This window comes from Paramormyrops kingsleyae, chromosome 21 (assembly GCF_048594095.1).
Source record: "Paramormyrops kingsleyae isolate MSU_618 chromosome 21, PKINGS_0.4, whole genome shotgun sequence".
NCBI lineage: Eukaryota > Metazoa > Chordata > Actinopteri > Osteoglossiformes > Mormyridae > Paramormyrops > Paramormyrops kingsleyae.
This window is the reverse complement of record NC_132817.1, coordinates 3,619,386-3,757,218: the sequence shown is the minus strand read 5'-3', so window position 1 is coordinate 3,757,218 and position 137,833 is coordinate 3,619,386. Positions and strand designations below refer to the sequence as shown.

Genomic DNA, 137,833 nt, shown 5'->3' with positions numbered 1-137,833 from the left:
ATTTTTCTTCCACATTTGAAAAGCTGAAGATGGCTGTGTGTGCGTGTGTGTGTGTGTGTGTGTGTGTGTGTGTGTGTGTGCATGCGCATATGTGTCTTTTTTATTGCGATCCAGCGTTGAGCAATGTTGTCAGGAGAACGAAAGTCATCTGCTTTGCAAAGTTAGAAAGGGGGGTTTTGGGAGGGGTGGGAGTCCATTTTCCTGCCCCCTCCCCATGTGGAGATGTAGTGATCTGAGGTCCATCTAAAAAAGAGAGATTGTTTGTGCTGTTATACCATTTTTACAGTCTGCCTTGTTTGTGTTCATTAATGTTGAATTCGTTGGGAATCCAATCAGCGTCAGATTGGATCTGGCTGTAAATTCCCCCGCCTTGTAATGTGTATGTGTATGCGTGTGTGTGCATGTGTGTGTGTGTGTGCGTGTGTGTGTGTATGTGCATGTGTGTGTGCTTGTGCATGTGTGTGTGCGTGTGTGTGTGTGTGTATGCATGTGTGTGCATGTGTGTGTGTGGGTGCGTGTGTGTGTGTGTGTGTATGTGTGCGTGTGTGTGTGCGCATGTGTGTGTATGTGCATGTGTGTGTGCTTGTGCATGTGTGTGTGCGTGTGTGTGTGTGTGTATGTGTGTGTGTGCATGTGTGTGTACGTGTGTGTGTGTGTGTGTATGTGTGCGTGTGTGTGTGCGCATGTGTGTGTATGTGCATGTTTGTGTGCGTGTGTGTGTGTATGCGTGTGTGTGCATGTGTGTGTGTGTGTGCATGTGTGTGTGCATGTGTGTGTGCGTGTGTGTGTGTGTGCATGTCCAGGTGGTGCATTGTGTTAACAGACAGAGATAATAATCTGTGAGGAAATCGCCCAGGCTGCGTCTGAGGCAGACGGCTCTCTGTGACCCAGTCACCCCGCTCCTATCCGTCACGGTGTCCTCCCTACGACTTTTCACCCCGTGATCCTGCTGTCCTGCTCGCGAGGGCGGCAAAACAAGCCGTGGGCTGTGCCGGACATATTGAGCTGGTTTGAGGAGACCCCCACCCCAAGCAACCATAAACGCAATGGCTGCTCTCCTCCAGGCCTCACCGAACGCACCCACACAGCCCCCACCCCCACCCCACTCATCTCTCCATCTCTCCTTCCCTTGATGATTCTCCCCAGTTTGCGCCTGAACGAGGTCACCCTGCCTGGCTTGGATCCACTGATGGAGAGTTACTCATCGGTGAGTGAAGATCACTGGTGAAAGACAGTCCAACCACCCCCCCAACCCTACCCCCAAGCATGGTAATGATAAGATAAAACACAACGCCCTCTGCAACAAGGCCCCCCCTTGTTCCACACGGCTCATCTTTCCCTCCGTGGCCCCCGTGCCCTCATCGTCCTGTGCATCCCGGCCTGCGCTGATTGAACTTCATGCCTTGTAGGCCTGTTGTGTTTATTTATTCGTCTTGTCTGTTGTGATGCTCCGATCCCACGACGTGTTGTGCCGCAGTGTGAATGTCACGTACGAGACTGTTAACTAATGCTCCCATTTGTTAGAAAGTTTCATTCTTTCCACAATGGGTAGTAATTTGTTATTTCTTTTGTTTATAAGCTCTCATATTATCAAAATTAGGGCAGAAAGTACACAGTTTCTTCCCCCGAAGCCCAGAGGAAATTACTGGAGTGAGGATTTAGTGGTCGGTCACGGTGGGCGAGTGCAGCCAGAGACGGATTCACGTAACCTTTTCGCTACATTTCCAGCATGAAATTTGAAAATGACCAACTGGCATTTTGCTGCACCGTCTCGAGGAGGATGAACAAATCCGGGGATAAGCAAAGCAAATAGCTCTGGGCTCCTGGCGACTTAATGGATGCTTCTTGTCGCTCAAGGAACAGCAGGTCTGTGAAAGCGGTGAAGTGCCAAAAATAGCTTTCTAGTTTCTTATGGGGACATCAGCATGTGATGGAAAAAGACACAGAATCCAGCTATTAAGGATTATCCCACCATATACATCCCAATGCTTTTAGACACGACTGGTGAGTTGGTGTAGCTAACAGAGTCAGGCTTTGATTTTGGGATACTTCATTACACAGCGATTAACCCAAACGTGCCCCCCCCCCCCCCCCCCCGCCGCAGTAAATGGAGAAACACCATCCCAGTCCTTACTGCTCTCCTTTCCACCCGTGATGAGACGCCTCTCACCAGAGCGATGCCAAAGCTTTTAGCGTACACTCACTGCCTCCCTGCTCCAAACACGCTGATCTACAGAACCCAGCGTAGCTCTGGATGGGGCCCGCCGGGACGCATTGCAGCTAAGCGGGCTCTGGGCTTACGGTGGCCCTGCACGGATGCGTTATTGGCATTCCTCTGCTTTTCGCCGTGGTAACGGGAGGCCGGAGTGCCCCTGCACGCGGGAGGCTCTGGCAGACAGCTTTCCAACCAACTCTGCCGATAAACATTGGTCCCATGATCAAACAGCCACCATATGGCCCCTAGCAGGAGATCAGAAATCCCTCTCCCTCTCCCCCCTCTCTCTCCTTCTCTCTGCATCTCTTTCCCTCCCTCTGTCTCTCTTCCTCGTTCTCGGAGCCTGCTCCCACAATCCCCAGCTCTCTGATGAGAGCTACACCCCCGCGTGTCACATTTAAGGAACAAATACTGCAGTTCAAAAGCTACAGTTTACAACAAAATGGGATATTGATGTTCTCCGGGCTTATGATTCAGATGAGAGAGCTCCTTTGAGGTGTCACATCCTGCTTCGCCGCGTGTCCTCAGAGAGATGGCGAGACAGCCCAGTGAAATGAGCTTTCCTCGATCACCACGGAGGCGGGGAGATCCCAGGCCCCCCCCCCCCCCCCCCCAATGGCACACAACTGCAGCCAGCCTTTGCTTGGACTTACTCCTGCTAAAAGTCCAGTAATTTTGTCTGTTAGAAGTCCATTCATCTCAAACTCCAGGACTCCATTATCCAGTATGAGGACCTTTACCGTCATTGGCTGAGTTTGTTTGATTGCGTTTTCCTTTTTTTCCGATCTCACGTTACTTTAAGATCAAATGGCCCCTTCCCAGTAGGGAATGTTAGCTGCAGCAGTAAGTGGATAAGGGTCTAACCCTGTTCATTAGGCACCTTGGTCAGCTCAGGCCAGACAGGGAGGAGATACACTTTTAACAGGAGAGCTTCACAACCTCCAGGAGAAGGAGAAGGTGTGTAGGAAAGTTCAAGATCTCACATCTCTGACTGCATCCAGGCCAACACCCGAATCGTACTGCTCTCACACCATCGTCCATGTTTGTCATCGAACTTTCAGAGCGTGTCTCTTCATCATTGGTTGTGCCCTGTAAATGTCTCTAAAGTCATGGCCCACATCTCCAGGCCCCTGTAACCCTGACCTGTGAGCATCTTACACAGAAGGAAGCAAATAGCTTGAGTGTCGGCAGCGCCCCCTGCTGGGTTGCTGCATTTGTAGCGTATCGGGTAATATTCGCCCAAAGGAAGCTTCAGCACTTTGCGGTCCTCTCTGAGGCTCAGATCCTCTCATCTCCGAGCCAGGCTGTGTTTACATTGTCATCACTGTGAGCCCAAGGCCAGGGCTTGCAGAAGATGCCCCTCTATCTGACTGGGTCGTCACTAAAGGTCCGGTCGAGACTGTAGTATGGTGGGCCCTATGGCTGACTTTCTCAATACCCTCCAGTCGCTCCTGCAAGGAGGAAACGGCTTCATATCTCTTCCCGCTATTAGCCTTAATGGGCATCTTTCTCTCAGTCAGCCTTTCTTTGCCACCTAAAGCAGTGAGTCATTAATGCGTCGTTTCCTTGAGAAGCGCATGACGGCGATTAGCCACAGTAAAGCCATCCCTTTTATCCGATTCTCACTGACGTCTTCATTCAATATCTTCCCGATTTTCCTCCCCGGTGTTAAAGCCGCGTCTCCGTACTCCAGACAGGTGCCGCACGGCGCCCTGGGACTTTGGTGCATTCCAACTGAAACTGACACCATGACAGGCGAGCATGTGGGCCGGGCTGCCAGGCAGACGCTCGGAACATATTGGGAAGGCGTCTAGCCCAGATTACAGCACTGGGTCTGTGTCGCAGCAGAATCCGGGGGAAAGAAGCGTCCACGGCATCACCGGATCCAGGTACGCGGCGACGCTGGCGTCCGCCTGGAGAACAAGCCTCGCACAATGGTTATAATTACCGTGCAATCAGCATCCCGCTAATGAACGGGGGAGGCTTGGCTGCCGGAATGCGGGGCGCTGATTCCGAAGCCAAAAGTGCCAGCAGCACAAGTGTGCATGTGTTGGCACCGCCAGAACCATGCGGGCCCGGATTTCCACGTAGCCAGAGCCATTAGGGATGCTAAACAGCAGCACCACGCAGCCTGACCCCGATTAGGTTCTGTACCCTCGCACCTTTGTGCTGCTGCGGGCTCGTGTCAGATTTACAGGGATGCCTTTCGCTGCTTTCTGTGAATAATATAATGTAGCTCGAACATATAAATATTAAAATTAGCTAATGCTAAGCTTCCTTAAGCTCGTGCCTCATACAGAATGTGACAGGCATTCATAACTGAACTTCACCGTAGTAATTAACAGTCAGTGGGCCTGTATTATTTATTTAAGCGTATGAAATATTAATTTGCCTTTTGCACCAGGCTGTAATGCGGTACACACTCCTCGATCAAACAGGTCGTCTTAATAATCAAACAGGTCGGCTTTGAAGGCAGCCGGCGGAAGGGAGGCTGTTATTGGCGGAGGAAGGCTGCCGTTTTAGTTCCCAGTCACCTGGTATTAGGGCCGCCATGCTGGACACGCTGGGTATCAGCTTTGCGTGTGGATTTCGTCTCAGCCGTCAGTCGGGATGTGGTCACGGAGAAGCTGAGGTCTTATCTGATGCAGATTCTGTCTGTGAAACCTGCAATGACACCCCACACCCCGCTGCAGCTTTGTGTATCCGCTGCGTGACCCGTGCCGAATTCTCCGGCCCCCCACCCCCTGCCACTCCCCAGCTCAGCTCCTGCCATCTCTGTGGATTAATCGATGCAAATGGATTCAGCGAAAGAAGCGGCTTCAGCAGGTGTGACGTGATGTGAGGGAGGTAAGCTGGCTCCTCTAAGAGCCGTTTAATCTCCTCGCGTTCCTCACGCTGCCCGTTTCATGCTGCCACATGGTACTTCAGCAACACTAGGTGTCATTTACTTCCGTAAACAGAACCCAGTGTGAGCGTGTGAGCTCTGGTGCTGAAGTTTGTGCGATCTGGTGGACTTGGAGACCAAGAGATTGGAGCCAGTCCTGTCTGACTAGCTGAACTGTAAGATGTGCTTCTAAAGTGCATGAGTCATAGCCAGCCAGAACCTTACTAGCGGATTACAGGGATCTTTGCCAAGTCGTGTGGAGGCCCAGCTCACTGCCAGGAGCTGGTGAGGAGCAGAGGAGGCCCCAAAATGGAAGAGCGAGTGATTGCCATCGCCTGCGTTCCCCACCGTACCCTCCTGCTCATCATCCGCTCATATTTCAAGGCCTCCTTTCTCTCTGTGTCGTACCCCGGAGCTTTTAGCGCATTCCGTTTACGTTTGGCACCGATCCGACGTGGGCGTGCCCATCACTTTCTTTCTTTCCCCCGCAATTCACTTATTTATTTTTTTTGGCATAATTTATCGGTCGTCACTGCGAGGAGAGCGGCGCGGCCTAACCTGGCAGCCGCGGCCGGCCGGCCTCCCCCCCCAAAGGCCCGTTTGGGCCGGCACTGGAGGCGGGGGCTATAAATAAGGCAGCAAAGGAGGAGCACGTCCTCTGTGTGATCTCTCAAGGTCGGGGGGGGGGCGGGTGCAGTTTCTCAAGAGTGTGAAGCCCCCTACCCTGTTTCCCAGTGGTCAAAAAAAAAAAAAAAAACGAAAATTCACCCATGCACTATGAGCACGGATTTCTGACCGTGTGACACGAGGGTCGTGCCCAAAGTGCGCGGTTTGTTTGCTGTGGCTCTTTATCCAGTTAATGGCGCAGTCAGCTAGTTGAAACACTGCTCTACATTTAAACACTGCTATGGGTATTTTTTTTTCCTTCCTTGCCAGACACATTGCTCATACGGGATTTTAAATGTCAGGCCTTCACTGGGGTATAGATTATGCTCTAGTCACGTGGGCCTGAAGCAAGACTGAAATATAGGTGAACAGTGAAAACCATTTTAAAAATTTCAGCTTGATCAACAAAATGGGGCTTATGAAGACCTTGCCGGCCTGGCGTAATGTTGAACAGGAGGAACTGTTTTCTCAGAAATTTAATATAGCTTCAAATGTAAAGTCCGGAATGGAGTCAAAGGAGACTGCTTGATTGTAAATAATGGCTCCCTTTCCTGGGCTTTGCGTTGAGCTGTGCGGGCAGGTCTTTAGTGGAGGAGGTCAGCAGGTCCACAGGAGTTTCCCCAACCAGAAGTGCAACCAGTAATATTTTAGTGTTGGCTCTCTTCCTCAGTGCGTTTAATGCTATTGGTCATTCATTCAAAGGGCAACAGCCTCAAGCAGTATAACCAAAAGGCAGGCAGCCATGTTTGGCTCAGTACCACCTGAGAAGGAGTGGCAATACGTTTATTTACATTTTTCGTTTCTTAAGGATATTTTCTGGGGAAGGACCTGCAGGAGGGGTAATGGAATGTCTTCTTCTGCTCAAGATGGGGTTTGTCTTAAGCACAGTGAGTTAAAGAGAGAAACCAGCAGATAATTAATACCAGGGAATCCTTTCACAGTTTAATGGTATTTAATGTTTATTTTCAGAAGGCAAGTGGCTGAGGGCTGTGTTTATGTGAAAGGGGCACGGTGCGTCTCCGTCCTGGGGCAGGTCATCCCAGGACAGTCGCAAGGCCCAGAATGGCGTAAATCTCAGGCTCTCCTGTGAACGAACTGTTTAAACACATGGCGCTGTGTGGTTCTGCCGGACAGCTGTAATTACTGCTTTGAGATGTTGAGGAAGATGTCTACTCCTTCACGAGACACTACGCGGCGGGTTGGAAGGCTACCAGTTGTCTTGTTACCCAGATATGAGCTGCCAATACAGGCGTGCAGGAGGTCATTTCACTAAGCGTGCTGGCTAAGTGCGCTTATCTGAATCAATACAGCTGTTGATTGGCTGCTTTTTCTGCAGGCTAGATAGGGCTTGGCAGTGGCGGTGAATTCTAGGCACGTAGAAGTATCCCTCCCAAAGTTTTCACTGAGCTTATCATTGTTTAAATTTTTATTTATCTGCGTTGAGAGGCAAAAACATACAGTTAGATATTGCCGTGGCAAGCAGGAGATGGCCTTCGAGAGGGCGTGAGCCAGCAAGCATTTCCAGCTGTTTCCAGAAAGAGAGAACTCTTCCCAGGCCTTGGGGGAGTCTGTCTCTAGCTATTCCGCCCCCCCAGCCCCCCCCCCAGCTCGCTTCCTTGGAGAGTTCTCCTGTTTGTTTAGCTTTCTCTGCAAAATACAGGCCTGCCTTTCCATCTGTGCCCAGTCTGAGCGAGTGAACTACAGTCAGTGTCACACAGGAAGTTGCTGAATTATTAAGAGCTCCAGATTTGCGAGACACATCCATCGCCGGCCCATCTGTTGGGATAGCACTGGCGTACACTGTGAAGAGTGCCTCGCTCCGCTCGCTGACAATCTGTCGCGGATCGAGTTCGTTGGATGAGACACTTCTGGTCGCCATCGAGAAGTTTGATTTTCCTGCCAGGGCTCGTGCGTCGCTACAGTCTGGGGGCCAGCGGGAGGAACGGGCCAGCATCCGCGGCTTCGGCTAAGCGCTTTAATGTGAGATCGGCCGGTCGGGCAATATTTCACATCCAAAGGCATGAAATCCATGGGTTGTGGCAGCAGGAATCAATTCCAGATCAAATGCCGGTGATTCGGGTGGACTTGGTGTGCGGCACACGAAGGCGGCTTTCAGCGGTTCACGGCAGGCCTTCCTTGCAGCAGGTCATGACAGGTCTTCCTTGCAGCGGGTCACGGCAGGCCTTCCTCGGTTTTGGTGACCCCGCTCTGGGGAAGCAGGTCCGGCATGATGTGTCCAAGGCTCATGAAGGCACGGCACCGTGCATCTGTCTCTGTACCACTTTGTAAGTCATAAAAATGGAGAGCGGAGGAGGACGCCAGTGGTCATTAAGTAAAGCGGGGAAAATTAGGGAAGCCAGCAGCTGGTTTGAATAGATTGTGTGTGGAATGAATTAAAAGTGGAACCTTCATGGAGCCGTGTTCTGATGTCTGGCACGTGGTGATTAATCACGAGTGTCAGGGTTCCTAATCCTTTTCACTGGAAAACAAACTCGGTGACAGTAGAAATGTCCACGTGCTCTGGGCGCCGCCGCCACTCTGTGAGGTTCCGCGTGGTTCTCGCTCCCAGCCGGATGGGCAGGCCTCTTTCCAGTCTCCAAAAAAAAAAAAAAAACAGTGCCTTTTGGGGTTTATTAACTTAGAAAAAAACCCATGTCTCCTCTGCCTTTGCTGTTTATGGGGCTCAGTAGAGTGTTAAATTTAATCTGGGAGAGGTGGGATCTCTCCGGAGAGTGGTACGAGGGCTCTGGGATATGACGAGGGCAGGCCGCCACCGTGGAAGCCTGTTTTCCTCTCGGGAGTTTCTGTGGAGAAATGTGTATGGAGATATTTAAAGCAGGGGGGCACAATATGGTTGCAAGCCCCCCCCGCAAGTCGGCTCTGTGGCCTTAACACACTCGCACCCACCTAAGCCCTTGATCGCTCTGTGCCTGCTAGCACTCTACACTTTCAGTATTTCATCTGCAGTTCATTGCAATTGGAGAAGAGGGCCTCAAATACAACATTTGTTGGGGGGGGGGGGGGTTTCGGAATGGACAGTGATTCCCATCGATGGTTTAGATGAATCCGATGTTAAGGAAGCCCTCTGAAGGGCTTCATATCTCAGGCAGCGCCTCTGCGGCGCGGTGTCACATTCAGGTGGGCCCAGAAAGAGCTGATCCAGTTTAAAAAAGACGGTGAGAAAGTCAAGAGCCAGCAACATTGGGAGACGGGACGGAAAGTGTGTCATCAGCACAAAAATAGCAGCGTGCTAACGAATTCCTAATCATATCCCCCCATCCTCAAGGGGGTGCGCTAAGGAGGTTAGCGCACTGGGCCCTAAATGAGAATCGCAGGAACATTAGCTTAAGATATTATTGACAGCCGTTTTGGAGCCGTCGGTGATTGCCGGGCATTCCCAAACACCCCCCCCCCCCGCTAAATACTCATCTGCTGGGAGAGAGAATGAGAGCGATATAAACCGAGAAATGAATATGGTAAGTAATACATCTACAAGTAATAAAAAACACCCACAAGGAATGTGGCGTACCTTTGCTGTGGGAAGTTAATTGAAAAGGATACTTGAACACAATTTAAAACACGTCTCTGCAGAGTGCGAGACACGCCTCTTATAATTCCTTTCTCTCGGGCTTTCGGCAGCGGAGATATGCAAATGGAACTGGGAGCACATTCGCCAAACGATAAGGGCTAGCCCTGTCCTGGGAATATCGTAGCCCAGCGCTCCGAATGGCAGCACATACTTGAGACTCAGATCCGGACCCCTCTGAAACCTGGGCTCTTGTGTATTTGCCTTAAAGACAAGGTGGAAATTCTCCCGCCCTGATATGAACGTCAGTGTCCCCCGGCACATGAAACCGCTCGGATAGGCAGAAAGCCCAAGGTGGGAACAGAAAGGGGTCTTTGGCCGGAGGGAGAGGGTGAGTCCGACCTGTCTGTACCTCTGCAACTCTGCTGTGTCAACAGAGGACCAGGGCCCCTCCCCCCGGGCAGGTGGACACTCGGCAAACAGCAGCCTTGCCAGACTGGCTTATTGCTACCAGAAAACAAACCACGTCTCAAAAAGCAGGGAGACAAAAAAGGGAGCACAAACTGGGCAGATGCACCTGCACAGAGGGCAAACAGAGCCAGGGGGGAAGGAGAGGCGCAGAGACAGCAGGAGCAGTGCAAAGCCTGTGGCCGGGACAGCTGCTGCGGCCTGGACTGACGGCACTGATTCCCAGAGGGGAGTGTTTTCGCTTCAGCTCCAGTATGAGGCTCCCTGCTCCACGTGGCCTCCGTCAGCCTCAGCACATGCCGCCCTGCCCCACGCGGCCTCCGTCAGCCTCAGCACATGCCGCCCTGCCCCACGCGGCCTCCGTCAGCCTCAGTACATGCCGCCCTGCCCCACGCCGCCTCCGTCAGCCTCAGTACATGCCCCCCTGCCCCACGCCGCCTCCGTCAGCCTCAGTACATGCCCCCCTGCCCCACGCCGCCTCCGTCAGCCTCAGTACGTGCCGCCCTGTCCCACGCGGCCTCCGTCAGCCTCAGTACGTGCCGCCCTGTCCCACGCGGCCTCCGTCAGCCTCAGTACGTGCCCCCCTGCCCAACGCGGCCTCCGTCAGCCTCAGTACGTGCCGCCCTGTCCCACGCGGCCTCCGTCAGCCTCAGTACGTGCCGCCCTGTCCCACGCTGCCTCTGTCAGCCTCAGTACGTGCCGCCCTGCCCCACGCGGCCTCCGTCAGCCTCAGTACGTGCCCCCCTGACCCACGCGGCCTCCGTCAGCCTCAGTACGTGCCGCCCTGTCCCACGCGGCCTCCGTCAGCCTCAGTACGTGCCCCCCTGCCCAACGCGGCCTCCGTCAGCCTCAGTACGTGCCGCCCTGTCCCACGCGGCCTCCGTCAGCCTCCGTCAGCCTCAGTACATGCCCCCCTGCCCAACGCGGCCTCCGTCAGCCTCAGTACATGCCCCCCTGCCCCACGCCGCCTCCGTCAGCCTCAGTACGTGCCGCCCTGCCCCACGCCGCCTCCGTCAGCCTCAGTACGTGCCGCCCTGCCCCACGCCGCCTCCATCAGCCTCAGTAATGTGACTTTTCACATGTATTTTTTTCTCATGTATCGTTCCCCCTTAAGGGCAAACACACACTTTTTTTTCATGGAAGTCGTTTTGAAAAGTTAGTTCTGTCCAGTACTGAAATAGAAGGAGAGCATTTTAAGCAAAAAAGCAGAAAACGTGGTAACCTTTATCTGGCTGCGCGGGGGTTGTACCCACCAGCTGTTCCTCAGATGGCTCTCTGAGTTTTAAAGCTATGAATCCTCAGAAGCCCTTGACTCCCGCGGACCCTGAGCATCCATGGCATGGCTCCCCAGGGGGGCTGGGTTACCCCCCCCAGCTGGTGCTCGCGGTCGTGAGTCAGGTGATGGTCCTCGCGATAGAATCTATAGCCAGTTGCAGTAACCTCTTCTGGCAGCTCCTTAGGAGGCGGGGATAAGCGCTGGGGGGTCTGTCTGTGATACACACACTGGCTCTCCTAACCTCAGATATATTCACTTTGGCGGGGGGGGACCGGGGCGTGCTGCTGTAACCAAGGGGGGGGGGGAGGTCCGCCTGTTACCCCTGTCACCATGGAAGACTGTCAGTATAATGTCATGGCGGGTAGGAGAATGAGGAGAGACTGTCATACCCCCGGGCTGCGGGCACTTCTTGCCGCCGGTCCGTTTCTCATTTGCCCATGCATCGGTGTGCATGTTGAACACATCGCGGCACTTAACGCGGCACTTAACACGGCGTGACGGCTCCTTCTAATGGCTTCCCGGGCCACCCACCTGCTCGCTCGTGCATGTGCCCGCAAACCGCAGAATACACTGTACGATCTCAGCTCCGGGTACGGTGTGGAACTTTTCGGATGTGCTTTCTGGTTTATTTAAACGTCACAGTAAATTCCGTCGCTAATGCCGTTTAGTTAACGTGCTTCAGTCTGGCCCTGTGAAGATGATTGTTAAGGGGGTACCAGTTGGCAGTGGTTTGTTTATGGATTAAATTTAGCTATATAGCGTTATATAGAAACGCGAGAAATAACACGAGTCACCTTTAATATTACCTTAAATGGTTAGCTTCAAAAAAGTTTATCAGAAACCATAAATATTAAGAGTTGTACTGTGAAAAAACGGCCTATGTGTATCAGCCAGTCCGCTGCCGGGGGTGCTGAGTACACTGTGTGGCATATGGTGTCTAGGGGAGTGTGTGTCCTGCGTCCCGCGTGTCACACGTCACATGTTCCGTTGGACTCACTTGCCATGTCCAAACATCAGCCCGTTCATTAACGGAGTCGTTTCAGGCTGGGAAAGTTTGACCACTGGCAGCTGGGAGTGTCACTAAGGAGCTCAGACAGCTGCTGTTTGTTCTGTGCGTCTCTGAGCGTAGATCACGCAGGTTCTCCACGTGAACTGCGCACGGGAGGCGCTCCTGGTGCACGCTGACGCGTGTCAGGCTGGGGAGGCGGAGTCGATCAGCTTTTAGACGAACACGCACACGCTCACCCAGCTATCCGGACCGACATGCGCCGTCGCTTACAGGGACTTTGGGGGGTTTTCATCTCCCTGCAGCGTCGCTTAAATTCACCAAATGCCTAGATGGGAACCTTCGGCTTCCATGGAGCCGAGCCTCGTTTGCAGAGCGTTTCGTATAACAGACATTGCGATTTATCAAAGTGTTTCTTGCCTTTGCTGTCTAACAGGGAAGGGGAACATGCTTTTGAGATCGCAGGCGCTTGGAAGAGGGGCCTTAATAAGCCTCTCCGCCACTGCCGCTGCCGCCGTTCGTTACACGGAGCTGACTGATTCGAGGTTTTCAGCTGTGCCATGCTGCTCCTGCTCTGGGGGCAGGGGGCGACCCAGAGTGCGCGCTTGATCTGGTACCGGGGGGACATTAAAGAGCTGGAAAGCCGACCCGGGCACAGTGGTGGCTGGTGGTGTGTGAGATGAAAGGGCGTGGGGCAGATTAGGTGTGTGTGTGAGTGTGTGTGTGTGTGACCGGGTTTACCTATCCTTATGGGGACATAATGTCCCCATAACATGATAAAAATCCGTTTTTTTTTTTTCCCTTATGGGGACCGGTTTCCTGGTCCCCATAAGGGAAAACTCTATTTTATAAAAATCGGTGACTTTTAAGAAAAACTAAAAATGCAAAAACTCTTGTATTTTGTTAGGTTACTTATGGTTATGGTTAGGGCAGGGTAGGGGTTAAGGTTGTCATAGTTAGCATTAGCATTTTTCCCATTAAAATGAATGAGCGGTCCCCATAAGGATATGTTTACCCTACATGTGTGTGTGTGTGTGTGTGTGTGTGTGTGTGTGTGTGAGAGCGGGGGTAACACTTCAAAGACTCCAGAAAGTACAGGGCAGTTTCCATCTTTATTTCATTTTCCACATGCCACTCCCGAGGCCTGGCCATCTTCAGTGCTGATCCTCGCGGAGCCGCCCGCTGCATGTTCTCCGTGTTCCTCGCGTTCCCCGGCTGATGTCGGGAGTTTGCCGAACATGATGAGAAATCCAGCAGACAGGGCTTTCTGAAACGTCACCCGAGCCAATTCTGCAGTGATGTCATCTGATTGCATCGTCAAGCCCGAGCAACCGTACGTCCCGGAGAGGGCGGCTGTTCTCGGCCGAGCGGCAGGCTGAGCGCTTCCAGTTCTGCCAGCGTGGAGAACTGCTCCGGAATTAGCAGAGCCGCGCGTGCAGGTGAGCGCCGCTTTCCACGCTGACAGCAGATGGAGACAGTTGGAGTGTGTGAGAGAGAGAGAGCGTCACACTGATTCCAGGCAGGATATGAGCCAGCCCTACAACAACTTGTCACTCCTTCGAAGTGTCTCGTAATTGGTTCCTGCCTTTTTAGTCTCTAACTTCAGCAAGCTTGTAGTTTTTTTTGTCATCTTTAATTTCAGCTTTTGAACAGAGGACAGATGACAGTGATACTGATCCCGATGCGTGCGGATGTGGCACCACAGTGTCCACACTGCTTTTGACTGTGCAGGGTGAACCTGCCCCCATTTGTGCAGCCACCACACTGCGTTGCTCTGTACAGTCCTGGCCCTGTTTGTGCAGTCACCGTACTCCGTTTCACTGTACAGACCTGGCCCTGTTTGAGAAGTTGCCACACTTTGTTGCATTTCAGTGTACATTGTTAATCTGCTCCTGCTTGTGCAGCTGCCACACTGCATTTCACTGTACAGACCTGACCCTGTTTATGTGTCTACCATGCTGCGTTTCACTGTGCAGTGTTAACCTGCCCCCATTTGTACAGCTGCCATGCTGCATTTCACTGTGTAAACATGACCCTGTTTGTGCAGTCGCCATGTTGCGTTTCACTGTACAAATATGACCCTGTTTGTGCAGTCGCCATGCTGTGTTTCACTGCACAAACCTGGCCCTATTTGTACAGCTTCCACGCTGCATTTAACTGTACAGAGTAGACCTGGCCCTGTTTGTGCAGTCGTCATGCTGCATTTTACTGTACAGTGTAGACCTGGCTCTGGTTGTGCAGTCGCCACACTGCATTTCACTGTACAGCGTGAACCTGCCTTTATAAAACAGATTACGGGTGACAGCGCATTCCTTGGTGCCCCTGTTTGTTGACAGTGGGGGGGATTGACCAGGCCGGCCATCACCTGTTAAAGGTGCCAGGCTCAAATAAATTGCAAGGGCGATCGCAGGGCTTAAGAAAAATGATATGCCTCACACTCAATTCTTGTCAAATATGGAATTGTTATGTTGGAAAGCAGAGGCCCGAGGCTGTAATGGGCTGATCTTATTTTCAGTATCGACCAATGAATTGTGCAGAAGTGAAAGTATTGGCATGGCGGATTGCTAAGTGAAACTGTGCTTTGGGAGATTAATCGTCGCTCGTAACCTGGTGCATGTTTAATTTTAGTTTTTATTTCATGTAGCACAGCTCAAGCTGCCCCTACAGGGTTCGCAAACATGACTTTTGCACTTTCGAATAAATGTGGAGAGTGTAAATCATGATTCTGTTTCTGTCATCTGCTGCTCCCCCTGGGAGGTGGTGAGGCATCTTCTAATAACCGGCTATGATCATCAAAGGAAGGCCGCTCCTGTCTGCATCGTGGATGCTTTCGTTCAAATATAAGTCAAGTTCACATCCAGATATACACCTTGTTCCTAGAAATAAGAAGGCAAAAGAGGAGAGTTTCTCATGCCTTGTGAGGAAAAGCATTGTGCAGTGAAGCGTCAGAGAGCAAAGTTAAGCTACATCCAGCCAGTCTCTACGATACGGGGAAATCTTAATAAAACACAGCAGAGATCCTGCGAGCGAAATGCGCACAGACAGCTGCCTTGCCATGGCATGTAGCCTAGCAACAGCTATTGCCGGGCCCCCGAACACGCTCTCGTATATATGTTTACATGTATGAATGATCCGTCTGTCATCTTGATGGCTCCTAGCACGGCTCACACCGGAGAGAGCGCTCCGCTCGTTCCGTGGACCGCCGGCGCCACCGAAAGCATCCGAAATGGCATCCATTACGCCCCCCGGCAGGTGAAAAAAAATGAATGAATGAATGAATAAGCGTGAATACTTATAACTGTATGCAAATTGTGGGAACGATCATGTTTCGCACACGACATTAGCATTGCGCGCAAGCAGCGACCGAGTGAGACGGGAGGCACCGGCAGCCAAAGGAACATTCAGCAGGGCATCAGAGATGGGAACCCCCTACCGCTTCGTCTCTGTACATATAACGCTGCCCCTCATAACAGCCCAGAGGAAGATGACGGCTGAGCTGCAGTCTTCAGTCCCAAACACAGTTCTAACACAGCTCCTAATCCATCTCATGGATAAACTTAGATGTGTTATTTTAATGGATGTTTTACTCCAAGGCAGCATCACGAGAGTGATCAGGGTCAGACTGCATCCAACACGCCTTTAGCAGCTGTAGTAATGAGGTGAACTGTGATTATGATGGGATTTGAACCCACAACCACCTGGGTGTAGGCTCTGATCCCTAAGTTTTAAGTCGTAGTCTTAAACGGTTATCTTCATTTTTGTCCTTTCTCCTTTAAGACAGGACGAGTCCAGTCTGGCCGGATACATAGTTTCTGTGCAACGTCGAGGTGACCTCTTGAGTCTACGCCCATGGGGGTCACCTTCTCCTTTTGGGACCTGCTACATCAACAGCGTATATTAAAACCCTAAATATCTGCCTGCTCCCTGCTGTTTGCTGAAGATAGCGGCTCTCAGGATAATAGGATTGCATGCTGTATTTCAGCATCGATCATGATGCTTTTTTTGTATCGCAGTGATTTTTTAATATTGATATGTCAGATAGGAAGGTGGTGTGGAAAAAGTGAGAGGCTCCAGTGCTTTGTGCAAATGTTATTTTTTAACACACACTGTGGGGGGGCGGGGGGTAATTACATGCTCGTAATACTGTAAATGTCCCCCAGGGCTGTGTCCGGCTTGTGTGAACGAATTCCCTGCTCTCTGTCGTCTCCCCGCTCCACCCTGTATGCTTCCCTTAGCCGCTTTTGGCCATCGCTAAGCTCGCCCCACACCTGGGGTGGGGTTTGTAGTGTTTCTGACGTATAGGCATGGGGGGGGGGAGCCATATTGCCTCCCCAGTCATCACCTGGCTCAACCGTACCGGCTCGGAAAAGGATTGTGGGAAATCCAGGGTGGGGCCGCAGCCTTATTTGTGGTACCGTACTCTTAGGACATATTGCGTTATGGTTTCCTTAAAGTAGCTTCCGTGGTTATTTTCCTTATAGTCTTCTTTTCATTAAGGAAACATTTCAGCGAAACCTTGAGGAAGGTTTAGCTCCCAGATCTTATAACCCACCGACCGAATCTTGCTAATGAAGCCCCATGAAACTTCCTGGTCATCTTCTCGTCGTTTGATCCTCTGTCTGATGAAATATTGAGCAGGAATTGTAGCACGCAGTGTTACTGGACCCCTGCGATTGCGGCTGGGCCAGGAGGCGAGCTGTTTCTGCTGGGATTCTACTGCCTGAGGAGGCTTATTCTAATTCTGCCTCCGTAAGGTGGTTTAAAGCAGTCCCTCTTTATTTCTGTCTCCTTCAGAAAAGGTCTTTTTGCTCATTTTTTCTTGCTTCGTTTCCCTTCGTTTTGTAGCAGCTCTTCTGCAGCCTGATTTTCATTTGGGGTGTGTTCTGGAAAACTGCCTTCACGGATTGTGTCAGACGCATTGTCTAAGTGATCTAAATTGGTCATGTCTGACATCACACTATTACGCTTTCACTGTACCATTTATTTTTTTTATCCTTCTACATATACTTTACCCGACGCTGCTATAGGTTCTTACAGTGATGGGTTCGACAGAATCCCCAAACCTACCATGCTTTATTTTTTTTTTTTACACTCTGACTTTCCACTCCCCAGTTCCCTATAAGTCAGCGCGGATGAGGACAGCTGTCACAGACGTAACCGTGTGTTACCCGGGTAACAGTCTTTAAGATACGGCCTGAGGCCTCGAGCTGCATGTCACTGCCACTGTGGACCTGGACACTCTGTCACTGTGCTGCAGCGCCCGGTCACCATGCGGCCCCCTTCCTGTTAGTTGCTGACCCTCCTGGGCCATTAATTTGTGTCCTCTGGGTCCCGCTGATCAGCCGGTCAGGTGGCGTAAAACCCAAAGCTGGAGCCTTGGTGAGAGCCTTCCTGAGCTGGGAAGGGTTTACGGGCCCCGTGCGGCTGTCCTCTGGGGGGTGACTGAGGCTTTTACGGGGACTGTGACGCAGAGGGGGGCGCTGTGGGACAACCCACTAACAGTTAGGCGTTAATTACCGGCAAGTCGTTAGCCACATGCACCCTCCCGGCCCCCACCACAAACACGAGGTGGGGCTCGCTGTGTGCAGGGGCTGGCAAAAACAGCAGCAGGTCTTGCGATGCTTCTTTACGGGGCCGAGGCCGCGGTGGCGGCCTGCAGACGACGCTAAAGAGCCAATAATGACAGCGATTCGCGGCAATCCAATTATGCAAACGGGAGTCGAAACAATTTCATCATCCACAAATTAGATTGTCCTAATGAGATAAAGGCATCAATTAATCCCGCATTAATTCCAATAGCTCATTTCCAGAAAACACTTTAATATTCAGATGCAAATGAACGGCAAAACCCTGCAGTGGGATAGCTAGAGTTCAGAGCTCTTTATTTTCATCTGCGCTGCGTGTACGTCGAGACTAATAAACAGGGATGTGGGAAATCAGTCTCACGCACTTCACTCCTGGCCCTTGCTGCCCCGGCTCATAAGTCTGCCTGGCCCGTATTGACTCCCACATTGACTCGTGCACTGACTCGCTGCCTCTCTCAGAATGCGACGCGGGGGGGGGCAGTCTGACCGGCTCAGGCCTCTCTCCTCTGAAGCACAGGTCGCAGAGAGCAGCCGATAGGCACTGGGGGAGGGGGAAGAGCCATCACCTCTGCTTCGGGGGGGGGGGGGGGACTCATTACAGCGATGGTACTATCTGATCCAGACGCCCGAGCTGCAGGGAGAGAGAGACTCAGATGAGGCGCGGTTCTCCGGTTACGGGTTCTTATCGGGAGAGAGCTGCAGCCGGATTCCACCTGAACACGGCGGCCCAGTCCGGCTGCCCGTGGCTCTTTGGATCGTAGCGCTCTGGTAGAGGGAATATCTGCCCGGTAACCCCCCCACCCCCCTCACACCAGCACTCTGACCTGCACGTTTTTATTACTTTGCTCTTCGAATTAAAATGATTAATGCTGTTGCTAATATATGTAATTTATGCAGTGCACTGCTTTGAAAAAAAAAAAAAAACATTCATAAATCTCCAGCACTAAGCACCTGTTTGAAAGTCCTTCACCATAATGCTTTACCCATAATGCTCTACCCGTGATGCTTTACCCATAATGCACCCTTCAGTTCCACACCAGCTACCCCGTTTCCGGTCCTTCACTGTAATTATGATCCTCATATCTTTGATCTTTTCCTTTTCTGTTTTGACAAGCCATAATAGTTTCCTGGTCCAAACTGGTCATACTGTCACCAGTCCCATTACAGAAACCATTTTTATTTCTTCCTAAGAGGTCCTTGCTCCCCCCCCCTTCGTGACAGGGCTCTCTAAATCACAGTCATGTGATTCACTTCTCTACTTACTTAAATGGCCTGTGCTTTCCCTATTTGCTTAAGTGCATTAATGTGGAATGTGGACTCGTTCGGATCGTGCTTTGAGTTTCACAGCTCTGGGGTCTAATTCCCCCACAGCAGCCCCCCTCCCCGGCAGACTTGCCCTTTTTCACTGCCACTTTATGTCATGCTCATTTACCTTTTACTCTATTCATATTTATATTCATGAGGCTGCTGGTGCTGCTGGTGCACACACCACCACTGGGGCTGCCAGGGGAACGGGCACCTACGGGCACCTACGGGCACCTATGGGCACCTATGGGCACCTACGGGCACCTATGGGCACAGAGACCTTCTTGCCGTCTCAGATCACCCTCAGGGAGGGCGCCTTGGATGGCTTCCTTGGGATTTGGTGAAACCAGATCATGGCGAATCTGGCAGCCAGTGCCTCGTTCTGGATCAGGGAGCGCTGCCTTTGTGCAGCTCATTGGTTCTGTTGATGGTTCTAGCTTCTTCTGAGGCCTGATGTCCTGTTAAAAGAACAATCCTTTTACTTTGATTGGACGATGAACGAGGCCTCTCCGTTGGCTGTCTTCTTTAACGAGGCTGTTTTGATCATCTCTCGGTTACACTCTCCCCATCTCCGACTCCTTCTGTCGTTTGAGGAAAACGTGTCGATGGGCGATGAGATGATGGCCCCTCGTCCACCGACGCACCGCGCCGGCATTATAAACAGATCGCTTGACCCCATCGATCCCCCGTCGACGGTCGCCTTCGCAGAGGATCCCTTCCAGTCGGAGGCCAGACGAGCAGGTGCATTGATTTTGTGACAATGGAAAAAAGGCAGCTTCAAATCAAGCAGCAAAACATCGTAATAAAGGTTCAATTAGGCCTTTGTGGATGAAATTAGAGACACAAAGAATTTCAGCACTGGTGGGGACTGTGCCCCACCTTCGTGGAGTGAGGACGTGACTCCCCCCCCAAGCCTGCTGTGTTCCTGAACTTCACAAAGGCCACCGGTGGACTAGATTAGAGCCTTTGCTAGTGATCGTCTCTCCTCTCATGGACCTTCCCATCCTTACGTCTGCATCCAGCTCTGGAGTATTTCAGTAACTCCAGTAACATTGTGATTCGTTGTGATGAAATATGTGTTGAATAACCTCAAAGCTCTTCTGTTTCCTTTTTTTTATTTCCTGGGTACCTGTGAGATCCAGGCAAGGTCTTCAGAGTCACCTACAAGTAACCATGTTAAATGAGTGCGCCTTCTGTCCATAATACCTATTGGATTCTTCAAGGGTGCACAATTATTATATTGACTGCTCAGAATTGCTTTTATCGAGTCTCTCTTAGAAGTTGCCTTTTGTGTGACCTGCGCCGGTTCTCCCCGGAGCAGCCATTTGCAGTGTGACTGGCAGTGAAGAGATTGTCACTGAATTTTCATGCAAACCTATTTTAAAAATGCTCTGAAACAGGAGATGTGACAGAGCTGGCAACTTCACTGTGCTTCAGCTGGTACTTCACTGCATGGGAGTCTGACCTTTGGGTTCTGCACTGTAGCATTCTGCTGAACCTGAGCTGCTTCTCTGCATTATTCAGTCATGAAAATTAGATGAGACTCTCATGGATACATGTGTCTATTTAGCACTATGCTAATTAATATCTTCAGGTGTGTTCGAAGGTCCTATTGGGTTTTTCTGCAGAGAGTGACATCAGTTCTTTATTTCTCTTTGTTTTTTATTTTATCTCTCTTCGCTTACAATGTCGCCACCACAGGAAGAAGCTTCCATACTGACGCTTGGTTTCCTGCGTTGGAATCATAAATGCTGTTTTATAATATTCTCTCTTTGAAGCAAGCTGACCAGCTTGCAGTTGGAAAAATGCAGAGGCTTATAGAGGTTTATAGTGTTCTCAACGAGGTCGGGGGCAGGGTGGGGGGTGTCAGTTCCAGGCTGACGTGCTCCGGTGCAAATTTTCCTTCTTATTTAAAAAACGATCATGGATTCAGTTCATCATCATCATCATTATCATCTTTGCAAGCCTAATCGTTTGGCAGCCAGCTGTCGAGAGTTTTGATAATTGAGTAATCTGACATCACGAGACATCGGCCCAAAACAATCGCACTCCGACGACGAGCGGCTCGTTTACCTAAGCGAGCGACGGCCTGCCATTCACCGGTTCTGCATATCTGCTCCTCTCCTGATAAATGGCTGCTTGCTACCGGAGCCACGTCTTCGGGCTGAGGAATCGTGCGGCTCCTGCTCATTAGATGCTACACTTCATTAGCGTGTATTTGCCAAAGCCGCAGAATAAATTCAGTGGTAATTAACTGTATTTTTTTCAGCAGTACGATAACGATAACTGCCCGTTGAAATGCAGGCTGATGCGCAATGCACGTCCTGTTTAATTCGCAGAGGGACAACCTTCCACAGCCTTGTGGGGGCAATGGTTGCGGTGGCTGGTTTTCACTGACGAACCGGCATAAAAATGGCTGCCTCCTGTGATGTGCAGTGTGTGCAGTGTGTACACAGTGTGGTCCAGGTCGGGCGGCTGATGGTCACTGGGGCCTTTCATGGTAATTTGAATGAGAATAAGGGCTGCTGTGGCATCTGCCGGCAGCTCTAATCGGCGTGATTTTATTTCACTCCCCATTTGCTGTGCAGGATCACCGGTACACATCAGCTAATTGCATAAAGAAGGCCGGTATTGACAGGTGACCGCATGAATATCGATTTGCACGCTCCGTCCACTTTTTGCATCTCAAACACAAATTAATCATTCGTTGCTCTCTCAGTGGAGGTGCACCTCAGCCTGGGCAGAGGCCCGATTTAGCGTTTCTGCCTCTTTTCTTCACTCGGACATTCAGCTTCTACTGTTTGGTGGGCTGATGTTGAGTTCTGTTTGAACTCCGGAGTTGGAAATTCTGAGTTCCTAGTCAGAAATTTCAACTGGAATGGCCCCTGAAGTCGGAATTCTGACTCGGAAGGTCGGAGGAACTTCTGCATTTAAGGTAGTCTCAGCTAAATGTAAGTAAACAAAGAAAGAATGGGGAACCTTGAATCAGACAATTTGTCCAGCTAATCAAGAAATCCTGCTTTTTGAAACAGGTCCCTGGTTTTGCTAAATGGCTTTCTTGGGTTTGACGTCATTCCCAACTGCGACTTCCGACCTCCGAGGTAAATGGAAGGGTCTAGAAATGTTAGGGTCTATATTTCCTGGTTAGTGCAAACTTTGTATGGCTTCTGTTATGGGGTCTTGAACCCGCAGCCTGTAACTCATTTATTTAATTATTAACTTAAGGCGGAATGTTGCCATGAGGATGACAGGGTCCGCTTCTTCCTGGAAGTGACGTGACAATGTGCCGGGTCCTTCACGCGTCGTCTCTTTTGGCCCTTATCGGTTTCCTCAGAAACTTCTGTCAATCTCCTGTGTTTGTGCGATGACTTTTCCCTCCGACACGGAAGATCGGAATCGAGACATGGTTCGGAAATCCAGAGTCGACGACCCAGATCTGTATCCAGTAAACATTCAGTTTGCAATGGGATTTTTTTGTCTTTGAGCGGGTATTCTTTGTATTTCTGTACTTAAAGGAGAATGTTGATACTAAATTACTAAATCGGCGGCTTTTTCACCGTGCTGTCTCACGTGTGAATGGAGCTCCTTGTCACTGATGCCGAGGCTTGTTACGGGGCCAGGCAGAGCACGGCATGATGTTGGGTGAGCAGTGGATTTACCGTAACTCAAAAACACAAGTACGCATTTAGTTGGACACCCGTTGGGGGGCATACTTAATAAGTCTCATACGTTTGCTCCGCAGTGGCTGTTAAGTGGGTCATTTTCCACAGGAGTTTGCTGCACGCCTGACAAGGAGCGCTTTGTTTTTCCTTGGGAAGCCGCTGATTGGGTCTGAGGGGGAGCGCGGTGTGGCCGTGCTGTTTGCTGGCCAGGGCGGCGCATACACAGGTGGATTCATCTAGAAGTGCTGTGGGCCGAGCTCACCCGTGACCGGAGGCTCGTCCTCGCCGTGATTAACGGATAACGACGGTGCTGTGTGCCAGGGCGCTGTGGCACAGGCAGGTCTGCCAGGCCTCCCTGCTGATGCATCACCCGGCAGGTACCCAGGGTCGGAGGAGAAGCGAAGGGCGAGACGGAGAGTGGGGGGTAGAGGGTGGCAGAGGGACAACGCCCCCCCACGTGTGTGTGTGTGCGTGTCTCTCTCTCTCTCTCTCTCTCTCTCTCTCTCTCTCAGCGCTGAGGTTATTTTTCATCACCGCATACTGGCAGTAAATTCCCTGCTCCTCAGACTGTGGTCCTGGGCTGAACCTGTGACCCCCCCCCATCTGAAATGGCGCTCCCAAGGTCCCTTGCTCAAGGCTGCCGAGCACGGCGCTGTGCCCCGCTCCTGTAATTCACCGGCTGCTAGATCGCCTGCCAGCGTGTATTGATTTTTGTTTCCCAATCTCCAGGAGAGAAGGAAAGAAAAGATTAAAAACACTTTGTCAGTTTGGAGTTGAATGTGAATTCTGCACGGGGAGGGGGGGGGGGGGGTACCTTGAAGCACGAGGGTCAGGGTTGAGAAACGTCTTTATGGCTTTAACCGTTTCCCTGCTGGACCCCCCACGGTGTCTGATGGTGTGGTGCCCAGTTTGGGTGTGCCAGGGAGACTGGGGTGGTCTCTGCCAAAATCGCAGGACGGGCCCGCTGCCAGCGGGGTCAGCCTGTCCCCCCGGGGTCCGCTGATGCTCGCCGATTTAGCTTCAGCTGGACAGGTAACGTGATGACGCGCCCCCCCCTCCCCGCATCTGTCATGAGCGGCGGGCCGGATCGATACTGTGTGGGCACAGAGAGCTAACGCGGAATTGCATTTGAATCCATAAGCCGCCCCCTGAACCTGCAACCCTATATTGTCTTAATGAATTATTTCATTTAGGGCCTATCAGGAAGTGGACCTCGGTGACATTAATGACCTTAACCTGCCTTAATGTCTGCTGCTGCAGGAGACGTGCTCGGATGAATTTTTCGCCATTTCCAGGTCCCGTCGCCGAGGCCCCCTGACATTTCATCAATGTTTGATGGGTGTCTCACTCGCGCCTTTCCTAAGAGCTGAAAGGGCCTTTTCGGCCCTTGACCTGACATGAGATATTATGACGTGTAGTGTACATTAGTTGGCATAACCCATTAAGGACAGTGATGAGGGGTTCTGTTGCCGGGCGGGGGTGTGGGCGGGGGTGCGGGCGGGGGTGGGGGCGGGGAGTGGGCCGACATTTCTCCCCGTCTTCCCTTCATCATCTCACCATTCATTTTTCAGCCCCCCCAGTCTGTCTGTGCTAACCATCCCCCTGGACCAGAAGCAGGTCCCTTTCCTGCTCTGTCCTCTAAATGCCAGAACGAGAGACAACAGCCCCATCGGGGGGGGGGGGCGGCGGGGAGCTGTGACCGCCTCCTCCAGTCAGATCCCGCTAAATCACCTCTTTCCTTTTCTCTGACTTTCCCTCCCTCGTGTTCAGGGTCCTGATGCTGCCTCCCAATCGGACCTGTGACTCGAGGTCGCGAAGGAACGTCCATCCAAATGTTATCACTTAATTTGTTTACTTTATTTTTTTTGTTAATTTTGGTGCCAAGCAACGCCTGTTTTATATTTGAAATCGATAAAATACACATCTATTGTTTTGCTGAATGCTATCCCGAGTAGCGTGAATCCCAGTAAGCATTTCATCATCTTTAGCAATTTAATTATTGCTATCAGTTAAGATGGTGAATCAGAAAAGATAAGACGACCCCGTCTTTGAATGTCAATATAACAATGCAGAAATGCAGTGCACACATTTTCTGGGGCGGAGACTATTTAAACGATGAATTAATTAGATGCAAAGCACCTCATTAAAGACGACAAATGGAATACTTCGCTCTAGCCCTTTAAGAAGCAGAGGCTCGGATCGATAACTAAGAACCGAAAAGCGTCCCCTAAATTAAAGCCCCACATAAGCAGGGCTCTGCTTTGTTTGGCAAGCGAAACACACACAGCGGAGGCTCTGTCATTCTTCTTCTTCGCTCTCACTGCAGCCCAGATGGCCCCCTTTAACCCCAATGGTCTCTTGATCGCCCATTACGGCCCGCTGGGCGTCATTAACTTGGAGCAGCTGCAGAGTACCGGGCTTGTTTTGCCTCTGACTGAACTCCATCTATCCCTGCGCTCTGCAACCGGCTCTCGCTGCCTCACGGTTGTCTTAAAACGTGGAGCGCGTGGAGTGACGGCCGATGATCGGGAACGCGTGTGGTAGGTGCGGATCCCGAGTTGCGGCGGATCACGATGGGGAGCACAGATCCAGCTCTCAGTACAAACCCGGAGCTGGGGGCCTCTCCATGCGCCTGTGAATATAATTTAGCTGGAATTCACATTTAAGATTCGCATCGCTTTTAGAGGCTGATGCATTGAAACTTTCACATTAATCACATTAATCGTTGTAAATCTCCGGCGTCGTTTATAGAGCTCGGCAGTGCTGCAGCACTTAAAGGAGCTGCGGTAGCCATGAAGACATGTGCCGAGTCCTCTCGCTTCGGAGCGGAATCAAAGCGGAACGCGGAACGCGGAACGCGGAGCCCCACGCTGTAATAGCTCCTGATGGCCGATAGAGTCCTCCGCTATTCCTTGCAAATTAAATTCATTAAAATTCCTGCCTGATTAATTCCGAGAGGTGCGATGCAATCTAATGAGGAGTTCTGTTTGGAGAGGAGGTGGCGACCACGTGATCGGCTGCTATTTACCTCTGTTCTATTATTAAACTGTATTTACAGACAGAGTTCCCCCCCGCCTTCCTCCACCCCCCGTCCCGTTGGGATGGAGCCTGTCTCATCGTCTGGGATGCATTCTGGAGATCTCCCTGACGTGTGCTGTCACGTCCCCAGCAGAAACACCATGTTCTCTGCTCAAATATTTAAGTGCTATCAGCAAGGAGTAGCAGCTGATCTACTCTGCACCCGGATGTGGGATTGTTTTGCATTTGTTAAGTGGTGTTAATTAATTGGTAAAATCTCCAGATCCCTCAGTACGTATATATGTGAGAGTGCTGAGAATGAGCTTGGTGTGGACGGGTGGGGCCTGCCCATGGAGTGCGGAGCGATTCCCACCGTAAGGCTGTCCTTACTCCTGATTCCAGTTTAATTAAATTAGTGCACCAGCACAGGTATGAGCTCCCACTTAATCATCCTTAAGCTTCAGTTGGGGTTTGATTGAATTAATCAATCTATAATTAATCATATAATTATTTTCCAATTTTGCTTGGTTATTATTGGTGTATGTTTAAGGAGAGTACCGGTTCTGAGGGTGTTTAGTGAGTTCCAGCCCCCCCCCCCCGTCCTGCTATGTACCCAAGCCCGTTATGGCCATGAATGTGCTTCGTCATGGCTACTCCCCCCTGCTCTGAAAGCAGAGCGTGACATTATAGGGTAAAATTCTGTGTGATACAGTGGTGTCCCTGTTCCTGTACGAACACACCCAGCGAAACATATTATATTATGGGGTTTCCGTGACTGTCGGTGAGCTTTGTGCACCTGTGCTCTGTGCGGCCGAGTCTGTGGCCCTCAGGACCGGGGCCCTGCTGTCGACGTGCGTCCGTCCCCGTGGTGACTGGTCTGGGCTCGGGAACAGTAACGATTGGCTGTTTCAGTCTCTCTGTGTCCCCCTGTATCTCACACTCGCCGCGTTTGTTTTTCTTTATTTCCTCGCTTTCTCTGTCCTTTTCTTCCTCTCCTTTTCATCCCGCCCACTAATTACAAACCAAATGGATTTTCAATCTGTCAATCCATTCTGCTGCAGCTGATATTGATGACATGCCGTATAATCGGGGCCATTGACGTGGGATTTTTTTTTTAAACAAGGGCTTTAACAATGAGTATGTGTGAGTGTGCGTGCCGATAATGGGGGATGTTTTTCAGCCGCTCTCCCTCCTGCGGCCCTGTCCCCCATCTCCCAGCCAGGTGAGTGCCCGCCCGCTCACCGGGGACCCCCCCACTCATCCGTTCTCCGACATCCGGCTTTGTCTTTCATCCTGGCTCCCGCTCCTCGCCAGATGTTCACATATATTATCGTCGTCTTGCAGATCCACATGTGCCGAGATGGACGCCTGCATTGCGCCCCTCACCCTCCCATCCCTCACGCCGACGGGCTTGGCAGGGAAACCTACGTGTTTTAAAGAGGTTTATGAGACAAAGAGCTGCTGTTGACTCGAGCCGATGCTCCCTGGGGACAGACACTCCGGCTGCAGTGACCGCCGGGAGAAAAGGCAGCCGGCGTCGTGCGCTAATCAGGACGTGCATCACGCCGGGCTTAGACTCATAAACCCGCAAATCTTAATAATCAGGGTCATTAAGGGGAATCATCTGCACACCTTTGTTTTATTCGTGTGATTAGAAGCTGAGCAGGTATCCAGTCCCATTACACGGCTCTCTGCAGCATAAACCGTGAACCCGTAGTGCTTAAACCACACCGAGCATTTAAAGGCTCCATCTTAAATGCCAGCTAGCCTGTTTACGGCTAACACTGGCCTACATTAAAATTAGGTCGCTAATTCTAGTAGCCTTCTAACACTGTTATTTTGTTAAGACTTTTCCATTCCATACTAACAGTTTTCCTAATTTAGGGCCTTGCAGTGTGAAATGACAGGCCTAATCATGGCGGGACGGCTGGAGATATCGCAGCCTTAATTGTCTCTGATTTTATAAGGCATAACTATCAGGGTTTATTTCAGAGCCTTTCTGTGGATCGGAAGTAAAGAGCGCGTTGCTGGAAAACGTCTGGCTGTGTTAGACACCCCCCCCCCTCGCTCCAGGTGAGGACATCGATTGCCGATTGGTCGCGCACTCACTCATTCCTCGGTCAGCCGTCACTCTTCGCTCTTCAGTGATAAATAGTGGAACAGGGAAGTTCTGTCATGGGTGGAGCCAGGAGGGAGGAGCCCCACAGCGGTGGCCGTGGGTGAAGGAGGGGCACATCTGCGGGACCAGGTCCCCGACGTCCCCCCCCACGCGTGTGCAGGTGGCTCCCGGAGACGGGGAGGCAGCGCGGGGAGGAGGCGGCCAGCGAGCTCTGCGCCTCAGGCCCAGGTGGAATTGGAGCAAGCTGTTCCTACTCCCCCCCCCCCCACCCCAGCCCTCCAACCAACCCACCGTCAGCAGGGCTGTCAAATAGGCACTACTCATAATGAAGGGAAAAATATTTTATTCAGATTTATTAATTTGAAAATGAAGCATGCCTGTCGACAGAGGGACAGGTCTTCTCAATCTGTCATCGTTGAGCCACACGCCGCTGACACCGGCCTTCATTCGTCTTGTCGTCTCTGACAGTCGGATTCTCCCAGCGCTCTTCCGAGAGGGATCGCCCAGGGATTTTAAGGCGGATAAAACGCACTCCGACAAGGAACAGCCTCTTTATTAATGCAAATTACCCGAGAAAAATGCTCACAACAGCTACCGGGCTCCAGAATCCTGCATCAGTCACTTTTTTCAGTTTGAATAAAAATGAAGCCCCAGAGTGTGGCTCCTGTTGGCCCCCCCTGGGGGGGGGGGGGCTGTCAGTCTGTAGTCCTCACGCCGCTGGGCCGCCTGGCGGACGGGTGCTCACCCACTTCTGCTGCTCAGCGTCATTGCGGATCACGCCCAGAGGTCGCCTGTGACTGACCCCACGGGGGGGAGGCGGACGCAGGTCCAAGGTGCTGGCGGGTGTTTAATTCCATGCCCCCCCCCCCCCCCAGTAACCTGGCTGCAGTTTTAGTGCTAATTTAGCTTCTTGTACCCCATTCACTCCTGCCCTCTCAGTCTCCAGTCACCTTCCAAACCAGTACCAGTAGCCCTGCGGCGAAGTACAGATCACCTGTTTACCCCCCCAGGGCCCTGCCCGTTTCCCCTGTTGCAGTGAGAAACCCCACCCTGCCATAAAGTGTCCCCCGTCACCCACGTCGCCTAAAAAGCTCCGATTTGCTGCTTAAAGGAGTTTGGCCTCCGTGGCTGGAATGTGAATGAAAAGGCAAGAGCAGGCAAATGGATTCGCTGGCAGATTTACGTCTGAAACGATCAGGGATTACAGACAGGCGGCTGATGTTCGCTGATGAAGGGGCCGTGCCATCTTCTCTCGCCCTGTTCCATCCGTGTGCCGAGTTCCTGCTGTCTGGCTCTCAGACCACCGTATCACAGAAGGAGCCCCCGCCTCCTGGGAGAGTCCTCTGACATTTACCTGCAATACCGGGCCGTCACTGAGATGCCCCCCGATGGGGCACCGCCATATGCGAGGTCCGGTGGGGGCCGAACCCAAAAGATGGAATGGAGGTATATGACATCTCTGCAGCTTTCTGAATGCGACCCGCTTAGAGGTTCAGCTCCCAGATAAGGGGCTCCCCGAGAACGTCTCCCTCGCTGACCGTTCCTCATTAACCTCGTTCCTCGTTTTCATGGACGCTCATGTTCACGGAGCAGACCGGGCCGTGTCCTCCAGTCAGACTCGTGACTAAAATAGCAGAGACACGTGTCCCTCGCCCTCCGTGGCACCGCGGAGCACGTGGCGTTTTTATGGACGGCCGACGTGGTGAGCATCTCCCTGCGCCGTCGTCTGGAATGAACGCCGTTTCCTTTTATCAGCCGAGTGTCAGAAAGGCATTTTAATAATGCACAGAGGGTTTGTGGGAGATAATCAAAGTGCCGCTAGGCTGTCAGCACACCTGCCCGCTTCTGTAAGGGCCACATGTGCCGGCCGTGTGGCTGCGTGGCGTGGCGTGGCGTGGCGTGGCGTGGCGTGGCGTGGCGTGGCGACCTCACTGTCCTCCCGGCTCCTCTCCCTGCTCTATCGTCTCAGCCACTCCTTCCAGTTGCTCCTACTTCGCCGGTTTGCCTTCATAATTTTAAAAGCCTTTTTTATGCTGTTGTCTTTGCTTTCATATAGAAAATGGAGCCATAATTTAATATTTTAATGCATGTTAATGTGTTGTTTAACCTTCCAGCAACAATCAGCTTCCTGTAAAAAGTTAACCTTGAGGCTCAGCCACCCCCACCCCCACCCCCACCTCCACCTCCACCCCCACCCCCACCTCCACCCCCACCTCCACCGCAGCGACGTGTCGCTCCTGAAAAACCTCTCCCTCTAATGGATTGATAGTTGATTGCTCAGCCCATCTTGGGTTTAGATGCTGTATATATTGAATAGACATTAAAACCAGCATTTCTCAATCTCTTCACGCCGGCCGTAGGGTCAATGGATCGCCAGGGCAACGGAGTGCTGACTCAAGCAATGCCTGCGAGTGTGTGTGAGCTTTGATTAGCGCGTAATGCTCGCTCTGTCGCCAGCGTGCCCGGACCCCGGTGACTTTTACAGGTTCACTTTGCTTGGCAGCATCGAGCCGTGACTGGATCTGCTCTCTGAACTGTACTTTATTCATGCTTGGGGGTGCAGCGTAACACAAACAACTGAATATTTCATCAAGGACTTCTCAGTCAGAATCAGGCATATGGATACTGAGCTCTGTTCTTTCCTTGCCTCTTTTTTCACCCTGACTGCTCAGACTAGAAGATTTGTGTCATCTGTTTTTTTTCCCTCCCAGATGCTGGTATGTGGGAGTATGTACGATAGTCTGTCAAGGGGTGAACACTGGGTCTAAATTCAGGGCCATATTATTCTGTTGGGAGACATTCATTTCAGACCCCAGTCTGTGGCCTGCTTGAACTCCCCTTGGGGGAGCCAATGGGATTACGTGTTCTTGCCCCGAAGCTCCTGTTCTGATTGGATAAAAAGAGTCTGTTATTTCTTGTAAACTCAATGAAATCTGGAACCTCAGAGTCGTATTCCAGGAAGCAAGAAAACCCGACTGCCTTTCGCTGGAGTCTCTGTACCGTAGCAACAGCAAAGCGGTTGATTAAAAGATGTCATTGCCTTATTTCCTTACTATTTCCTTTCATTGTAAGCCCTCGCCAACCTAAAGAAAAACCCACACGGATAAGAAAAACAACAATAAACAATAAAACAATAAAGTTCCTTGAACCTCCAATAAAGTGGATTTCTCAGACCTTCAATAAACCCAATTTCCTGTCTGTGGCATTTGCTCCACTGCTGATTTTCTCCAAGCTGTTTAGTCTGTGAGGGCAATCGTAACATTAGGCCTATTACGGGCAAGGAGGAGTGTCGCCACGGAAACATAATCAGGAGCATGAATAAACAAGGCGGTGATTGATGTGACAGCTTGCTCATGGAGACATTCCTGGACTTTAATTGCGAGGAAGGGGGGAAAAAAAAGCTTCCCCAGTCTTAGGGTCCAGATTACTGCAAGGACGCATTTCTGCAGCTCAGGGCAGAGTTTGAACCAGACACGCGTGTTTCATCTTCCTGCTTTATGATCTCAGAGAGCCCCTATAATGGTTCCCAGTGTGCTGTACCGCCAGCACGTCACTGACGAAGTCCATCGGCACGCCATTAAAAAAAGGCCCCCATCCTTGTGCGTGAAACATCCTCCAAATAGAATTTATATCATGAAGACTGATGAAACATTATGAAGAATATTGGAGAAACTGCTAGGAATTAGGAATTTTAAGTGTCTCCCTTTCGCTGTACATCACCTGGTTTTTACACTTTGGCTTATTTCGGTTGATTCCCCCACCCCACCCGGGCCCATAAAGCTGGTTGTGAAATGTACAGAGGCGTCACCACGGCCCACTTTGTCTGGCCCCGCCCCATGCCTGGCGTGCCCGTTGACCCCGCCCACCCCGCCAACGCCACCTCGCCTGGCAGCCGACAGCCGCGCCACGACTGCACGAGCTCTGCCTTTTCATCTCCATCCTTTCTTCCGAGGTGGAACACTGCCAAGGGCAGAAGGAAAAAAAAAAAAAAAAACGCAACAAGGAAGAAAAAATGAAAAGTGAAGTTCACCGTGGCCGTTTGAAGCGTGGATTGAATTCCTCAACTTGGGCCGACGTCGACGCCATGAGTGAAACCATAGCTGTAGCGTGAGCGGGATTAAATCCTGCATGAGTTCTCTAAATCCTGATGCATTTAAACAATTGCTGAATTGAAGTTAAACCTTTCAAAACCACTAAAATGTGGTCAATTGTATTAGCGACTGAAGTCAGACAGGAGCATTTGATACTTCAAGAAAAACACACACTTCTAATATGCTGTTGAACTTACAGTAATTTCGATGTGTGTGTGATATATATACACACATTGCCTCACTGAGGATAGGTTTGGGTTTGTTTTTTTTGGGTCAGGCTGTACTTTGCTGTTGGAGACGTTCAGCCAGTGGACCTTTCAATGCTTTAATGTAAGAATCGTTTTATAAGGTCAGATCCAGGTAATTTAAAATGGCACATGGCACTCGTGCTGAGGAAAAAATTCCCCTGTACTGCCGATCGGGCCCATGCCTGAACTCTGCACCGCTGGGGCCCGCTGGGGTCCGCTGGGGCCCGCTGGGGCCGGAGGTGGTGCACGCTGGAGCGTAGCTTCGGATTAAGGAGGCGCCGTCCCTCTATGTAATTGCTGGGCTCGGCCGTGAAGGGCGGCGATGCGAGCTTGCTGGAGTGGCACAGAGTGCGCGTCACTGAAATATTAGAGGAGATGTAAGAATCTGACCTCTGACTCCCATTTGCCCGTGATCCGCGCCGCTTGATCTCCTGCTTAAAAGACGTCGCTCTTACAAGGTGCACCGAGGTTCCACAGAAGCCTGCCGAGGCCAAGGGACAATGGCTGCCTGTGTGTCTTTGAAGTGGGGGCGTGCGGCAGAGCCGCGGGCCGGGCCGGGCCCACCTGCGGGGCCGTTTGCTCCGCGCGCTCCTACTGGGAGTATCAAACTGCTGATTCCGAAGAAAATCCTGCACGGCCAACAAGAAACGCAAGAGGATTCTTTAGCATGGATGCAAGCGAATATTTAATATTCATAAGCGAGTAATTTATATCGTACACTAAGGTTTATTAGAATTTTAATCTGATGTTGTTTAATTGTTTTGGAGCATAAACTCTGCAACGTGGCCTCCATTTAAATGTATGAGAATGTGTTCCGTCAGCGGAGTCGCTGCTGCCCTTTGGTCTACGGCTTCTTCTTTTTTCCGTGGATCAGCCGATCCGTTCCCGAGCTGTATGTGCAGTTTCCATTCCCCAGTCACCGCCGGGGTGTTCATCATGCGGTCCTGCCTGGAGCGGTAGGACGTCCCGGCTCCGGTTCTGCCTGATCGCCAGCCAAATGGCTCCCCACTCTCCACGCCCCCCTGTGTTCATCGCAAACACAGGCCTGTCGCCGGGGCACGTGCGCACACACATCTCTCAGCGGGATGGATGAACCCATCCGTCACTGTATTGACTCTTCGATTGATTGAGTTTGCCTGCCCATTGTTCCCTGGGGAACGCCACGTGTGCAGCAACACGCAGATAGCCCCGCAGGGCCGGCAAGTCTGCTGTTGGCTCCTTATCATGCCGCCCCTGATGAAGGAGAGCGAGTAGGCATCCCTCCACAGACTCTGAAGGGCCGCCCTCGATTTCTCACCAGGAATTTTGTGTATGGGAGCCTGTAGGTGGCTCTCCCTCTGAACACAGTGGGTTTGGTGACAAGCCGGTGCAAGAGGGCCAGTCTGTCATCACTCTCGAAATGGACACCGTCACTCCTTTGCACACATGTTACTGTTCGCAACAAAATTAATTATAAATCTCTATTATTCTTCCAGGCATATCGAGGGAAGGTACACACTCTCCCTGCAGTGTGAATCCCGTATCAGTTAATGTCACTGCTGTGGGTGAGTATCAATAAAGTCGAAAAACATCAATCCTGGCGTTAACGAGAAAAGCAACCTCCTTCCCAAGGTCCTCGGTAAAAATAGAAGACCTGTCATGTGCATTGTCACAGGGAAACAGCTTTTATTTACTTACTCTACAGTACTCAGACTGTCATGTGCATTGTCACAGGGAAACAGCTTTTATTTACTTACTCTACAGTACTCAGACTGTCATGTGCATTGTCACAGGGAAACAGCTTTTATTTACTTACTCTACAGTACTCAGACTGTCATGTGCATTGTCACAGGGAAACAGCTTTTATTTACTTACTCTACAGTACTCAGACTGTCATGTGCATTGTCACAGGGAAACAGCTTTTATTTACTTACTCTACAGTACTCAGACTGTCATGTGCATTGTCACAGGGAAACAGCTTTTATTTACTTACTCTACAGTACTCAGACTGTCATGTGCATTGTCACAGGGAAACAGCTTTTATTTACTTACTCTACAGTACTCAGACTGTCATGTGCATTGTCACAGGGAAACAGCTTTTATTTACATACTCTACAGTACTCAGACTGTCATGTGCATTGTCACAGGGAAACAGCTTTTATTTACATACTCTACAGTACTCAGACTGTCATGTGCATTGTCACAGGGAAACAGCTTTTATTTACTTACTCTACAGTACTCAGACTGTCATGTGCATTGTCACAGGGAAACAGCTTTTATTTACTTACTCTACAGTACTCAGACTGTCATGTGCATTGTCACAGGGAAACAGCTTTTATTTACATACTCTACAGTACTCAGACTGTCATGTGCATTGTCACAGGGAAATAGCTTTTATTTACATACTCTACAGTACTCAGACTGTCATGGCGAGTACCGGGTCCCCACGAGACGTGCACGATGCTGTCGGAGTGCCGGAGATGTCCCTGGACTGTGGCCGGCCCCTGTGTGGGTCCGCAGGCTCACGGCAGCTCGTTTGACCATTACGGCTAACCTATTTATAACCTCAGTGGGGGTAGGCTGCCTCTCGGTGCTCATTACCTCAAATACTCGCTGCTTTGATGTCAGCCTGGGCCCCAGGTGTTCGACAGCGCGCTGAGATGGCGCCACTCCGAATATCTTAAATAAGCCAACCTCTGCCTGTCCTCATGCTCCCGCCTCACCTCAGGTGACGGCAGCGCAGACCTCTGAAGCCTCTGCCTATCGTGGTTGATGAAGCCGCACTGGGAATGATGGGGACAGAGGGAGAGAGAGAGAGAGAGAGGGGTGGTTTTAATTTGAAGAAAGGGCCCAGAACATTCTCCTGTTACTTAATGTTGCTCACCGAATACTCCCATATGTTTGCTCGGCCAGAGCACTTAGTGAGAGTGATTTATAGTCCATATAAACCTTACACTGTGGTCTGAGGTAAGTGAGGTAAAGTACTTTGTTGGTTGGTTAAGGGAGGCTGTCCCACACAGGACACCAGCCCACAGTCCTCACCCACTAGTGAAGTCCTCCCCCCCCCATTGTTGTGATTGATATGATGGTCACTTCCATGGAGTTTTGTATGTATGTATTTTTATTAAGTAGTCTGGTGTCTAGCTGTGGTTCTGAGCAAGCCAGATGCGACCTTTCGGTGTTACAGCTTGGTACCTGGGATAAGGGGGCTGCAGAATCCCCCCCCCCCCGTGATTCAAACCAGCCACCATAGAGATATGAAACCTTGTCCTTAACCATTAAACTGCCCTGTGCAAACCTTGTAACATAGTGTTCCTGGTACAAAAGCACGTGTGTAAGTGTGTAGCTGCTCCAGAATGTGCACAGGGATGTGTCCTTGTCGCTCGCAGGTGAAGGGGGACACCCAGAGCCGTCACAGACGGTGTGGTCGCACAGAGCCGTGTCCTTGACTGCATCGCTCGCAGGTAGAGGGGGACACCCAGAGCCGTCACAGACGGTGTGGTCACGCTGGGCCGTGTCCTTGACTGTGTCGCTCGCAGGTAGAGGGGGACACCCAGAGCCACCGCACTGGGCTGTGTCCTTGACTGTGTCGCTCGCAGGTAGAGGGGGACAACCAGAGCCATCACAGAGGATGTGGCCACACTGGGCCGCACTTTCAGTCCCCACAAAGTAATGTATACCTGGACCATACACACATGCACACTCTGAGATTGCCGTGTGAGGGGGGGGGGGGGATTCAGAGCATTAAGGACACCCCACCGAGGGTATAGTGGTAACACCTGTCCCGGAAGGGGAGGGTCAGCGGTCATCATCGAACTCATGAACCACATGGACTGATACTGTCAGGTAGCATGACAAAGAGGGGGGGGGGCACTGTAAGAGGAGCAAAACTCCACCCCCCTCCCAGCACCCGGCCAGTGAACTGAGTACTACACCTCACCCGGGAAAACTCACCTGCCAGCTACGTACCCCCCTCCTCCACACTGAGCAGCTCCCCCCGCCCCCCCCCAAGCATACAAACACACATTGTTGGGAAGGGCCTCCAGTCACAGGGAAAGTGCAGATTCATTCACCCCTGGCGGGCCTGGGGACGAAGGCGAGGAGGTCCGCTTTCAGCACCACCGCATGGCCTGCTGTGCACGGCCTGCTGCAGCACTGTCAGCTCTGATTTGCTGACGGCTGGCTCTGCCGATGACCCAGAGATCTGCACGGAGGGAGCGACGTATCTCCTGTGCTGCCGAGGAAGGCGGGGCCGGCCAGTGCTGCTCATGCTGCCGTCACAGGAAAGGGCCTGGAGCGGCTCCTTGCAATAAGATTATGGCTTTTATGGATATCAGGTAAAATCATCCATCCATCCATCCATCCATCCACCCATCCACCTTCTAATTGTTTTTTTCTGATCAGGGTCACAGGGAAAACGATCCTTCAGATTTTGCCCAATCAGGTGGTAAGGACTGATATAATATACATACGGCAGGGTTGCCAACTTTGGTCAGCTGGCTGGCGTGAGATTTTCAATTCGGGAGAAGTCTGCACGCGCATTCACATGTATGAGAGAGCATTTACGTGTAGTTTTATTACCTTGTAAATAGTCTGCAGGGTTTGCAAACTACCCCAATGCTTATGATGTAACTTAATTTTAGGTTTATAATGGAATAATATAGATTTGCTGTAAGATTTCTTGCGTGAGCGTGAGAATCTTAAAGCATGAGTGTCAACAGCAGATGCGTGAGAGTTGGCAGCCCTGCGTACAGGAGTCAAACGCTTGATGGAATATGCAAAAAATGCACATTGTATAATATAAGTGCAAATAAAGATGAAATAGCAGAAAAACAGGCGTTAAATTTGGAGTTTAAAAAGGCTATGTTTCAAATACTGTGGTGTTTTACAGAGTGGGTGTCTACAGAGAGTGTGTGTGTGCATGTTCTGGGCTGGGCGGGACAGGGATCTCCTGCCTCATGCTATATCACTGCGGTAAACAGAGGAGCGGCAGCCTCCACAGAAGTGTGAGATTTGACAAGGCCGTCTCAGGCAGCCGCTGAGTAACAGGAATCACAGCGGGAGGGGGAATGGAGCCCCACATCGCCTTCGATCTGCCACTGCTAGCCAGTGCAAGCATCAAGATGGAGCCATCATTTCTCTCTTTCAGCTGAAAGGCGGCTATTTGATCTTTTTCGACGAGCCTCCTGCAGTCATTAATGTGTGGGCATTTTCTTTGCCCTACAAAGTCATCAGGAGTATTGATTTGTTTGTGGCAATTGGTATTGACTGCTGCTGATGCAGCTGCTGAATTTAAGGGACGGTGCTGCCGCACAAGGCATTGAGGGTTCTGGGTCCCGACAAGATGCATTCGACAATTTAACGGGTTAGGTGGCCAAAAACGTGCTGCCTGCAGCGCTGCAGGTTAAACAATCCCGTCAGGGGAGATGCATGGATGTGGGGAAAGCTTTCAGATTCACAGGGACTGCGTATGAGCCGCTGTGGGCCGCTGCTGTCATCCTCTTCCTCACCACGTGCAGCCTCCCTGGATGCGAGCCCCATGAACGGCACACTGGAGAAACCGGACGATAATAGGACGTGAAGAGCATGCCTGTGCTAACCAGTATAGAGCTCATGAGTCCCACAAAGATCTGCTGAACCTTGGACTTATACTGGCGCTGGGATGGAAAAGGCGCGTGGAACGTCACGCAAGCTCCGTCTGATGTATCGTTAACATCACCGTGGTCCAGACTGACCCATAACTTAATCCAGTGACCTGCACAGCTACAGGTGCAGACCTTCCCTACTTATAAACCTGTTAGCAGTCAGAATAGAATAGTGGGGCTTTATTTTGCCTCATGAGCATATTTGGGCCTCCATGACAAAGATGGATACACACGCACAGATACAGGTGAGAGAAAGCTTTGGGACCAGAACACGGCACCTGCTGGCATCCAGCACCTCTGGAGATAAGGGTTCCGCTCAAGACGGATACAACTGCTCTCCTGGGAGTGGGATTTGAATCCACAACCTTCTGGACAGGGGCACAGATCGCTAACCCACTTGGCTGCACGCTGCCCCCTACAGTCAGTAATGGGTGAGACGAGGCTCAAGCCGGTGATGCTGAATGGAATCCATCTGTGTTAATCTAACATCAGCGTTTTGAACATGGTGCCTTCATCAGCGCTGTCTGAATGGACATTTATTTTTGCTGGCCTGCTCTGCATTTCTTGTTTTTTCCCTCTCTGTACAAGATGTAAAGTCTGTGTGGAATTTATTACGTTACGGTCGGTTCTCAGGTACATTTAATACACCCGGTATGTTGTTGTATAGCGACAAAAGAGCAAAAGAGACATTTGTTCAAAACAGTGAGTTTGTATAAATTATATCAGTCGTCTGTTCGACTGCTGCGTATGCAGGTATTAAACCACAAACCGTTACTCTAATTTAAACTTTATGGACTTTTAACTCAGCAGCGAGGAGCCTGTATGTGCCTGTGCTGGCAGGGACAGGACATGAAGGGCCACTTCCCCTTTTTCTTTTGATAAACATGCAGCCAAAATGTAGAGCTGGACAAGACCCAGCGCCTCCTTCGGCAAGGGCGCGATGCCTCGGGGTGGGGGTGCGTGATCCTCCTCCTGTTTTTACAGGAAATAATTCAAACTTACAGCAGTGGCAGCGAACAAGCCCCGCGCCCCACTGTGGACACGACCGTACCCGGCCCGCCTCGTCGCGGGGATGCCTCGGAATCTGAAGGGCGACGATGGGGCGGAGCGGCAGCCCGGCTGCTCTCCGTGGGTCACTGGCACACATTAAGAGGAGCGGGCGATGTCCGCTCAAGCGCAGCCTGCGAAGGCACCTGCGGACGCGGGCGGTGAAGCTGGAAGCCTGACAGGCAAACAAGCAGCACAGAAAAGAAAACAGAGCCAGAGAGCAGGGGCCCAGCTGCACGCTGGCGGCTGTTTGCAGGGACTCCATGGCAAACAGACACGCGAGGTTACGTGAGCGTGGTGTGCAGCTCACCGTCGTGGTGAGTATTCTTTTTACAAAGGCTCCTTTTCCATGGACTGCTGCTTCTTTCATTAATGTAAAATTAAATAACTTATTAACGTTACATCTCTAATGTAGGGGAGAAAAGTCGATTCTTTTGATAGGTTTTATAAACGTTAGTGGAATAAATCTATTTCTTGGCAACACTCGGGAAAATTAAATGGACTGCAGTTCAGAAAATGGAGGTCTTTCTCTGGTCAGAGTGGAAGACAGGAGCAGACCTCTCGCGTCAAGGCGCATTATTTATTTCAAGTTCAGGTTCAATCCATCACCATCTAGCCACCGCGGACTTGTCCCAGTGCAAACACCGCGTCTTTAAGCTCATTACTGCAACCCCGCCCCCGCTGACTAATGATTGACGTCTCGTAAAGCGCTGTGGTGCTGAGGGGCGGAGCCACGCCGCCTTTCTCCTCCAATCGGCGCCCAGGGGGCGGGGACAAAGCGCAATACTCTCGCAATGTGTCAGCCACCCGTCCTAAGCTGAACAAAAGCAGCGGATCGTACCAAGGCGCTCAAAGCTGCGCGTTTAAAACCTATGTCCTTGCGCACTGCAGAAACATAGCAAGAGAGGAGAGAGAAAAAGTTTGCATTTGTCCAAAGGCTACGGGCGTACTTACTGCAAAGGATTTTGCAGCTAGGTTTAAAGTTGAAAGTATTTTTTTCTCTCCTGCAGAGCAGGAGTGGCTAAATCCAAAGCCAGCAGTTCAGATCAGATTTCACTCAGACCAGCGGGTGGAGAGCCGTAGAGGAGGCTTGTTTTTTACCCCTTTTTTCCTCTCTGGTCTTCATAGGGAGCAATCGAGGAAGGGAGGGAGAGAGAGGGAGGGAGAGAGAGAGAGGAGGGAGGGAGACGCACATAGATCCGAAGGAATTTTCTTAGGATATTCCTGTAGCCCGAAGGGGGGACGCGTGTCTCACTAGCTTTGGGGGGACAGGCAGAGAAGAAGACTGAGATGGACGAGCAGCCTCGGCTGATGCACTCTCACGGAGTAGGGATGGCCGGACACCCCGGCCTGTCTCAGCACATGCAGGATGGCACGGGGGGGACGGACGGGGAGGGAAGAAAGCAGGACATTGGAGACATTTTACAGCAAATCATGACCATTACAGACCAAAGTCTGGACGAAGCACAGGCCAGGTAAGCTGTCGGATGGAGACCTCCAACTCGGCACATGCTGTAAATTACGTTTGCCGTGTCGTGGGATACTTAAAATAGCAACTGCCGTATAATTAAGGGCTGTAAAACAATTAACACGAGCTGGCAGAAGCTAGCAGTAAGGTTGCTAAAATTAAGCTGGAAATTCCGACTGCCTAACGTCTTTACAAGCATGACAGACGACGCATTGCTAACAATCCCGATGCGATAATTTAGGATAAACTTTGAAAAGCACGAACCTAACGCTCTAAGCGTTGAAATAATATTTAAGTACAGGGCATGGTGGTAGACATCTGGAGATTTTGCATTGGGCAGCGGGCTGCCCCCAGCTAGCTAACAGGCTAACGTTGCATCTCTCCAGTTCATGCCGTTGTATTCCGGGCTGCTAACTCGATACCCCTCTCCAAGTCCGATTGCGTGTTGCTTGTTGGCAGTTTTAATCTTTGCAGCCACTATTGGCTTTATACACACATAACCGTATCACAGCGATGGGATAATTCTTGCCTGATAGTTTTTATTGCACTAAGTTGAAATGTATTAATACACCCTGGGAATAATAATTTGTGTACAACGTTAAGTTCTGCATTTAAGTGCAAGCACAGCTTAACTTGGTTCATATAAAAGGTGATGTATTACGCTTGTCTCACCTTATTAATGAGTGCATAAAAATAAATGGATAGAAACACGCATCTCAAACGCAGCGAGTGTTTTTGCACCACCCGTCTAGCCACTTCGTAGTGCGGTCGGGATTACACTGGCCAGGAAATGTTAAGTATAATTAATTATTATTATTTATTATTATTATTATTATTATTATTATTATTATTATTATTACTAAGGTGCGAAAAGGCGCGTGGAACGTCACGCGGCCAGCTGCGAAAATAGCGCGAGGCGAAGGGCGACACGTGCGCCGGCCGTACGCTGTTTACGGAAGACACTGTCAGACGGGGACCGAGCCTCGGGGACCAGAGGGACAGGGGGGACCGGGGGCCGCCAGCGACGGGGGGACGGGAGGACAGGGGGCCACTACGCCGAAGGGCGCCTTCAGGGAGTCGGGGCAAATCGGGCCTGTCTCATTGAGTGTCATCATCATTATCATCATTATTGCCACCATTATTGTTTTATTTTATTATTATTGTATTATTATTATTATTATTATTTGTAGTAGCAGCACGATGAACAAGTTATGTGCTGCCGTCAAAGTCAACAGTAGATCACTAGAACTTTTATTTAGTATTTCAAAAAATATTATTGCGATAATTACACGAGTTCGTTAATATAACGCACATGAAGTTAATAGTGTTAATAATAATAATAATAATAATAATGATTATAAAATGAACTTGACACATTTCTTGTGTTTTTAACCATACTGAATATTTTGGAAGTATTTCTAAAATGAAAATAGAAAATCCAATTTAAAATTTAGCACTACCAAATGTAAGGTATACAATAACCAGAATTACTTTGGAATTATGCGATGATTTAGCAAAACCAGAAGTCATAATTTAGAATTTTACTTTGTAATTTTCTGATACTTATACAGGAAACTGCACGCAATATTACTGCTTTTGCTTGCTTAATATTTTCATATATGCAGATTTGAGTTTAAGGGAGAAGTCTGTTAAGTCGTGTTTATGCCAAAGCCATTCTATAGTCGAGGTATTAAGAAATAATAATAAAGTCGGCGTGTTTTATTTTTTCCTCATTTTCATCGTATCTAATTCATCACTATTGTTCTCGCGCCGCACATGCACGCGGCGCTAATGAAAATTTGCCCTTATCAGTATGAGCGCTTAACTTAATGCGGCGCTGCCCGTTTGCGGCTGATTTAAGCGCCCTTGCCTGTTTTGTTTTAGGAAACATGCCTTGAATTGCCACAGAATGAAGCCGGCTCTCTTCAACGTCTTATGTGAAATTAAAGAAAAAACAGGTAAAAGATCACCTTGTTTGTAAAAATGCCTAAGCGTAATGTGTTCTTTTCCGTACTGTTAATTTTCTTTAAGCAGAAGTGGTCATAAATTTTACTGCCTTCTTGTTTGTATATGCTTTTTGTAACTTTGTATTTAATATAGTTACATTTATTTATTAAATAAATTAAGAGAATTTTTGTGCTGTTTTGGTATTTGTGAAATAAGTGCACTGTTTAACTTAAGGCAGTTGTTGGAAAATAAAATGCAGTGTTTTTTGTTAGACATAAATTTGAAGTGAGGCAGTTACGTGGCTGTAATGTACTCGCAGCTCTACAATTGCTTGACTCATATTGACTAAAACATTGAATGGAAACGTCATTAGTGCAGAAGTGAGATATATGGCTGACATCGTCCTGATGGGATTTTAGCACCACGGAGCCTTTAAATGGGGGTCGGCCGGCGCGCTCTCGTGCTCGAGCGCCGCACTATGCCCTGTCGAGCACTTTGTGTTTCTCCGAGTTGTCAGAAGGAGATTGTTTGTGCAGCAACATGCTTTCTGTCACGGGAGGGTGTCGGATCAGGTGTGCGCGTGTGTGCACGCGTTACAGTAGGCAGCGCAGCCTGTTTGCGTTGCGGCATGGAGGCGGACTCCACGACGTAGGGGACCTTATAGAGATGCTACAGAGGTCTGTGAGATGGTGTTGGTGTCGGGGTCTTGGGTTCCATGGCTTCGAGGAAGGATGTGTGTTCAGCTGCGAGTCGCCGGCTTCGCTTCGATACTTAGTCACATTCTTGGCCTGCTGACGTGCTCTCTCCTGTCTATGGTGATGGTACAGCATGGTGGTATTGGGTGTGGGGGCCCATTGGCGTCCGGTCTTCCTGCCATACGAAGGCTTGGCTTGCCCCTGGTGTCCCAAGGAGTGACCTCTTCGTAACAAAGTCTTGGGCAGTGGGGGGGCGGCCATGCGATGGGCTCTGCATCTCGTCAGTTTCAGTTTCTGTGATCTCCGGTGTACAGAGAGTGACGCGGGCTGGCCGGGGCCAAGGTGCGCCTCATGTGGGTTCTGTCAGAGCTGCGAGGCGTGTTTCAGTGCTAATTTCCACGATGACTGGGGGTTGCGAATGCTGCGGGTGTCACCGAGGCGTTCACTCGATCTCCTTACGTCATTAATCTAATAACTTGTCTTTCTGTTGCCGTGGAGTTGATTATCCCCCCCCCCCCCATCATGCTGTTCTGTACTGTTCTCCTTTGAATACTCTCTAGGACTTTGGGCATTTGTTGGTATTTAAGGGCAGTGTCTGCGTCTGCTCCAGCTCATTGCGTGAAATGGAGGTGGACATTGGCCAGGTAAACGAGGTCATCCCTTCTAGCTAATTAGCCCCAAAGTGTAATTCGGCGAGATTCCTTTGCCGTGAAGTGCTGTCTGCCTGCAGCCTGCCGTTAAAGCCGGGGCCTGGCTGTGCCGCTTTTATTGAAGTTTCCTCCCCTGCAAGTCGGCATGAATCGACCTCTGTTTGCGGGACGTGGGGGCCCTTTGGGGACGTGGGGGCCCTTTGGCCCGGCTGCTTTCTACTCCCCTCCGTTGTTCTGCGAGGTCCTCGGAGGAGTGATAGACTTGCGCCGGGTGTTCTACTCCCTGGCGTTTCTGTGGGTTCATCCAGAGTTCGAATGGCCACGGAGAACAAAGTGACTTGGAGCTCTTCCTGACTGCTGGGGCCTGATACACGGCCGCTGGCAGCCGTGAGCTGGGGGGGCTTCCCTGCTTTCTTTGTTTCTCTGCTACTTTCCAAACGGAGGAAGTTCTTCCAAAGGAGACCATTTTAACTAACAAGTCATTTTTATTCGGAAGGAGATCTGGATTTACTTTTGTACCCCCCCCCCCCCCGCCCCCCCCCACTACCACTACTAGCCTCCTTGCAAGGTAGTACGTTTTTATTTAATTTGGTCTCTGCCGCTCATTTTCAGCATCCATGCACTTGAATTTGGAAGATAAAGACTCTGCAGGGGAACTCCTTTGACTTGCGAATTGGGACCCCCCCCTCCTGGAGGGGGGGAGGGGGGGGGGAGGGGTTGCTCTCTTTCACCAGACAACTGCATGCCTGCCATTGTTGGAGGGCTGATGGTAATTCTTTCAATACGTAGCATGTTGCATTGTCCTGGAGTCCTTTATCATGTATGCTGTGAGCTCTTGGAGTCGAAGCAGTCTCCCTGTGAGCAGCACCCCGGGAAAAGGAAGATTGACATTTAAATGGATAAATTAATGAAGTATTGTGATTCAGTTTCCTTTTTACAGTGCGAGAAATAATGTCGTGAAGTTTTGATGAAAGCGAATGAAGCGTTTCCCTCCGTGCCTGGAAACCATGCCGGTCTCGCTCACGGGCTCCACTTGTTTACTGAATTTCTCTCTCTGGGCTGAACTTTGCAGATGTAGCCCCCATAAGCCTCTGCTTTTATTCTCATCTTTTGTCCCGGTCCACCGCTGTGGTGACCACGTTCTGGGCCCTCTGGACGGTTTCAGTCATGCTTTTGCTTTCAGTTTAATCTGCATACTGCTGCCTAAGACTTGTTTCTCCTCTCTGCACATGTGATATTTATAAATGCACCCCCCACCCCCTTGCCTGTGAGTTATTTCCATCTATTTTTGGCGCTTCAAGTTTTACTTTGGGGATAGAAAATTCATGTGCTGTTTTTGAGTGGATCATTCATGATTTATATTCTCTCTTCATTTGGGCCTTTGCGTGCGCAGCCTCGTCTGTCTGTGGCTCCATAACGGCGCGTTCTGCTGCGTTCCTGCCGTATCTGTACCGGCTGCGTGAGGCCTGCGCTGAAAACGGTTTAAAAATAACGATCCCTGTATAAAGCTCCGCCGGCCTGTTTGGACACCTCCACTCGTCTCCGTAATTCAGTCCCTCCGCATTTAATTTGAGGATGTATTTTTGCTCTGTGCAGCCGGCGCTGAAATTATTCTCCACCGTGAGCGAGCGAAGGACTCTGCGCGCCCGGTGACATTTGCCGGGATTGTGCTGAGCGCGGCGTCCCGCTTTTTTGTCAGTTCTTTTTATATTTCAAAGGGCCGGGCCGTCTCCGCGCTTTTACATAGTCACCGCCGCGTCCCGAGTGGATTGCAAAGCGGCGCCCATTAAGCCAGCCGCCATCCTGCTCGGCAGGCTGCCCCGGGGCCTCACTGCGGCCGGCCGGGTCTCCCTGAGCAGCGCGTAGAGCTCGCCGCTGGCCGTCCACCTCGGAAGAGTTTGAGGGCCCCCCCCCATCCTCCCGTACTTGCAGATCCTTTTCAGGATTCTTCAGAAAGGTTTTTTTTTTTTCCCTCCCCCTTACACCCGTGGCAGTAGTTAAACCTGGAGGACTGGTTAGTTTTCGATCAGCGGGCTTTTATTTTATTTTGTGCGAAACACCGCTGTGAGTAAGGAGGTGCAGCGTGAAGGTGACTGGCGTGTGCATAGTGACGCGCTGATCTGCAGAGTGGGACACACGGGATTTCCGTGGGCCCCCTACGTCCCACATTAATGGCCGGCGTACCTGGTGGTGTGCGACCCCCCCCCCCCTCCCACCCAGCCGTGCCTGCATTGTCTCAGGCCATCTCTGGGTCGACTGACAGCTGGGGAGGTGCGGAGGGCCGACCCCGGGACAGGGGGGGCCTGAACTTCTGACCCTCCTTGTGTATTTTTCCAGAGGCTGGCCTGGCTGTAGGGGGCGCTCTGTAAACATGCGTGGATTTTTCTCAGGCCACAGGGAAGCGGCAGGAAGGGCCACTTATTTAAGCCGAGTGCTTTTTGTCTCCACACTCAGGTTATTTTTTTTCTCTGTATCGCCCTGTACGGCTGTTGTATTCCAAACTCGTCTCCCCAGAGGAATGCCGGATTCCACGGCGTCCGGACCGGGATACTGAAAGCGAGGGAAATAAAAGAAGAAGGAAGGTGGCTCATTTGTTTGTTTTTCTCTCTGTTTGTTGTCTGTCCCGAGTCCCCGGCGTTGGGCTGTGCGACCGCGAGACTGCGTGAGTTTCCGTGGACCCATTAGAGAGAGGGGTGGTCGGCACGTACAGGTTCGGGTTGTCAGAGGAGGCCGGCGGCGGGCCGATCATCCCCAGGTGTCGGGTTTGGGAGCGGCGAGGGCTGGCGCGCGCGGCGGGCCACTGAGGCTGCCCACGGCTGGGGGCTCGCGATGCCAGCCTGGGCCAAGCTGATAGCTGTACTACGCTGTTATCTGTTTCCTCTATTAAAATTATATTACATTCCTGAAAGTTTGGCCTTAACCATAAAATATACGTTTCAGCATTTTTTTTTCCTTAAAGGGGGGAAATATCTTTCAAAAAAATTTTTTTATTAGTGCAATTTAATTTTTATATATAGTGCCCTTAAGAAAAACCTTCCAGGTTGAACGAATTTAAAAGCGTCGTAGAAGGATGTTATTCAGTGCTAAAAGTTAGCATGGCAAAATAAGCAGGGAGGTAACGAACGTGAGAAAGCAGGAAGTCCAGCTGGCTGTCTGATAAAGACCAATATTAAGGCTGGTAATGATGGTGACTCTGCCAGGGAGGCTTTCTGACGGAGGGGTAGCAGTGGACGGCGATGGCGTGTGACACAGGGGAGGCTGCAGACACAAAGACGGAGCAGCACAGAACATCGCTTTGACCTGATAGATTGAGACGTGGCTCTCTGCTCTGCTGTGATTCTCCCTGGCCTGCTCACCCTCGCCGGCACGCCGTGTCACGCTCCGTTTTGCACACGGGGGGGGCGGCGGCGCTGATCGTCTTCACTGCAGCCTCCCCCCGGTCGCACCGCATTATGAAATGGCGCGGGGGCCAGCCGGCCACAGCGAGTCCAAAAATACACCCGGACGAATCCGTCCCCCTGGAGAGCAGGTCTGGCTAGTGGCCACACTCCTGACAACACAGCGAAACCTTGACATGCTCCTCTTCCCAAGACCCAGTGTCATTCACATGTTTAAATTGGGTTTTATCAATCAAAATTGGTTCCAGGTGCTATTACGCTAAGCAAAAACATTACGGACAGACGCTCAGCACGTGAATCTCGCCAGAGATCTTTTACTCCGCTGCAGGAATACGTCAGAGACCAACATGGTGTTTTTTCCTGTCTGTGACGTGGGGCATCCTTATCAGACGTGAAGAACTCCAGCGGTAGTTCTGTGGAGCGCTAACCTTGCGTGGCACAGCCGCTCTCTGTGTGCCGCCCTCCGGATGAAAACCCGGACCCGGGGCGGAGCAGGTTCCTACCTGCGGAAAAGCCCTCTGCAAACTTGGGCTGCGGCGGGCCGGACGGTGCCGGCTTCCAGGGAAAGCACAATGGGCCGTTTGATTAGCATGTTCCTGCCGGACGTCGCCTCATTCCTTTCAGCCTCTGTCGTTCTGTTTTTGTTTTTTTTTTTTTATTTTTTTATTTTTTATCAAAATTATTCTCTTTCTGCCTTAATCCCCTGGTCGCACACAGGGACAGAGGAATCTCCACAGATTTAACAAACAATCTTTCTAACTTTTTTTCTTTGATTTTGACCTTTACTGTAAACTATAATAGCATCTTTGTAATCACTTGTTATTTACTGTAAAAATATAAGAAAAGTCCTAGATTCAAGTGTCTGGATTTCTGTACTATATACGATTACTTGTACATTTTCCTATTATCAATATTTGATGTGCCCAGAATATTATGTATCATATAGGACGCGCTCTATTGACTGGATGCTTTTTTATTGAGATTTGTTTTGTATTTTGAGTCGTAAGCTGTGTTTTATTTATCTCCTCTGGAGGTCAGGAACGGGCTGATTTGTTATTTTATCTGAAGGGACAATTAGGTGCCGTTTGACAAAAATCCGCAGACTGCTGGAGCTTTTTCTAATTAGCGGCCCCTTTCAGAAGATGGAGCTGTTACACATTGTTTTCATATTCAGCACTTGAACAATGGGGAGTTGGGTGGGGGGGGTGGGGGGCAGGCTTTTGATTTTTCTCTTGTATTAATATGACTATTTATAGTAGCGGAGTGTCACGGAAATTGCTTTTGTGAACGAAACAAAAGTAGAAAGGGTTGGGGTTAGGGGACTTGCCGTGTGTGTGTGTGTGTGAGAGAGAGAGAGAGAGAGAGAGAGATGTATCTTTTTAAGTTCTTCTTCCTGGGGGCTTCCTTCGGTGGAGATGCAGGGGGAGATCAGACAGCCAGCCACGAGGACACACCGTCCGCTCTGCCGTCTGCTGCTTTGGCTGGCAGTGAGGCGACTGATGTTAGACCTTGTAAGATCAGGAGTGCAGAGACTCAGATTTGGTTGGGATTGTGTGGCTTTTGTGTAGAATTAGTTGTTCCTTACTTGAGATGGAGGGCTGCAGCAGTTATGTTTGTGACCTGCTCCTGCTAGGGTCGTGTCATTAATTTGCCCTTCATGCATGGCTTTAAATTTTGTTTTAAAATTTATTTGTTCCAATCTTGCGTATTTGATACAGATGAAGACAATCAGTCTTTTAAGTTTTTTTCTGAGTGTAGAGCACAAGATTTTGAAAAAAGAATCTGCGAGAAATAAAGGGCAGCTGTGGAGTCTGTGCTGAACATGAAGGGGGTGTTCATGGTGGGGGGGGGCGTGTTTGAGCAGTCCTGCGTTTATGCGCAGACCCGGCGATCTGCGTGACGGGGCGTTTGTTTTTCTTGGGGCAGTCGAGGAGAGGGGGTGGTTCACAGACATCACCACAGCCATTCTGGTGAAAGAAACCAAAGGTCTTTTTTTTTGTGAAGAAAATGTGTTTTTTAAGAGCAAGATTTAGGCTTCAATCATGTAAATGTAATATTTTTGTTTTTATAGCGTCGGAAGCGAGTTACATGGTGGAAAAACAGATTTGGTGGGATTCATACTGTTAGAGTGATTACACAATTTTTTAGAGCTGAATGCATTTTTAGGGTCATTAATTCGCTCAGACGCTTGGCATGTATCTATTTTTATGAGACATGGGTCCATTGATATCCTATTACCCCTCAGAGTCCTATTACCCTCTCAAACAAACACGCACATCAGCCATCCTGAGGACTACAATCGTCTTCTCGGTTACCAGCGCTGCCAACCTTCGAGTGGATTAGAGTGAAATATTTGAGGCCGTCAGGAGTGTCTGAAAGCTTCAGCCGCTGAGGGATGGTGCTCGCTCGTTTGGAGTTCACTGTTATTCTCTTTACTACCTCTGTGTTCGTAAGCATAAAATACCACTCTATCAGTGGCAAACCGATTTCAGGAATCATATCTTTTTTGAAATTTTTTTTTTATGAACGGCTTCAAGTAGAAAAAAACCATCCCTGTGGATAACGAATCAGTCCTAATATGATCCGAGATGCTATTGGCAGAAATACGAGAGGCTCCTTGTGCAAAAGCATTAACTAGCGGCCGGAAGAGTCCTGTTTCACGGAGCGTCGATCCGCAAAGCGTCTGTGCTGCCCGTCTGTGTGTCCGTGCGAACCCCACTGAGGCCGGGCCAGCCTGCTCTGCCGACGTCACGTGCCAAGAGTCGTGTCTCGCTTGTGATTTCACGTTCGGTATCGCGCTCCCTGCTCGTCAAAAACAAATGCCTGGTCTGTAGAGCCTCCAATAGCGTTTCCCATCAGCCGGTGATTGACGGCAGCGAGCTCTGTGAATGAAGCGAGCCTGTGTGGCGGTGACTGTTCGCACGGGAGGGACACGACCACAGCGCTCCTCTGTGTGTCAGGGAGAGTTTCCTCCCGCTCTAGAAATGTAATTATGAATCCATATATTGGCAGTCAAACAGACATGCTCCAGTACACCTGTAATGCATTTTGTGTTCCCTTATTACCAAGCTTAAAATCCGAACCCGCTCGCAATTAGGGCTCCTTATAAATTATGCAAATGATCACTGGCATAATTGAGACGTGTTAATCATATTTTAAGAGCCTAATTAAAGAAATGTATAACTGCTGTGCAGTTTGGTAATTAGCTGTGATAACAGGTTTGCAGTGAATTGATTGTTGAGTGTCGGCAGCATTTCCCGTAGCTGGGAAACTCAAAGGGTCGCAAAGGACCAGAATTTTAAAATAACGGATATTTCATTTATTTCACGGTTTTGTTTAGATTTTGTTTAGTTTATGTGCAGTATACTGGCCCGCCCTGCCGTGTGGCGTGCATATTTGTGTGTGCGTTTCCTCTTCTGGCAGACCTGGCCAGGTCCCGTCTGATAACAGCAGCCTCACATCCAGAGGAGGGCCCAGCGCATGGCTTGCGCATCACAGGGGCAGCTGTGTTGGAAGAGGGCAGGGAGGATGTTGGGGTTTTCTGGGGAAGAAGAGAGATTGAAGGGAACCTCAGATCGAAGCAGCGAGTGGCTGCCAGTGTGTCCTTTGTCTGTATTCCTCTCCATATTTCTCTGTCCCTGTCCGTGTGTCTCTGTCCCCGTCTGTATTCCTGTCCATGTGTCTCTGTCCCTGTCCGTGTGTCTCTGTCCCTGTCTGTATTCCTGTCCATGTCTCTCTGTCCCTGTCTGTATGTGTCTGTCCCTGTCTGTATTCCTGTCTATGTTTCTCTGTGCCTGTCTGTGTATCTCTGTCCCCGTCTGTATTCCTGTCCATGTTTCTCTGTGCCTGTCCGTGTGTCTCTGTCCCCGTCTGTATTCCTCTCCATATTTCTCTGTCCCTGTCCGTGTGTCTCTGTCCCCATCTGTATTCCTGTCCATGTTTCTCTGTCCCTGTCCGTGTGTCTCTGTCCCCGTCTGTATTCCTCTCCATATTTCTCTGTCCCTGTCCGTGTGTCTCTGTCCCCATCTGTATTCCTGTCCATATTTCTCTGTCCCTGTCCGTGTGTCTCTGTCCCCATCTGTATTCCTGTCCATGTTTCTCTGTCCCTGTCCGTGTGTCTCTGTCCCCGTCTGTATTCCTGTCCATGTTTCTCTGTCCCTGTCCGTGTGTCTCTGTCCCTGTCTGTATTCCTGTCCATGTCTCTCTGTCCCTGTCTGTATGTGTCTGTCCCTGTCTGTATTCCTGTCCATGTTTCTCTGTGCCTGTCTGTGTATCTCTGTCCCCGTCTGTATTCCTGTCCATGTTTCTCTGTGCCTGTCCGTGTGTCTCTGTGCCTGTCCGTGTTTCTCTGTCCCTGTCTGTGTGTCTCTGTCCCTGTCTGTGTGTCTCTGTCCCTGTCTGTGTTCCTGTCCGTGTGTCTCTGTCCCTGTCTGTGTTCCTGTGCGTGTGTCTCTGTCCCTGTCCGTGTGTCTCTGTCCCTGTCTGTATTCCTGTCCGTGTTTGTCTGTCCCTGTCTGTGTGTCTCTGTCCCTGTCTGTATTCCTGTCCGTGTTTGTCTGTCCCTGTCTGTGTGTCTCTGTCCCTGTCTGTGTTCCTGTCCGTGTGTCTCTGTCCCTGTCTGTATTCCTTACCATGTCTCTCTGTCCCTGTCTGTGTGTGTCTGTCCCTGTCTGTATTCCTGTCCATGTTTCTCTGTCCCTGTCTGTGTGTCTCTGTCCCTGTCTGTGTTCCTGTGCGTGTGTCTCTGTCCCTGTCTGTGTTCCTGACTATGTCTCTCTGTCCCTGGCTGCTTCCCCATCGTCAACTGATGACAGGCCATGTGTCCATGATCTTGTGTTGGAGCTATTTAATGTTTCCAGTGATATGAGGACAGCAAGGCGGCTCTCCCACAGTCAGCAGCGTCTCAGAAGCTGGTGGTCCAAAGTCCTACGGCGGTCTGCGTTCACGGGTCTGTCCGCCTCTCTTCCTGCTCTGAAGACACAATCTGTTCCGCCCCAACTCTCTGTATGCCTTCCACACAAACGACGTCTCACTCTAAAGCCGCTTCTCTTAGTTGTATCACATGCACTGTGTTCAAATCAATTACAGCTAAATGGCCTGTCAGTTATTTTATTAGCAATTGCTTCAGAAAGGAAATTTGTCTGTGGATGGAGTTTGTTCGTCTCCGTGACGGTGTGGGATGCCAGGCTGTTGTGTTATTGCTTTATTTGTCATTGTTGTCTGTAGATTATGAACTCAGAGTAGTGCTGGGTAATGTGGCCTTGCCCCCTCCCATGTTTTGCTGTGCTTTTAGACTGTTTTGCTAGTGCTAAAGTCGCCAAAAATGTATTACAATTCACAGATTTGTGATACATGTTAACCTAGTACAGCAGGCAGCTTTTCCGGCTGCGGTTGCCATATCAACACTACAGGAGTTCATTTTGTCTAATTCCGGGGCCAGTATCTCATTTCCTGCTCAGTCCCTCCGCCCATGCGGCCCTCCCCCGTGGTGGCGAGGGGCCGGGGCCCCTGAGCGGGCAGGCGGAGCGGTGTGAGAGTCCCTTCCCGGCGCGACTTAGTAAAAATGACACAAATTAATATACACTACTTAAAGCAGAGCAAGACGAATGGGCCGCCTTCGTGCCGGCTTAGTCTGACTGTCAGTCGCTGCTGCTCGTCGCCCAGAATCAACACTAATCAACATTTATTCCTCTTTGCCCTGGGCTCACAGGAACGTCCCCCCCCCCCCCGTCCATCTTGCTACGCCTTTCGCCCCCCATCTAGCCTCCCCATATATCACGCCGGCCGTGCCGAGGCCTCCTTAAAGGGACCACCCCCCCCCGATCCGGGGCCACTTGACACATTTCCCTTCATTTACATCAGCTGTATGGCGTGGTGAGCCGTGTTAGCGTCTGTGTCTCAGCATGTGTGCTGTGGTTGTAAGTATATGTGAGTGCCCCCTCCCCTTTCATTACGTGCGCATGGATACAGATGTGGGTCTTGCGCTGTTAGAGTGTGCGCATGTTAATGTGTGTGCGTATTAGTGTACCTATGTGTCAGCATGTGTGTGCATTAGCGTGTGTGCGTATTGGCGTGCCTGTGTGTTAGCATGTGTGTACATTAGCGTGTGTGCGTATTGGCGTGCCTGTGTGTGTTAGCATGTGTGAGTATTGGCGTGCCTGTGCATTAGCATGTGTGCGCGTTAGAGTGTGTGTGTATTGGCGTGCCTGTGTGTGTTAGCATGTGTGCGTGTTAGCTTGTGTGCGTATTGGCGTGTCTGTGTGTGTTAGCATATGTGCACGTTAGCATGTGTGCATATTGACGTGCCTGTGTGTGTTAGCATGTGTGCATGTTAGCGTGTGTGCTTATTGGTGTGCCTGTGTGTGTTAGCATGTGTGCACATTAGCGTGTGTGCTTATTGGCGTGCCTGTGTGTATTAGCATGTGTGCATGTTAGCGTGTGTGCTTATTGGTGTGCCTGTGTGTGTTAGCATGTGTGCGCATTAGCGTGTGTGCATATTGGCGTGCCTGTATGTGTTTAATGTGTGTTCATCTTAGTGTGTGTATTAGCATGTCTGTATGTGTTAGTATGTGTGCATGTTAGTGTGTGTGTACGTATTAGCATGCATGTGCGTGTTTCTGTGCGCATGATAGTGTGTGTGTGTGTGTGCATATTAGCGTGTTTGTGTGTGTTAGTGTCTGTGTGTTAGCATGTATACTGTGTTTGAATGTATATGTGAGTGTTGTTAGCATGCTGCTGGCTGCCTGAGGATCTCCTGTATTTACGGTGGGGGGGTCGGGGCTGCCTGGGTGCTGCAGGTCAGCTTGTTAACCTTGACACTGTCTCTGTGTCCCCTGCCCCCCCAGTGTTATTGTTCGCCGGCTGCTTTTCTTCTTAGAATTTCAGAATTATCCATAATTTTACTGACTGTAAGACTGAATGAGACCTGAGTCATAAACATCGTAGTTTATAATGACATACAGACGTGCAAACTGCCTCCTTCTCAGGGTCTTACAGGGCGGCAGGATTTCCATCGGCAACAATAACGCGGTTACCGCCGTCGCCCGTGGAGACCGCTGCGACCTGAGACCTTTAAAGGCAGAATAGCCCCCGCTGTTGTGGCGACGAGCTTCTGGATTCACACGCTGGGGAGCTGGGAAGCTGGGGGGGCTCAGGCCAGCCTGGGGGCGGCGCACGTCAATAATTGAAAGTAATGCATCGCAATGAGGTGTGTCTCATCGAGCCTTATGCTAATTTATGCTAATGTGGCTCGCCTCTGCACTCCCCTCTGGTGCTGGAGACACAGGAAGCGGCAGTGCAGGTTAGGGCCCACGCAACCTCTGTCAATGGCCGTTTTCCGTGGAGCTCTCCGCCGGAGCTGCCCTGATATCCCCCACCAGCTGCCCAGACGGCCATCGCGATACGGCCGTCTCTGTTTACATTACGAAGGAATTCAAAATGGCCGCCCGGCGTAAGTGCTGCAGGAACAGCCCGCGCGTGTCTGTGCTGCGTGTCAGTGCCGCGTGTCTGTGCTGCGTGTCAGTGCCGCGTGTCACACTGCTTACAGTCCTCGTAGTGACATTAATGGTGCGTCTCCTCATAAGAAAGGATGTTTTTTGGGTCATGTGTCTCGTGAAAGCTCCCTGCACGTGGCAGCGTCAGGCGTAACGGATTTCTGGTTCGCTGCCGTCGCCGCTGACAAACTCACGACGAAAGAGGCTTGTCTCTGAGGAGAGGGGGATTCCGGGAGAGTGACTTTCTGGGACTGTGGGATTCTGGTCTGAGACGCACCCACGTCTTCACAGCTCGATACATGGTGTGCTGTTCCACAATGGAGAAAGTTCGCACCCATAAGTCCCAAATGCATTCTCGTCACTGTCCTGGTGGCAGAAGGTTCTGGTGACCATCTGACTGGTGCTGCCCACTGGAATCGGCCTTTGGCACGTGGCACGTGGTTTCAGGTGAAGACTCTGCATCTTTAAATAGACTGCCTCTGCATTGGGGGGGGGGGGGGGGGGGGGTTTAAAAAAACCATGTAGACCTTCTGCTGTGGAAGGAAACGTACTGGAGAGGAAGGGAAGTACGTGACTGGAGCACAGCCCAGATCCGGCACGGCTGACGTCACGGGGAGCGTTTAGCAGCGTTGTGGCCCGGCGTGGCTCTCCATGCAGGTCATCGGCTGCTTGGCTCATTGGAAGCTGCATGCAACCCCCCCCCTTCCCCCCTGAGCCTCCAACAGGTGGTGAGACCTTCTCTGGGCTCGGCCCGAGGCCGGTACATTGCATGGTCTGTATCACAAAAACTATCTATGGTAAGTTTTCTCTGGCCATTTTGTACTCCCCACCCCCCCCCCCCCCCCCCTTACGGTATTCAGCATAGACCAGTGATGGAGGGAAGAGTGGGTCACTGCAAATGGTGTCCTTGAGAACTGGTGTGTGTTCGGTCAATGTGTCTCTCCTCTGGGACTTTATGCCCGCCCCCCCCTCCCCATTAAAAGCTGGGGCCCCCCACTCCACTCTTCCCCCTACGTCTGCCATATTGCCGCTGCCCGTGTTAGTTATGCACAGTTAACTCCTGCCGATATTCTGTAAATGACCCATTTTCTCCTTTCTTTTGCATAATCAGCATTACACACCTTTGGCTGCCGCCTGCCTGTGCTTCGCGCACGGCCTTTGGGTCGGCCAGCCTCCTGAGCCGCTCCCAGCCTACATCTGGGCCTCCTGCCTCCACGGGCCACACGGCGCCATCAGGCATGCAGCCTGACATTTGCTGTGTCCTCAGGGTGCGCGCGCACGCGCGTGTGTGTGTGTGTGTGTGTGTGTGTGTGCACGCACATGCGCATGCATGAGTAAGCCCACCCCCCTTCTCAGGAAGAGCTGGGAACATTTGCCTGTCTGTCTTTCTCTTGTTTTTTTTCCCCCCATCCTCGGTGTGTGTGTGTGTGTGTGTGCACGCGTGTCCTTGTTTGTTACTGTATAACATCACAATGTTCTCTTCCGTCCGGCCCGGCTGCCCCAGCATGGGTGTGTCTGTCCCCCTTCACTCCTTAGCCGCCTGTCTTAACACTGCGACAGGCAGCCCTGCACTTTTTTTGCTACTGATCCAAAATAAAAACATTGGTCGAACACAACAGCCTACCTCCCTTCCCCAGAGCTAGGAGGGGTAAATGCACGCTTGGGGGTAGGCAGAAAAACCCAGCAATAGCATTGATACATCTTGGGTTACACCCTCTTCTGCCTGCCTGCCCACCTGTGTGTCTACTTGTCTGCCTGTCTGTCTGCCTGTCTATCTGTGCCTGCCTGTGCCTGTCTGTCTGTCTGCCTGCCTGTGCCTGTCTGTCTGTCTGTCTGCCTGCCTGTGCCTGTCTGTCTGTCTGCCTGTCTGTCTGTCTGTGTCCCTGAATTGTTTTGGTTCTGATGTTAGTGGATTACAGGATCACTGTATGACAATCAGGTTCATTAGACTAAGTACGTGAATGTTCTGAGGCGTTCCTGTGTGCTCAGGGTGGGGTGGGGGGCGTGTTCCTGCAGCACGCGTGCCCGCCAGCTGCCCGGCCGGCTGCCCGGCCGGCTGTTACGCTGCTCTTTTAATTTATCGGAGTCTCCACTCTGTGGTTTTAATGAAAATGTCAGCTGACTGTGAGCACGGAGGCTTCCGCCTGCAGATTCATAAAGCCGCCGCCTTCCCCCCCCCCCCCCCCCAATGGCGACAGTGCTATTTCAGCGGTGGGGGGAGCAGGGTAGGTATCGGCGATAAGATGGTATCGATAAATTAATATTCCCAAAAACACGAGTGAGATAGAAAGGGGTTAAGAGCAGCGAGGCTAGTTTAACCTTGATAAAACTGTTGTTTCAATGGGGCTGGTTTTCTGGCATCAGTCTCCATCCATCAGCATGCCACTGAAGTATGCAAATGAGCGGCACGCACTGGAGTACAGTGCAGCTAAATGGACCGTTTTGGATGTTCGATGTTGCGCGCTGACATGGCGATGCCACTTACTGTCCAAATTTAGTGTTCCTCGCTGGTCCCCCGTTACCCCCCCATGGCCAATGTACAGTGTACCGGCGAAATATGGTGACTCATAAAAAATTTATAGCATGTAGAATTTTTTTTCATACCGCCACATTGTTCCTCATTCTTACCCGTGTCAGCACAAAGCAAACTAGTTGTCTTTGTAGGTTTGTGTCATGTCTAATGCGCCATTTTTACGTTGCATTTTTCCCCTTCCCAAAAACTTGTCCCCCCCCCCCGCCTGCCGTTGATATATTTACATTTTATTATAGGTCTTTGTATTCAGTGGGCCTGCGGTAAGGAGAGCTGTGATTTGCCGGGCTGACCCCTTCGCTGCGTGTTCCCCAGTATCCCGGCAGCTCGGTCGCAGGTTCGAGCCCCTTTCACATGCGCTCCTGCTCACTGCCTTGCTCACTGTCTCTTTCATCGCAGTGGGTCTGCCAGCAGTTTTATGAATATCGGCCCAAATGCTTTGGCTGTTTGTTAAACTAATTGGTGGTTTAGGGTGTGGGTTTATCACGCTTTTTATGGTCTTTTTTATGGATAAATGATGTCCAGACTGTTTGGATGCAGCATGTTTTATAAAATACTGTTTTTTTTAACACACAGGTAGTAAAAATGTTATATGTTATGGCCAGCATGCTCCTGTGTATTTCTTTGGTTTGTGTGCTGCCATTTCAAATGGCTAATATTTCACAGAGAGATCAGCAGTTTTTTTCTTTTATTATTTTTTACAGCATCATTGCTCTAACTTCTCCTTTTCTAAGGTTTTTATTTGTCGTACGAATCAGATCTCAAAGTTCCCCCAGCAGGGTGGGTGGGATCAGATACTATCCTTTCCCAAGAAGGCCACTGCACAGTCATAGATGTCAGTCATCGATGGTGCCGTCCCTGTCTCACCAGAATATGGTCTCTTTGATTGGCCCAGAGCCAATCGGATAGATGAGGCACCTCCACATCTGTCGGGATCCTCTTGCAGTGCTGGGAAAAGTAATGGGCTTCCACTAAGAACTGTGAGCATTAATGCGTAGATGGTTTGTTGGGTCCTGACGCTGATATCTGCAGAAATGACCTCTATTTACGCGGTGGATGAAAATGCTTGGTGTTTTTTTTTATTTCTCCTTTCTTTATTGGAGGGGAGTTCTGGGGGGCACGTTGGCTTATGAAATGGACATAAGAGCCTGACTTTTATATTAGATGGTGATATTTACTTTTTGTTTAAAGGCAGTTTGCTCTGACATCTGAAAGCTAAAGTGCAGCTGGTCTTTAAATCCTGTTATAAAAGCTGTGCGTGTCTGTGGCCTTTCTCTGGTACCCTGTTATAAAAGCTGTGCGTGTCTGCGGCCTTTCTCTGGTTCCTCTGATGTCTGGCCCCTAGCTTGGCTGGAGATGCACAAAGCTGGCGCTTCGTGACTGAAGCGCTGGCTTTCCTGGGGAAATTTTGGCAAATGCTGGTAGTGAACCAGAGGCTGAGAGGTCACTCTGCATGTTCAGCTTGCTGCCTGTAATCCTACAAGAACAAGGAGTGTAGCTTCTGTGTAGCTCTGCGTCAAAGGTTACCTAGAACACATCTAGAACATAGCGAATTTTTTAAAAGCCTGGTTGCACCAAAATTTGATAGTGCTGTAATGTTCATTTCCCACAAAGTAGCTCCTGTGTGATTCTCGTAGGTAATGAGATTAGTGATAACCTGATGATGAAAGGCGTGCCCTTTCAAGGTCTGTGACCCAAGCAGCATGCCCCCCAGGCCTGGTCCCACCAGCCCGGCCTGCCAAAGGTCCGACAGACAGCTCCCTCTCGAAACCCGGTTGCCAGCGAGAGTTTCCTGGTGCGAACACAGTTAAGCCACCCTGGCCTCCCCTGTATTATTCCTTACGCCTCCTTGCGTGTCTTGCGGGGAACCCATCTTTTTCAAAACGAACCTTCTTGACACGAAAGTGCCCCCCCCCCCCCCAAATGAACAGCAGACATAGGGAGAATGACGCAAGCCGCTTCAGGCGGCTTTAAAAATTAAACGGGCGTGTTGCCATTGATGGATATTCTTTTATATGGTTTTTATTATTTTTTTCCCCCCCAGTTGTTCACTTTGCCTCCTACATTCCAGAGCAGGCGCCTATGAAAGCAGCAGGCAAGACCTCCACTTCCCATTTAGGAGGCAATTTCTTGCAGTTCCCTGCTGTTCTACCTGTCATCCTGTGACATTTCTCCAGAGAGCGGTGACGTGAAATAGCGGGAGAGAAATTACCAATGCAAGCCCCCCCGGCCCCCCTCCCCCACCCTACACTCGGCTCTGTAACCCGTTCCTCCCGCACCGTGTGCGTTTTAAGGAAATTTGAGCACGGTTACTGGGAGGCCAGACGAATGTCGCCCAAGCCGTAATGTCCTTCGCGCTGCATATTAAGGACATGCTCTGCGCTGGCGGGATGATTTTCCCAGAGTGCTTCTCCAAGGTGCTTGTGAAAACATTAATAATTTAAAGACGGAGGCGTGTCTGAGCAGTAGCTGAATGCGTGTATCTGCCTGTGCTTAAGGTGTAAATGAGTGGCTGGCTGCAAGCCCCCACTCTGTCCACTCCCGCCCATCCTTAATAAATAGGTTCCAGCCCCCAAAACACTGAGGCCGGGAAATATTGTTTAGGTTTGCAAGCTGTCTGGTGGATTGAAGGTCCGTCCCGGAATGGCCTCGTCCCCTTTGCTGGTGCTGTCAGGACTGACAGTCCTCATGTTTGTTTCATCCTGCGGTCGGGCCGCCGCCTCTCCCTATCCCCCGATGTCATTAACGCGGGAGATCGGACCCTGCAGTGCCGCGCTTAATGAATTCCGCTGCGGCTCCCCGCTTCCCAGCCTCGTTACCCCAGCTCAAGGTGTCAAATTAAAAGCAGCCTGAGAAGAGGGAGAGGGGTACGGCCGGGGGGGGGGGGGGCAGGGGGGGCTTTCGCTGTGAAGCCGGCAGCGTGAGGATGCGCCTTCGTCACAGGGTGGGTCTCCAAATGAGAGGGTTTTTCTCGATGGAGGTGTTGCATGTGGACGGGGGCCCTGATGCTCTTAATGCTATGCTGGATACTGGGAGTAATGGTGCACGACATCGATACTCCTCAAATCTCTACTGCGTTGTACTGCATCCTCCCTTATGCGCAATTTTTAGGTGACAGTAACAAGAAATTGGAGAAGAAAGGAGCCGTTATGGTTTAAAACAGAGCGGCGGATTACAGTCCAGAATTTGATTTATGGTGAGGGGTTATGTTAAGTTATTTTCCCCCTCAGATAGGGCACTGAAAGAGGGACGCTAATTAGAACGTCAAGGAGGCTGCGACAACATCGTATTGACGTCGCGGTTTGGGAATGACAAGGCCGGTCGGGGTGGGCAGTCAACATTCGTGCATCCACATCATTCATCATCGTGCCGAGATGGAAACGGCAGTGTGTGGATTTGTCAGGTGCACAGGTGAAGTGTCAGAAATGAAAAGCCTCGGAAAGTTGCAGCCTTTAGACGAAGCCTGTAGACTTCCGAGTTTCTCAATCTCTGAGTCGTCTTTTTAATCTTTTCTTTAAGGTAAATCGAAGGCAGGTTGACGTCATTCTTATATATAATATAAAATGTATAATGCTGCTGTCCTTGGTGACGGCCATAAACCCAGAGGCTGCTGTAACACGCAGGAATGTCTCCCTGCTCCTCCGGCTCTCTCTCGACTTGACGGTGTGAAGTCATGACCCTAATGCTGGATCATAAAACGCTTCCTACTATAACTGTCATCGTTGCTCCCCTCCTGGCTCCAAGACTCATTGCTGGTACCCCCCCCCCCCCAATAGTGCCACAAGTGTGTTCTGTAGCAGTATGTAGCCAATTGTGGAGGAACTCGTTGGCATCATTTGTTAATTAAAACGTCAACGCTAAAAAATCCCAGGAGCAGCGACTGTACCGAATGGTATCATACGGAATCGGAGCTGGCCACGACTATCCTAATAATAAAGCTGGTTAAGAGGCGCCTTTGACCTGTGGACTGGGGCCAAACTTTGTTGACACCGATACCTGAGAGGACTCTGCAGTTTCTGCGGGCTGCTGTCCGTTTAGCCGGAGGCCATGGTGAGCAAAGCGAGGTGGGGCAGGTGGACCAGGGCAGCCCCAGCTTGGAGGCATCGCTGCTTGGCTGCCCGTCAACATATGGGATGAACAAGACCTCATTTAAGGACGTCCTATGGAAGCTGTAACCTGAGGGCAGCATGCTGGATTTATTTATATATCAATTTATTTGGAGGGGGGGGGGGCTTCCCCGGCAAGACAGCAAAAACGGTGGTAGTATGTTCTGTTGATAATACTGCGAAAAGAAGGTTTGATTCCTGATACAGCTTGTTCCAGGATATTAACACATGAACCTTTGTGTTGCCACATATTTCTGGAAGGAATCTTTGCCCCCAAATCCCCACCCCCCCAGCTTGCTTGGTGTTGAGCCGATTCCCAAGAAGGAATTCCGCCTGGCTTTTCCCACTGGCCTGCATGGGAGCGTGGGCCTGGATCACCTTGGCAGATCCAGCCCACAGCTTGTTAGATGGAAAGAATGCACCACGTTAATTAATGATATGTAAATATCCTTGAATGGGCCACATTTGCATATTAAGAGAGATTTGCGGAATCTGTGGAGTAATATATTTTAATTAAGGATTAATTAGAAATAATGGGAATTTCATTTCGCCTGGCAGATTCAGTTTAAATTTGTGCACGTGTCTGGCACTGTCGTCCGCTGAATACTGAGCACCTCAGCGAGTGCTGGTGCTATGCCTGTCCTTCTGGAGGCGCCAGTGAGCTCAACCCACTCTTTTACAAAGAAAAGGAAAAAAAGACATTAAAGGTGGTGTGTGTGTGTGGGGGGGTGATGCTCTGCCGATACCTTATTTGGCTTAATTTAATTTCCCCCCCACCCCTGCTCTCGCTGGCTTCATGAGGAAGGGAATGGCTGGGAGATACGGAACACTAGTTGTGTTGGCAATTATGTTAATGGGATGCTATTAGGCTATGATTCTGTATGAGCGATTGGGGAGCAGTGCTGCTTTGGCGGGAGAGGTGCTAGCAGACGTGTGTCTCCCTTATATTGCTCCAGCAGGTTTATTTACATAATGATGCCCCTCCTGTCAGCTGGAGGTGTGGCCATGACACTGGGAACCACAGTCAAACTGGTCACTTGCAAAACTGGGTACGGACAGATCTGTGAGCCGCTCCGTGCTGGACCAGATCAGATTTTGGTGTGCTTTCTACTTGGTCTCTCTGCAGGGTGCAGTACAGGAGGTCCTGCGGGGTGTAGCATGGGAGGCTCAGAGGGTGCAGTATGGACAGCACTGCAGGGTGCAGCATGAGATTCTCTGAGGGTGCAGTATGGACAGCACTGCGGGGTGCAGTATGAGATTCTCTGAGGGTGCAGTATGGACAGCACTGCGGGGTGCAGTATGGGATGCTCTGAGGGTGCAGTATGGACAGCACTGCAGGGTGCAGTATGGGATGCTCTGAGGGTGCAGTATGGACAGCACTGCGGGGTGCAGTATGAGATTCTCTGAGGGTGCAGTATGGACAGCACTGCAGGGTGCAGTATGAGATTCTCTGAGGGTGCAGTATGGACAGCACTGCAGGGTGCAGTATGAGATTCTCTGAAGGTGCAGTATGGACAGCACTGCGGGGTGCGGTATGGGATGCTCTGAGGGTGCAGTATGGACAGCACTGCGGGGTGCGGTATGGGATGCTCTGAGGGTGCAGTATGGACAGCACTGCGGGGTGCGGTATGGGATGCTCTGAGGGTGCAGTATGGACAGCACTATGGGGTGCGGTACGGGAGGTTCTGCGGGTGTGGTATGGACAACACTGCGGGGTGCGGTATGGGATGCTCTGAGGGTGCAGTATGGACAGCACTGCGGGGTGCGGTATGGGATGCTCTGAGGGTGCAGTATGGACAGCACTATGGGGTGCGGTACGGGAGGTTCTGCGGGTGTGGTATGGACAACACTGCGGGGTGCAATACAGTTGAGTCAGGTTGCGGTATGGACAACAATGCAGTGTGCAATACAGGTGAGTCTGTGGGTGCAGTATGAACAGCACTGTGCGGTGCAATTACAGGTGACTGAGGGTGCGGTATGAACAACACTGCGGAGTGCAATACAGGTGACTCGGGGTGCGGTATGGAAAGCACTGGGGACTGCAGTATGGACACCACTGTGGAGTCCGGTACAGGGAGGCTCTGAGGGTGTGGTACGGCCAGCACTTTGGGGTGTGGTATGGGAGCCTCTGAGTGTGCGTACGGACAGCACTGTGGGGGTGCCATACGAAAGAGGCTCTGAAGGTGTTGTATGGACAGCACTGCGGGGTGCGGTACGGGAACCTCTGAGGGTGCGGTATGGACAGCACTGTGGGATGCGGTACGGGAACCTCTGAGGGTGCGGTACGGACAGGACCGCGGGGTGCGGTATGGGAACCTCTGAGGGTGCGGTACGGGAACCTCTGAGGGTCCGGGACAGCACTGTGGGGTGCGGTACGGGAACCTCTGAGGGTGCGGTACGGACAGGACCGCGGGGTGCGGTATGGGAACCTCTGAGGGTGCGGTACGGGAACCTCTGAGGGTGCGGTACGGCAAGCCTGGGGGGTGCGGTACGGGAACCTCTGAGGGTGTGGTACGGACAGCACTGCGGGGTGTGGTACGGGAACCTCTGAGGGTGCGGTACGGACAGCACTGCGGGGTGCGGTACGGGAACCTCTGAGGGTGCGGTACGGACAGCACTGCGGGGTGCGGTACGGGAACCTCTGAGGGTGCGGTACGGACAGAACTGCGGGGTGCGGTACGGGAACCTCTGAGGGTGCGGTACGGACAGCACTGTGGGGTGCGATACGGGAACCTCTGAGGGTGCGGTACGGGAACCTCTGAGGGTCCGGGACAGCACTGTGGGGTGCGGTACGGGAACCTCTGAGGGTGCGGTACGGACAGCACTGTGGGGTGCGGTACGGGAACCTCTGAGGGTGCGGTGCGGACAGCACTGTGGGGTGCGGTACGGGAACCTCTGAGGGTGCGGTACGGACAGCACTGTGGGGTGCGGTACGGGAACCTCTGAGGGTGCGGTACGGACAGCACTGCGGGGTGCGGTACGGGAACCTCTGAGGGTGCGGTACGGACAGCACTGTGGGGTGCGGTACGGGAACCTCTGAGGGTGCGGTACGGACAGCACTGTGGGGTGCGGTACGGGAACCTCTGAGGGTGCGGTACGGGAACCTCTGAGGGTGCGGTACGGACAGCATTGCGGGGTGCGGTACCAGTGGCTCCAGCAGACGGTTTATTTATAAGGGGAACCAGGGTGTTGATACGATTGATCCTGGCCTTCAGAATTCATTATTAATTTGGAGCTGCAGCACATCTTTATTTATGCTGTGCCCCTTCCTCTTCATGTATTATTCTTTTATAGCCGCCTTATTGTGTGTGTTTCTCTGTGGATAAGACCTGTCATCCATAGGCCCTGCCTGGGGACTTGATGGCAGCAATCTCCCGGCCCTGGGGGAAACATTAAGCGGCGTGCAGAGCCCCCGCATGCTCCTATCCCCCAACCTTTCCCTTCCCCTTAATGAGAATTTCTCCTAATTATTTCAGTGGCTCGAGTGCGGGGGCCGTGGTGGAGTTAGATCTTGGTACTCAGACGTGACTGCTATGCTGATTGAGGCAGCAGATCAATAATTTAGGCCAGAGTCTTAATGGTGCTGCTAAAAGCTGATGTGTCTGAGTCCAGAGATTCGGCGTTAAAGGTACAGAGGCAGTAAAGCGGACCCAGGGCAGTCTCCCGTATGTAACCAAGTGGCTGAGGGGGTGGGATTGTTTTCATAAGCCTCTCTGGAGGGAAAAGTAGAGTTTGGTCTCTCATGGAAATTTCGCAACGTGACTGTGCCTTTGACTACAGTTGCTCGATGAGTCCCGGGCCCATTGTTTCTCATGGTTTAGAATTAATGTGAGTCTCCCTTTATACACACAAGTGCACATTCACGTCTTTAAGCGTGCTGGTTGGCGTGTTGTTTGGTGGTCTCTTCTCCATCGCCTTGCATGTTGCCTTTCCAAGCTGGCAGGACGTTCCAGGACTGAGAACACCATCCTGACCAGTCTGACCTGCTCTGGTTTCTGTGTTTGCCAGCCTTAGATGTGTTAGATTTACCTTTAGATTTGATGTGAGACCTGCCCCTCCTCCTGAAGACCATCCTGTCCTGACGTTCCTCTATGTCCTGCCCTTTTAAAGGAAGGATGGCTTAAACTTGGGAAATTCAGATAGGACCAAACTGTGATGCAGAGACCTACGCGCACGCGCACACACACACACACACACACACACACACACCTACCTACCTTTTGGCCTCTCTTCTGCCCTTAGCTACTTCCTCAGTTATTGAAATCCTGATTCTGGGAATAACTGTAAATAACAATGGATCCCCGATGAAGGAATGGGATTCATGTATAATATATTAACCCATCAGAACATTGCATTTCTCCTGAAACACTCGGTATGGAGTACCTTGTGTCACAGACTGTTTATGTTTTGGCAGGATGTTGGGGACTAAACCCCCAACTCCCCAAGATGGGTGTCATCTTGGGTCACTTCAAAGGGGATCGGAAAGTGGGCTGAGGAGGAACCCAGAGAAAATTCTGTTGTATCACATGAATGATGATCGGAGTAGACTGCAAATTTGTTGAACCTCAAGGGCAAGTAGAAGCAGCGGCAGTAGCTCCTTTTGTTTCTGAGAAGTGGTGTCAGCTTTTAATCCCCTTCATTAAACTGCTGGAGATGATCTTCTCAAGACTGGCATTCCCAGCATCCTCAGTGAAGAAATCTTTTGGCCACGGGCAACAATCGCTCTCCCACTCCAACCAAGGCCTTCTTGGGATAGTAACTCAGTGTAAAGGGTAATTAATTATTAAAATGCATTTGAAGTCACATTTTGAGTAGTTTATTCAAAGGCACAGTCTCCTCACTAATGGCGAGCAAAAGCCACCATTAGATTGAAAAATAAGGCCGTTGTCTCTGTTGACTTGTGGTGCGCTGCAATGAATGATGGTGACAGGCTGAACTGTTTAAATCAGCGAATAGAAATAAATGCTACCTCATTGCTAGCCATGCTGACAATACATTAAAGTTAATACCCCCTAAAGTAAAACGAATGTTTGTTTATAAGTGTGAAACACATAGGAAATGGTTGTTCACCACAGTAAAAAGCAGAGTGATGGGATCTGGTGGAGGTCAATCTTCCTCTGGAGTGTTTGAAATGGTGTGGTGGGGGGGGGGGAGTGAAGGTAGGCAGAAGGCGGCTGGTACGGAGATGTGGAGATCCCCCCTGGCTCTAATTGGTATGTCCCGTCTAGTTTGATTATTACTGTCACCGTGGGGGGAAGTTGTGCTGGTTCTGATTGTGTGCTCGGTATAAACAGGCCGTCAAGATGGCAGCTGTGTGAGTTTATAGATACGCTGGTGCAAAGGGGTGTGTGTGTATGTGAAATTCAGTATATAAAAAGTGTGTAATATATAAAATATATATTACACATTGTATATGTACTGAATTTTATGGTGTCTAGAACATGGATCTGTAAGTGATCAGCACAAGCCAGGAAGCATGTACCACGCCTCGCCGTCCACGGGTTTCGCCGTGTTCCATCAGGAGGCAGTTTAGTGATGCGGAGGCCCAGTGAGGTGGCGTTCCCAATGGCCAGGTGCCGCGGGTTCGAGCTCTGGTGCGCGGAAGTCCTGAGATCTGGAGGTGGTGAGTGGAGCCGCGGTGCGGATGGGCCTCGTCTGCCTCGCTGCCTCGCCTCGCTCTGTGTGAAATATAAATTTACTGCCCGCGTGCGGCTGGTTATTTATTTTCCACACTCCCTGCTCTGGTATCCCAGAGTTGACGGAGTGATTTTGTAAAATAGAAACATTATAGACTGTTACTGTCAAAGTGTTAAATGTGATATATAGAAGCGGGGCGTGCTGATGTGGGCCGGCCGGCCGCGCTCCCAGCTCCGCACCGCCATCCATGTCTGAAGCAGGTGCTCATGGGAAAAAGGAAGTCATCCGCACATAAGAGATGGCTGAGGTAATGTGCTGCGAGGTAATAGCTTTACGCACCACACTGGAACAGAGGAGCTCGTTAGAGGCCGGGCTTTAACCCTGTCAGCTCCATGCCGCCTCCGAGAGGGGAGATGCCTGGGGGGGGCTTACGTGGAGTGGGCGGGCGGCTCGTTGAAAGAAGGTGGGCAAATCGTTTTCTTGCATTTGGGTTTTCTATAAAATTAGAAAAGAATAGCAAGCTGCTTCATTAAGTGCTTAATTTTTATGGATGATTGTTTGGACACTGACAAGCTATAATAAATGGGTGATAATGATCGGGGGAGATGTGCTCCCCTACCCAAAACACGATGGGGAAAAGATGCGGTGTTTGCAGTGCTGCTGGACACGATGGGTTAACCCCATACAGGCCCCCCCCCTCAGGAGCTCACTGCCGGAGGCGGCTGCGGCTTGTCTGATATCAGGGCCCGCTTTCTGCCCGCTGTCGGTCGGTTGGGCTCACTGCCGCACTAACAGCTTCCTTCTCGATGGTCCTCCATGCCGGACGCGCCGCCCTCTTTATTTTGATGTGTGCCGTGCCGCTCGTGTCGTTTCCCCACTTAATTTCGTGTTTTATTGTCCAATATATGTTGTGGAAATAATGGAAGGCACCTGGCCAGTCGGTTAATTATCGGAGCCGGAAACGATGCGGTCAGCCTGAGAAAAGCCCCAAAGTGTCTCGGCCGAGACGGATTGACACGTCGGAAAGAGCTCCTGGGGGAAATATGATCATAACGATAAGGCAGGACGAGTGTTCCCCCGCTGGCCACTTCCAAACCTTTTTACGGCCGATTCAAAGATATAAAACTTTATTGCTCAAGTGTAAAAGGGACAGTGTTTTTTTGCATAGTTTAAACACGGGCCTGGGAAAGCCATCTCAGTTATAGCCCTACTGTGACATTTTAAACTTTATTGAACAAGACTTTTAAATCTGGAACAAGTATATAAAATGAGGAATTTATTAGTTTTTGTGGAGATAAGTGTCCCCAGCAGTTGGCGCCGTTGAGCCTGACCTGCAGATCGTCATATCGGCCAGGCAGACATTCATTCATAAATCTGAGCCGGGGGGGGGGGGGGGGGCTGATCCTTCATTGACAGGCTGTGCTGTGGATGGCACAGGACCTTTAATTACGCCACCGTAACATGCTATGGCGTCAGGTTACTCAGCTCCTGTTTCTGGTTTTATTATTTTATCATTTGATTTTTTTTTTTTTCACCTCCATTTTATTGAATGAAACATTGTTAAAGAAAGAGAGACTGTATGGTTGCATGTCAGATGGATTTTAGAGTGTCCATATTGATTTTAATTACGGGCAGCGGTCAGTCCCTGGTAAGATCTCATCTCCCGCCTGTGAGGAGTCTAGGATGTGGAGTGAGGGGGCGGGGCTTGGTCCAGCAGGGGGGCGGGGCTTGGTCCAGCAGGGGGGTGGGGTTTGACCTGGGAGGGGGCGGGATTTGCGTGGCGTAGCTCCATGCCCGGAAGGCCTGAATCTTTTATGAAGGCAAGGGAATTCGCAGTGCGCAGGTTGGGGGGGGGGAGAGCATACAGTGTGCTGTGTGTGAGGCGCAGTGCTCCAGGGACGGGATTGCTTGGCGTTAGGTACGCCCCAGTTAGCCACACTGCCACCATTTCCTGCAGTGGGCCATGTGCAGCCCTCACAGGGTGGCCATTGCGGGGGGGGGGGGGGGGGGAGTCACCTGATTCAGGTCCTTTAATCGTGGGGGGGGATGGTGTCTCGTGCCCACCTCACATCAAGGTCTTCCTCAGCGGGGGGGGCACAACATGAGGCTTGGTCTGTTTTGTCCTTTTTGGATACAGATATTCAGCGTTTTGCAGGGAGTGCAGCGTGTGCCTCTGTCCAGTGGCTGTATGGCCGTCCAGGGTCGGGCTGGTTCTGACGGGGTTCTTCAATAAGCTCGGGTTCCAGCCTGTGCAGCAGAATGCTGTCACTACGTCACTCAATGGCAGATTTCTTTAATACGCTGTGCAGGCGGGTGCCCTGCAGCCTTGCTGTCCTGTGAGTCGCCCTCTCGTCGCCCCAGATCAGCAGCGGTAACCCTCAGTTAGGTGAGACCCTTGTTGTCTCCGGCAGTTTGTACTTTGTTTACTTGTTTGTTTTCTCGCTGCTGCTGCGCCGATATGTGTTACGATGGAAATGAGGTGTCTGTCTGAGGCTGCCTTTGCCGTGTGGCCCATATGTTTGCCGGCTGATACAGTGCGGATTACTGTGTTCGCGGAGGCTGATAACTGTGCTTTATAACCTCGGCAGGCACTGGGCCCTAATCAGGCTGCAGCACATTTCCCCTCAGTCCGCGATAGAGGCCTGTTAGCAGGTTTATCACGGGGGAGATGGGCAGCCGCACACGCTTTATTTTTAGAAGCAGGTTTCTCTCTCACCACCCCCCCCCCAGCCTGGGGAGCAATCAGGCCTCTGCATCTCCCCCACTGGGACAGCGCAGCTGAAACCGATGTGAAGGGGGCACTGTTGAGCCGGCGTGCCCAGCCTGGCATGGCCCGTGTGTGTGGGTCTGGGGATGGCATGATGGTGGGGGGGGGGGGCATACGGTGAGCTGCCCCTTCGGATGGTGCTGTTCTTTCATCCCTTCTGCTCTTCTTCCCTCTGCAAATTTATACTAAGGAAGTAAGTTTGGCTTTGTCTCCCTAGTGGACAGTCCAGCAGAATTTAACTGGTTTCTGAGGGGTTTCTGGACTGCCGGACTAGTCTCTTGCTGGTAGCTTTGTGGCGCTGACCTTGAGGCTCTGCCGTGCCGGTAGCTCTGCTGGTCGGGGCTCTCCGACAAGCCAAGTAAAACCAGGGGATAAGAATCGCATTTGAGTCCTGATGAATGTCTTTGCATAGTACACTTCTAAACGCCTTTTTGTCAGATCATATCCAGAGGTGAGCTGGAGGCTGATTCATAAAAGTGCCTTTGTGAATAAATAAAAATTAAAAATAAATTCAGTCCTGGTGTTGTGTGTCATTATCGCTGTGGCGTCCAACCCCCACTGGGGCGCGCTGTCGTCCTGGTCAGCAGAGGTGCCTTTGCTCCTGGTAATGGGCCCTCCACCACGGGGCAATTATGTCGCGCTTTTTCCAAAGGCTATGACAGAATTGTCAGCCTCACTGCTCGCAAATTGCCGGCATTTTTCTTGCCGTTAAAAAAGATCATCCATTCAGCGTCTGAAATCGCTCTGCCGCAATCAGCCGAGCGCTCTGTGCTCTTGGGGCTGAATGGAGGTGGCCTCTAGCATTAGCATGAGATTACCTACGGGCCTGACGGGCGCATAGAGGGCCCCGCGGGGCCCGCCGGTGATCAGGCCCTCTCCGCCTGGCAGAGGTGGAACCGGCACCTTGTCTAGAAGACTGGTCTGGTTTCCTTTGCTGGGAAAAGTCCTCCATTTATTGCTTCTTGTTCAGACATGGGTGCCGGCGTGTGCTGCAGTCGCATGTTTGTGAGATGCTGCCACGAGCCAGAGACGGCGGCTGCGCCTATGCACCGTGTGACGCTGTATGACACGGCGCCTCGGTAACGCTGCAGGTGCGGCAGCAGTCTCTCTCTAATAGGGTGCGGTGACATTCGGCCGCTGCCTCGAACCTGCCGCCGGTGCCGTGCACGCGGGTGCCATCGCGCTCTAAGCGGATTAAAGCCGCGGCGGAGGGAACAGAGGGGAACGCGGCGTCCCAAATAGCTGATTTGGCTCCGTCTGCCGTGAGTGCTGGAGTCGCGCTCAGTCGTGGCAACCCTGACACGGGCCCACAACAAGCCATTAGGAAGCCACAGAGCGGCTCACCATGGCGACCGCATGGGTGTCAGGAAAACTGTCAGCCTATCACCCCCCCCCCCCTTTGCGTGGAGGCTCGATAAATTAAAGCTGTGTGCAGACGGCAGCTTGTGGCAGCAGCAGATCTGCAGAGGAGCTCGAATCGCGAGTCTCTAGAGGTAACCGACAAGTAGGTCAGACAGATATTATAATCCAGGTACTATCTCCTGGAAAAAAAAGCCCCCATCCCCAAAAAGCTGTGTATATAATTGTGCGTCAGCTGCAGGTACCTTATGCAGCTGTTCCGAGGGGGGTGTTTCTAACATTTAAGATATTTAATAGTAGAGATAAAGGACCAATCAGATGCACAGATAAAGGACCAATCACATGCACTGTTGAAACTCCGGCATCAATGTCTGCTTGTGTTTGGTGGCTTCTCGCACTGCTTTTCTCGCACTGCTGAGTGGTGTTTATCCCCATGAGCCGTTGGGCTGGATGGTACGCAGTCAGACCAGGGAAGTGGAGCCCCCTTGTGCCTCTGTGTCACCACGCCGCTGCAGGCCGTCGCAGGCCGTCGCAGGTACCGATTCCTCCCTCTGAGAGAAGTGGCTTTGCGAGGTGACTCCTTGTTTTTTAATTTACCCTAGGAAAAAAAACACAGCGGCATCCCGCAGAAAGGCCTGCCGGCTTGCCAGCTGAAGCTCTCGGCTGCAGGCAGGTGGTTCGAATTTATTTGCCGCGGTGACACGGTAGAACGGAGAGCAGCCAGTGAGCGAACCAGGTGCCTGTGGCGGGACACTGGGCATGGTGCGTAAACAGGCCACCGCGGGCTTCCCAGCAAGCATGCGGCTTCGCCATGGCCTGGAAGGGTCTCTGGTTGGGGTGTCTGCGTGGCCCCTGGTCTCTGGCCGGGGTAACTGTGGCCGGAGGGGCCCGCCTGGGCCCTGGTCAGGGTGCCTGCATGGCCCTCAGTCCCTGGCTGTGTCACACGGACACGCGATCATCACAGAGCAGTTTGCCAAGGGCCGGCAGTGGATATGGGAATTAAATTTCCCTGACATTAATGCTACTCTGTGGCTGTGCATTAGAGAGGCTAACTTGATTCTGCTCCGAGTCGGAACAGGGTGAGTGCCCCCCACCCCACTCTCCCGGCCTTACTGCCCCCCCCCCCCCAAACCATCAGTCTGTGTGTGTGTGTGTGTTTTTTTTTCCCCTTCAGGTTACATGTGGCTTCCACACCCCATCGAATTATGCTCACATTTTTCCATTTGCGCCTTGCTGCATCTGTCAACGCCACCCCCCACACTCCGTGGAGTAGAGCTGGGTCTTTATTTAATATTCTTTTGTGCGGCTTTCCTGAAGAATGGTCGTGGCAAGAGGAATGATACTGTGCCCCCCCCCCCCGCCCGGTTTTTGTCTTCTGATTGACACCCAGGTCTCCCCATGACCTATATTCGCATCTGCTGTGTGACCCACATAGACATGATAATGATGCGGTGGCTGACCCCAAGGCTTGCAGGGCTCGCAGTTTGGGGCGATAGCGTCCGCACCCCCCCGGGACCCGCAGGGCACTGTGCTGGGCTCTCCCGAGACGGGCTTCCCCAGCAGCCACGCCCCCAGCCCAAGCGCTCAGCTGCGGAGGCCTCTGATTCGCTAATTACTGTGATTACTCCACTAATCTGGGACGGAAATGAAACGGTGACGGCGGACTCTGTGATTTGTCACTTTTTTTTCCCCCCTAAAGCCCAGAATCCTGACAGACCTTCATTTGCCCCTATTCAGGGCTGTGTCAACGTTTCATTTTAGCGCAGATGCACACACCCTTAACCCCACGATTCCCCCCGTCCACCTCGCGCCCCCCACCTGTAAACAGAGCCGGCACTGGCCCCGATTCCCGAAAAGCTCACTTGTGTCACCGCTGTGAAACTGCAGTACAATGCAACCATATCTTATTTGGGTACGAGTGGAGGGTAATGTTCTGTAGCTGCACTGTCTCTTTTCCCTTATAACCTTCAGTAGCTGATTCCTAAAATAGGATATTGGCTAAACAAAGTTGTTATTGTTTTTTTTTCCCCTTCGTGAAGCATGCAGGGAAAAAAAGCTTCAAGTAGCTCCTGTTACCCCCCCGCCCCCCCACAGGAAAATCGCCGGTCTTCTCTGAACCAGTGTCATGTGGAAAGTAGCGGTAATCAAGTTTGATATTTTTGATGGCTTGCATTGTTTTTCTAAGACTGCCAAGAGCAAAGTTAGCACTGGAAGCGTTTTGTACACAAAGACTCACAAATGGAAAGTCTCCTGGGAACAGCGCTGTGACACATTCAAAACTTTTCCCAGACGCTCTATAGTAAACCCAAGTTTTTTTTTTTATTATATATATTTTTATAGTTATTTTTTTAAACTGTGGAGTTCACGTTAAAGTTCCCGTTATGTACGGAAAACAGTTATTACGCCCTTTGTATGTGGTACTGAATGACGAACGATTTCAGCGATTTCAATTTGAAAATGATCGCTGGTGATACTTGGACTTTCCTGCTAGGCCTTTATTCGCGTCAGAAGGCATTACAATCGCATGTGTAATTTCACCCCATGGCTTTTTAAGCTCTCCTGTTGACACTGTGGTGTGAATACTTAGTGTTTCCTTCCTCTGGCGAAAGACTGTTCCAAACATTGTTACGCTAGATATTTAAAAAAAAAACGATACCTTTCACACAACAAAGGTGCTACGAGTCCCTCTGGAAAGATCCCTGGGAAGCAGGGCTGGGGGGTTATGTTCTTATGTAGGTGTGAGAGTTTAATGGCCGTTTTTGAAGCCACTTTGTGTTGTGCAGTAACTAGTGGTCACACTCCCGTTCTCTGAATTTGGCTGGGCCCCGAGTTTTAACCCTTGCGTGTATTTGATAGCTCTTTGGGTTTAAGAGGCCAGCCTGTCAGTGGCCTGTTTTATTCCGGATGGGAGCCTCATCTCTGCACTCTCAGCTGCAGAGGCTGACTGCCTGCATCCTGCTATTAAAATAATAGGCCCTCATATTTGCGTGCTGCCTTCAGGCTGTCATGGAGTCCTACTCCAGGAACCCCCAAGTGTGTCCCTGCAGGTCACATCCACGCACCACTTTCCCTTCCTCCTCCTGTAATTGGCTCTCGATTTGCCTGGCCCTTAGCTTATTCGCTTATCTCCAGCCACTGATTGGTCCCCCCTCCCGTGCTGCTATTTGCCGCCTTAATCCCTGGTGCCGTGATTGATGGCTTCGAGCGGCCAGGGCTCTGACGCCACCACCCTGCATCCTCTGGCCAGTGGTTGTTATGGTATCTGATTTGCTGAGCTCTCGCTGTGACAGTGACGGCGTCGGGTCGGCTTCCTCTTTGATGACCGGCCGAGGCCTGGATGTGAATGCGATCCTCATTTCAAAGCTTGCTTTGCTGGAAGACTGCGCTGCCCGTTTGCTCAGCTTGAAAGATCGCGTCGTTCTTCCCCCCCTTCTTTCCTTTTCGCTACATTCGAGCGCAGTGGCGGCAGCGTCACACTCAAAGCTGCGGCACTGTCAGGACGCGGCGCCTCTCGCTTTATTTCCCTTTGGCCTGCAATTACTGTGGCGTAATTTCATGAAAAATCCCCTCTGCAGTGAGCGCTATGCTTCATTTTGAATATATTACACTCATAGCGGCGTACTGTACGTGTATTATGTTAAATTCAAAATCCTATTATTCCTATCGCCCTATAATATCAGTCCCACAGGCAGCGTGTGATGTTATAATGAGGACGAGGGACCCATTGCTCTCCATTGACTGCTCCACTGCATTTCCTTAAACTGCCAAGTAAGGCCGGCATTAATAATTCATCTCATTAAAGTGTGTAATTAATCTGGAGCGGTGTAACGGGAAGGAGCCGGGCGAAGGGCTGTTTTAGGAAGTGCCGGCGAGCGGGCGGGCGGGGGAGGGGGTCGCTGGGGGGGGGGTTTGACAGCGGCAGCCCTGTTTCTTAGCACGCCGTCTGATGCATTATTTATTCCCTCCGAAACGCCTTGTGCTGGCACGCACAGCGCCTCCCTGGGCCGCACGGCCCCCGCCCGGAACACCTATCATTAACACCAGGGGGTGCGGGGAACGCACCGTGAAAATTGAGAGTGCTCTCCCTTATTAGCAGTGCCAGGGTGGAGTTTTTTTGTTGTTTTTTTTTTTTTTTTTTTTTTTTTTTTTTTTTTTGTGGGGGGGGGGGGCAGGTTTTGTTCTTCGTGTCTCTTCTGCTCTGTTCTCAGAGCCTGACAAATGCACCAGGAGCTCATGGAGCCAGCCGGGGACCAGCAGCTTTGATTTTTATTTTAAAAATAAAATCTTGGGTAAATGGCAAACAGTGTTTACTTCTGTATAATTTTCGGTCATGTTCAGGCCTTCATGCCCAGTAAGCTGACAGAATCTGAAAGGGCGGATGGCGCTCAACACGCTGTGTAATGTAACATCTACACGCAGGCTCACATGTCTTTGGCAGGGGTCACATTGGCCGGTCTCCCCCCCACCCTTGGTCGCCCCGTTGCTGTCCTGGTGCGGGGGCCGCCTTGGGTTTCCCCCGAACAATAAACAAGGTGGGCTGGCACGCCTGAGTGTAACAGGTAGACTTAAACAAACGCTGTCAGATGAATTCAGCGTCTCTCCCCGTCAGCAGCCCCCGCCTCAGCTCGCAAAGCCCCTCATCTGCTCCAGATGTGGTTTAATTTACTGCGACTTGGCTAATTACAGTAATTAAGGATTAATTACTGTTAATTACGTTCACATAAACTCATCGCCAGTCAAAGAGCGGAGCCTTATGAAATGTGCCACGCGAGCGAACATGGGCCCCGCGCCCCCTCTGCCCGCCTGGCTGGCTCCAACGGGGCCCCCTGGTGGCCATGCGGGATGCCTTCCCCTGCTTCTCTGCCAATGTCTTTGAGGCCTCTGCTTGCAGGATGTCTGGGAGCTGCGGAAGGTCTTTCTGGGCTTTTTGGGGTTACGATTTAAAACCAATTTTTTTTTTTGTTTAAAATTAAAAGAAGTGCAGCATAGAGTCGCATTTGAAAGGTCCCCCATTCAGAACGCTGAGAGCATATAGCATTTAGCTCCTGCTCTCGGTTTGACAGGCTGCTTCCTGATAAAGCCGTTTCCCTACCCATAACCCCCTCTGCCCTCTGCCTTTCACCCTCATGGCAGCTCTCTGATAAACGCCACCGGTGCTCCTCTCCCAAAACATCTGTCACGCATGTGGGGTAGCAGACACAAACGTGGCTCCTCTAGCATTAAAATGTACAGTGCGAGTGTTTGCCAGACTGCGCTGATGGTTAGAGGGGGTCGCGAGTGTAATTAATGCAGCCTGGGCCACCGAGACCACCTCCTTTCTGTGTCGGCATGTGGAAACGGGCCTACGAGGCGTTCTGTGGGAACAGGTGCTGCCCGGGTGCATGGTGTGGTGGTGGGGGTGGGGGGGGGCACTGTCACACGCTGACGAGGCAGAGAGATGGCGGCTCACGGCAGACGGCGCTTGCCTCTGTCGCCATCCCCCCCCTTCCCCTCTGTGGTGACTGTGGTCATCTTCATGGTGTGCGGAGTGAGAGAGTGACACTCATTAAGGGCCCTGAATGAATGGCTTTAATAAAGAGCCTCGGCTCGGCCCGCAGCCCTAATAACACTGCCCCCCCTCCCTTTGGCCCCGCCGCTCACGCCCCTGCTTAGGCGCCCCGGCCGCGTCCCCCATGCCACACACGTGCACATGGCTGCGGGCATGCGGAAACACGCCATCGTGCCACCCCTATAAGCTCCTGAATGTCTTTAATCAATCGTAAAGTTTAATGAACCTCCTCACCGTTAATTACAGCCTCGTTGCAGATAGCACTCTAAAGTTTTTATGTTCATACTAAGGTTTAATTTCAGCTCACACCTGAAAAGTTAAGCGTTATTTTATTTTTTACTCTGTGCCCTTATTGAAATGCGATCGCATCACATGCCTCTCGCTTGATAAAGCTGTATTAAGGTGCTGGGGATTTCTCCGTGGCTTTGAGCTGCTTAATTCACATGTATAGTATGAGGCTAATTATATCAGCTTGACATAAGGCACCTTAAATAATAACATGAAATGGCTGCAGGCTGAATGTTTTCCCTCTTTGGAATAATACCATCCCTTTAATGATGGCCTTTCACGTGAGCTTCACATCTCCTTTAATGCTGACTGCCTCAATACGGACTGCCCTTAGGCCTGGCCGGGCCCGGACACCCCCCACCGACTGTAATTACCATTATTAGAAATGGCTCCGGGGGTGTAGGGCACCGCAGAGCAAAGTGCGCGCCTGTCCGCTCTCCTTGGACCTCCTGGTCGTGAGCCTGGGGGGCCGGAGGGGGACATGGAGGAAGACAAGAAGCCACCAAAGCCAGCTAATGTGACGCCTGTCAGAGCCCCTCTCACCAGCTGTCACCCCTGAAATGCACCAGGGTTCATTCTTTTAATTGACACCTTTTTTATGCTCTTTCTGCCTCCCTCAGCCTCTGTGACCCCCCCCCCCCCCACCCTGTCCCACCCCGCCCCCACCCGGTTTATTGTTCCCCCGTTGCCGGCCACCTTGGTGAGCCACAGACCTCTTCATCCGGAGCTGGAGGGTTTTATAAACACTTTGCTTCTCGCTGCGTCTGTCAGTGTTTCTGTAGGTCGCCCCCACACTGGTCATCGGGGGGGCTCGCGGCCTCGAAGCTGGCCAGCCTCGTTTTCAGCTTATAAAATGTAACCTGATCGCCCAATGTCCCCCTGCACCTCCATAATGTATTTTTTTTCTTATGGCATAACACTTATTCACAGGTACCTGAAAAATATTACTCACATATGACTATTGTCATATTATTAGGATGAACCTGAGAATAGTGTGTCATTATTATAATGGCTGTTCATTAGCGTAGTACATGTATTATTGTTAATATTCCTGGGCATTATTGTTACATGGCGTTATGCTTGCAGTACTTCTGGAGAAATGCCGCCGTTTTTCACAACAGCAGAAGTGACATAGGGGAACGTCGCAGGATGGGGTGCAGAGCGGATTCAAAGAGCGAGCGCATGTCGTCTCCATTCTTGTACACCCCGAAAGGATGAGCCTGAAAGCCTGAGAAGGTGGCAGCCAGGGGGGTGGGGGGAGTGTGGTTTGATCACCCCCCAGCTCTCCACCTCCACTCACCAAGTGTTCCAGCGACTCTTTTCCATTCCAATGCACCGCGGCGCTATAATGAATGATGCTGATGTTAAATTAGCATGTAGCTGTCGCTTTGATTCTGGGGCCGGCTACATGACAGGCCCACCGTGGCACGCGCCAGCGTGGTGAGAGGGGAACGCCGGCGTGATTTATTAACCGCTAAAGCCGCAGCAGTGTGTCCCCTCCGTGTGGCCAAAGCCGACGAGCGGGCCGACCGCAGCCACGGTGACGTGTACTGGAACTGCTAAGCACGGAGCCGCCACACCTGTACGGGTTCGTTACGTGGGCTCTGAGAGTCCTAAACATTAATTTCATTTCATTATTGTAATTTGGTGCTGCTCGCTTGTTTTATTTAGTGATTGCACCATTTCCTTAATGCAGTCCTTGTAGTTTGCAGTGACCTTTTTGTCCACTGGTTCTTTTTAATACGTTTTATTGAATTATTAAACAAGTGTTATTCACATATGACTCCGGAAAGTGGCATTTTTGTACAGCCTTCTATGTGTATGTTATTGAAAAATTAAAGCATGAGAAGACAAAATGAATGTATGCAGTTATATATTTAGGTTTTTTTACTCGGTACTCTGCTGTTTTTGGCTGTTTCTGGTAAATGCAGCAGGTATATTAGCCAGTGGTGCGTGATGAAGAGAGGCCTGTACACTGAGCCACGGCAATATAATGGAGAAATAAATTAGTGTGTGTTGCTGAAGTCTGCCACCTAAATCATTCTTAACTGACAGTGTGAATTAAAAATGACAAAGTGCACCATGAATAATGTAAAATGCAGCAGCCACCAGTGTGATGCAGTAAATACAGGAAAGCTGTGTGTTTTTACGGCATTTCTTATTTTTTGTTTGTTGAGTGAGGGTTTTTCTGATCATCCAGGCGGCGCTGCGGCTGAGCTCTGTGCTGCTGGTGAATAGCATAAACACAAGGGTCTCACCCATTATCACAGCCCAGCCACTGTAACATGGCCCCCGCCTTAAAGGCGCTTTAACTCCTACAGAGTCGGCGGAGCAGGACACCCTGAGCTGGGCCACATCCAGTACCATATCTCACCGGTTTTTGCCTGGTTCTCCCCTACTGCCATCCCAAGCCAGGGAGTGGATCGGCTTACAATATCGACACAGAGTGGAGCGCTTCCAACAGCTAGGAACTGCCAGCCGGAGATGGAGAAAGTTTTATCATTCCTGTCAGAAACATCACAACTTGCTTGTTTGACCATACATCTTCCTAATTGTGACAGAACACCTCAGGCTCATTAATTAAAGATGGTTTAATTCGGCTGCCTTCGAACCACCAAGGAGGGCTCGGGCACTCTTCCATTATCGAGCTGCATGTACACCCCCCGCCACCCCTCCTGAGAGGGGGGTGTAGTTGTTTGTTTATCCCTGCCTCGTTTTGTTGGTCGTCTTTAATGATTGCTAACCTGGCCTTAACCAAGCTGGGCTACCACATGGATGGCCTCCATAGCTCCATAGGATGACGGCAGATTTCCCTACTTTTTTTTTCCTCAATTAGTCAATAAATAGCAGGGTGGCCTGAAGTCACTGAAATGCTTCATTCCGCTGGTTCGCCCGGCTGCCGGTGCCTCCTGCCCTACAGATGGGCTCCTCCATCCTTCTGGACAAGACTCAATTATTCATGAACGTAGAGAGCTGGAATTTGTCTTTGTCCTTGTTCAATTAAAGGCTAGCTGAGAGTAAGGGTTAAGCTGAAATGATCCCGGCCTCTCTATATAGCAGCTTGGATGAATATTTCACCATGTTGGCCTGCCGCCGCATTAAAACCATGGTATGTGTGTGTCGCTCTTTTTTCTTAATTGACGTCCCGATGAAAGGATGCAAGCTGCAGTGGAGACGGAGGCTGACATGGGTCACGTCAGTGTGCCACAGTGTGTGGCTGATATACAGTCTGTTTTTGGATCCTCATGAATCCTTAAACCTACATACAACCCCTGGCTGTGTGCCTTGGAAACTAAACTTGTTTAATTAATATCTAACTGGACAGTGAAAAGCCCCCTTCACCCCCCCAGGTGCTGGCCTGGCTTTTATTCAGTACTGATATGGTTTCTAAGAGGCCAGGGTTGGATGGCTGAGTTGACAGTTCCGCATCATTTTGTTTCACTTTTCTTAATGAAGTATAGAACCGCTCAGCACTCTGCCATATATCCATGCAAATGGAGTAAAACTGGAGTGCATCAGTGCAAAGGGCTTCTCTCGTACGGCCGACATGACAGCCTGGCCATGTGCGGAATAGATGCCAAGTAAATGCAGGCCATAGAACAGTAATCAGGCAGCCAATCCGGAACATGCGGATCAAAGGTTGGCTAATTGGCTACCGAGTGGGAATCGTGCGCCGGCGGCTGGGGAGGCGGATTAAGGCCTCGTCTCTGAGTGGGAGAAGGGTGTCCGCTGGAGACTTCCGGAAAGCACTGTGCCGGCAGGGCTGAGAGAGATGAAAAGAACATGCACAGATAATTGTTTATCCCTTGGAGAATGGCTGATGTTCATCAGCGGGTGGCTAAGTTGGTTCTGCCTGGCTCTGGATGGGAATGTGCCACAGAGCCAGGAATGGTAACATTAGGACAAATCAATTAGCTCACCATTACCCAATCACAATAAAGGGCTCTGAACTGGGGAGGCCTAATTACGGCCCACGGGGAAGGTAATGGGATGACGAGAACGTGGTTTTCTTTCCTTTATTAGTTATATTTATTTAATCCATTTCATTATTTTAATTGTGCGCAAGTGGATATGAATGGTATAAATAAATCATACTTTCCCTTCCTGATGAACCAGTAACTGCCTTTTAGTTATGAGTATCTGAGTTGTCTCTTCTTGTTGGCTGCTATATAAATCATATATTTTAAATCAGAATTAGAACTGATGGATAAAAGTGTCTAGCATTGTTGCCACATACCTCCAAGCTTGTGGGTTTGAATCCCACCTCTGCTCTGCATGTTTTTGTACTGTTTGCATGTTCTGACTGTATTGTAAGGGTTTGTTCTGAATACTGTGGTTTCCTGCTGCAGTCAGGAGACACACAGTTAGGTTATTCGGCATCTCTAAATTGCCTGTATGTACGATTTGTGTTTGTGAGTGTGTGTGTCCTGCAGTGCACTGCCATCCTGTCCAGTGTGTCCCCTTGCCTTGTGTCCTGCAGTGCACTGCCATCCTGTCCAGTGTGTCCCCTTGCCTTGTGTCCTGCAGTGCACTGCCATCCTGTCCAGTGTGTCCCCTTGCCTTGTGTCCTGCAGTGCACTGCCATCCTGTCCAGTGTGTCCCCTTGCCTTGTGTCCTGCAGTGCACTGCCATCCTGTCCAGTGTGTCCCCTTGCCTTGTGTCCTGCAGTGCACTGCCATCCTGTCCAGTGTGTCCCCTTGCCTTGTGTCCTGAGCTGCAAGGGAAGGCTGGATGGATAGTTAGATGAATATACTTCTTGTATAATGCTAAATACAGAAAATATAAGAGGGGGAACACACAGTGTTTAGTAGCAGTGGCTTCTGACACTAACGATGGCGCACATTATTAAATGGCGGCCTGTGAAGTCACCGGAAGGCCATGTTGCGTAATGAGCGGAAGCCAGCAAATGCGAGGCACTGTACTCACAGAGGTTGCCTTGTGCAGCAAGTCGCTGTCACTGATGAAGGATTCCCGGGCCTGTGCTCCATCCCTACTCTGTCGTTTCTTTTCCTGGCACTTTTTCCCTGACTGACGTTCTCCGAGAGGGCAGCTTTAGCCGCAAGCCAGAGCCTGTCTCGGTACCACACACCGGAACCACTCCAGATTTCTTTTTTCTCTTAGAAAAAGCACTTCAAAGGTGGGATTAAAACTGGGCAGAACAACAGGCCCAACCCTGGGGTTTTACCCTGGGCTCCGCCTTGTTGTCGGGGCTGTGCTGAGCCCATTCTCAGAGAGGATGTCGCTGATGGCCTGACGGATGTGTCCGTGCCAAGCGTGTCCGTCAAAGGGGGCAGGTGGGGGGCTCGTTCAGGTGTGAATGGATATGTTCTTGTGTTTTTGCCGTGTATGGTGAGGGCCCCTTCTCTGTTTGGTTTACAGAGCTCAGGTCACTTTCCACATGTTAACCGCCGGATACGACGTGAACCCCGTTCAGAGTTCATCTGCGCATCTCTTCCTGCCTCATCTGATAATGTCGTTCTCCAGCCAGCTGAACACGCAGCCGTCGCCATTTTAAGTCCTGTAGCCACCCTTGAGCGCTATGTGCCTGATATTCGTCTCGCTGCGCCCTGCCCCTGTACGGTGCTCGGTTGGCGTTCAGGGGTCTGTGACGCGCCACGGCGGAATCTAGGAGAAGCTGAGCACGCTGGGTGTCAGATGTCCGCTTCCCCATTTCTCCAGGCGCCTATCCCATTTCCTCTCCTCTCCGCTCTTCTCTGAGGCTTTCATAACAAATGGACGGCAGTGGATCACCGCTGCTGCCAGCCCCCCCCCCCCCCCCTTTTAAAAAGACTGATGGCAGCGGCACCACAGCCAAGTAAAATAAACACTGGCAAATGCAAAGCAGGGGCTGCAGTGTGTAATGGAATTGTTGTATGAACTCAGGGATACTTGGTGATTCCAAGTGACAGTCTAGACATGTGTGTGCGTGCATGCATGTCCGTGTGTGTGTGTCTGTGTGTGTGTGTGCATGCTGTGGGAGCTGGTTCCAGAGGTGACTCAGACCTCCAGAGTGTCCGTACCTTTAGAATTTGTACTCCTTTTCCAATAATTCTTTGTCTCCCAGAAGAGTAAACAAAACTCTTCTCGACGTACTTTGGTATTTTTATCCTGTGCGCTCTAGAACAGAGCAGGTTCTTGTTGAGTTCTTTGCGTCTCCGCGTTAAACGTTGTCCCAGCAGTTTAAGAGATGGTAATAGGCACAGTTATGAGCGCTCCAGGAGGAGAGCATGAAAATGTACAGATGATAAAGGGCTTCGCTCTCCTTTTAATTTTATGTTTTGAACTATGAGCTTGTTTTTGTGCTTCATTGACTCTGGTATTTATGAGGTAGTTATAACGTTAGAAAAAGTTTTATACTCTTTTCTGAAGGTTCCGTCAGATCTACTCGGGGTCTTCGTAAATCATGAACGTTGGATAGGTGCAGTCGGGAGAATGGGCAGTTTATGCAGGCACGGTTTTATCTGCACTCACCCCCCCCCACCTCCACCTCCGTCAGCCATTCACAGGACGCACACAGATGAAACAGGATGTTTGCAGAACACCCCCCCACACACAATGCCCGATGCATGACCTCATGACCCCACTCCGCTCACCAGCAGTCATGACATTTGCATTCCAGATACAGTGATGGGAGGGGTGGTGAGGGCGTTGCCAGGGGTGTGGGGGGTCTGCCCCCGCCCCTACCCACACCCCTGCCGAGCTGACAGCAGGAGCCTCTCTCATCCCAGCGGGCAGTTATGCTGAGGCCAGCTCACAGACCAGGGCAGGCCTCCCTGCCTCCCCAAAGTCTCAGGCCTAATGAGCTGGAACCTTTCATCCACTTTGATTAGGAGCTACTGCTCACTGGAGGGTGACTAACAGAGAAAACCACAAGATAAGATTTCTCTCTTAATTTGCTTTTGGCACTGTTTTTAATTGCTGATATGTGTAATTGAGGCTGGTGTGCCTTAATGTGTTCACTGTTGTTGTGGGACTAGATTTTTCTTTTTTTAATGAAAGCAAACAAGTAGAAAAAGTTCAAGAGTGTGTGTTTAGCATCTTAAATTCCTTTTGTTTGTACTTGTGAAATGCATGTAAAATACGTACCTGGTGTGTTACCTTTGAAATGAGTCTGAGGGAGACCCCTAGTGGACATGCTGTAGAACAGCTTGTTTCCAGAAAGACAAGCCACATCCCAGGGGGTACCAAGGTTTTCTGGGAGGCAGCCATGCTGTAGGGGGTAGGGGGAGCCCAAGATGACCTGGTGCTGTCAGTCTGGCATGTAGGTCGGTTGGGTTCCTGAGGAACCCTGGTGGCTCTGGTGTTTCCACAAACCATTTCCTGAACCTGGGAGTGAGCAGATCCAGGTTCAAGTGAGATGTTGGCTTGTACAGTGTCAAAAGCAGGTCTTGGTGAAAGGCCAGCTCAGCTTTATGATATTTTTTTTGGAAACTGAAGAAAAAAAAAATTGCACAAATGCATTACTGAGCAATAGGCTTTTAAATGTTACTTCCTAGCCATTGAAATAGTACAGTATGCCTTCATAGACAAATTTTAGATATATTTGTGGGTTATACTTTTGCTGGCATTGCTGCTTGAATCAGCCACCCTTTTGTTGCATTTCCTTCAGGTACAGAGATGGAGCATAAACGCTCATTTTGCTGCGTTAATAAGCCCAGCTCATTAGTTACATTGAAACAGCATTGTTTGTATAACTGCTTTGAAGAATGTTTCTGTGGGGGCTGCTTGTGTATAATAACTCATTCGACAGCGTCATCTCGTTAACAACGGCCCCCTTTAACGCAAGACCCCCCCGTGCCCCCCTCCCCGAGGGACTCTCTGCAGAGCCATGCACGGCCAAAAGGCAGAGATTAACAGACCGAAACCCTGCCAGCGGATCCTGCATTTTCTGCGGCGTGACGGATGGCGTTTCCGCAGATTCATTTTTGTTAGTGTATTCTGGTGACTTTGGTTGATTTGAAAAGGTTTTTTTGGTTGGATTTGGCAGTGGCGCAAATTTAGGAGGAACATGGACATTTCAGGAGAGCAACTGCTCGACTAAGGCCGTGAGCTGATGTTTCTAATTGATGAAATGACGGTTTAATTATCTTCCGGCTTGCCAAAACAGCATGTAGCCCCAGCTCTTTTATGGCAATGAAATGAGGAGAGGAAGGACTGGTGATGCATCATGGCTGAGATGGAGATTTAGGAGGTCTGTCCATGTGCCGGTTTATTTGGGAAACGCACTGGGAGGCCGGCCTATACACTCTGTGACGTGTCAGTGCCTCACACTTAACTCCCAACAGGTTACAATATTTGTTTGTTTGCTGGTGTGTGTTGGGTGTCGCCTCTGAACTTAGTGACCTCTGTGTGACCTTTGACCCTGGCTGTCTTTCCAGTGCTGAGTATCCGTGGAGCACAGGAGGAGGAGCCTCCGGACGCCCAGCTGATGCGCCTGGACAATATGCTTCTGGCCGAGGGTGTGTCTGGGCCGGAGAAAGGGGGCGGGTCTGCCGCCGCCGCAGCCGCTGCTGCTGCCGCTGGGGGTGCTGGCTCGGACAACTCTGCTGAGCACTCGGACTACCGGGCCAAACTCTCCCAAATTCGGCAGATCTATCACACCGAGCTGGAGAAATACGAGCAGGTAAGAGCCTGCCTGGGCTCCATGGTGCCCCCTAGCTCATAGCCTTGTCACAGTCATGGTCCCCTCTGTCGGTCCTCTCATGGTCAGTCACAGTCCCAGCTCTTGGTCCTTTCACAGTCAGTCAATTGATAACCAGATTTTGTCTGATCGCCGGTGCCGGTGGTGAAACTTGCCTGCGCTTATTAGCAGAATAACATTACATCATTTTTTATTCTGAGTAAAACGAAAGATCGATCTGCTACCCGTATTTAATAAGAATAATGAAAAGGTCATATAAGTAAAATATAAATAAAATGCTATGTCCTGTTTTGATCGCCATCGATCCCCCAATAAGTAATACTAACAAAATAACTGACAAAAATGACTTATTTACCCTCTGTTGTTTTGGTGTGGTGGGGTAGTTTAGTTTGAAATTGTGTGAAGCTTAACCTATGAGCTTTTTGCAACGTTGATGCTTATTTAGAATAACGGTCCCAGTTCTGCAGTGTGAAAGCGACACACGAAAGTAGCCAGGAATCGGTTGAGACAGCCCATGAACTTGGAACCAGGGATCAGGTTCTGGAACTTAAGGGTAAAAACGCCTGTAGAGACTATTTTCAAGGTTCCAGTCCTTGTGCGTGGCTGTGCTGCGGCTCCTGCTCTCCCTCGTTGTTCCGCAGTGCCTGTGCTGTGGTCTGCCTCTATCCAGTGCTGTGGTCTGCCTCTATCCAGTGCTGTGGTCTGCCTCCATCCAGTGCTGATGCGCGCAGCGGCTTCTCACCACTCTCCCACTCCTGTCATCCTCGTCTTATCCCTTATTAATTTGTCTTATCTATTCCAGGGCTGTCAGATTATCGAGTTTCACCCTTTCATTGAAGTACGGCGGAGGTTCTCCTCGTGTTATTAAGGGGGAGAGATCAAAATCAGCACCTTGGGGGTGTGTCATTTGGAAATGGCTTGGGAGATGATTATTGAGAATGCGTCGACTGAGAAGTGTTGTTATTTTTGAGAGGCATGTATATTTATTCAGGACTGCCCCGCTAGCGTTTTTGTGCCTGTCTGTCACGGAGCATTCTGCTCTCTCACAAACAGGGCTGGGGGGGTGCAAGTAAGCACCGTGTGGACAGAGTCAGGATTGCCACCACGATGAACAAAAAAATATCAATCACATGACAATTGTACCATCTCATGACACTGATTTTATACAGTGAGGACTGTATCCCATGTTGACTATAGAGAGAGGGACAGAGTCAGTATATAAGGGGAGGCACTGTGAAGACTGTATCCCATGATGACTATAGAGAGAGGGACAGAGTCACTATATAAGGGGAGGCACTGTGAAGACTGTATCCCATGATGACTATAGAGAGAGGGACAGAGTCACTATATAAGGGGAGGCACTGTGAAGACTGTATCCCATGATGACTATAGAGAGAGGGACAGAGTCAGTATATAAGGGGAGGCACTGTGAAGACTGTATCCCATGATGACTATAGAGAGAGGGACAGAGTCAGTATATAAGGGGAGGCACTGTGAAGACTGTATCCCATGATGACTATAGAGAGAGGGACAGAGTCACTATATAAGGGGAGGCACTGTGAAGACTGTATCCCATGATGACTATAGAGAGAGGGACAGAGTCACTATATAAGGGGAGGCACTGTGAAGACTGTATCCCATGATGACTATAGAGAGAGGGACAGAGTCACTATATAAGGGGAGGCACTGTGAAGACTGTATCCCATGATGACTATAGAGAGAGGGACAGAGTCACTATATAAGGGGAGGCACTGTGAAGACTGTATCCCATGATGACTATAGAGCAAGAGGGACAGAGTCACTATATAAGGGGAGGCACTGTGAAGACTGTATCCCATGATGAATATAGAGAGAGGGACAGAGTCACTATATAAGGGGAGGCACTGTGAAGACTGTATCCCATGATGACTATAGAGAGAGGGACAGAGTCAGTATATAAGGGGAGGCACTGTGAAGACTGTATCCCATGATGACTATAGAGAGAGGGACAGAGTCAGTATATAAGGGGAGGCACTCTGAAGACTGTATCCCATGATGACTATAGAGAGAGGGACAGAGTCACTATATAAGGGGAGGCACTGTGAAGACTGTATCCCATGATGACTATAGAGAGAGGGACAGAGTCACTATATAAGGGGAGGCACTGAGTCCAAATACCGATGCTTTTTCTGGCACATTCCCCCTTACTTCCGCTTACCAGCACCGTGTCACTGGCAGCTATGTGGAAACATCACTGGGTTATGCTTGCTGTCACTGTATATACAGGGTAAACAGTCGATCTCAGCCCTGACAAGGATGGGTGTCAGGTTCCAGCTGCTGTTGGAGTGACATGTCACATTGAAGCGGGCGGCCCAGAGGAACACAGAAAGTAGATGGATGTATTTGCATCAGAGAGATGGCCTTTTTCTGATGGTCGGGTGGACCCGCGGCACAGCACGTCACACACTGATAGTGCTGTAAGCGCCGATACCGGCTAGGAATAGGGCTGAACCTGGCCCTGCCTGTTTTAGCTTCTTCCTCATGATCGGGAGCCGAGACCGGGACTAGGACCTTGACTACAAGATGCTGACACAGTATATAAAACACAACAGTGACAGGGGCATCCCGGTTAAAATTATTAGTAGCTGCAATGCTGACAAATCCCACAGCATAGCATCCAAACACTGAAGGAGAACGGCAGCACTATACAGTGTGTGGCCAGCTGGGTAGCTGTATTTTGCTCTACTTTTACTACCTTAAAACTTTTAATTATTCTCCTCTTTGTGCTCCTGCCTTTTCCCACACTTATTTCAAATTATATATCATTGGCTGTGTTTCTGTCAGTCCGTGACATTCCTGTTGTTAGATTAACATTCACTTGTTGCCAAGTCCTTTGTTGAGTTTGGGGTTAGCTGGGAGCGATGCTATACTGAGCTGAGACGTGCCTTTAATAGGGTGGGGGGAGGGCCACAGTAAACAAGCAGAAGTGTGGCCCATTTTCACAGTGAGGTGAAGCAGAAGGAACACTAGAAATGTTAAAGTCTGATAATGAAATAAAAAACCGCAGCCCTTCATACCTACTGTTCAGGCGTATTTTGGGTATCAGGGAATGTGGCTGTTTTATGCTGTAGCTGTACAGGCCTGTTGGCACATGCAGGCAAATATCCTTGAAAATGTCCCGATGTTGGGGGCCCACCCAGAGGGTGTGTGTGACCCCCGCCAGTCCTCTTGTTACGGTTTGTGTAAGCCCAGTTCTCGCACCACAGAACCGGTTTTCCTTAGAGTATGAGGTTGTGCCAACTGCTTCTCGCAGACACACACGCACAATCGTGCATGCACACACACAGCAAGAGGGAGATGACTAATTGTCACACGTTCCCACCTCAAACTTGCGAACAGAGCTAGAGCATCGGTGTGGCAGAAGCTGGCTCCCGATAGCCTTGAACGTGGACGGAGGTGCCTGTCGGCGGTGGACAGCCCCGGCCGTGCCGTCTATTTGCTTGCCGTGTTTGTTGCGTAGCGACGGCACCTCTCCAGGTTCCAGGCGGAACCTGTGTATCAGGCGCGTGTGTCTGGGGGCATGAAATGCGATCCACCAAGGACCAGTCTAAAGGTACTGCTTAGAGTGTTCGAATGAAAACAAGGTCTGTGACCTCTGCATGCCAGCTCTTCCACCAGTGTCCAAACACACATGGGACGTTCTCATGCTATCTTCTTCGGCGTGTCTGATGTCGTGAGATTCTCCAGAAAGCAGCCCGCATGACGATATCTTCAGGATTGTGCTATAAGCACGAATACGTAAGCGGAGCTTGGAGATGCTGCCCAGCGCTTTGGCGCAGCGTCCGGCGTATTGATTTGCTGAAAACTGAGTGAGTCATCGCCACCCCCCCCCCCACCCTCTTTGCTCCACTACAGGCGTGTAACGAGTTCACCACCCACGTGATGAACCTGCTGCGGGAGCAGTCGCGCACGCGGCCCATCTCGCCCAAGGAGATCGAGCGCATGGTGAGCATCATCCACCGCAAGTTCAGCTCCATCCAGATGCAGCTGAAGCAGAGCACCTGCGAGGCCGTCATGATCCTGCGCTCACGCTTCTTGGACGCCAGGTCTGTCAGTCTGTCCAGTCTCTGCCTGTCTGATCTCGTCCCCCCCAAAAGCCCTGTGGAAACCCCCCCATCTGCCTCCTGTTAGATGCATATTGACATATAAACCATCCTAAAGCAGTGTCACATAATGAACTCGCTAATTTAAGTTATTTTGTTTAAAAAAAAAAAATCTAATTAGGAAGTAGCTTGCTCTGCATTCTACAATTGCTTCCCTTTTTGGACAATAATTCGAAAAGTTGCTTTATTGTGTGTTCTCGTCAGAAAATGGCTATGGAGGGAGGGGCAAGGGGGTGAAGAGGAACTTCAGCTTAAGAGGTCTTGGGTGGTGTTATACTGCTCACCGTATTTCAACATACAAGGTCTCCGGGTTTGAATAGATGGCTGTTTCATATTCATCCTGGTCTCTACATGTGTTATTTTTTTTTAACCTTTACCCACCATCGTAGGAGGAAGAGACGGAACTTCAACAAGCAGGCGACAGAGATCCTTAATGAGTACTTCTACTCGCACCTCAGCAACCCCTACCCCAGCGAGGAGGCCAAAGAGGAGCTGGCCAAAAAATGCTCCATCACAGTGTCACAGGTACACCATGCGGACCCTCTCTGCAGTGAATGGGAATCACCGTGGTGTTACAAGTATACCCTCCCCAACCCTAATCCCCAAGTGAAACAGCACGTACCCTGATGTCAGACAGATTTGGAATATTATACCAAAATATACCATTATATATACCATACAACTATATTGCACATAGCTGTACAGCTTATCAAATAAGGGGAAATAATGAATACATTTTAAAGGAATTAGGGGCATTTAGTATGGATAGGTTTGGGGTTTCTGAGCTTGTAGGCAGAACTCACAGTAATAGTGGTTTCTGTCATTTTCAGATGTTTTAAATCAATATTCTGAAATTCCTTTCAGCAAATAAGCTTTACTAATTTTAAGAAGCATAATGGTAACTTCCAAATACCGTTATCACCGCAGGAAGTGGTTTATGTTAGAGGTACAGCCCTTAAAAGTCAGGCTTACATGACGGTGATTGCCCACCTGCACCAACATCCTGTTGGGTTCTTCTCTTCTCTCAGTGCTAAATCAAGAAGTCCATCAATAACCTCGGCTAATCTAGAACGTGAGCGATGGCAGCTTGTCCGTCTCTCTGTTGATGATCATGCCAGGTTCCAATCCATCATGAGACCCCCCCACATTGGTCTGATCGACAGGGACCTTGTGCTCAGTTTCACGCCATCAACTGTCACCTGCCTTGAATTCTAACCCAAACCCTGGCTCCGTCTGGCCCAGCCGTTGCCACCAGATTAGATTTGTATCGAGCCTGAGAATCCATTATGGTCCTAGAGCCTGTCCTCTCTCTCTATCATTTCATGTAGTGCATGTCAAGGTCACTTATGGCTGTTTTTTAAAAACAACAACAAGTAATCAGACCCTTATAAATATCTAGAAACATGTCTAAAAATGCTTAATTGGAATCCTGTGGTAAGGTCCGTTGACTAAGTGCACGCGCGCACACACAGACACACGCACATGCTTGACCTACGCGGGCGGCCCCCACTCAGCAGGTGGGTGAAAGGTTGGTCTCCTCCAGCTGTACCGGACGAGGCGTTGGGGTGCCCTTGAGTGCAGCCTCACTGACAGTGCTGCTGGAGCGTCTGGGCCGTGTGGGGGCAGCAGGCGGCACAGGCTGCTTCCTGAACCCCCTGCTGTGCCCACAGGGGAGATTGCCATCGAGTCACAGTTCCCAGCACTAAAGGCTGAAACTGACCCTGAAGAAAGTCTCGCTCGGTGTTGCCCCAAAAGTTCAGAGGTTTGATGGTCATCATCCTGGATGAATGGAGATTCCATCCCACCTCTACTGTATAGCCCTATATCCAAGTTGTTGAAATGAGGAAACAGAACCTGGTCCTGGCTGAAGGAAATTGCGTAACGGAAACACTGGCTGTCTTCCACTCTGGCTAATAAGAGCTGTACTGGTTTCTCTCCTTCCTAACGAACGAACCCCCTTCCTTAGGTATCTAACTGGTTTGGAAACAAGAGAATTCGATACAAGAAAAACATTGGAAAATTCCAGGAAGAGGCTAACATGTATGCTGCCAAGACGGCCGTCAATGCAGCCAACGCGTCCGCCCACGGTAGCCAAGCCAACTCCCCATCCACTCCAAATTCGGCAGGTGAGGCATGGCGTCCAGCACATCCTATTTAATGCGTACACATTCCTGGGGATCCCTGAGCCCAAGAGCGGCAAATGAATCTGTCAGACATACTGCACACCGCAGATATAAGCATTTGTAAATGGACGTCTTTGAAACCGACATTTTGTTCTGAGTGTCCTCATACGGCTGTTAGAAATAAATAGCTCACACCTGGTTTGATCAAGCAAAATAGGCCACTGTAGGCTAGCATAGAGAAGCACAGCTGTTTACGCTGCACGCAGTGCAGAATCGGGCGAGTAAAGCACCACTGCACCACTGCAGACTGACCACACCTTAAGACGACACCAGTGCTGAAGAGGGCAAGCGGAGCCAAAAGCTGGAGTCACAGCTGGAGACACCAAGTATTATGATGTGCCAACATGATATGTGTCTTATCCTAATAGAGGAGCTACAGACACAGCATTTGGGTTTAACATTAGCTAACCTGGGCCCCTTTTCCAGTGACGAGTCTCCTAGTCCCCTCCTTTAAGTACTAGCCTCCTCCTTTTCCTCACTAACTTGCCTCTACAGAGCCATCCTCCCGTCTTGCTGTTGCGTGATTTGCTTTCTGTCCTCCACAGCCGCATGTATGCCATCATTTTAGTAATGTCTGCCATGCCATTTTCCCCATCTGCCAGGGAAATTTGAGCACTTCCTGGACTTCTGTATGTCATTAAGTTGATAAGGCAGCTGGGTCTTTTGTCATGTGGTCATAAGCTGTATTTGATTATCGAACCCCTTGTTTTTTTAAATTAAGTTTAGCTGTGGTCCTTTTTAACATCTGGGGGTTTCTGCCATTTAAAAAAAAGCCATGCGGGAGATTCTTTAGGTCTCCTCGCAATTCAATTAGGACTTCCTCCACTATTCATCGCCAGCCACAAAAATCGATTCTTTCCGAAGCTGTCAAGCCATCTGCGGCCTGATTGCGGGCTGCAGCGGCTCTGAGAATACAGCCCTGTCCACACCGCCTCGTCGGCTTGGTGTCATCATCGGCTAAATACGTGGGCTGCTAAATTGAGCGATTTTATACAGGAGAGTTTCAGATGCTGATGGAAGCGTCGGCCCTGCATTTTCTGTGCCATCATTCCATCGGGGAAACAGAGTATAGGGGGAGAACATTCTGATAAACAGTTGTACGTCTACTGCAGGTCCGTCACATGACTTTGGGTATGAGTCATAGTTAGGCCCTGCTGTCGTCACTACTGACATCGTGTCCTAGCCACAGTACCTCCACCTGCTCTCTGCAGTGACATCCCAGCGGGAAAGCTCTCTCCACACCTGCCCCCCCTTGGCTGTGCTCTACTCTCCTCTTCTCTCTGGCCAGCTTGCACTAACCCTCCCCCCCCCCCCCCTCCCCCCCATGGGCTTGCATGGCGGCCCCCGGGCCACGCGACTGTTCCTCCTCCTCCTTCTCTGTGATTCAGGTGCTCACTCTCTCCTTCCAGGTTCTGCCGGCTCTTTTAACATGTCAAATTCCGGCGATTTGTTCATGAGCGTGCAGTCACTCAATGGGGACTCCTACCAAGGGGCCCAGGTTGGAGCCAACGTGCAGTCACAGGTATGGAGCTGCTCTCACAAGCAGGACCCACGCACGGTGTGGCCCACCCCTCCCCTGCCCTGAGGGCCCACTGCCCTGAGGGCTTCTGGTACCAGGGCAAACATTTTACTTGAATGTTGGCAATGTTGGGACTTCTCAGTTGTCCCCACCTTTGACCTCCACACCAGCTGCACCCTAAAAGTACAGCATTGATCTGGCTTTCCAGGTGGAGTTAGATAAGCTAGGGACAGATTATACAATATGCTCTGTGAGTGTTATCAGCAAATGGCTCCATATTGTGCAGTAAACTGTGAGTAGCGGCTACGGCTGCAACACTTTGAATCTTCTTCCCTGTTCTGGTTTGGCTCCTGTTTTTTGGGTTACTTATGTATAGTATTTTGGGGGGGGAGTCCACGTCCTCCATCACTGTGGATCTTCCTAATTAGCATTTTGAAATGAATTTATATATATATATATATATATATATATATATATATATATATATATATATATATATAAAATTAGTATTTCTGTAATTTCTGTTCTGCATTATTTACAGTTTCATTCAGTTGGTCTGATTCTGTAGAAATGTATTGTAGAGCTCTGTGTTGCACAGGGGCATTTTGCTTACACTGCTTTGCCATTTTAAACAGCACTGGATGTTGTACTGGTTTTCATTTTAAACATCATTAAGGCTGTCTGAGCCAGCACTCTGTTACTCCATCGTCACCTTCGCAATAAATGACCACAGACAGTTTTGGAAGCGGCTCAACGTGTGTCTGTGTTTCTGACTTGTATGTCACGGTCTCTTATCCGCTGCTGGCGTTTGACCTTGCCGACATGTCGCAGTAAAGCTACTTTTCTGTGTTGTTCCTCAAAGAGAGGCACGTTATTTCCCTCATAGCGATGTTTGTTTACGTTCCCCCTCAGTCTGATTTAACTGATGCTGTGGGGTGTTTCATGAATATGCAAACGACCGGCCTGAGGGTCAGCTTCGAGTTCCACTGGACTGATCCTTTGGCAGTTCAAATGTCCTTGCATCTGTTTTTGAGGAACTAAATTTTAATGTCTCTCATGCATGCTAACGAGCTTTGCTGGGACCGTGTGATTACAGCAGAGCAGTCGTGCGTCATTTTACATGGTGGCTTTCAGTTCGGCTTCCGTAACGCTGAAGTAGGATGGCACTGGTTCCTGGATGTTTCTGTGCTGATCGCTGGGTGACCTTTCCAGCGTGTGCAGCAGCCTTCTGCTCTTTATATGCTGCAGAGCGTCGCCTGACTGGCCTTTGTCTGTGTTTTCTTGTGTTCTAGGTGGATACCCTTCGCCATGTTATCAGTCAGACAGGAGGATACAGTGACGGACTTGCAGCGAGCCAGATGTACAGTCCACAGGGCATCAACGTAAGGAAAATAGCTCCTTTTTTTAAATACTCCCTTCCCCTACCAATTATTTCAAAGCCATAGGGCTCGGAATGCCACTTAGTAGGACGCGTCTTGGCTTCACGGTCACCTAGCTGATTGTCCATGTATCGGTCACGCCGCTGGCAGAGCTCTGCCCACGAGAGGCGCGGTGCTGGGCAGGCTCCACGCAGGCAGCTGGCGTCTTAGCCTGTCAGGGCCCATCAGCGTTTGCGTTGGCACCTGCGGCCACTGGCGCCCCGCCGTGAGGATCCATAAAACAGGTGACACCTAGGACAGCCACTAGTTCGGGATGTCACCGAGTACTGGGCCTGGGTTCTCCATCGGAGGACCGAGCGCCTTTCCGAACAGACTGTTCTGAATCGAGCTCTGGGTCCGCCTAAAAATAAATCTGCTAGCCAGTGAAAAGCAACGGCGCTCCCTGCGTGGCTTTTTGGGGGATGCCGGCGGCTGAGGCTGCCATGGAAATTTGCAGCGACAGGCTGTGTCGTATGAAGGAAAATCGATAAGACAGTCACAAGAGAAGCCGAGTGTAGATTCGGGACAGCGATCCAAGCGCATTGGTCAGATCACACGTTCGCCATCGTAATGGCGCTGACAGCAAGCCGCAATGCGAGGATGTGTTTCCGGAGCCTGTCCCCTGCTTGCGTCCGCCTGGTAATGAAAAGAAACCCACCCAGTTGAAGCGTATGCAGCGGGATGGTTTCCGAGGCAGTGCTGTCCCTCAGAGGTCATAGGAGAGCCCTCCCCACAGAGAGCGCTCCCCAGAGAGTGTGCTCCCCAGACAGAGCCCTCCCCAGAGAGAGCCCTCCCCAGAGAGAGCCCTCCCCAGAGAGAGCCCTCCCCAGAGGGAGCGCTCCCCAGAGCCGTCCGGCTGCAGCCCACACTGAATGCTAACACGTGCTGAGCCTTTATTTCGAAAAGCAACTGCTATAGTCACCTCCGCACATGAAAATGGTGCAACTCATTAAAAGCATTTATATAATTTAAAACATTACATTTCAATTACTATTAAACAAATTGATTTATGATTAAAATATTTTATTTATTTTTAAATAATTAATATGCTAACCATTGCTGATAATTACAAAATGTGTTAGGGTCCCCTTTAGAATTGTGAATATGAAATGTTCATTTTGAAGTTCTGCTTCTCGGATATGTTTTAATTAGCACTTGTGTGTTGGCAGCATGCGCTCACACGCCCCGCTGCAGCGGCCTGGGGTAGCACGGGACTGGGGTGGCTTACCTCAGAGCGACGACAGCCTTAACATGGCCAGGCTGAAAATGTACCCCTTAGGGTGATCCTTAGCTATGAGTCAAATTTAAAAATTTAAATACAATCACCTTTTAATCTTGTGAATGTGTTCCTGGCAAAATGTTGCTCAAGATTAAGCAGTGGTGGCTTCATGGTTTGGGATGAGCACCTGTAATTGAAAGATTGCAGGTTCGAATCCCCGACCGCCAAGGTACTACCTCCTGCTGTGTCACGATGTCACATATGGGTTAAATGCAGAAGACACATTTCATTGTTGCGCACTGTATGTGTCAACGCTGATCGCTAAATTATTCTTAATTCTAAAGTCTCTAACTGTAAATATACTACAGTTCAGCCAAACTTACAGGAGTTTGACACCATGATCAACCATACTCAAGCTGGCTAGTCAGTGGGTAATAATGTCTCATTCATGCCAAACCATCACGTGGCACATTCACGCATATAAGCAATCTGGCAACCTGGAGGAAACCCCACAATTGCACTGGGAGATTATGTGAATTCCACACATGGATCCGTGGCAGGGACTTGAACCCAGGTCCCTGTGATGTGAGGCAAAAGTGCAAACCACTAGACCACCGTGTCACTTACATACTACTGCCTTTCTTACCGTTTGGTAAATTTAACTTTTTTTTCTTAATTAAAAAAAAAAAACTAAAAAAAAACCCAGAATCATTTGACCAAATGAAACACCTTGTAAAAATGTGAAGTTAAGAACAATGAAAGGTATTTAAAAAAGTTCTTTTTGCATGGTAGCTGCCTGAAGTTTTTAAATAATGATGTTTTTCATGGCCTATTTTTAATTTAAATGAGCCACACGTGGGTGATATGGTGGAGCACTATTGCCTCTCACCCCGGGGACCAGAGTTACATGTGTTTGCATGTTCTCCCCGTGTGGCCGTGGCCTTTTCTCTGGTGTCCCCCACAGTCCAAAAACATGCTGAGGTTAATTGGAGCTGCCATATTGTGTGTGTATGTGTGCTCACCCTGTGACGGGCTGGTGCCCCATCCTGGGCTGTTTCCTGCCTTGCAGCTGTAGGGTCCAGACCCCTGGGTCCCTGAATAGGAAAAGTGGTTACAGAATGTGGTGGATGAATCGAATATTTTTTAACATGGTTATAGCAATCAAGAAAATAAAATACAATGAAATACAGAAAAACTACAATCGATTGAATGACCTGAGAGATTAATGAGTGTTACCCATGCTGGAGGACTGAACTAGGCTTAAGCCATTCAAGCTGCTTGAGCAACCATCAAAAAAAACCCTGAAATGTTTTCATGTATAAGATGATAAATTTAGGAAGGTGAGCATTCCTGTTAAGGCTCTTCCCCTATTTTCCCTCTTCTCCTTTAACATTGATCATTCCCTTAAATGAATATGTATTTCTGATAGTGATTTTCTTTTGATAACTGGGGATGTGAATGAGCACCACTATAATGGACAGACTGTGGTGTTACTGTCGTGTTTACGCGACATTCGAGGGGGTGGAAGGGGGGGGGGGTCACAGACTGGCAGAGTGCCTGTTCTTATAATTCCTCTCACCCTGTTGCTGGTAATGACCAAGCAAACACACAAAGCATTTATGTGGAGAACTGTTCATTCTCTGTCTAAGAACAATAATTATGGCCTCGAAATAGACGTAGTGTGTCACAAACGCTGAAGATTTCAAAAAGTTTTTCCCCCCTCTTTTTCCACTCTTTTTTTGATTACAGACTGCCTCCATCTTAAATAACAGGCTTTGAAATAAGAGCCTGCCACAGACCATTTTCAGCCCTTTCTGATGGCATGGAAATTGCTATTAATGTCTCAAATGCTCTTTAGCAGGCCTGTCGCAGGGATTTGAAATGGCTTCCATGTCTCCCATTATATATTCATTCCAATCTCCAATGTGATAATTTGCTATAATTGATTCTTCCATTGCCTGTCTTGAGTTTTTTTTCCCAGAGAGCACTGGATACATTCTCAATATTATAATTTGTGTTTATTGTCTCTCATGTAAATCACTTTCTGACAGCGCCGCTAAATGCCTTTTTAATTCGGCTTGCTTCGCCTTGCACGTTCAAAGAGGCGCTGAACGTCTCTTTTTGGTTTTGATCTCAAAATGGGCAGTGTTTAATTATTTAGTCTGAGAATAGCGGCATGGCTTTTACCTTACACACCACGCTGACGCGCTACTTCAATCCACAGGCAAACGGTGGCTGGCAGGACGCCACAACCCCCTCATCAGTGACTTCGCCCACAGAGGGCCCTGGGAGCGTCCACTCTGACACCTCCAACTGATCCATCCCTCTGCCACACAACCCCACCACAGCAACTACAGAGCCTCTGCCTTTTCCAGCAACACCATTCAGAACGGAGGTCAACTGCCCGTTATTACACAAAAAGGTTTTATGTTTCCCCTTAGAAGGGAATCCTTAAAAAGAAAAAAAAATTAAAAAGGCGACTGACAGCACTGATGTTGCTGGTCTCTGGGTAGATACACCTGCTACTCTGAAATATCTGGAAATCAAAATATGAGTTTTTCACCAAATCCAACATTTGTACAGTTTAATGTGCGATTCGGGTTAACTCCCTGTAATTATTAGTCATAAAATAACTACTTACAACTATTTAAAAAAAGCCTTCGTAATTTGTAAAAGCAAACCCCTGTTTCTATTGCTTCACACTACCTCTCAGCGAAAAACAACATAAAAATGTACAAAAACCATAGACTTTCATTTCCCAAAACAAGTAGACGACCACCATTGTTCTTCCAGATGGTTAGACTCTAAAGGACATCCTGTATTTATCTTAGGCCACATTCTTCAGCCCCAGCTGTTCTTTCTGTCAAAGTCTTTACTTTGTTCATTCCGAAAAGAGCCAAACAAGGAAAGCGGAGTGTCAATTTGCCGTTAGGCTGGAGAGCAAACGGACTGGAAGTGATGATCCATTTTGCACGAGCTTACCACTGATGGTGTGACACAAAGACTCGCAGAAGTTCACAATGACAATGGAGGAACGGCTGACTAATGTAAAACTCCAAGGGAACGAGTCCTATGTCTCTCCCAGCCCTTAAATGTCATAAGAACTCATAGTAGCTTCAGCATACAGTGTAATTAGTATGTCTGGTGATGGTTTTTTCATTCAATTCATGACTCATGTTCTGCTGTCTTGTGTAGTTGGCTTAAGGTTAACATGCATATGTTTCGAGGAGGTTATAGCCCAGGGCCACTAAAACAATCGATGCAACATGCCATCAAATAGATGCTTCCCTGCAAACTCACTCCTTTTGTTATTGTTAAGCAGATTCAGCCTCCAATTATTACAACTGAGTGGGTTCCCAAGACTGGAAAGGCCACAGCTAGTCAAGTAACCCAGCAACGGAGCAGGCTGTACCTATCCACTGCAGTTACAGAAAAATATTTTGACACATACTCACACACTACACATAAGATGTATCATCGTAACCAAATGCTGCTGTTAACCAAAACACTTAGTGTAGTAAGTGCATAAGAGAATGAGTCGGACTTTGACCTGTATTAAAAAAAAAACATTTTTTTTAAGCTCTACAGAAATATGATCATTTAAATACATAGTGTGTTTACTGTGTCATTGATTAAAATTAACCCTGTATTGCCCCACCACACCGTTGGTGCTAAATATGTATATAATAAATCAGATACATCCCCTAGATGATTAAAAATGGTTTTGTCCAAAAATTCAATTGAACACCAATTAAAGTATATTTATATATGACAAGGGTCTCAGTAACTGAGTTTGTTTTTCAGTGCTTTAAATCACATCTTGGCAGAATCTACTTATAATGTGGAAGTCATTAAGATAATATGATTTAGACATTTCTACAGTTAATTCCAGTTCTGCCCATTCAGGTAATACCAGGACTGTGCCATTAAACACGCCTCTTATCAAATTATTTTTTTAAAGGAAAAGAAGACCCAGAAGCTGAAGTAGATTAGGTCAACCAGCATAAACACCATTGTCTAACTGTGGCAAATGTAGTATGCAATAGACATTGCTGTTATTTCCATCAGCTACGCAGAGAAATCCAAAATGTGAAATTTGTCGTTTTAGTTCTGCTTCATTGCCCCCGTGGTTATACTGCGTTTTATGTTCCTATGTGGTGCCCCGTCTCTCTGACCATCCCGCATTGGCCCAAAAAAGTCTGTCTGTCACCAGCCTAACTGGCAGCTTGCACCTGCAAACTCACTCTTCCTGTCATCTTAATGCTGACAAACATTTATGAATGTTCTGGTTATTTTCAGAACCAAACAGCAGTCACAATTTCATTAGCATTTTTAGAAGACAAAAAGCATTCATGCTTACAGCACAGAAATTCAGAATATGTGTAGGTGTATTTTTGTGAGTCCTTACGCTATGGGCGACAACACATCTCATCTTTAATGTTCTGTTTTTGCTTTGTTACAGCACAGGAGTTTCCATTTCCCTTGTACTCATATGTGAACTTGTGCAAGAAGCTCTATATAAATGTAGACGTGCACCTTTATTTAGGGTTTGTTTTGTTGGAAAGGGACAGTATCCATTTTCATACAAAATGCAGCTAAATATTTTACAGGAGTTTAGAGATTGGGGATGGGGAGAGACACATTAGGGACAAGATTCACTGGGGATTTTCTTTATATGTGAAGTGCGAACAAAATGTATCTATGATTACAAAGGATACTGTCTTGTTAAGGTGATGTGAACATTTTATTTCTGCAATTAATTTCTAACAGCCAAATCCCCATCAGAAAACCCCCCCCACAGTCTGAGAAAGGGCAGTGACATCTGGCGTTACAGGTGGCATGCTGAAATACAGCTATTGAGAGCTAAAATGAGAAGAGCGCTCAACTGCTGCTGATGATTGACAGTTCTAAAAATGTATATATTTTTATACGCCATTTAGATTTGAATGCATCCTGTAGGATTCAGTAAAATTATACACTCGGAGAAAAAGTCCTCCGGAAACACTTGTACCATTGAATCTTTTATCTCTAAATAGCTGTATTTACAATTAGAATGTTTTAATTGTTCGGCGAAGTTGCAGCATCGTTAGCTGCAGTCATTGTTTTGGAGTGGCAGGCTCCTTTTTCCATTTTCATCTCATGGGTTTTAAAGGATCGGTATTTGTGGAAGCCATTAGACCCCGCTTTGAGATTATGTTGCTCAGTTATCTACCCTTGCCTTGCCCCACCCAGCCCAGCCCAGCCCAGCCCAGCCCCCAGGAGGATGAAAGGGTAAATTCTATTTCAGCGACTCAGTCTGCTCAGAGACCCTGAGGCACGGCCCCTCGTTTTTAAATGTTCTTTTCACATTGCCTGTCCAGTACCACGGTATTATTAAAAGCCTCATGTAATGACGCTTTCAGATTTTGCAAAAAAAAACAAAAAAAAAAACAAAAAAACAAAACAAAAAAAATAAATACAAAAAAACACAAAACAAAAAACCTATTAAAAAAAGCTGAGCAATTTGTAAAACATCAAATGTTTTCTTTGTTGCATGTCTTTTGTTCTTTAATAAAATACTGCAGTGTTTTTGAATGTTTCTTCCTTTTTGTTGTTTTTTTTTATTAAAAGATTTCAGAGTGTGAAATCACTGAGCCTGCCTCTGGCCCAGGTCCAACCTTTAACCTCTGCATATGTAAAAAGGTATACAAATGGAAACACAGTGTCTTTTTAATTCCAACCTAAAACTTGTGTTCTGTGGAGAAGACAAAAAAAACTAACAAGGTGTAGGTTTTACGGTCTATTAATTTGTACTGGTAATGCATATTCCAAATAAATAGTTTCTTTTGTTCCACACTGGTGTGTTATCACTGAATTGAATTAATTTCTTGCATTTTTATGAGCAGTGCTTGATTGAAGCTGCACAACACATTACAGAAGCTGCTTTTGACACAGTGTGCTGTGCATATTAATTCTCCAGTTAGCACTGTTTTAATGAACCCTAAACAAGCATGACACAAACCCACAGCCCTGTACTTTGGCTTGGAAAATTTTGTAAATTTGGGGGATGGGGAAGCAAATCATGTGACATGTTAGCATACAGTGACTTATATCCAGTAGCAATGGAGAGGCATTCTCCAGCAAAAGATAATAGATTAACTAAGCACATACACACAAAGGTCTTGCCAAACTATGGCCTCGAGTAAGAGGTGGGTTTTCAAGAGGGTGTGTGGGGCCTGGTCACATGGTCTGGTAGGGTCTCCAGGCAGGCAAGATGGACCTTTTACCACATGACAAAAAAACGCCACAGTGTACGACCACAGTCACATGTGCTTCACTCACACTCTGCAGATTCCCTTCATTACACGCATCTGATATTATCTCATCCTGGGTTCTTTCAAATGCTTCACAAAGCTGACATATTTACGTCATGTCTCTCCCAGTAGATCAGGAAAGAATAACATTACAGTGTAACAATAAATAATAATTACAATTGTTAAATAAATGGCCTTCCCCTGCCCTGCAATAGGTCGGCACCCCATCCTGGGTTGTTCCCTGCCTTGCGTCTGTAGCCTCTGGGATAGGCTCCGGACCCCCCCGTGAACCCGAGTAGGATAAATGGTTACAAAAAATGAATGGATGGATAGATGGATGGATGGATGGATGTATAGCCTTCCCCCCCTCTTGTCCTAAAGAGGACCTCTATCTACTGTGGCTATCTGTGGTATAGATGCTCAAACATGCATAAACACTGAGAGGCCCTGACAGCTTTGCCGAATGATCGTCCCGATTTTTGGGTCAAGGGCAAGATGCGTAGAACAGAGTGCTTGACAACCGCCACCTCTCACCTCGCACAGCACGCCAGCGATGTCGACGTGTTGCGTTTTAGCTTCTGGTGCTGCGGCACTGAGTGTTGAGCAGGAAGGGGAGGTGATGGGGGGTGGTTCGCACCCTTCTCAGAGTGAGGAGGCCGGGGGCATTGGGACACCGGTCCCTCCCAGGCACGATTTATGAGCAGACGCAATAGAATGCGGGGAAGGGCTCTTACTTATCTCCCTCAGCAGATAAATGGGGGGGTGGGGATTTCTGATTTTGTTCTACCAACTGAGCTCACTTCAGAACTCTGAAGGGGAAGGGAATGTGGGGCGAAAAAAAAAAAAAAAAGCGTCGGCATTAGGAATGCTTTCTGAATGTTTTAAGGATAGAAATCACAGGGCATGACAAAGCCTGTGGGAGTGACAACGTGATCAAATACAATTACGTGGGAAAGCCGTCTTGTTGCTATCAAAGGCATTTACTTCAGCTCTGACACATGAAAGAGGCAAACTGCTGGATGTGTGCTTCTAATGTATTTTAATCATTATAGTCATTCTTCTTCCTACTTAATGTGACTCCATGGGGTCTGCGGCTCTTCTCCCCAGGTAACCTCTTCATTTCCCTCATTTCCTCCGGAGCTCTTCCCCACATTCCTATTGCTCTTTGCTCTGCTTGCATTTCAGCACACGGTCGACCCCCCCCCCCAACTGCCCCAAATAATTCCTCGTTGCACGGCCCACGTTACTTAGCCGCTTAGGAATGCGGCCCTGTTTCCGATCGACGCACCGCTGGCGTACCCAAAAGGCGGCGTGCGACGTGTTCCTGTCTACCCTGCAGCCAGCACGGTGTGGCAGGGCACGGACGAGGGCTCCCTCCGAGAGTGATCTGACATTTCCGCGGCTCCCCTAACACGCTATTTGGCAGTCGGCACCTCGCGAGGGATGACCCACGAGACAAAGTCTTCTGTGGTATCCGCTGGTTCAGGAGCTTCCCAGGAAAAGGTCAGCCGGTGTGGGAGAGGCGTGCAGAAAGCGGATTAAGTGAGATGGGTAATAAACATCACTGCTTTAGACTGAATTTGATGGCCACTATTTAAACTCCCAGTGGTCATATTTTTCATTCCCTGCAATCAAGATTGTTTGAAAGCAAATCCTGTACATGACCTCTGCAAGAGTGGGGTGGACATGCCCAGTTTTTTCTATGTGAATAAAAGAAAAAACAAAACAAAACTGACCTTCGTTTTAGACTTAAGAAGTGACTGAAAAGAGCAGTGCGGTTTAGAGCACGTCGAGGAGCCCTCGCCCCTTCCACACGTGAGCTGAATAATTACCACACAAGTGGAGAACATCCAGGCCCAAGCCGCTTTAATTCTAGCTACCGGATCCCCAGCCGGGCCTCATGCTTATTATTCCAGCACACATCTGACCTTTCGCTTCGCAGGGAGCCGCGTCAGTATCTGCAGCTTCCAGGCCGTGCTGAGGCTGTGCTTGTATCTGCCCCTCGCAGGAGATCACGAAATCCCCGTGCCGCCAGGACCAAAACGACACTTTCTAAAGCTGGCCCAGTTATCAGCTACCCACACGCTCCATCTAATACCAGTCAAATATCATTCTGCTCCCAGCTGTTTCATTCAAATAAATGTGCATCTGTTTTTCACCCAGCGCTGGGGGTGTGGGACATGCGGGGCTGCAGTCTCAGGTGGAAATGCTCTCATTTATATGCATCTGTGAAGCAAAAATCAGCTTAAACACAGAGCTCCATTCTGGGCCTACCGCAGTATTATCCTAAGCTAAATGGGGGCATTTACATAGACAATAACTTCTGGCTTAAAACAACAGAGCCAACATGATGTTTACTGCCTCCAGCCTGGACTAGGCTGGTTTCCCTCCTGAGGCAAGAGAGCAGAGCAAAGTGGAGGTCGAGGGGCTTAATAGTGGCGCAGACCGGGTATCGTAAATGCCCCAGACACCCATGTGACGCAAGCCAAGGCCACTGTGTGACAGCTGAATGAGACGTGGCTCATGTCAGGGTTTCTCCAACAAACTAACAGCCAATATCTGGAGGAACAATGAGCAGCAGGAGTAGATGAGCAGCGCCTCGGAGCAGCGACGCCGCCTAGATCATGGCCTCCTGCATGCTTTAATGCTCTGTTCTTTCCTGGTTGAGTCTGGAGGAGAATGACAACTATTACGACAAGTACTGAGTGAAACGGGGGGGGGGGGGTACCAAAGGGCAGAGGCCTCGCAAATGTATAACAGCATTCTGCAGCTGATCCATGCTCAAGGGAGCAGCTCTTGAGCTATAATTACACCCAGTGCGGGATGGAGTTAATTGCAGCAGTTGCTGATGTCTCTGGAGTCCTCTGGACCTGGAAGTGGACCAAGCCGGCAGCAGCGCCCAGTCCAGCGGGAGAGGCACCGCAGAGGCAGTGGCAGCAGCTGGGCGGGGTCGGCCCAGGGGGGCGGGGCCATGCCCCCAGGCTGAGCATATGAGACTGGCGCAGTGAGCGAGTCGGATAATGGAGATTTACATTTGGGTAAGAGCCTCACAGTGATGCTGCTTCCCACAGCAGGACATCAGGCACTATTCTTAACAGGCCTATGTAAAAAGACTTGTTTAAAAACTCACATGCAAAGATTAATTTTGCTTTGCAGACACGATTAAATGTCTCTGCACCACAAATCTGTAAATACTTCTGAAATTCAGGAAATGTTCACTTCACGTGTGGGTGTGTGCGCGCAATGCGTACAATGTGTTTACCACGTTTGCCTAAAGCTTTTTTCTTGTCTTTTTAATGAGCCAGATATGGACCCCCCCCCACACAGACACATGCACCAATGCAAATAACCTTGGACTGAAAAAACAGGGCCCCGAGATGGTTTCGCTGAGAGTGAGTAGCACGTTCCCGCCTTATCTCTGTGGAACACAAATCCTAAAAATCGCTGGAAATGTGTACATGTCGAAACAAAAACGTGCGCTGTTTCATGGATTACCTTGGCAAAAACTACAAAGGATACCGGAAGCACATATCCATGTAGTTAATTTTAGCTTTGTTGCCTCCTTGTTGATGCCAGGAGTTATCACTATGTGCCATCGTAATGCTTTCTCCAGAGCTGTGGAGCGTGTCCACGTACTCAGGGAAGGAAGTGAGATCGGACCTCAGTGTTATACACAAGCAGATCTGAAGGTCCATAAGGGGGTGAGTCAGTTACCTGGAAGAGGTCAAATAACACAGAGGGAATCTGTGGGGACCTCCTGTAAAATTTATAGCAGGGCATGTTCCTCATCCGTTTGTGCTTTCATCCATTCCATGCCCTTACAGGGGGTGTACTGCAAGGTTCACCTGTGTGTGCAGATAGACCACACACACACACACACACTCCTGTTTGTGTGTGCGTGTGTGTATCCTGGTGCACCCGCTCCCGGGCCGGAGTCCTACATAACAGCATTGCTTGTCAGGCCAGGATTCCATGCTAACCCCTACGCCAAGTGCCCCAAACCACAAGTACAGAAATGCTTTCTGCTCTAACCAGCTTTATTTGGGGAGAGCTTGGCCTGATTAAAACTGAAAGAAACATCTCCCCTAGAAAACGCGCCCCCAGTCCCATCTGACAGCCCTCCAGACGGAGCTGTGTTTACCCAGCGCCTCTCCCCACACTAGAGCGCCTGCAAAGATGCTAAGACGCGAATGGAGCTAACAAGGGCGTCACGCACAGCTTGTGGCATGGAGCACAGGCAGCCATAATCACCCGCGCAGCACACTTCCTGACCTATCTTTCGGAAAATTTGTCCGATGATCCTAGCAGTGTTATCTGTGATCTAATTCACTCTAGTCAGGAGACAGCCGTGCACAATTCCAGCAGGGTCATAAGAAAGCCTTATTTCTAACACACACACAATTTTGACAAAGAAATACAAACTACATGTGCCTGCAATTATGTATTAATTCAGTACTGTGAATCATACTTGCCAATTATTATAATTTACTGGGAATCCGGCGATGTGAGCAACAGTCACACCCAGTTCCTACGTAGGTGTCAAAAGGTAAAGCAAACATCTGGGACATGGTGGCAACAGAAGTGTCAGATGACACATTTGCAGAGTCCGCCTGATACGGCCTGTGCCCTGCCAACGCACATCTTGTGGAAAATATTACAGTGGGGTGACTTTGTTCTCAGCTACGTTGCCAAAACAGTTTCCCCTGGAAACATCTTGCTGAAAACGACAGTAAAAGGAGCCCTTTCTTTCCTGCATCTAAACAATCTGCCAAGACACCTCTCTGTAGGCTGGGGCAGCACTGTCTTTGTTTCTCAGATAGATCTGCCAGTCATAAGTGACAGAGCCTATATCTTATATATTGAAAGTTTCAACAGATAACCACAGTTTACAGTTGATGTGATAGAAAAATCACTGTTAAAATGCTGCAAAGGGATGTCTGATGCAGGGACAACAGACAGTATCATTGTCAGTGGTACAGGAACCTGCTGTGTTGGACCACTGCTATGTCATGATATTACTACAGAAGCAGTCTGAGTAATGCCTTATGTACCCCGCAGTTAAAAAATAAATTTTCCCCACAGTGTTTTATGTAACTTTTTCTTAAAAAACAATCTTGTTCTCTATCTCTTTTCACTCCTCAATACACCACAAAGACCCCTCAACCTAAATGTCATCGCCACTTACTGGTTATTCAACTCCAAAATATGAATTCGGTAGTGAAACAGTGGTGACCTCTTATGGCCAGGGAGGGTAGATGTCACTGTGATTCAGGCTCTTACTTCACTATTCACAGGGCATGTACACACACACACACACACACACACACAGATTATTAGCAGTAATTCATGGTTTTCCCAAATCTTAATTCAGAAAAGGATAAATGGTTACAGGAATTCACCCCCTTCATCACAGAGATCAAAATATTTTCAAATCCAGGCACTGACTATAGTAATAAACTGATGCAACTCAGTTTAAAATGCAGAGATTAAGATGTTATGAAACAACTTAGAATGACTATGTCACAGTTAACTTTGATCTCACATTTCTGACATTTGATAGCTCAAGGCTTGTTGAGAAACTGCACATTGATTCCTCCTTCTGAAAATGACTGTTCACCACAAGGTCCACTTAAAATTGGCTGAAATCTATGCAGATTAGGCATTTTGCTTGTACCAATAGGTAAATGTTTATGTTTTTGAGTGAAAAAAAAGCGTCAGTCATGCCACTTATTGGGATAACGAGGAATCAGTCGGCACATTAAGGATGACATTAAAAAGTCTGTTTCTGACTCTGGTTTCTTGGGTATGACAGTGTTACATCTCTTCACTTTCTCGTGTCAAACATTAACTATGCACAGCCAGTAGGTGGCAGTGGAGGGTCCCCACCCTGGTATATAGAGATAGGTCTGGGTGGTATATCAATAAAATATTGTATGGTCATTATGAACATTCATATTGTCATCAATTTGAATATTGTGAGCAACGTGATATAGCATAAACAGTTGTTTTCTTGCATAATTCACAGTTATGCACTATTTTTACACACATTCCATCATGGTATGAGTCTGTTGTTGTTGTAATTTATCAATATACATGTCATTAGTAAAACAATTTGGTCATAATCAGAAACACCCAAAACCACCTGTCAGATTTTACAGTTTTCTACTTATGAATTTTAGAGTATTGTGATAAATATTGATAATATGAAAATCTCTGAAAATATTGTGGTATCGCCCAGTCCTACATACCGATGGTCTTAGGCACAAAGAGTCTGACAACAATATAATAAATCCAATGTTTCCCCTACCATTACATTACAGGGGCACACCCCCCCCCCCCAACACCAGCGGACAGAGCGCGCACGTCTGAAAATATGTCGCTACAACCACCTGAAAAGCAGCCAAAAATATCTGTGTTTTTTTGACTGCTGTCATTAAAAGAAACATATGAACACCATGAATCTTGTCGGTGTCTGTCTGCCCCCCTACCCCCCCCCAAAGCTGTAAACCTGGGGGAAACACTGAAATCAGAATCAAATTAAGACCCAATGACAGGATCATTTCAATTAGAAATAACCGACTGAACTCTATCAATCAGGATTGTCATATGTGAACATTTGCAGTACAATAGGTGGTACCAGGGCTTTGAAGGTTCCAGGTCTCAACATCAACAACAGTGGAAGGAAAGCTAGCTACAGGACAGCAAACCACTTAGCAAACCACCTCACCTAGAATATTGTGTGCAGGTTTGGTCACCATATCTTAAAAAGGACATTGCGGCCTTAGAAAAGGTGCAGCGTAGGGCCACAAGAATGATTCCTGGTCTTAGAGGAATGTCATACGAGGAAAGGTTATTTGAGCTAAATCTGTTCAGCCTCAAGCAAAGGAGACTGAGGGGGGACATGATCCAGGTCTATAAGATTCTAACAGGTTACTTCAGCATTAGTTCAAATACAAGAACTCGTGGCCATAGGTGGAAATTAGTGGGAGAACATTTCAAACTGGATTTAAGGAAGCACTTCTTTACACAGCATGTAGTCAGAGTATGGAATAGTCTTCCTGATAATGTAGTGCAAGCTGAATCCTTGGGTTCCTTTAAATCAGAGCTAGATAAGAAACCTATGCCTGAAAGGCAACAGTGGAAGGAAAGCTAGCTACAGGACAGCAAACCTATGCCTGAAAGGCAACAGTGGCCTTTCGATGGTGATTGTGCTTTGCAAGCACACTTGCAGAAAGCATCCATCTTCCAACACTCACAGAAAGCAGAAAAATGGAAATCTCAACTGACTTTCCTCTTTTACAAGATCCATTGTGACTGTATTATGTAGCTTAAACCACACTGCTGTCAGAAAGCTGATTAACATGCGATGAGCAGAAAAAACTGGCTGGTCAGATTTTGCTAATCAAAGCTGGGTTACTGAATCAACTAATTACAGCTTCTGCATGGTCTTCAGCTAATCGGGAATAAGGCCTCTAATTATGGTGTTTTACATATTAACACAGAGGAAACCAACCTTAGGATTATTGCTGATATCTAGCTATTAATTTAAATGAATTCATTGCTATTTTTTCCAGACCATGGCGGTTCGATCACCCAATTCTAATTGTGGGCTAAATCCCCTAATTTCTCAGAGCTGAAGGCTTTGTTCAAATAAATGTCCAAACTCTAAAATGTTGATACAGAATATCCCATATTTATGGAAGCCCGTTTCCGCCACCGTGGAAAAAAAAATATAATTTAAGTCGAAATTTCAACTTAGTTATCTCGAAATCTCTACTTAATATCACTAAATAATGAGAAAACTCTCTAAATTTCAACTTAGTTATCTCATTATTTCGACTTTCTCAAAATAACGATATAACTATCTTCAAATTTTGACTTAGTCTCTCAAAATTTCGACTTAGTTATCTCAATATAATGAGAAACTCGCAGTAACGCAGAGAAAAGACTGATTTGGAGTACTGACTTTAAGTTAGCTTAACAGTTTGATGTATAGTTGTGGTATACCAAGCACTGTTGGAATGTCGCTCTGGATAAGAGCGCCTGCTAAATCCTGTAAATGTAAATTGTGCTGAGCGAATGAATTACTGAATAAAGTTGTGTCCAATTCTTCAGTGGTTGGGTGACATCTATTTTTCCTGGGGTTCATTACAGTATTTACTAAGTGAATAAAATGAATATGAATGAATATGGAATTCCAGATTGTATGTACAATAAACACGTTACGCCATATTTGCTTAGCATAGTGACTCAAACTGATGCTGTAATATAACTAAGAATAATATATCCATCCATCTTCTACCGCTTTTCCGTGTCGGGTCGCGGGGGCATCAGTCTAAGCAGGGAAACCCAGACTTCCCTCTCCACGGCCAGCCGAGAGACATAGTCTCACCAGCGTGTCCTGGGTCTTCCCCCTCCCAGTGGGACTTACCCGGAGCACCTCACCAGGGAGGCGTCCAGGAGGCATCCTGACCATAGTAGAGCAGTCCCTCCCGAATGACCGAGCTTCTCACCCTATCTCTGTGTAACATAACTCAGTCGAAATTTCAAGCTAGTTCTCGTTATTTCAAGAACTCTTGAAATTTCGACTTAATATCTCAAAATAACGAGAAGTCAAAATTTCGACTTAGATATCTCGAAACTAAGTCGAAATTTTGACTTCTCGTTATTTTGAGATATTAAGTCGAAATTGAGAGTGTTATATATTCACCATATAACGTATCGTTATGTACGCACGAACATCAGTCCGCTAGCTCACATAAACAACACTTCATGCTTATTGCCGTACTTCGTGACTGACTTTATTCGCACAAGAACAATGCAACACATTCCAGCATAGGGTAGTGTTTCCCCCCCTACCGGTGTGGAGTAGTCACAATAAATTGGCAATACATCACAGAGAGTTCTTGAAATAATGAGAACTCTCAACATTTTTATTTAGATCTCGTTATTTCGAGATATTGTTGAAATTTGAAGATCTCGAAATAACGAGATAACTAAGTCGAAATTTCAAGATCTCGAAATAACAAGATAACATCTCAAAATTCAACCTAGTACTCATGATTTTGAGACCTCGAAATTTCAACTTATCTTGAAATAATGAGAAGTTGAAATTTCGAGATCTCAAAATAACGATATAACTATCTCGAAATTTCAGCTTAATATCTCGAAATGAGAACTCTCGAAATTTCAATTAATTTAATATCTTGAAATAATGAGAACTAATTTGATATTTTCAAGATCCTGAAATTACGACTTAATATCTCGAAATAACAAGATAACTATCTTGAAATTACAACTTATCTTGAAATAATGAGAACTAAGTTGAAATTTCGAGATCTCAAAATAACGAGATAACCATCTCGAAATAATGAGAACCAAGTTCAAATTTCGATTTAAATTATATATTGTTTTCCCCACGGTGACGGAAACGGCTTCCATACATATTTACATGCGATAGTGGTCATTTTAAAAGATACGAAGTTCTCAGACCTGACGATTTCAGCCAGTCTCTTAAAGCAAAAGATGATCCTTTAAATCCAGCTTTTACATGCAACAAAAAAAAGACCATGAACAGCCTTCATACTTAGAGGAATGTGCAGAAATACTATGCTATTTATCTGTCCTTCCATCAATTTTCTGAACCACTTATCCTGGTGAAGGTCACAGTAAGTTAATTATAGCTAATAATGAAAAATCACTAGGAGTAAGGTGACTGCAGTGTGTATTATTGTGCTCTTTGTCTATACAAAACACTGCAATACAGAACCCCACATATACAAAATAAGGATGCTGTTTACGGCATGTGTGGCTGCTTTGCTCAGCAGAGGTTGTTTCCTAAATGCTGCTTCCCAGGAATGTTCCAAATGGCCCTAAAAGGTCACAATATCCTTCACAAGGTCATATTTTATTGACAGCGAGAGACAAGAACCTTCCTCTTATGGAGAGAATTGATGTTAGCGTGGCAGTTTGGGTCTCCCGCTTGACATCTTGGATTTAATACGAGCCTTTGGAGACGCGTGTCAAGGTTTCCAAGTCTATTAAGTTCAAGAACCAATGGCTTTGAAACTGAGAGGAAAAATCATGCGGAAAGCAGCTCTCCGTGGGAAATAAGGCCGCACATTAGGAGGCGAAACCCTTCTTCACATGGCTAAGCATTGCAGAGGTCTTTCCTTCCTCTGCCACTGATGTTAACAAGACAATAAAATGTTACAGTTGTCACCTTGGACACGGTCAGTAACATTCTGGCTTAGAGATTCCAACACATACTGTGGCGCGATCTGAGCATCCTAAAACTGCTGTCCCAATCGGATCTGCAGGTTAGCAATCTGTGGACATGTCAAGAAGGTTGCCACTTGTATCTTATGGTTGGCAGAGAAACCGTATCACTAGGCGCTTGAGTAAGACCCTTAACTTCAAAAGCTGCCACAGAGGTACCAGATAAAATGGTTTTGCTCTCACCTGTATGAGTGTCTCATTGAGAGCAAGAAGGGACATGTGAAAATCCAAGAATTCCTATGCACCTATACTCATACAAATAGCAAGTGAAAGTTTCCAGATCTGAGCTGGTAAACAGCCCCCACTTCCAACTGGAAGCAGCCTCGTGCTGCCCTCGAACTATTGTCCTGCAAGTAATAATCATACCGGGACATCCCTGCACTTCTAGGAAACTTAACCCTAAGCTTGTGCCTGCTGACACTGGAGAACTTCCTTATCTGCTTTCTAAATCATCTCGGATATCAGAAAAGAGCGAGCCAGGCCCAAAATGATATGTTTTCTCCATTATTCTGAACAAATTGCTGGTCCTAATAATCCCGATTCATCCTGTGCTCACTCTGTTCACCAGCTAAACAAGCATAAAAATATGAGCACTGACAAACCTCAGCAGGTACATCCGGTTCGATTGTCTCTGAATTGTCTGCACATCTACCAGAATATTTCCGCGAGTAATCCACATTTAAAAGCTGAGAAACACACAGAGTAGATGGAATAACTCAAAATGAGGTCAGGATTTAACCATAGTTATACTGAGATATTACCCTACAGAACATTCCCAAAAGGGCTACCAATACACACAGGGAAAAAATCTACAAATGAACTACCTGTCTGCCAGCCAGGGTAAAGTCAAAAACCTTTAACTGAGCTGTTTAAATCTAAAAAATAAAACAAGGTTGCTTCATATTACACGTTAATCACATTTTAAAATGGAAACATTCATACCTGACCTGCTTCTTCATCTTATTAACTGTAAATAACATTTCCTCCAAGGTGCACATGGTCATATGAAAATGAAATAGTCTCAAAATTAGATTTGCTTTCAAAACCCAGCTTATATATTAAGTTTTTATACCATGTATATATTTATACTTTTTTTAATACAGAAGAGTACTTTCCCCACACAATATTTAATAAAAACTTGATGGGTCCCCTTATGGTGCTGTGTGTCTCCATCAGCAGTTTGAATGACTTTGGACTGATAACACGGAAAGAGTGTGAAAGGGCTATTCTACTCAGTCCTTAATTACACGGCCGTGATCATGTGACAATGCCTTCCAGCTCAGCGATACCGTCTGCCCGGGATGATCGGATAGCTCTCACTGGAAGCTTTCTCATTGGATTTTTGGTTTCATTCTGCTTTTTATTTTGAATGTTCTAGCATATTATATTTTCTTAAGTGCTTAAAAACGGATGTCATGCTTCAGTATTGCAGTGGTAATGGAGCCAAATGCATGTTATTCATGCAGGCCTGTTCCGCACATAATAAAAAGCTGAAGAGGCTTCTTTTGCTCTTCATCTGTTATCCTGTAAATGTGGGAAATAAAGGCAATAAAGAAGCGACAGAAAATATTAACTTAAAGACTTAAAAAGCTAAGATTCTTAAAAGGGCAGTTTCACCACTGGCTTATGAATAACGAATATGAAAATACTAGGACTGTAAAGGTACATGTTATTGTTGTGTAGCGTTTGGTACATTTCTTTTGGCTTGGTATGCACAATAAAACAAATGAATACATTTATTGTCATGGACAGAACCTAAATTCACAAGTAGGTGTTCAACACAGAAAACATTATGCTAATTGTGCTGTGAGTTGGTTACGGCTAATGCTAGTTACAGTTATAATCGGCAGTCTGGGAACATTTCAGTTACCCAGTAGATTACACCAACATCGAAGAGAATGTACTTGATGTGACCAACACTGTCTTTGGCTCCGAAAAACCGAACTTGGATACGCTGCTGGAAACGCATCCAATATGCTAATTCATTTCAGACGATCATCTGCATATGGTAAGACCAGAGCAAGACAGAAACAGCTTCTGCAAGCTAGTCTTCAGCATTTAATGTGTTTCTGCCAGCAAGTTCAGACCGGACTATTTTAAAAATAGTAGGCCATAGCCTATAGGAGTGTTTATTACTACAAATGTTTATATACGAGCATAATCAGTAGTAGAGAACATGGGATTTAGTTTATTGTGACAATAATGATGATATATTTTTGATTTTAAAATTTTGCTAATTTTTAATTTTTTACAATGTGCAAATTGTTCCTAATGGTGTTCATATTAATACAATTTTGCGTTTGTATTTATTTAATAATATGCTATTCCAGAACAGATTCTGTTTGCCTTGCTGTACCAAAACTGAACAAAACCGGCAACCCAAAACCGAGATTTGTACCTCAATTTTGCATACCGTGACTCCCCTAGAAGATTCAACACCAGCCCTTAAGCACATCCTGGGCCTATGGAGAAGACTCCTTCTGGATCACAGAGGTTTGATCACTACCCAACATTAAGTGATGCATTAGTTATTTCAAAGGATAGGTGTAGAAACCATGAAGGATCGCTGCACTTTGAGTACAGAACCAGGAGATGTTGGGGTCAGTCCAGTCTTGACCCACCTCTGCATTGCCATGTGGCACAAAACTGCCTGTGCAGGGACGGATCAGACCCATGGCGCCACCACAGCTCCTGGACGGGCACTGTCCTCGTGCTTCACAGAAAATCACTGGCAAAAGAAGCTACTACTCTTCCAGCTAAAGGTGAATCCTAATTACAATGGTGGTAACGGAGCTCAAATGCCATTGTCTCATCTTGTCCTTTCTTCCTGTAATGATGCCAGAGCAGGAGGGAGGCCTGAATTAATTAGGATTCACAAGGCAGCCTTTCCTACATCACAGGAGCGCCGTAATCAAGCTAATGTGAAGGGATGCAAGTTCACTGGGAAAAAAAAACAAACGGCCTGTACCTGTCAGCAAAGAGACCTTTCAGCCGGCGTGTCGAGAGCCTGTTTTCCTGACAAGATGACTCGTCACGGCTCACAGCGGCCCTGCAGAATCGGGGGGGGGGGGGGGGGGGGGTCTGCCTGGGTGGTGTGACTGACATTTGCCGGGAAGCGAGGCTGGCCTCGGAGGGGCTGCGGCCCAGACAGACAATGGGGGAATTTTCTGGGTCACAATCTAAAAACTCCACCACATCACCCCAGTTCCCCCCTCATAAACACTGATCTCTGGACAGTACCCAGCATAGCAGAAAAATAGAGTCTGCTCTATAACCTTGGTCCTACTGATGGGAGATCAGTGGGGGACAGTGGTTGGCAGCAAGAGTATGAGCCAGGTTGTCCTTTCTGTTCCCACATGGATTTTCAACACGTTCAATACCATTCTGTGTCCCCTTCCTCCGTTACAGCTCAGAAGCACATAGGCTATTAGCCATAGCTTTATCGACCATGTGGATTTGGATATATGCTTTTTCCTTGACAGTTCATGGATGACTGACAGAATGGGTTTTGGCGGCCACGAGTGGCATGAGAAGTCCAGTCACCTCCTGAAAGGTCCCTCATGCACAAAAACCATGTGTCAGTTGACCAATAGAAGACCTCAACTTGGGCTCTGCATCAGGAGTCACCATGATCTTTGCACCCCCTCCCGTGAACTGACAGTTGGACCCAGCTCAGGGTATCAAACGTGTCCTGGGTGACTGTTTACCTTGGACATCCAAGACGGTTACATTATGACAAAGGAATCAGTCATGCGGGACCCAGATGTCAATCACTGGCATCACTGTAGTCTTTCGGACAGCTGACTCACTGAGTGAACATCTAACGCTTAACAAAAGCAAACAATGTGCAAAAAGCTCTGAGTGTAACAGCATGTAATTTGAATGCTGGTGCACAAGCAAATCCTGATTCATGACTATCAGGGAAGAGTCTGACTCCTATGTGACCCCTTGGAGAGCAATGAAAAGTTAACAAGGGATCAGTTTATACAGGTGATTTTCTAGGACAATGGAGGAATAATTAAATGCATCTTTAGGACATAAATTTTTATGGCCTTAGCACAGGATTACGTACATCTAGGTCATTTTTTGCCCCATTTAAATTTGTCAAATTGCAACAAATGCTTATTTTTTTGCTTTGATGTCGATCCACCTTAAAAAATCTGTATCTCTGTGGTCACAAGACAGAAAAAAATAAAACTACTGCTGTGCTAATGTGTGAGAGCAGTCATTTTAGAGGGGCGCGGAGCAGTATGTAGGTCAGCCGCAGTATTTCCACGCGTGTGGCTGGACCAGCAGCCGTGTAGACTGGCAGCGGGTACTCCAAATTCCCCTCTGTCAGCATGGAGCCCTCTTCTTCCATTAATGACCATGACGTTATTTGGCTGGACAGTGGCATGTCTGGCCGAATTACCTTCAGAACTACTACATATTCATAAATTGACTAAATATAGTCAGGAAGCCATGACCTGGGCAAATGGAGGTGGGGGCAGTGGCCAGTCACCTCAGCTGATGTCTGAACCACGGTGAAATGCCAGAGAGACCCTGTCCACGGGCTGTAACAGAAAAGCAAACACTCCCCTCCCACAAAAATGGAATGATATGGTGGGTCGAACAAGACCAATGAAACTTGTCTTTGAGAACCCCCACCCTCAACAAGGCCAGACTGGGCATTTCAAACCCTCCTCCCCCCCAGCCACGAAGATGACCAGCATTGATGTTCCCAAGCATTCGTACATTACATTCATGAGTTGGAGCTGTTGCCAGGTGTGGGGGGCTGGGGGGGGGGGGGGTCTGCCTCCTTTATTTATTAAACACACTACAGAAGGCTCTCCTCCTTCAGCAGCCACTCTCAGCACTGCAACCTCGCTGCCCCCCTCCATTAATGTGATTGGCATCCATTTAAAATTCTTTGTACATCTTTATGAAATTTTATTAAACTCATAAAATGGATTATCTTTTATAAGAAGCGATGTATGCAAAATGTCTTGCTTCTTGGAAATCAGCCAGAGCAGAATATTACCTCGGTTCTCTCTGAATATTAATAGGCTGAGAGTAGTTCGACCCCGTTGTCTCCTCCCGTCTGGCACTGTGGGTGTGCGCATATACGCCCAGATCCACTACAATCACACCGGACAGCCTGCATGCCACAACACCGGCATGGACATACCTGCACTCGACGTGGTGTCAGAACACCGCAGAATCATTTGAATTCAGCTTAATTTAGGATGTGTCTGTGGTCCAAAGGGTATAACTGTCAGCAAAAGGAAAAATTTGTAAAACAAGGCCGTGGAGGAGTTGGACCAACAGAAATGTTAGAACACCGTGCTACAGGTGGGTAAAAGGTGAGACACCAGGAAGGAACAGCGATGCTGACAGGTAGATGGCCGGCAGAGCAGGAGGAATATGCTGACCACAGGCCACTGGACGCGCCTATTCGCAGCAAACATGGCTACCTGACGCGATGCAAAGCGACGGGGTGCTTCCCACACGCATTCCAGCCTCACCTTCAGGCATGTCTGCTTACGCTCACTCTAGAAGCACATCCTCCAGCTTCTGCTGCTGTTTTTGGGATTTGACCTGTAGCTCTGCACTTCTCCCATGACTCTTTATATAACATGTTGCTTTCCTTAATAAATCTCTTACTCTTAACCAGGTTATTTACATATTGAAAGGGACAGGATATCTTATCTTAACAAGCAAACAAAGAGTCGCCTTCATGAATCTTGAAGGCCAACCACCACACGCCCCAGCACCCGCACCCCCACCTCCCCCACCGTCAGTCTTACCCCCATCTGTCATACCCCATTGCATCGGCACCGCCCCCCACCCCCGCCACTGTGGGAATAGCTGTCACTTAGGTCCTATTAACACGTCCCCAGCCAGCGTACTGCACACACATGGAGGAGAGGCGGTGACACCGAACAACACACCGACATGTGGCCTCGTGCACACTGCTGCTGCACTGACATTTTTTATTTATTCAGAGCAACCTTCTGTCTGAGTCCAGCCACAGTGTACAGCAGGTGTCTATACGCCCAAGTGCTGCATGACTGTGTCATCAAATACACGCATATAACTGGGTACATTACACTTCTTTAAGTCATGATGAATGCATTAATAATTTTATGAAATATAACAAATCCTTTAATCCAAACTCAGGCCAGAGACCCCACCCAGCTATCAGCATAAATATCTGCATTAGCATAGAGACCCAACCCGCCCTCGAACACTACCCAGTTAATTGGAATACTTGTTTTAAGGGGATGTATTAATCACACCAAAACCCAGTGAGAGTACTGTACTGTATATGAGAACAGGAAAAAAGAGAGCAGCCAACAGAGCGGCCTGCTGACTGCCCAAGGCGGGTTCTGGAGTCCTGCCAGGACCTCCCTGAAACCCGAACCCTCACATAAACGGAACAAAATGACTTTCAATAACCAGTGTGTTAAACAGCTTCATCCTTCAAAGGTGGCACTAAAGCAATGAGGGAGATCGATGTCTCCGGTGACATCTGGCATTCCAGCTGTCTCTAAGCTCCCCGTTTAATTACCGCTGCCGCCAACGAGCGTGGGGGCAAATTTGCTGCATTGTCCAAACCTCTTAACAAACCCAAACGCTATGCGGCTAATACATAGTGACATGGATGATTTGGCTGATCCTGGCTATAAAAACCGCTGGATGAATCCGCTTGTGTAAAAAGCGAGAGGGGGTCTTAAAAAGGCTGTTAATGACCATTCAACCTCCATAGAGACTTTCCACTAACATAGAGGAGATGCGTCAAGGGGTATGAATGTCTTTTACACGTTATGCAACCTATCCTTGAAGGCAGGTCAACAAACATCCATCAGAATGTACAGCTATCCTTTTCTTAAAGTTCAGATAAAAGGCTGAGGAGGAATTATTCTCCCCCCATTAAGGGAAAACATTTGTAATGTCGTTAAGAAAGAATTTCATGCCAGTGAAAGTGTTTGGCCATTCAGTATTAAACCTAAACAATCATCTGGGGTACTAACCAATGCAAATTTGCTGCGTGTTACCATATTTAACCTAAATATTTAAATTTTTCAATCACTCTTACAGTAAATCTGCGTAACAAAGGCAACTAATATTTAATTCTCCTTACTAACAACAACAAAAAAACCCGAATAACTGAGACCATGTTACACATGAATGTTAATCTGTGACAACAGTAGTTAGCTACTGTAAACATGAATCCCTATTCGCCAGACATGCCACTGTCCATTCTATTCACCCATTATCCTTAAAGGTAGAGCAAAGGGCTCCTCCTCAGCCTGATTCCTACAAAGCTGCAGAACCTATTTAACATTTAAAGTAAAAAATGTTCATCGTCATTACTTGGATAAGACATTCCATACCATTTTTTCCCTGCCTACTGTCAGAGGGTGTACAAGTGCACAGTAACTTTTTAAAGACTAAACACCCATTTCCTGTAGGGGAGACACTTAAATGAGCCAATATAGACACCCTAAGACAATAATCTACCAACATGTGCAGAGCACTTCAATTCACACTGTGATATTTTTACCAGCTACAAAGGGTATTATGATGTAAAGAAATAAAAGGAGGCCAATAACATGTTGGGGATGACAAACAAAAATTTTTGAAAAATACAGGCACACACCATTAAACCCAAATGGTGCAGCAAATACTGTGTGATTGTATATCCTACATTTGGTACCAGACTATGGAAAACAAGCACAACACTGGACAACGTATAATCAACCGACCGACTGATGTGTACCTGCACCAACTCTTTCGAGAATGGACTGTGCAATTAATGCACAAATGGTCAGTATTCCCTCCTGAGGTGCACTTGTACCCGTGGATAAGTGTACCCACATGCATCTGGCACGGCCACCGCTCTTACTTGTTGGGCCGAACTTCATAGTGGAGTAGCAGTGACACCCCCATGTCATTAATCCTCTGTCAGAGGCATGTAGGACAGACCTTCACCTCCACTCAGCGGCAGTCCGTCCTTCCGCATCGTTCCACATTTCGCCGGCACAGCCTGCCATGCTGTCAGTTTCTGCACTGCAACAGCTAAGAGACGTACGTGTAATTTTCAAGAAAGCGGCGTTTGTTTATAACACAAGGTTTTTACGGTATTATCGAGTGACAGCGCTCTGAATGTGTATAGTAAACTATGATTCAGATCATGAGTCACACACACCAGGATCTGGTCTTTTGACAAAAGCCATACTGGCTCAGGCCAAGATACCAGCAACACAGGATCTGACCCTGTCACACATTCACCAATCACTATGGTACACTAAGCTACAATCACTATCCTCTGCCATGGAGGCCAAGGTATCCCTTTACAACATGAGGCCTTGCCCTTGCTGTCTTGGGTATTTGGAGAATAAACCTTCCATGGTCCACAGCTACACCCCCTCTTTAGTGTATGTGGAGCACAGGCAGGTGGTGCTGTGACCAGTGGCTGTTTATGTGTAAAAAAAGATTTTGGCCTTGGAAAAGAAGCTTGGCCAACACCCTATCTGGTTACCTGGTGAGGAACATCTACAGATCCTTACCAGCAGCTTGGAAACTGTGCCAAACTAACCGTTAAGAAAAGCCAAAAAAAAAAAAAAAAACAGCACAGATGGCCAGAGACAAGTCACTGTTCTTTATTTGGAGAGATAAAGGCAAAATATGCGAGGTCTAAAAATATGTGGTGTAAAAATACCCATTTTTAAAGGTCATACCGAGAGTAACAGACGGGGGTTACGCGGCATTCCAGGCCGCGGCTGATCCTGAGGTAATCAGGCAAAGATGAAGTGCTTTGTTTTCTGCCAGCTTTCACACTACAGAATTCCATGTCTTTTTAGAGCGAAAATATGCCAGACAGTACAACTACTTGACGGCAGTTAATTAGCGAAACGTTCTTTTCGTAATTACATTCACCATAACACTATCAATATATCAACCATCAAGTACGACGTATGCGATTCATGAATCCCAGTTTTTGGTAGATACAGTACAATTCCGCTTAGGATACCAACTTAAATTTGGACTGTTTCACGTTTTAAGTATTTAATTCTTCAAAAAAACTGCGTCGACTCGTAGGAACGCGCAGCGCTCCCTCACCGGTGGATTGATACGAAGAGGCGCTTCACTGCCTCACCGGCGCACTGACACTTCGACGTGCGTCTCACCGGCGCATTAATACGGTCGGGGTAGCTGAGGAACTAGCACCTGCAGGCGCAGTATCATTTTCTAGGTGTTCTTAGGATGACACTACCAGATTAAATACATTTAAATATGTTTACCTAAAAATGCAAATAGCCTGAAGAATGTCGTTTTTTAATTATACGTTTTAATTTATGTAATTGTCTCTTCCAAGTAGCAAACAAAATATATTTTTATTATGTATATTGGCCAAACTTCACTTTTTATAATTGTTTTTTTTAAAGACATCTGCTCCTATACTGCCCTATGGAGATACTCGGCATATTTTAATAAACCTCTTTTTCTGAAGTTCTTTTTAAAATGCTTGCGTTCCTACACCTAATTATCAGTGTGAATGATGCAACTGGGGCGTAACTCTCCAACGCGGGGTAAACATTGGTGAAAGTAATTGCCGCACATCGTCCGTTAAAACAAACTCGCAAATTCTGCCGTTTTATTGGCTGCACTTACCGGATTCAACTTGTGAATCCACCGCAGTATGAAAAATTGCCACTAGATGACGCAAAAACGCCGAGTCCGGCGCTGCTTCATGGGCCACGTTCTGACCAGTAATAAAAATATTTACTACTTTTTACACTTCACTCCCCTCCCCCAATTCCTGTATCATTCTCATCAGTGGCCAGCTTATGAGAAATAAAAATAGACGAGTTCACCTACATACTAATCAGGATTTAACGGTCCTATTTGTAAATACAAACTTCTTGGATTTATATACCTGTTTACATTAAAGGGTATTTAATGTCTTCAGACTGTTTTTCTGGTATCTTAACTGGCATGCCATATAAAATAAAGTTTGAAATTGCCTGGTACTCACTGACATCAGCATCCTGTGTGGAATACTGCGTTTTGTATTATACCTCTATATGACTTTAATAGAAACATTGTTTTGCTTAGTGAATATGTGAGTATATGCCCAGAAATGAGTAAGGGGGCGCTATTCCATATATTTTGTGTCATCTTGGGAGCCACAACATGTATTTCGGTGGACTCATTTGGCATAACAAAATGTCTGACAGCTCCACAGGTGAAAGCACGCAAGTTCTCATCGAATGACCACTACAGTACAACATCTGGCTGAAATTCTGGAATGACTCACCACTAAAACCATCCTTTATTAACTAGTGTCTGAGAGGGACTCCACTTAAACCACTCACCAAGGGTGAGCATACGTCGGATACCCCGTGCTGTTGTCTTGGAAACGGGTTTGGAAATGGCACCAGCGGATAAACCAAAGTCTGTTACCAAGACAACAGCCCAGCACATGCATTTGACACATGCGTGTGGCAGTGAACACATGTAATTATCTCTCTATCTTCGCCGACTGTTTATAGAAGAGAGAAGGAGAGTCAAACGTGACGCTGTGATACTCTCAACAATATGTAAATGACAATCCAGATTGCATCATACACTCCCTGCCAAAAAACGAACACACCCCGAACACGTGTTTGCCGAGAAATGCGTGTAAGGTTGGAATCTATCAGCAATAAATTTATCTTGTTAAGAAGGATGGGCCTTGAGGCAGTAGCCGTCTTTGTAGAAACCGGGGTCGTGAACTCTGCTTTTGGTTGGTTAAGAAGCACAGCGTTTAGCAAAGTCCATAGTGCATACATACATACATACACACAGCACTAGCAATGTCGTATGCAATGTTCCCTGTCAGATATGAAACAGAAACTAAGTGCTGATCCCAGATCAGTAAACTCCATTGTCAAACCCCAGACATTTTGAGAAAATAGTCATTTGGTTTAGAGTTTTTGAGGGTGAAGTGCCAGTCCAAACGCACGGAGGGAAACAATGACCTTGCATTCACACATCGTTAATACAGCTGTGTCGCATCGCTGCCACCTAGTGGCTACTCCTTCAAGCAGAATGATATGGGCGGCAGGCAGCGCGTTGCAGGTCAAGCAATGGTTCGACGTTTTTTTCTTTTCTTTCTTTTTTTTTTTTTTAAGCTTGTGACGGACTGCGGCACAAGGGCGGTATTAAATGTCAGGCTGTTACTGCTGAGATTCACGGATGTTGGTTCAAGGCCGGGGAGATATTCTGGCTTCGTTTAACTATACAAAGCAAGTCACTCTAATTCAGTGAAATATCAAGTCCTAAGGATTACAATTATTTATATTTTACTCTGCTATCTTTTGTTTTTTTTATATGATCGCAGATATTTCTTTCTAAAACAAAATGCTCTACCCCTAAATATATCATCTCGTCTACTCCTCAGTTACTGCGCTCAAGACGCACATTTTAGCTGCTCAGGTCTATTCACCCTTCATAACCTTGCTAGATATAAAATAACCCAAATCTCTCACGCTCTCAAAAATACCTTAAGCTACAAATCTGCTTCACTTAGATGTATGCTGTAAATTATCGCCCCCCCATTCTGAAAACCATGATTTCTGTTTCATGTCCTACAAAAAGAATTGTTTATGGGCGATGGAGTCTAACTTGCGCTTAAGATCGTCACTGACATAATACAGGACGCGAGGTGTAGCCGAGCAGACGGTTTCCAAGGCAACAGTCGACGTGGGACCAGCCATTAGGATTTGGTGTGGAAGTCTGGGGCACTGAGCGGATGGCGGGTGGTCGTGTCACTGCAGGTAATAGCGACCCCTGCAGCATGTCTGAGTCAGTGTGAGTCAGTGTAAATAACTCCGGTTTAATGTCAACAAGCTAATCTCTAGGGATAGCCAGCCCCAGAAAGTGCTTTCCCTGCCGAGTTGTGAGTCACACTCCTTGTTTCTGGAGGGATCCTTTTTATAACAATATCTTCTTATTATAATTACGACTGGCATAGCCATATATAAGTTATTTTTTACATTTATTGAGGGAGAAACATGCTTCTCTGATCACTTTTGCAGTGCAGGATAAGAAAGCAGGACATTCTCATGAGCATTAATATCAAACATCACAGGGCAATGAGCCTCAGACAAGCAGCCAGGGAACAGATTTCTTTAGCTAATGATTTCCCCTCATGTTCAACCACCGCACCCAGCGGCGGATGAGCTTACCTGGGGGTCCAAGGCAGACATCAGCATGGACACTTGGGTGATGCTGATGTAACTGCTGAATTTCCCCGAGGCTATCCTTAGCTTTAGTAAAGGATGAGCCTGTGCATGGATGCTTCTCTTTGCTGACCCCATCTTGTTCTCCATAGCTTGGGGGTCACAGCAACCTGCCGCACCCATGGAACTGGGGGTTAAGGACCTTGGTCAAGGACCCACAGTCATGTGACTGCGCCGCCAAGGCTGGGCCTCAAGCCAGCAACCTACTGACCACCAGCATAGAGGTTTAGCCCACTGAGCCACTCACTACCCATCAGGTAGCCCATCTTTTCACAGAATACAGGAAGGAACTGAAAGAAACTGAAGCTGCTGTAGCCATCCTTGGCGTTAGGTGGTGACACTACCTGATGGCAGGCGTAACCGCTTTCCATTCTAATCTACCATGTTAATTACGGGCCACTTTAAGAGCTGCTCTTATAATAAAACAACAGCTGGCACATTTGACACTGCACAGTGCCCTAATACAGGGCCGGGCGCCTATCAGCTGATTTTCATGAAGCTGTTACCATGGCAGCGGCAGCAGAACATGTGCTTGAAGTACACCGAGAGGCTGTTGGGGCAATCCATGTGGAATTAATGTTTCCCCTTCATCAACACAATTACTCAAACCAGCAACCTTCTGCTTAATATGCATCATTTATGGTGGGGGGAGGCCGATGTGTCCCTTAGTGAGTTAGAACACTGTGCCTGTGATTAGGAGGTTCAAATCTCAGGGTCAGCAGAGTGATTTTACCGTAGGGTCCTTTAGAATGACCCTCATCCCCCAGTTGCTCCAAGGGTGTGAACATGATCCCTATTTCCTCGAAAATGTCGAGAAGCAGCAGGTCCGTCTCATGAGCACGTCAGCAGGGACGTGGGTCGCCTCCTGAATCAGGAAGCGTGAGAAGATCTTACGAGCCCAGCTGAGGATTTCATCCAATTCTCTTTTTGATTTGTGTCTTACCTGAAAGAAAGCTGTGAAACGGAGACACGCCTAAAACGATCCTGGAAGGACTCTGCCATCTGGACTCGGGGAGCGTTTAAGGTTCCTCCAGATGTCAACTGATGCAAGACCTGCGCGTTGGAATTATCGAGTTAAACATCACAGGCCTCTGGTGCACAGATTCAATTTTGACCAGTACTTCTAGGGATGGCCTTATAGTGGTGCTGTTTGAGGCAAAGTGTAGCTTCCCAGGTACGAGTAGGACAGCTGTAATTGGTGCACCCCAGTGAGGGAGATCAAACAAGTGGATAACAACGTAGCGCCTGATTAGCGCTAGTTCCGCTCAAGCGATCCCCGCTCGTAACTCAGGGCTCGAGTTCCGCCAAAGCCCTGTGCTCCCTGGAAGGCTTCCAGCCTGGATTATTCCCGCGTAGACCCTTAACGTCCTCCTGGCACAACCACTTGCCAGCTCGTCATTTTACATTTTTCTCTGGGTGAATAATCAACTCGGGGAGTTCTTTTCGGGCACCGCACAGCTGGTGGAGAGGCGAGTGGGCAGAGGCGGCTCGGCGCGGGAGTAAGATATGGCGGAGCGCTGGCCCAGTGCCCATCAGAATGATTTCAGTCAGCATCTAACTCTGCCTCCCTGGCTCTTGGCCTAGCTGCAGTTTCTCTGGGGCTGTCTGGAGTGGCCATTCTTTTTGAGCTGGCCCGAGAAAGGACAAGTTTTCCAAGGCTGCTTCCCTCTGCCTCGACCCCACCCAGTCCTAGATGAACCAGGTGCAGCGGCCATGTTCACTACCACTCGAACCATACATTTGTGTGGGCCCCCCCCCCCGTAGTTTGGGCTCCCCCTGTTGGCTATAGACAGTCAGTGCACTGGAGGGCGGCAGAAACAAGAAACCGCATGAACCAGATGAACACCAAAAACCAGCCAAAGGCTCAGCACTACATGGTACGGTGTTTACACAGAGCTCAGCGGGGCTGGAGAGGGACCAGCTTCCAGGTGTGGTCCCACGCTAGGTGACAACAAGCTCATTTCAACAGTTCAGTTGGGGCGGGGGGGCTGGAAGGGGGGGGGGGTGATGCTTGCCCTGTATCCCCCTCATGTCGGACCCCTGCCACGTCGCTCCAGGCATGGAACAATGACGGCTGTGCCAATGAGCCGCATTTAAATCCGACAGCCTCTCCCTCGCATACGTTCTCTGTGTGTTTTTTTTTTGTTGACTGCAAAAATCAATTAAAAGGGTCCTAAAGCTGTCAGGCTGGGATATGATAGCGGCAGTCTGTGGCACTGCACCGTGGCAGTGACATCTGTAAGTGTCAGTCAAGAGATAAATCAAACGGGGCTGGGGCGGGGGCTGGCGGCTGGGCGGGGGCGGCACTCTCCTGACAGGCTGATTGATTCCCATTCATACTCATTCTGGGCGCTGTCATGCCAACGCACCCGGGCTACGGGCGGGTTTTTTATGGCTGTCAACGCGGCTTTGCTGCTGCCTCTAATCGGCCTTCGAGAAAAAAAACACAGTGAAACATTCACCCCCCCGCCCCAGATGAAGTAAAGACTTGCACCCTGAATGGTGTACTCTCATACTCTACAATCATGGTAATTCAATATCTGGGTGGGCCTCACTTCAGGCTTTACGGTTAATTATTTCGAATCGGGAATACTTCAGCTCGACTGATGCTAAGTGGGAGAATAAGAAGGAAGTGTCTAAGACTGAGCTCCTTAAACAGACCTTATTGAGTGTGAACACAGCAACCTAAAAGCTGGACATGAAATCACAGTGTATATCGAGTACTGCCTCAGTTCAGCCTAAATGATCCTCCATGCTGTTTAATCACATGAGGAAGGTACACTGTTACCCTGCACGTGACTGTAATGATGTCTGCAGCATACAGCTTGGTTAATCAGTCCTTTTTGGTTTGAAGGAGGCCTGCCCTCATCTTCTCCTGGCCTCAGGGGTTTATGGGAAATGCTGCCTGTTTATGACTGTTTGTGAATATTAAGATGGTCCCCTCCCCCGCCATCCCAACTGGACGCCAGAATAAATCATCTCATCGTTGATAAGACTGAAATATGTGAGAATGGCGGCAGCTCGGACAGCAGCGTGCACAGCGCGGCAACGCGTGCGTGTCACCGGTGACGGCCCAAAAATAGGTCGTACTGTCCACACGTCCCAGAAGTCAGTGTGGCGCGCACGCTCAATGAGATGGCTGACATCTCCTTCTGCTTCTTAGGGCACTTGGGAAACAGCAGCATTGTTCTAATTAAGGAGGCGGTGCTGTCGACGTGCGGGAGGCACCCGGAGCTGTTTGCTTTGCCGGGCTCGTGGGTCCCCTGCATCTGTAACGGTAAAGAGAGTGTGTGTTTATTCCTTCTGAAGAGCACTGTGGAATAAGGCGATACTGGCCCAAAAGTCATGCCACGCCTCCTCCGACCGGCGGACCTGCTCTGCTCTCTGTCTGTCATCCAAGAAGAGCTGCTGTCTAACTGATCAGGCTGGTGACGCAGCGGCCTAGTGACAGCGCGTCGGAAAGCATGTCTGTCACACATATGGCCCCATCCCAGGAGCACTGGGGGGTATTTAAAGGGGCGTTCGCATCACACTCCGGACAGGGGGGTATTTAAAGGGGCGAGTGCATCATGCTCTGGATTGGGGGATATTTAAAGGGGTGCCCGCATCACGCTCTGGATTGGGGGATATTTAAAGGGGTGCCCGCATCACGCTCTGGATTGGGGGATATTTAAAGGGGTGCCCGCATCACGCTCTGGATTGGGGGATATTTAAAGGGGTGCCCGCATCACACTCTGGATTGGGGGGTATTTAAAGGGGCGCCTGCGTCACGTTCTGGATTGGGGGGTATTTAAAGGGGTGCCCGCATCACACACTGGATTGGGGGGAATTTAAAGGGACACCTGCATCACACTCTGGGTTGGGGGGAATTTAAAGGGGCGCCTGTGTCACGCTCTGGATTGGGGGGTATTTAAAGGGGTGCCCGCATCACACACTTGTTTGGGGGGAATTTAAAGGGACACCTGCATCACACACTGGATTGGGGGATATTTAAATCGTATCCTGCTTTGGATCCCTCTTCCTCCATCTCCCAACTTTCCCCTTGAAAGTAAATGATGCCCCACAGTATTTACTGTGATTAAACTTAATTTCCAATAACCTGGGTTGTGACCCAGTTTTGCTGTAGCTACGTGCCATCTGGGATACCTCACGGGTGCGTCCATGTGTCCGGGGCCTTTTCACCTCAGACATGCAGCACCCGGGTTACATAAACGCTACAATCCCAAAATATTCAACGCATTCCGGCATCTGTGCACACGCTTACGCAAGGAGAGCTCGCATGCAGCCCGGCCAACATTCAAACGAGTCACGCTCTACAAATTCACTGCCACTTTGAGAGCCTATATTCTGCGGGGCTTGGAGCGTGTTTCCCGAAATAAATGTAATGTCCCAATGAGCATATGTTTGCCGGGTCTCAGCAGAGCAGATTGAGTTTATTTAAAGCTTCGCTGTGTGTGTTTCACCAGTGAAATGCTGCACGACTGCATTTGTGTGACTGCATTGTAGCCAGCCAAACATGCGCTCACTGATTGATTTCTGGTTTAATCAGGACGTGACCTAATTATCGGCAAGCGGCAGTTGATGTCTGAGCCCCGGGGTCCTCGTCAATCGTCCTCCAGTCCACCGTTGGCGAGGGAGCCAGTATAGTTCATTACTTCAGAGCTGAAGCCAGAGTTGATTTATGGGATCCTGCCCTTTCAAGCCTGTCCAGGTCTAACTTTACCCAGGAAGAGACGACACATGCCAGGGTGTAACTGCTGGGGACCAAGCTCTCCGCTGAAGATGGAGACAGAGGGAGGTCAGCTCACAAGACATCGATTCTGCCCATGATGGAGAGCACACTCAGCTGGGATGAGCAGATCTGCCCATATCGAACACTAACAGTTGTTAAACCTGCTTTATCATGTTTCTCTAACATGCTACTTTAAAAACACACTTAATGCTTAACACCTGTTTGACCATTAGTGCCACCTGCAGGACAGAGCGTGTTACTGTAGGTTGGCGGGGGCTGTAATCTGAGCCTGACCATGCCCCATGGCCTGTGGACAGTCACTGGGCTGTAACTGTACCAGCTCACATGTCACTGGTCCATCTGCAAAGACCTCGACCCCTCAAATGGCCACCATCAACCTAAACTGGTGTACCATGCCAGTTATGCATTCGTAGAAAATCCTGAGAGCCACCATACCTGCCCCCCCCGCCCTCGGGCCCCCCCCCCCCCCCCCCCCCGCCTCATATACAGGCTTGCCTCTGCCGTGTTGGAATGTTTGGCGGATGCTCTTAAATGGCAACAGCTGTTGACAAACAGAAGACGGGGGACCATCCCTGCCGGCAGTCCGGGGGCAGCTGGGACCTGATGCCCCCCCCCCAGCCTCTTGGCTCTGCTGCCATGTGGGCGAGTCCGGGGAAGGATAACGGTCACCTTCACTCACCGAGGCTGCTCATCTTAAAGCCAGGCAGCTTGCTAAGCACTTCCTGGGAAAGAGTATCACTCCAGAGAGAGAGCATCTCCTCACATGCATATTAAAAGGCTATTAGCACGCTTTATTGTAGCTACAGTCCAGGTGGATCAGTCATTATGGAGTGCAGTCAGGACTGTGCTGCAGAAAGGAAAAAGCACTGTTATAGTAACCGTGTGCAGTGGGAGAGAACTCTGCAAGAAATCATATAGAAAAACTGGTGCTACAGGGGGTCAATATATGATGAACAACATCCAAACACTGTTCTAACAGTCAAAAGAAAAACAGGGGGAGGGAATGGGTTTTACAGCAATGATGGAGGAGATGGGGGGCGATGCAGCTTCATAAATGGGGTGTGAAAACGAAAATCTCATATTTGGCTTCTTGATGCATTTGTGAGAGAAATGCAGAGATGACAAACTCAGGATTTGTGAGGTGAATTTTAAAATCTGTCTTGAATCACTCTGCCACAAGCCCTCTCTCTTCTTTTATTTCAAAGCTTCCGATCACTCCGTCTTCCTGTGTTGTGTCACGTTCAAAAAGTTTCCTCCCTTCTGCTCTGCGTCATCCTTAAATGCTTCCACCTCTTGCACACCCTGCAGTGCTACACTCAAATGGTTCCCCTTCTGCTCTGCGTCAAACTCAAATGCCTCCATGGCTGTTTTGAAATTCAGAGGCTGCATCCTTTTAGTCCTTTTAAGGCTGCAATCGAAGACTGAATATGTCACAGTGGCATGACAAGGCCGTCCTGTTTCGAAGGCTCCTTCACATGCATTCTAGAAATGTGTTCATTTGCCAAGATCCCAAGATTCATTGTGAGACCCTTCAAAAGACGCAGTCTACAAAGGCTACGTAGCCCGCATCCTACGAAGGACACCTGCATTCAGATATCACACCTCTTTTATATTCTTCTGTGTTACACTCAAATGGTTCCCCTTCTGCTCTGCTTCACCCTCAGATGCCTCCACCTCTTGTATACTTTTCTGTGTTACACTCATATGGTTCCTCCTTCTGTTCTGTGCCACCCTCAAATGACTCCTCCTCATATTCACTGTTAAGTGTCACACTCAAATGGTTCCCCCTTCTGGTCTACGTCACTCTCAGATGCCTCCACCTCTCATTCCCTGTCAAATAACTGTTAGCAGCCCAGTTAGCCACAAAAACCCCACAACATGTACACCTGCTTACTTTTTTGCTCCATTCTCCATGTGACTGATGGGAAAATTTTTTGCTTTCACCAAGACAGGGAATTTGTGCATCCCAGCCCTGAGGCCTTTCTGCACCCATGCAAGACAAAACATTCTCACCGTTGCTTCGCTTAATGAGCTTCTGCTTGGCCCACAAATGAATAATGCATCGGATGCTTTTGTGTATACGGTACATGTCTGATGCCCTGCCGTCTTTGGCCGTTGGCACGACCATTCGGACTAAGCTTGCTGGCTGAAGGCTCTTGAGTAAAAACCTCCCAGGTATCAGCAGAGGCCGTAATTGAGAGTCAGGGGAATTTTGGTCTCTAAGCGCAAAGTTAGGGAACAGTGGTCGGGTTCGTTCTCTTTTCCTAAGGGCTTAAAAAAGCACCCAGGCAATTTCTCTGACTGTGTTTGCTTCGAGGGTTCATAAATTAACTTGCGACGGAGAACCTCATTGCAGGGGTAACGAGCGTTTGACAGGAAACCAGCACGCATATGTGGCAACACCAGGGGTGCCGAATCGGGTCAGAGATCGGGGCTCGTTTGGCGCTCTCAGCTGAAATGAGCCGCCTAGACCCGACACATAGCGCCGGACGGTGTTCTTGGCATCCAGCCGCAATGCATGCTGGGTCAAAACATAGCAGCCGCCCCCCGGGGCAGGCGGTTTAATCAGCTGGCACTCCTCGCATTACCCAGTCATGCATCAGAAGGCCCCCGAATCCCAAAGCGCAAGCTGAATCCACACATGATGCTGGTTACGTTTAGCGATGTGCTAGTGAAGGACACTGAGCATCACGAACATGCAGCTGTCAGGGCCCTGGGAACTATGAGCATTACTGAGGACCAGCCTAAAAAACGAGTGTGACGTAGCATTAGCCACTTAACATTAGTGACTTAGCGTTAGCGACTTAGCATTAGCAAAGTCTCTAGGGTGCATCACAAAACACTGTAAGGAGCTAAGATCAGAAAAGCTATTCAAATCTAAATCCCGTGAGAACGTTGTTATTAGAAAAGCGCAATATACAACAATGTCCAGCTTTGCCATGGAACCGCAAGCAAGCGATAGCTGATGAAGATGGAAAGCAGGCTAGCGATGGACCACAAAGCCTTCGCTAATCTTCCTGCCGTCCATCAGCACTTCCAGGCATGACTGAATCTGAATCCGTACATGTGATTGCTGCTTTGTTCTTTAATATACTGGTATCAAACAGTCGGGCCCCTGCTGTCTCTCTACCCTCAGGCTGTTACTGAACTGGAGAAAGGCTTTGTGTACAAGGAGAGCTCGACCAACCCAACCCTTTATATCAAGAGATTTTCTCCTCATTTATCCTGAATTATTCACACCAGCGCCCCCCCTGTTTGAACATACTCAAGTAAATCTGGCCATCATACCCCCATGATTATCTGGGAAGGTCCCTCTCTTCTGAGATTATAGATATAGACCAGCTTCTAAGGGAGCTGGTCAGATGGGGTTAACCCACTGGTCTCCCTGCGATATAAAAATGTGTTTCCTCTGATTTCCATCTATAGAACAGCTTAACTGCTTTTGCCTGCTTGGGAAACAGGGCAAAACATCCTGAATCTGTTTCCAGGAGGGGAGCCGGAATGTTTTTGGTGGAATGTGGAGGTACCTCAGTCACCATGCCACCTGTCTGTCATCCCTGGAATTGCACACCTGTGCCGGCAGCTTCCCTCTCATTGCTCAGCAGAACAGGCCGTACCAGGCTGCCAGCACACCTCTGCAGAAGGTGACAGACACCTTAAGGGATCTTTTTATCCTTATAAGCCACAAACATGCTTCAGTAGAATAAGACCGCAGGTAATCCTTTCAAAGAGATGCACTCTATTGTTTGCTGAAACAATGCAGTGTTTATTTACAGTGTCCCCAGTTCATTCTTCATTTTGTACGTGTGTATGGTATCAGGTACGCTGTGAACAAGTTGCTGATCTGGGAGGTTGAAACTCATACCCTTAGATGGGAATTTTGGCAGCTCAGTCCACTCTCTGAGACTTCACACTGGGAATGGGACACTGGGAATGGGACACTGGGAATGGTAACGCGGCATCAAGTATAAAAGGCAAACCTCGATCGATTTACATGGGCGGGCCATGTCACAAGAGTGGACCTTGATCACATGGACGGGCCTTGGTCACAATGGAGGGCCTGGGTCACATGGGCAGACCTCGGTGACATGGGCGGACCTCATCACATTAGCGGGCAGGATGACAAGGGGCTTCTGTAACCTAAAGCGGTTTTCTAGGCAGCCCTAAAAATGCACTGTCACATGACTCATGTGACATCTCCCTATTCTTGGGGGGCGGGGCAGTCTCCCACTGCTTGTACCATTCTTTCTGAGCCCCGCTGCCCGGCTCCCCGTGTCAAAGGGACCGCACCGCATCCAGACACTGGCTGATGGAAGAGGAGCGAAGAGCCCCCTTTGTTGTGACTGAAGGGGGCATTTGTCTTGTGGTGTCACTGTTGTGGAACAGGACGGCAATGACAGCAATAACAAAGCACAATGCAGCAGGGCTCATGTGCAAAGCTCAATGGCATCGCACACAATATGCAATTAGCAGCCCTGACCATGTTCCGGTCACGCGGGTGGCTTGTTCTTCTACGGGGGACCCAGGGATGGTTTCATTATGCGTGTGGCGGCACGCGAGGCTGACTGGCCACTGCGTTCCCTGTGAATCCTTCCCTCGCTTGTTGTTAAGGAAGGATAATTAATAACAGTCTCGTGGAAGATTACAGTTTGCGGGAGAATCGACCTGTCTCTTTGATTAATTAGCCCGGCGGCTGGATAATGCGCGGTTTGGGGAGCGAATCGCGACGGGAGACACCCTTGGGGGCTGTTCCACAAGCAGTCGAATCGGCTCACAGGCGGGAGCCTTCCCAGATTTAGCCAGGTGTGCCGGTAGCAGGTGCGGCGCGCGGATAAGGGGCCAGATTTCACCGCCGCTCTCGGAGACATCAGCTGGGCCTCTTCCTCAGAGACAGCACTAAATGGCCTCCCTGTACTGCCGCCTCATCGATCTGCTAGTTAAGCTACAGGACGTGCAAACTGCTGAGGCACTGTATGGATTCGGGTTCGAAAGGGATATCTCCTACCATGAAAGGAAGAGGCGATAAACCAAGACCTTCTGGTCTATCTTCAGCTTTTACTCTAAGCCTCCAGATGGCATTTAATCGTGAATCACTTTTTCCTCACGGTATCTTCGTCACGTTTTTATTGGCAGATAAGGTGCAGGCTAATGTCAGTTTATGCGTGGGTAGGCAATTGTGATACCAGCCAGCCCAAAACAGACCATCAGCTGGAAAAATCCACACGCGCCCGGCTTCTTTTACGTAGGCGTGTGGAAATGCCAGACGCTGCTGGTGAGAAGGAGTCTCAAAATACCGTCCGGTGGCAGCGCTGCGGGGCCACACCAGGACAGACGAGCACCTTAGTGAGCAAAACCGCACCTTTAAGCGATAGAGTCGACAGAGGTGCTGCTTCTAGTCACTTGGGCTCACCAGAGGAATGAGTTACCGGAGTCTGCTCTAAGATGCAAGAAAGTGATGCAGACCTACAACATTAATGTGTCTCTAGAACAGTAATGGGCCATGCAGCAGATTTATGACTGACACCCAAAATAGGCTCACCCCAGTCACAGCCAATCAGTTTTCAATCGAACGACATGCTCACATAAACCAGAGGTATTGCTGTGCCTCCTTCCTACAACTAGATGGCAGTGTTTACTCACATTACAGCAGCCCAAGGTCAGATTGTTGATTCGAGTTGCTTTTTTCAGTATATTCTCAATTCTGACTATTATGGAGTAGATTTAAATTGCACGTGCCTTTTTCTGTAAACTGCTCATATAAATAATGCATTCATCTCATTAACCCTCAGGTCATGAATTGCAAGTGTATAATTTTACCTTACTATTGTTTGTTTAAGGTTGTCCAAGACCTTACAGTTCAAAACATTTTTCACAGTGAAAAAGCTCCAGTTTTAAGTAAGATATGAGAGCTGGTTAGCTAAAATACGACTGATAAGGTGGATAAACGACATATTGATTGAGAAATAAGTGACTGGTGAGTAACAAAAGACTGCAGGTATTTTATAACGAGATACAGTGCTCTACACGCGCGGATTGACTGAGCTGTTGATTTTTTGAAGATGCTCGTTGGGATTCTGTTATGTGCTGAAGTCATCCCCCCCCCCCCCCCCCCCCCAAACCTCGTCAAGCCACAGTCTGGTTGTCAAGGTAATCTTGCTTACATCTCTGGATATCATCCACTTTACCCTCCCCCCACACACACACCTGGGCCCCCTTTAGTCATCCTGAACCGAGGGCAGGTTCTGTGCAGATGGTTGCCGGACCTCACCACCAGCTAACCCTCCCACGTTGCCATGGCAACTGAGATCCTACCCCCTCCTCCAAAAACCAGGTCTCTACAAACAGTAATTTAGCCAATACCACACACAGTCATTGGGGCTAATTGAGTCTGTAATTGATTCAATAATGCTTGGGTTCAAAGGCAGCTATAAACAGACACAGCGCACCCCCCACCCCCATGAGTGCGGGCTGCATTTATCCCTCTGCGTCTTTCCAAGCAGGAAATCGCTGCCCCTGAGTGCACAGATTAATGCATTTTCCCAATATGTTCATTAGTTCAGTCAGAACAAAACAACTGCGGACCCAAAGCAAAAACATGGCCTTTGCTATTGACGGCAGCCTCCATATTGTTAATGGTTCGTGGCACGAGGCTGGATACAGATTGGATTGCCGGCGCGTTAATGTCAGCCAGGTCTGTCCAGGTCATGGGGATGCCTTGCTTTCCTGTCTCCACTCTCTGTAACCCCACGTTTTTCCTTCTCCAGGTCTTCTGGATGCCACATGGAGAGAAGAATGTGAACTGGAATTCACGCTTTGATTACTGTCTGTTTAAGAGAATAATAGCTGTCTTTGAACTCCCTGATGAGGTCTTTGAGATGAGTGATTCTGAGCTTGGAGGGGCGTGGCCTTATTACACCAGCTCTTATGATTGGAGGTTGCCCCATGCGGCTTCCTGTCCTAGTGTCATGGCGTTTTCCACGGATCCGTATGACTGCCAGCTCTTGGTTCCTCCCACGTTCTTGCCCCTCTCGGCCTCTTGGGGGCGGTGTGGGCCCAGTGTCACATACATAAATGCGCTGAGTCATTCATATACCCCCGCGTGACTGTGTGTATGCGTCTCCACAGATAAGCCTCTGTCCTTGGGCACAATTACGATTTTATTGGTATTAGATAATTGTTACTTTTATGAGGAATGACACACACATGGTAGATAGTTCAACACTTATTTGAGTTATATGGTTTGGTATTTTACTGGAGCTAAATCAGCTTTAAATACCTCTGTCATCGGTGCTATAGCACAGGAATGCGGTGACTGCAGACCTCTAACCCTCACACCTTCTGCAAGTCGATCATGTTCCTCTTCCCAGTGGGCCTCTTATCAGCATTTGAAACACACAACTATTTCTAATGGCCACAGTAAAAAAAAGACATTTGGAGAATAATTTTTTTCCATCCCTCTGTTTATCTTGAGCCCCCCGACAGAGAGAGATGTTGACTGCAGGGGCTGTTTTTTTGCTCAGACTCTGCCAGTTCATTGTTTCATCTTTATGGACATAGAAGAAATTAACACCAAACCAGCCCTTGGCCTTTACATCTGAAGATGCCTCTTCCCAGCCCAAAACAAGGCTCCTCTGTGAAGGCGTAGGGTGTGTTCATTACCCCTGTGGCCAAGCGGGCTCACAGCAGGCTAATCACCGCGTCTGAGAGCATCCCCGCCCAGCTGGAGGCCGTCTCTCACGGAAACCGCGCTCCTGTAACACTTACGCGTCTCTGGCGGGAATCGACTCGTCACGCCGCGGCAGCAGCTGTGAAAGAAGCAGCCCACTTCCATTTTCCAAAGGTGCATTATAGACCTGTTATTAGGGCGTCTCTTTCTGAGTGAGTGTGTGTTTTTTTTTTTTTTCCAATTTCGGTCCAGCAGAGAGCCCGAACTCTTTGTCACGGAAACGGTAATTCACAGTAATGACCTCCGAGCATCGGAAAGGACGCCGTCGAGCTTACCTGTCCTTAATCCCTGTTTTGCGATCAGAAACCTGCATGGTCATGAATTAGTCGCTCAGCTTTATTCCCGTCGGTTTGTTTGTTCTCTGCCTGCGGAGTTATTTGCGAGGGTATAAACGGCACTTTAGTGGCCTGGCTGAAGGCTGAATAAACCTGGGAGTAAAATGATGTTAATAAACAGCCGTAAATGGGGATAACATGGTGACGGGTTCAAACTGGGCCAGCAGAGAGCATCACGGACGCATTGTGCATGTGCGGGAAGGGCTTCTGTCTCCCCCGCAGATTTTTAAAAGGATGCTTGCCGATCCCAAGAATAAAAGTTAGTTATCTAACAAGCCTTTGAAATACCGTCTGCTCCCCGGCAGCTGAGGAGGGGGGCGCTGAGGAGGGGGGCGGGCGGCGAGGAGTTGCAACTGTTACCCCCTGGGCCCGAAAACCTGCTTCACATGGCTCTTACGCTCCTCACACGGGACCCTGCTTCAATTACCTCC

General features: G+C 48.9%; 1 protein-coding gene across 2 annotated transcripts; it reads left to right on the top strand.

The window, feature by feature from the left end:
- Positions 1-39,534: 39,534 nt before the first annotated feature.
- pbx1a (pre-B-cell leukemia homeobox 1a) lies at positions 39,535-101,583 on the top strand. 2 transcript variants are annotated; one of them, XM_023816671.2, is made up of 9 exons: positions 39,535-40,215; positions 42,093-42,166; positions 85,005-85,249; positions 89,162-89,352; positions 89,799-89,934; positions 91,376-91,535; positions 93,002-93,114; positions 94,404-94,493; positions 97,973-101,583. In XM_023816671.2, exons 1-9 carry the CDS (start codon positions 40,031-40,033, stop codon positions 98,063-98,065), a joined length of 1,287 nt encoding a protein of 428 aa, XP_023672439.1. In that variant the 5' UTR covers positions 39,535-40,030; the 3' UTR covers positions 98,066-101,583. The 2 variants fall into 2 exon arrangements, with proteins under 2 accessions (XP_023672439.1, XP_023672440.1); XM_023816672.2 differs by lacking the exon at positions 93,002-93,114 and having other exon boundaries at positions 39,537-40,215.
- Positions 101,584-137,833: the final 36,250 nt, after the last annotated feature.

What these genes read in the sequence shown, in the direction of transcription:
- pbx1a (XM_023816671.2), top strand. Translation starts at nt 40,031, where the DNA reads ATGGACGAGCAGCCTCGGCTGATGCACTCTCACGGAGTAGGGATGGCC. An exon ending in ATCCACTCCAAATTCGGCAG is followed by an intron (nt 91,536 to 93,001) that starts GTGAGGCATGGC and finishes CTCTCCTTCCAG; the next exon opens with GTTCTGCCGGCTCTTTTAAC. An exon ending in GAGCCAACGTGCAGTCACAG is followed by an intron (nt 93,115 to 94,403) that starts GTATGGAGCTGC and finishes CTTGTGTTCTAG; the next exon opens with GTGGATACCCTTCGCCATGT.